The sequence below is a fragment of the Passer montanus genome, unplaced genomic scaffold (assembly GCF_014805655.1).
Source record: "Passer montanus isolate IOZ18808 unplaced genomic scaffold, ASM1480565v1 scaffold59, whole genome shotgun sequence".
NCBI classification, from domain to species: Eukaryota; Metazoa; Chordata; class Aves; order Passeriformes; family Passeridae; genus Passer; species Passer montanus.
In genome coordinates, this window is record NW_024370926.1 from 2,601,183 (window position 1) to 2,727,221 (window position 126,039).

Sequence of the window (126,039 nt, forward strand, 5' to 3'; positions counted from 1 at the left end):
AAACTGAGGCACGCAGCCCCTCGCCCCCTCCCCAAACCCATGCTGTGGAGGGGAAACTGAGGCACGCAGCCCCTCGCCCCCTCCCCAAACCCCAACAAAAAGACCACAAGACTTTTTGGGACACAAAACCTAGATTTTGGGTGTTGTGGAGTAACGTTCATCTGATTAAAATGGGATTTTTGGGGTGTTTTTCCCACTGTTTGGATGAAATGGGGATGCCCCCACCTGGATGTGCTTAAGGCAGGTTTGGTTCTTGGGAGCATCCTCTGGATCCTGCTATGGTTGGGGAAACTGAGGCACGCAGCCCCTCGCCCCCTCCCCAAACCCCAACAAAAAGACCACAAGACTTTTGGGGGCATAAAACCTCGATTTTGGGTGTTGTGGAGTAAAGTCCATTTGATTAAAATGGGAATTTTGGGGTGTTTTCCTGCTGTTTGAATGAAATAGGGTTGCCCCACCTGGTAAGGCAGGTTTGGAGCATTAATTGGGAGCATCCCAATGGTTGGGGAAACTGAGGCACGCAGCCCCTCCCCCCCTCCCCAAACCCAATAAATAGACACCAAGGTTTTTTGGGGGCAATTTTGGGTGTTGTGGAGTAACGTTCATCTGATTAAAATGGGATTTTTGGGGTGTTTTTCCCACTGTTTGGATGAAATGGGGATGCCCCCACCTGGATGTGCTTAAGGCAGGTTTGGTTCTTGGGAGCATCCTCTGGATCCTGCTATGGTTGGGGAAACTGAGTAGACACCAAGGTTTTTTGGGGGCAATTTTGGGTGTTGTGGAGTAAAGTCCATTTGATTAAAATGGGTTTTTTGGGGTGATTTCCCACTGTTTGGATGAAATGGGGATGCCCCACCTGCATGTGTTTAAGGTACATTTGGAGCATTAAATGGGAGCACCCTCTGGATCCCGCTGGGCGGGGAAACTGAGGCACACAGCCCCTCACCCACTCCCCAAACCCAATAGAAAGACACCAAGGTTTTTTAGGGACACAGAACCTCGATTATGGGTGTTGTGGAGTAATGTCCATTTGATTAAAATGGGACTTTTGGGGTGTTTTCATGCTGTTTGGATGAAATGGGGGTGCCCCACCTGGATGTGTTTAAGGCAGGTTTGGTTCTTGGGAGCATCCTCTGCATCCTGCTGTGGAGGGGAAACTGAGGCACACAGCTCCTCACCTGCTCCCCAAACCCAACAGAAAGACACCAAGGTTTTTTGGGGACATAGAACCTCAGTTTGAGGTGTCATGAAGTAACATCCATTTGATTAAAATGGGAATTTTGTTGTGTTTTCATGCTGTTTGGAGGAAATGGAGATGCCGCACCTGCATGTGTTTACGGCAGGTTTGGTTCTTGGGAGCATCCTCTGCATCCTGCTGTGGCAGGGGAAACTGAGGCCCGCAGCTCCTTACCCCTCCCCAAAACCCTCCTCCCCAAACCCAATAAGAAGACCAAGATTTTTTGGGGGCTTAAAACCTCAATCAGAGGTGTTGTGGAGTAACAGCAATTTATTTTAAATGGGATTTTTGGGGTGTTTTCATGCTGTTTGGATGAAATGGGGATGCCCCACCTGCATGTGTTTAAGGCAGGTTTGGAGCATTAAATGGGAGCACCCTCTGGATCCTGCTGTGGAGGGGAAACTGAGCGCACGCAGCTCCTCACCCCCTCCCTAAACCCAACAGAAAGACACCAAGGATTTTTAGGGGGCATAAAAAGCTCGATTATGGGTGTTGTGGAGCAACAGCTATTTAGTTTTAATGGGACTTTTGGGGTGTTTTCCCTACTGTTTGGATGAAATGGGGGTGCCCCACCTGGATGTGTTTAAGGCAGGTTTGGTTCTTGGGAGCATCCTCTGCATCCTGCTGTGGCAGGGGAAACTGAGGCCCACAGCTCCTTACCCCTCCCCAAAACCCAATAAAAACACCCCAAGGATTTTTGGGGACATAAAACCTCAATTTGAGGTGTTGTAGAGTAACAGCGATTCATGTAAAATGGGATTTTTGGGGTGTTTTCCCACTGTTTGGATGAAATGGGGGTGCCCCACCTCCCAAATGTGTTTAAGGCACATTTGGAGCATTAACTGGGAGCATCCTCTGGATCCTGCTATGGCAGGGGAAACTGAGGCACACAACCCCTCACCCCCTCCCCAAAACAAATTAAAAAACCCAAGGCTTTTTGAGGGATAAAACCTCAGTTCGCGTTGTAGCAGTTTGCTTATTTAAAAATGGGATTTTGGGGTGTTCTCCTGCTGTTTATAGAGGAAATGAGAATCCTCCACTGGGACTGGGTTTAGGATACATTTGGTTATAGGGAGCACCCTCTGCATCCTGCTGTGGTTGGGGAAACTGAGGCACACAACCTCTCACCCCCGCCCCAAACCCAGCAATAAGACCTCAAGGTTTTTTGGGGTTTAAAACCCGAATTTGAGGAATTATGCGGCAACATTAATTATTACAAAAGGGGATTTTTGTTTCTCCTACTGTTCAGAGAAAATGGGAATCCCACTCTGGGATGGAGTTTAAAGAACATTTCCTTACAGCAGAGGGATCCCCCAAACCCCTCAGGGCCTGGGATAGGAGCTGTGGGACACAGCCAGCCCCCAACACCCTCCAAAACAAAGCAAAGCTTCATTATTTCACCCCCAGCTCTGCTTGGCTCTCCATGATGCTGAGCCAGGGGTGGATTTTATCACCCCAACACCCCCAGCCTCAGCCAGCAGCTGGGTACCCCAAAATCCTCGTTCTGGGCAGCGAGGGGGCGAAGCTGGAGCAGCTCCAGGATGTTCATGGTGGTCCCATGCAGAATTCCACGGTGCTCCCACACCTCCAGCACCGGGACAGGCTCTGCCCCTCGGCAGGAAAAGCCCCAGGGGGGGCTCATTTGATGGTGAGGGGTTGTGTGCCTCAGTTTCCCCTCCACAGCAGGATGCAGAGTGTGCTCCCTACAACCAAATGTATCCTAAACCCCCTCCCAGTGCAGGAGCCTCATTTCCTCCACACAGCAGGAGAACACCCCAAAATCCCATTTTTAAATAAGACAACCACTACAACCCAAACTGAGGTTTTATGCCCCAAAAAGCCTTGGGGTTTTTTTATTTGGTTTGGAGATGGGGTGAGAGGTTGTGTGCCTCAGTTTCCCCAGCCATAGCAGGATGCAGAGGATGTTCCCAAGAACCAAACCTGCCTTAAACACATCCAGGAGGAGGATGTGTTTAATGCCCATTTTCTCCAAACGGTGGGAAAACACCCCAAAAATCCCATTTTAAATAAATTTGTGTTACTCTACAACACCTCAAAGTGAGGTTTTATGCCCCCAAAAGTCTTGCGGTCTTTTTATTGAGTTTGGGGAGGGGGTGAGGAGCTGTGTGCCTCAGTTTCCCCAACCATAGCAGGATCCAGTGGATGCTCCCAAGAGCCAAACCTGCCTTAAACACATCCAAGTGGGGCACCCCCATTTCCTCCAAACAGTGGGAGAACACCCCAAATACCCCATTTAAAATAAATTGGTGTTACTTAACAATACCTCAAACTGAGGTTTTATGCCCCAAAAAGCCTTGGGGTCTTTTTATTTGACTTGGGAAGGGAGTGAGAGGTTGTGTGCCTCAGTTTCCCCAACCATAGTAGCATGCAGAGGATGTTCCCAAGAACCAAACCTGCCTTAAACACATCCAGGAGGAGGATGTGTTTAATGCCCATTTTCTCCAAACGGCGGGAAAACACCCCAAAAATCCCATTTTAAATAAATTTGTGTTACTCTACAACACCTCAAATTGAGGTTTTATGCCCCCAAAAGTCTTGTGGTCTTTTTATTGAGTTTGGGGAGGGGGTGAGGAGCTGTGTGCCTCAGTTTCCCCAACCATAGCAGGATCCAGTGGATGCTCCCAAGAGCCAAACCTGCCCTAAACACATCCAAGTGGGGCACCCCCATTTCCTCCAAACAGTGGGAGAACACCCCAAATACCCCATTTAAAATAAATTGGTGTTACTTAACAATACCTCAAACTGAGGTTTTATGCCCCAAAAAGCGTTGGGATCTTTTTATTGGGTTTGGGGAGGGGGTGAGGGGCTGTGTGCCTCAGTTTCCCCAACCATAGCAGGATCCAAACCTGCCTTAAACACATCCAGGTGGGGGATCCCCATTTCCTCCAAACAGCGGGAGATCACCCAAAAATCCCATTGGATCATCGGGATGGTGGCCACCTCCACAACCCATTCCTGCCCCCAACCCTCCTGCAGACATCACCCAAAATGGCACATGGACCCACACCACCCTAAAAACAGAGCAGTACAGTAGCTTTGAAGGGCACTGGGGGCATCCCCAGAAATGTGGGGATTTTCATCCCACCTTCCCAGCTCCTCTGGCTCCCCCAGGCACTCCCAGCTGCAGACATCCATGTGGTAACGTCCTGCACTTGTTTAGACTCAGCCCTGGTTGCTGTGCTCAGTAACTTCTTCCAGATGTGAGCAGCTCTTTGCATAACGTCCCCGTGGTCACGTCCTGCCTGCGCCGGGTTCACTGCAGAACTTTTTAAAAATTATTTTTTTTTTTTAATGCTCTTTCTCATTCTCAACCCTGCACTGCTCCAGAGGAAAAAAATTCCTGGCCAGTGCCACCAGAACATCGTCCCTGTCAGAAAGGTTTTTGTGAGATGAGTGTTTGGCCTGTCTGACATCTCTCCTACCCTGGAAACCTTTCCAAAAAACTACATAAGCTCCTGGAAATGCAGCCAGTGCTGGGGGTGAGGCTGGAGGTGTGAGACAGGGATTAAAGCTCTGCTCCAGGGCCCAGATCCCTGTGGCCTTTTCATGGATGTGGCTCAGGGGACCAGGGAGCTCCAGAACTTGGAGTCCTCATGGCTCTGGAATATGAAGATCTGCAGGGGTGGTCAAAGCCCTCTCTGAGGGGCTCTCCAAGAGGTTCTGGCTTTTTGGAAGAAGCTGAGCCCACCTCTCACATGGAGATCTGGTCTTTGCTAGGTGCAGTTTTTCCTTCCTGGTGAGGGAGAAGCTGTTCCTGCAGTGGCCACCAAGACAAGGGGAGAAACCTTGGAAGGGGCACAAGCAATGACACACTTGGGTGAAACCCTTTCTTTGAGCACAGCGACCACAGCAATGTCCCTGAGAGACAAAACACAGGTGGTTTCTTGGCCACAGCCACCCAGGGGCTAGGTGGGGTTTGCTGAAAGAACCTCCTGAAGGTCCCTGCAAATCCCACCCCACCCAGTTTGGCGAGATCCCACCCAACCTGAGCTTGGGGGCTTTGTTGTGTTGGCTCATGGTTGGTTCATGGGTGACTGATCCCTCGTTGGAGCTTCTTCAGCTGCTGGGATTTCTGGCTGAGGGTAACCCCAGGCTCTTGGTGCCTTCATACAAAGTTCTGGAAGTTCTGGAGTCTTCCTGGAAGGCTGGGAAATGGCTCTGGCACAGCTTGCACAGCATCACTGACTGTGAGAAATGATGAAGGGAAGGTTAACAGGGTGCACAGAGGGATCTGAGGGTCCAGAGTTCAGTTCAGCTGCTGTTAGGGAACAGGTTCTCCAGGAAGGCAAAGTTCTGGAGAACCTGGCAACAAGGGGCACATGGAGGGAGGTTGTTGACACAAAAGTGTTGGGTCTCCTCCCTGGGACTTTCCAGCAGTGTGGTGGCCACAAAAGGGACATCTGCAGCTTTACCTCTTCCTTTCTCTCCCCAGGCCATGACATGGCAACTGCAAGGTCACACAGGGTCTTAAATGAAAGGTCAGCCACAACAACACAGAGGAAAATGTTTAGGGAAACCAGGAGAGGTTCCTATTTCCTTGGTTTAGCTGACAGCTGGTATTTCCACTTGCATTTCCATGGTTTCAGACTTCCCCAAGGGAAGTGTCATCAAGGACAAGGGACGAGAAGAAAGCTGAGACTCTCTAAGAGCTCAGGGAGCTTTGGGTTTGGGAGGAACCACAGAAGAACCTGGAGGTGTTTGTGTAGATGGGGCACCTGGGGACAGAATTTGGTGGTGGATGTGGCAGTGCCTGGCAGTTAATGGTCGGACTTGATGACCTTGAGGGTCTTTTCCAACCTAAATGATTCTGTAAAGAGCCAAGTGGACCTGGAGTGATGAATTCCAAGGTGGAACCATAGCTCTGCTTGCCTGGGATTCCCTGCTTTTACAGCTGTGCTCTGCTGAGCATCTCCCCTAGGCTGGAATTCCCATGGAGAGGTGCTCCAGGAGATGGTGAGAGGAGGTTCTGTGGTGTCCCCCCTTCCTGAGCGGGTCAGGGCTTGGGCAGAGCAGGAGGGAAGATTCCCTTGGGACACAGGATGGAGGCTGGGGACGTGGTTAGGGACATATCCTGGGCTTGGCCAGAGGTTTTCACTCAGCAGCTGGTTTTCTGAGCAGGATTATGGAAAAGAAGGGATCAAATCAGGCCAAGGGAGGGAGAAAGAAAGAATAAAAAAATAGGGGAAGCAAGAACATTCCTGGAGGCTCTCTGGCCTCTCTCCCTCCAACCTCCTGAGAGGAGCAGGAGGAGGAGAGAGACAAAACAAAAGGCACAAGAAAAGAAGGAGCCAAAATAGCACTAACACGAGGGTTGTGAGGTCCAAAGCAAGCAGTGGCGGGGCAGGCCCCTTCCCAAAAACCCGTCAGCTTTCGGAGGATCCGGGGGTCCTGCAGAAAATGCTGCCCTTTTATGGCCAGGCGAGGAGGGCCGAGCACAGGATCCTGCCCTACTAAGGGAAAACATCTCCTGCTCAGTGTTTGCAAGGAGAACACCCACAGTGAGTATAGACAAGCTCTCAAAGGACGACTGAAATACTGCTGCTCGTGTTGACCCCAATTCTTCTCTGCTCTTTTCCTTTTTTTTTTTTTCCTTCTCTTGGAGTTCTCACTTCTGCCTCCAAACCGGGGAGGGAGGGTGGGAAAAAAAAAGACATTTAAAAAGAAAAGTGATGATCCAGGCAGGGCTGGCTGGGTCCAGGTGAAACCCTCCCATCGTGGGGTGGGGAGCAGTTCAGGAGGGTTGGGTGGGGAGGTGGGTGAAGCCCCCTGAGCTGTTCCCCTTCCAGCAGTGGCTGTGCTGGTGTTTATCCTGCTCTGGGCCGGTGTTTATCCTGCCCTGGGCTGTGGAAGGGCTGAGATCCAAGCAGGGAAGACGTTGTTACTCCACTCAAGCACGACGTTTGTGCCAAGCCCATCCATCCACTGCTGCAAATCCCAGCCCTGGCTGACTCAGAATCTGCTGCCTGGGATGGAACCACCACCTCCCAAAGCTGCAAAAGCCCATTGCAGGTGGTATTTTCACCAGGAATTACTTTTTGCCTCTGCTTGGCTGAGGCAGGGAGGGGAATCCACACTGCAAGTAAGACCCTGACTCACAGACACCTCAGTGATTTTGTATTTTCTGTATTTTTCATGCACCCAAGAATTTATCCACCCATAGGTATCTTCTGGATCTGGCAGCAGCCAGGTATTAATTCTCAGAGGAGTTCATATTGGATTTTAGGCCTTTTTTTCTACCAATTTTGTAATTACCAGGTTTAATTTTATGTTTGGTAACACCAATATTAGGAAGTTTTAACCTTTGAGTTAGCACACAGCGATGAGAAGATCCAAGAATTAATGAAAAAATGCTTGGAGAAGTGAATTTAGTTTGGTGGCCAGGTTTTGGTAGTGGGGGGCTACAGGGGTGGCTTCTGTGAGAAGCTGCTGGAAGTTTCCCTCATGTCCAGCAGAGCCAATTCCAGCCAGCTCCAGGACTGATCCAGCACTGGCCAAAGTGAACCCATCAGAGATGGGGGCAGCACTTCTGGGGAAAACAGATTTAGGAAAAGAAACCCTGTAGCTGCAGACAGAGTGATGCCTCAGGTTTAGCTTTTATATTTTCAGATTCTGTGCTGCTTTAGTGTGTGGGTCTGGGCTTCACATCAGGGGATGGGGAGTTCTCTGCACAGAGCAGGGAGACAAAACAATTCCTGCTCCAGCTGGGCACCAAGGACAAATGATCCCAATCTCAGCCCAGGAGCACAAAGCCCGTGGGCTGCAGAGAGAAAAACAAGCAGGATGGGACTGCAGGGGCTGCAGCTGGGATTGGACACTGAACTGCAATGTGCACATGGAGCAGAGCTGAGCCCAGGGAGAGACCCCGGCAGCGCTCGTGCATTTTGGGACCATTTGGGTTCATCTTGGGTGCAGCCCTGGCTGGGCTCTGGTGCTGCCCAAGGTGGATCCATGGAGGAGATCCTTTGAATCAATCCCTGCTTTATTCTTTAGCTCTGTCCAGTCTCTGTTCTAGGTCAGCCTGCACAAGGCATCAAGAGGAGTGAGGATATGTGAGAGGAACAGCCCTGCAGACCCCCAGGTCACTGCAGGAGGAGGGGCAGGAGCTGCTGCAGGTGCTGGAGCTGTGATTCCTCCGAGATTCCATGGTGCAGCCCGTGGAGAGCCCCTGCAGCCCATGGATCCATGCAGGACATGGAGGAGCCCATGCTGGAGCTGGGGGATGCTCAAAGCACCCTGTGACCCCGTGGGGAGCCCACGCTGGGGCAGGCTCCTGGCCCACGCTGGAGCTGCATCCACCACAGCCCAAACATCTGCCCAGCTGCTGGACTTCAAGAAGTACTTCCTGGCTGCCAGAACTGGAGCCAGGTGAGGCTGTGCTGTGTCTCTGCACGCTGCCTGGCTCAGCGTGGCTTCAGCGTCTGCGCATCCCCGGCTGTGTTGGTCTTGGCAGACATCGACTCGTTAGCAGCGAGACTCATTAGAACCGGGGCCTTGGGGGATGTTTTCACGGAATTCTAGAGTGATTTGGGCTGGAAGGAACCTTAAAGATCATTCATTTCCAAACCCCTGCCATGGCAGGGACACCTTCCACTATCCCATGTTGCTCCAAACCCTGTCCAGCCTGGCCTTGGACACTTCCAGGGATCCAGGGACAGCTGGGTCACCTAAACGTGTTACAGCTGAGGAGCAGCTGCCATGACCCTGCTTTTGGAGCTGGCTTTGCTCATCCCTTTGGATGAGTTACAGCAGAACATTGCCAGGTCTTCGTTTTGGGTGAAAAAGGGCTTATTTGAGAGTTATTTAAGAGCAGGTTTTACAACCAAGGTCTGTGCTCTGCATGCACCGAGCAAGCCAAGCTGAGCCAAGCCAAGCAGCCCAAGCCAAGTTGTCCTCACTGCTGTTGTGTTGGAGGAACAATCTCTATTAACAACTTGACTTGGCAGTTTCAACATTTTGGGGAAAAGAAATATTTTTATTCTCCCACCAGGCCTTTCTCCAGCCATTATTGGCTACTGCTTTCCTGCACAAACAATTTAACCCCTGCGATGTTCAGGGCACTAGACAAAAGTAAATTTAGTAAAATTTAACATTTTCCTGATAAAGCACATGGATTCTATGATTTAGGTGGGAAAACCACAGGATTTTACTGATTTATTTAATTTTTTTTAAGCCCTTCACAACTCTTCACAATTAAAGAAACCATGTTGCCACATAACTGGAGGAAAAGTCCTTTTGTTGCTTGAAAACTGGTGAAAGAAACAGAAAGCAAGAGGTTCAATGGTCATTTCTTGGGATGGAAATGAGTCCAGGGTGTGGTACAGCAGAGATTGAGTCCAGGGTTTTTCAACATCCTCACCCACAACTCGCAGGAACAAGAGCAGTCCCACATCTCCATTTCTGCAGGAGAGATCTTCTGAGGGCATCAAGTGCCACACTGAGGGCAAGAAACTCCAAAAGGCTCTTAAAAACAGAAAAAGCTGAGAAGAAATTTCAAATAAGCTTTGATGTGGGAATAGATAAAGTAAAGCATCTGGAGAAAAAAAGATATGAACAACTCTTGTGCTATGCCAAGGCTGGGACTGGCACCACGAGCTGAGATCTTGGACTGCCCCCAGAAATCACTGGCTCAGCGTGTGGCCAAGGAGTGCTCAAGGTGGCAGCTAAAAGGAGACAAGAAATTGTTATTTCTCAGCCTTCCCTGCACACATCCAATGCTGAAGGCATCACTTTGCTGCTGCAGGAAACCCTGATGTGTTCTCATTTCGATAACTCTGCAGCCCTGATCTCCAAGGGGGGCGAGCTGGTGTTGGAGAAGAAGAAAAAACAATTCAATGACCACTGGGATGGGGCAGCTGCTTTGCAAGCTGAGATGGCAGCTCAGGATCATCCAGCCTGGAGAAGGGAAGGCTCCTGAGAGCTTTTCAACCCTTCGGGAGGGCAGCAAATCCTGAAGGTGATGAGGTCAGTGAGCGTGAGATTATCATCAAATTATAGAGATCGTAGAGTCCTATGGTTTGGGTTGGAGGGTCACCAAAGAGGAGGAAAATTTCCCAAGTTTTCTGTCCCATTGAGAACCCAGATTCTTTGAGGAAGGGACGTTGGTGTGGTGCAAGCTGCAGCAGTGTCCGTGCTGGCCAGCGGCGGTGAAAGCAGCGAGGAGGAAGCACCAGAGGGCCTGTGTGCTCTTCATAGATGGCACCAAAAACGAGAAGAAAAAAGGTTTCTCAGTGTCTCTGAAGAGCCTGAAGCACTTTGTGAGGAGAAGCAGGAGCTCACTGAATGAGCCAAATGGAACTATTCCAGGGAAATCCAGTGGTGCCTCCAGCTGATCCTGGATTATTGAATCCCAGTGGGCTGTCATGCTTTCACCGGGTCCCTCCTGGAGTATTTTGCTGCTCATATCAGCTAGCCAGTGAGGAAAGAGGGATACCAGAGTGTGGTGCAGATGGCATTCCCAAACACAGGGGAGGAAGGGGCTGGACAGCCTTTCTCAGACTCCTCCCTGACAGGACCAGACAAGAAGCCAGTGGAGTTCATAGTGAAGACCAAAGGGGCTGAAGAATATCTCCTGGGCATCTTGAAAAGTGGGGAAACAATCCCACTGGCTGAAGAAATTCCTGAATTCCAGCTGGTACATAACTTGTGTGGAGATTTACCTGGAGGATGAGGAGCAGCTGGACCTGGTGGTTGGGTACATGAAGGAGGTGGACAGGGACACCAAGAACCTGCACCACATCCTGGGGGATGGCATCAGATTCATCTCAGATGTGCTTTTACCTGAGGCCACCATCCGTGCCATTGCTGCAGTGGATGACATTGATTATGAGAAGGCAGAAGAGAAGTGCATTAAAGAACCACGTGTGAGCAAAAGAGAGAGAGAGTTCTTTGATGAACAAGTCCTGGGAAGCCAAAAGCTCAAGATGGAGCTGGAGCCTGCAGAGAGCTGAGGAGTGGCCGGGTCTGTCCTGGGGCCAGGTGTAAATAACCAGGGTGATTTGTGTAAAACGTGGCATTCTTTGTAAAGTCTGTGTGTGTTCCCAAATCCTCTGCTCCCAGCCCTTGCTGCTTCCCCTGGCATTGCTGTGTTCAGGATCTGCCTGATGCTCATCCATCAGTGCCCTCCTGGGGGGCTGCCAGAGACCCCCAGGGCTGTGCAGAGATTCTGCTACTCCACCGACTTCCACGTGGGTTCTTTTAGCAGCCAAACACCCGACTTGGGAAGGGATCTTGCCCTGCTTTGTGGTGCCTGGTGGTCTCCTTGCTCCTGGAAAAACCAGGGGTTTATCACTTGGATCACTGCTCAGCACCTTCAGGCTTCACCAATAAATAAACAATAAACTTCAATGAGCAATAAACTTCATCCCTCATCCAATGCATAGGTGGGTTTGACAGCTCCTGTGTGCAAAGTTAAGGGTGGAATTCCTGTGACAGCTCCGAAGGGCGTTGGTGTCACCCCTGGGTTTGCCAGGTGTGGATCTGCAGGGTCTGCCCAGCACGGGGCTGGCAGCTCAAAGGCAGCTTTGCATATCAAAGGAGAATGCAGCAAGGAGCAGCTTTTCATTAGTCAGGAAGTCATAAATTGATACCTTGATTGAAATAATTATCAAGAATTACAGGAAATACCCGGAGATGCATTTATATTCAAGAGAGTCTCCAGGGAGTTGGGGAAACTTTGCCCCAAATAGGAGTTTCTGTTCAGGGATGCAGCACTGAAAAATGAAAACCCATCTTTCAACCCCCCCACATTATCAGTCCTGCCTTTTATCTGTCTTTTTAGAACAGATTCTTACTTTTTCTTCTTTAGATAATCCTGATTTTTAAGGCTGCTGTGGAAGTGCTGGAGTTGTAAAGCAGATACATAGGAACTGCAATAATTTCATTGCCCCTTTGTGATCAATCTTACACCCCTTCTCTGCCCTCTGGCTTTTAGGTCCCTGAAATCCACAGGATCCATCAAAACAGGAGCATCCAGAGAAACTGTGATTGCTCCTGGATCCCTGGAAGTGTCCAGGGCCAGGTTGGAGCACCCTCGGATAGTGGAAGGTTGAAGGGAGGTTGGAATGGGATGATCTTTAAGGTTCCTTCCCACCCAAAACATTGTGGGATTCAGTGAAATTGGTAACGTGAAAAACAAGAAACCACCTTACTCTGGAAATATTCACATACAGGAAATATTCAGTGAGTTTTCCTCCCCTGCCTAAGCCATGTTATATAATGCTCAAAAAGAAAACCAACAAAAAACCCAACCCAACCAACCAGAAGAAAAAACCCAAAACCCACACAAAAACACCCAGAAAAACAAACCACACACACAACACTCAAAAAAAACAACAAAAAAACAACAACAACAAAAAAACACCAACAAAAAAACCAAACAACAAATCCAGGATGAAGATCACACAGAAATAATCTGATTTATATTAGTGTCCAAAATCCCCATTAACTGCTGGTATTTGTGCCGAAACCTTCAGCAGAGAAGGTTCCCTGCCCATGGCAGGGGGGTAGGAGTGGATGAACTTTTAGGGTCCCTTCCAACACAAGGTTTTCCCTAATTCTATGATCCTAAGGATGCAGGGGTGAAGTGAAGGCCTCAAAGAGGTGTCTCAGGGTAGAAAGTTCAGCTTTTCAAGGCTAAATTTACAGTGGGGTTTAGAAACACCAAGGCTCCAAGGGTGGGTATGGAAAACAAACCATGGGCACCTTCGGCCACGGTTTTGTAAGACCCAAATCCAGAAGCTGAAGCTCAAATTAAATTTAAGACACCAGCTCACATCCCTGCAGCTCCAGCACAGTTGGAAGAGGGAAGATGGCAGGGACAGATGACGCGGAGCTGGAGGAAAGCAGTGCTGGAAGGAGGGAACATTGCTCACAGGAGTTATTTATGATCCGCCAGGAAAGCGAGGAGATACACAGCCTGGGACTCCCTGGGGATCTGTCCCAGGCCTGGTGCTGCTCAAAATATTTTTTTAATAATTACTTGCATGAATAGAAAATTTGCTTCTTCCAGCTGCAAATGATAGCGAGCCGGGAGGGACTGGAGGAGCTTTGGAGGATGGGCTGGGACTTCAAAACAAGCTTGACGCAGTAGAGAATTAGCCTGGAAAAAAAAATAGTCTGCAATTTAGGAGGAACAAAGGGAAAATGCTGCTTGTATAAGAGGAGCTGGGCTGCAGAGCACGGCCTGGGGAGGGAATGGGGGAGCAGGGATGTGGCAAAGGCGTCACATCCCTGCCTGGGATGGGCAGCCTGTCACAGTCATATTTTCTGGAAAAATCAAGGGGCTTGCCCAGGATTCTTCTCCTGGGAAGCTGAGACGCCTCAGAGAAAAAGGAAAACAATTCTTATCTCATTTGCTTCTCCTGTGTTTTGCTCCTTTGGAATGTGGTTGGAGATTGTTTACCCACAGGTGATTGTTTCATTGGTTTCATGTGAATTGTTTTGACTCTTTGGCCAATCAGTGCCAAGCTGTGTCGAGGCTCTGGAGAAAGTCACGAGTTTTTCATTATTATCTTTCTACCCTTCTGTAAGTATCCATTCTGTAGTCTTTAGTAAAGTTTAGTTTAGTATTCTTTAATATAATATAGATCATAAAATAATAAATTAGCCTTCTGAGAACATGGAGTCAGATTCATCATTCCTTCTTTCACCTGGGAACCCCACAAACACAACAGCAGCCCTCCTTGTTCTGAGGGACAAGCAGCAAAGCACAGACAAGGGCAGGTGAATGTGGCCTGCAGGACACGTGGAGAGGTGATTCAGGTCCCTGTGGATCCATGGATCCTCACCAGGAGTGGGTTGTCTGCAAGGACATGAGGATTTGGGGATGTTGTAGGCTGGTGGTGGAGTCCAGGGGTTGATCAGTCACAGAAGCTGGAAAAAGAAATCAAAACAAACTTGCCCAAACTCCAAAAACCACTCAAGCTCCCCCAAAATAGTCAAAGGACTTGGAGTTATGTATTACAGAGAAGACCAGGTTTGGGCAAGAGCTACCTTGCTGCCTTAGAGCTTTTACAGATATTTAAGACAGTCTGTTCCCTTCTATTTAAATATTTACAGGGGCCTGGATGGACAGGACAAAGGGGATTCCCACAGCCAGAGGGTAGGGTTCGATGGGATTTTGGGAAGGAATTCTTCCCTGTGAGGCTCTGAGGGGTTGGACTAGAATTTCCAGAGAAGCTGTGGCTGCCCCTGGATCCCTGGCAGTGCCCAAGGCCAGGTTGGATGGGGCTTGGAACAATCTGGGACAGCGGAAGGTGTCCCTGCCATGGCAGGGGTGGCACTGGATGAACTTTAAGGTCCCTCCCAACCCAAACCATTATGAGATTCTCTGATTTTCTTAGAAGGAAATAGGTTGCTCTCTTTCTCTCTGTGACCAGCAGTGATGGGCTTATGCAACAGAAAAGGAGCTTTAATTTAGACAACAACAACAACAACAAAGTTGGGGGTTTTGTCTTGGTTTGGTTTTTGGGTTTGTTTTTAATAGAGTGCGTAGTTCAGGCAATTTTGGTTTTGGCAGTTCAACTGCTCAATATCAGCCCTGTAAATTTTTTTGTAGACTGGTTGGATAAGAACTGCTGTGATTTATACAGCTGGAGTTGATCCTGACTCTGCAAAGGAGGAAACTGTGCAGAACTGAAAAGGCCCCTTTTTGCCATGTTCTCTGGCACAAACTGCTTGTGAAAGGTGTCAGTTCAGAGCTATTCATGGAAATGAAAGATGAGCATGGAATCTATGCAGCTTCCTGCAGAAAGTCAGCAGGAAATCCATGGCTAAAGCTGGATTTCTCCATCAATATGTGGGTTTTGTTACAGAGAGCAGTTTTGATAAAACAGTTTTTTTTTTCTTTGTTTTCCCTCCTGGTTTAATAGCAGAGAAGTGTATTGCTACATTCCTGAAATCAAAAATCACACCAGAGACACGACCAGGCAGCCTGGGTTTGAGATGATGTGAGCTCATATTCCCAGATTCTGTACTGCTGACCACATTTTCCTTAGACAGCTCTCATTTCTGCAATAACCAACCCTGCCAAGCCCAGAAGGCAATCACATCTTCACAGCAACTTGTGAGCTCTGAGGAGCAGAGAATTGTCCCAGATGATTTTCAGTGGCTTTGGTGGCTCAGAGAAACCAGAACGCACCTCCAAGTCTCTGCAAAGGCTCCCACTCACCAGCCCTGCTTCCCACAGATGAGAACATCGAGTCCTTGACATCCTCCCTCTCTTGGGCTTTTTTTTTACAATTTTGCATTTTTAAAATGAACAATTGCTTGTCACAAGGGAAAGATCTGAACTTTGAAGAAGGAAGAGGTAAGGCCTCGGGTCTAGAGCCCATGGGCTGAGGGTGATTCCTGTTTAGCCTGAGGTGAAGGACCTGTAGGTCTGCATTGAGTATGACATTTCCAATGTGTTCCCTAAAATCATCACAGAATCACACAATGGTTTGGGTTGGAAGGGACCTAAAAAATTATCCAGTTCCACACCCTGCCATGGGCAGCCTCGATCACGGGACACCACAGGGACTGATCTGTCCTTTCAGGGGAGAGAGTGGGAATAAGGGAAATGAAGTGACAGGGGGTATAATATATAAAATTGGCATTGCTTCAAAAAGTTGTTTTTTAAAATCTTTTTCATGCTGATATAATGCATCCCTCTCAATGGAAGGGGTTTGTTCTCATTCTTTCTCCAATCTCCTGCTTCGGAAGGCCCGTAAAGCTCTGCTGGTTGATTCACCTCACGTTCCCAAGAGCCAGATGTTTCTTCTGGAAGTGCAGCAATCCTCACCCTCCCCACTTCACGAGGACCTTCCCATACCTCCTCATGGTTTTTTGATGCCTTGAGAAGGTTGGCCTAGAACAGAGACTAGATAAAGCTAAAGAATAAAGCAGGGATTCATTCAAAGGATCTCCTAAATTCATTGGGGTAAAGTTATGTGATATTGCCCAAGTGGGTGGCCAAGGCACCAAGGAGAGGCGAAGGACCTTCCTCATCCTCCCTCACAGGGTGCACCATGAGCTGGAAGAAAAATCAACCCCAAGAGGGAGGGCAGCCCCTTCCTGTCTGCAGGAATTAATTAAGGAATTTTGCAGCCTGAGGCCAGGACTGGGACATAATGGCAGAGTGGGAGCTGCAAGTGTTCACAAGCTGTGTTGAGCTCAGAACTCTCCGTGCCAGAATCACAAAATCCTTAAGGTTGGAAAAGAGCTCCAAAATCAGGTCCAGCCATTACCCCAACACTGTTCACCACAAACCCTGTCCCCAAGTGCCACATCCACACATTTTTTGAGTGCTTCCAGGGATGGGGATTCTACCACTGCTCTGGACAGCCTCTTCCAATGCCTTACCACCCTTTCCATGAAGAATTTTTTTCTGGTATCAAATCCAAACCTCCCCTGGCCCAGCCTGAGGCCGTTCCCTCTCCTCCTGTCCCTGTTCCCTGGGAGCAGAGCCCGACCCCCCCGGCTGTCCCCTCCTGTCAGGAGTTGTGCAGAGCCACAAGGTCCCCCCTGAGCCTCCTTTTCTCCAGGCTGAGCCCCTTCCCAGCTCCCTCAGCCTCTCCTGGTGCTCCAGCCCCTTCCCAGCTCCATTCCCTTCCCTGGACACGCTCCAGCCCCTCAGTGTTTCTTGTGCTGAGGGGCCTAAGAGTGCACACAGAATTCCAGGTGCAAAGTCAGAGAATCCCTGGGATAAAGACATCACTTTCCTTAGACTGCACCCCATTCCTGCAAGGACAGATGTGGCTCACACTGCAGTCACAGGAGAGATGGGACGCCAGCTAGCAGCTTGGTGACCTTGTCACTCCCTACAACTTCCTCAAGGGTAGTTGTAACCAGGTGGGGTTGGGCTCTTTCTGCAGGCAGTAACTGGCAGAATGAGGGATCAGAGTCTCAAGCTGCACCAAGGGAAATACAGGCTGGATATCAGGAAAAAGTTTTTCACAGAAAGGGTGATAAAGTTCTGGAATGGCTGCCCGGGGAGGTGGTGCAGTCACCATCCCTGGGTGTGTTTAACAAAGCCTGGATGTGGCACTGGCTGCCAGGGAACAGGTTGGACTCGATGATGACCTTGAAGGTCTCTTCCAACCTTGAGATTCTGTGATTCTGTGATTCCTCATGTGACAGGAGGGTGCCACAAGAGTGGCCACTCCCAGACTCTCAGAGTCTGCCCAGGCAGTGCTGAGTGCTGCAGCGTGGGTGATGCTGGCATGTGAGGGCTATGAGGATACAAGAAAAAGGAAGAAGAGAGAGAACACTCGTGTGGATATCAGGAAGGTTTTATTCCTCAGTGGGACCAGAGCAAGTGCCAAGGAAAAATGGTCCAGACAGCTCTTGTGGTGGTTCCAGTTGTTGGTTTCTCTGGGTCTGGACTGAAGGCACTTGAGGCAGTATTTCATGTTCACACTCAGGTGTTTATTATTTCTTATCAGTCAGTCTCACTACTGTGAGTTCAGCTTTTCATTAGAAGGCACAAAATGGCTACAATCTCTTGTTCCAAGGTCTTTTAAGACTAAACTATCCAATTAAGAAATGACACCTAGATTATTTTCCCTTTTAACCCAATAACTGATCCCAAAGAGCCCCAGTGTGGACTTTTCTGCCCAGTTACAAACTGCCACCCAAACCCATGAAGAAGAAGGAAGAAGCAGCATGAAGAAGAAACCCAGGACAGCACCCTGTGCCCTCCATCCTGCTTCCATCCACAACATACTAAAAACCCAAAACCTAAATTTCTCCCCAAGTGACACACCTACACTGCTCTCTATAATCTATCTCACACTTTTGTGGATTCTGGTTTCTCTTGAAGTCCAGGAAACTTTCTCCATGAGTGAGAGTCAGAGTCAGTGCTCCCCTGGGGGTCAGGGCACCCCAGAGCAGACACAGAAATATTCCAAATGCCCTGGGTTTCCACAGCTCTCATAAAGGGAGTGGGTGTAAGGGCTGGAAACACAAAGCAACCAAAAGGGGAAAGCAAGGGGAGGAGTACAGGACCTGAGAAAACCAATAGCGACCACATAGAGGAGGGAAGGAGCCCCAGAGACAATTAATCTGCTAAACAGGGGACAATTGGCACAGAACTTTCTCAAAGAAGATAGGGGTGGTTATAGTGACTGACAGGGAAGGTGGGGAGCACAGCTGGGATTGACATGGATACTTAAGGACATGAGGGGAGGGACAGGGGTATTGTCATCCTGAGGGACAGGCAAGTGGTGTGAAAAGTATGGAGTAAACAATTTAGGGGGAAACAATTCTGAGGGGATGAAATGAGGATCAAACAATTTCTCTGACAGAGAGTAGTTATCTTTTGTAATAGAAACAGCAATAAAACTTGCAAAAACGCACAATGCCACAGACAGATATACAGCAGAAATATCAGTAAATCCCAAATTAATGCAAATCCCTTCTTTGTGCATCCACCACACACAAATTTATTACCTTCACTACAAGCCCTCCCCAAACCTGCCACAGGCCCTCTGATTTCACTCATGCAATCCCAGGGATCCACTCAACCTTTTCCCAGGGATTACATGGATATGATGAAATTCAGGCCTGGGTCCCTTTAATTGTTCAGATGATTTGTAAGCAGTTTCAATGTACCAGGTGGAAAATCATTTCTGTTTCACCACCATGTAAAAAATAATTATTTACATGGATGTGAAGCAGGGCTGGGGCATGCAGAGCTTGATCTCCTCCTGATTTAAATCCCAGGCAGTGTTCCATTTGGGAATGACAGCAGATGGGATTCCAGGGTGCAGCCCAAGGTCATCCAAACACGGTGCTCTGCTCTGAGCGGGATCATCAGGAACCACACAAAGCCAGAACAGAAATTTAATCCACTGCCACAGACCCAGGGATCCTTGGGAAGAGCACTGGGAATGCTCCTTCCCCTCGAGTTCAAGGACAAATAGCCCTTGTTTGGAAGTGATGGAGTGGGAAGGGAATCTCTTGGCACAGAGAGAGTGCAGGGTAAGTGTGTTTATGCTGTGGCTTTGTACATCTGTGATTTATAAGTAGTTGTTGGAGAGGCAGATGGTTCATTTAATGTTGTCTTATTTGAGACAAGGCACTCACCTGCAACTGGAGACAGAGCCACTCCACAACATCCTATGGATAACCCATTCCCAAAACAACCCCAGACCTGCACACCAAACCTTGCTTAGAACCTTTTTTTAATAATTGTTGATGAAACCACTCCTAATTGAGCACTAATTGCACTTCACTGCAGGATTTCAGACCTGTTTCAATCCTGAGCAGTCCATGCCTGGGTGTCACCACTCTATTTTTACCCAGCACTGCTCCAGCCCTGCCTCCACAGCCAGCTCAAGGTGACAGCGTGACCTCCACAGCCGCAGCACCTGAGAGCAGCCCTGGGATCCCCAGGATTGACTCCTGCAGGGAACACAGCTCTGGAAGCATCAAAAACATTGTGTTCTTGAAAGAAAGATGATGGGTGACTACCTCTAACACCCTGTTGGGGAGGGGATCCTGCCCCTTCACCCCGCCCTGCAGTGCTGTGTCCAGCTCTGGGGTCACCGTACAGGAGGGACCTGGAGCTGCAGGAGTGAGTCCAGAGGAGGCCATGGGGATGTTCCAAGGGCTGGGAACAGGTTGGGAGAGCTGGGAATGTTCACCTGGAGAAGAGAAGGCTCCATGGAGAGCTCAGAGCCCCTTGCAGGGCCTGAAGGGGCTCCAGGAGAGCAGGGACAGGACACACAATGGCTTCAAACTGAAAGGAGACAGGGTTAGATGAGACAATGGGAAGAAATTCCAAATTTTCTCTGCAATGGCACAGGGTGCCCAAAGAATCTGTGGCTGCCCCTGGATCCCTGGCAGTGCCCAAGGCCAGGTTGGATGGGGCTTGGAGCGGCCTGGGACAGTGGAAGGTGTCCCTGCCATGGCAGGGGTGGCACTGGATGGGCTTTAAGGTCCCTTTTAAGGTCCCTTCCAACCAAGTCATTCCATGACAAGCTGGTTTGTGCTGCCCTGAGACACAGGAGCTTGTCCAACACTGCTTTATCTGCTCTGTGGTGGTGCCACTGTCCCTCCAAGGTCAGGCAGTGCCAAGTTATCCATGTCACACTGAAAACCTCAGCAAACACCAAGGAATCACCTCCCCTCATCCTCCTCACCTCATGCCCAAGGCAGTATTTCCACTGAAATCCAGTTTCTGTGGAACAGAAGGTCTGAAAACCTAATGGATCAGTGTGCAAGCCACCACATGTGCTGCCCTGGGCTAATAGCACATTCCCAATATGCTGAGGAAATGAGCTGGGAATGTGTATTTGGGAAAGGAGATTTAGCAGAGAGGGTAAGCTCAGCCCATTCCCAGATTTCCGTGGAGATCTGTTAAGTGTTTCTTTTCACCAAGGAGAGAAACCTTTTCTAAATCTAGAGGAAATGGTAAGACCTCAAATCACTTGGAAATTTCAAAATATTTGTTCCTCCAATGACTATTATGTAAACCCAGAGTCCTGCTGAGGAATAGTTCTCCTATGTAGGTCAAGAAAAGGAAAAGCAAATTTGTGTCTGAGTCTTGCAAGGGACAAATGTGGATTCTGAAAGGGTATTTTTAATTTTCCTGCCTGTTTCCTTCAAGCAGCACCACATTTTTCCAGATGCAGAGAGAAAACAGCATATGCAGATATGTACAAAAGTTTATTTTACAAACAGCAACTACTTTGGAATAACAAAATTGCAAAAACATAGAGCAGCGTTAGAAAACCAGCTCAGGGGGACATTTTCCATCTGAAGCACATTTTAACAGACTTCACTAAGTAAAAATACCCCCAACCCTTCCCTCATCCTCTCCCCAACCATTCTCTACCTGATGGAATTTCTTTATAAACCATTTGACTAAAGATATGAAAGATTTTAGTGACAGTGCAGTAATTTTTGATAACTACAGGAACTGTTTGACCAAATTTCTATTACCTTTTCCTGGCCTTAAAAATCAAATCAGATCTGAAATACTATAAAAATCTGATCCTGGAGCAATATTTTCACTAATAGGTATTGAATAGTAATGGTTATATTTGTATATTTTGTAACACCATGAACCCTCTAATTTTATTTTCTCAGTAAGGAAAAAAAACAAGTTACAGTTGTACTGAAAATGGTGAAACTACAACAAGTATCACCGAAATATTTGTTGAGGACTCTGAGATGGCTGCTGGTGTTAGAAACATGTTTGTAAATGCATCCTGACTTGGGTATTAAATGTATTTAATGCTAAAAAGCATCAAAAGTTGACCAAAAGGTGGAAAGGTTGAGTGCACACACTTTGTCACTAAACTCTTAAGTGCAGGAAAGGGGTAAGAGTAGAGCTTGGGGTACTTCCAGAAAAGTGAAAAACCTCCATGGCCAATTCAATTTCAGGAATGTGCTGTGGCTGGACAGAAATGGAGGGAATCATCACCATCTCCCTTTGAACTTGCTTTTCATAAGTGTACCAAAAAAACCCATCAAATTTTGGGGAGCTTAATTCAATCAAAGAGAGAAGGAATTGATGCCTCGGTGAGAAATTACCGCTTTTAATTGTCAAAGCTACTGGGTCCTGATGAGATTAAGAAAACTAATTTCCAGTATTTGAAAACGAGCAAATGAAAGCATCTCCAGATATTACAGAGTCAGTAATGGGAACTGTTGTGGTACAACAGTGCTCGTTAGCTCTAATCAAACCACACTGCTTTTGTCACCACAGACCCCAATTTTCAGGTTACATTATGCCATTTAAAAAATCTGGTTCTCAGTACATAACTTTCTAAACCCCCCCAAAAGAACTTGACAGATTATTTTAAATCAACTCAACCAGAATATTGCAAGAGTTACTCAATGATCTTCAGCTTGACTCTTATTTATTTTTTTGCAAGCCATTTGCCTGTAACTTAAGAGTAATATTTGGTACTAAACTTTACTTTGAAGGTATTGTTCATGTTTTTTATGAGGCACCCCAGTATTACTCAATGATCTTCAGCTTGACTCTATTTATTTATTAAGTTACAGCCATTTGCCTGTAACTTAAGAGTAATTTTTGGTACTAAACTTTACTTTGAAGGTATTGTTCATGTTTTTTATGAGGCACCCCAGTATTTTTCAAGTCCTGCTTTAACAAGATATAGTTCAATATCTGCAATGTCAGTATCTGATATTCCCTGTGGTGAATGGGATACAGAGCTTTTATAAAGGAACTTTTATGGCTGGTTTTCTCAAAAAATTATCATCATGTCAGTGTTTGAAAGAGTGCTTTGGACAAACTCATGGTTTGGATACACTCATGGCTTACAACACTCAAAATGTATTGAAGGATGCCAAGCACTGTAATAGGAACTGAAATCAAAGTCAGGAAGTGTTTGGAAACACATTTTTAGTCTCTGAAGGACATTGCTGTTTATCACAAAATTCCTCTTTTAAACATAAAAAGTTTAGACAAGTTGGATATTAAGCTCCAAACTCATTCATCACACTTCTGCTCGCTGCTTGTCAGTTTGACAATCCACACCGGGCATCAGCTCACCTTTTCCAGCAGAATTCCAGAACACCACAGTTCAGGAGGGATTAAGACAGAGTGGCAGGCTTTGTTTTCCTCACCTATCTCCTCTATAGAATGCAATAATCAACAATCAAGACAGAATGGAAACAGCTTCCAGCAATAAAAAAGCATTCTTTATCAACTAGAAATGGCAGCCTTTTTAAGAAATTGACTTCACAGTTTAATAGTTGCTAGCACATCTTTCCTAAGGTGTTTATAAACAGACTTGAAGACAGTCCTGACTGCTGCACCCAAAAAGTGGCAGCAGCAATTCACCTAAGTGTAATACATGGCTTGGAAAAGCTGATTCAAGGAAACCAAACTGGGGTTTTTTTATTATCATTTTGTAAAAGTTGCATTTGACATAAAAAAAATAAAAAATAACATCAGCTGTCGAGCTCAGTCCTTCTCTCTGTAAGCAGAGTTGAGTTCACTGTTAAATGGGAAAGTTTCAGCTAATTCAGCAAACAACCTTCACTTGTGACACTGTCAGAAGAGTTTTTTTGAATATAACACTGAAAAAATTCTGGAACAGAGTTTCCATCCTCAAAGGAACGTTCTCAACTGTATCTGCTGCTCTCACTGGGACTCCTGTTGTTGGAGTAGCTGCGATCGCTGTCGCTGTCGGAGCCGTAGGATCTGCAAGGAGAAAAAAAGATTTAAATGCCCCAAAGCTACAGTTTGAAATTCAAATTTAAAATTACGTCACAATTGTTACAGATAAGAAAACACACTGGTCTTTTACAGGATTGTATTTCTTGTAAGTGAAGGTTACTCAAAATGGAAATAATCATGAAATTCATATGATGAAAACTCTGTAACTCAAGTCAAACTGTTTGTAACTTCTTGCTTTTTCTGTTACAGCTAAAAACCATCCAAAATTAATGTTTTTATAAATGCTAATTGAGCTGAGTGAGAAGCATATTCGAACAAGTGGCATTTTACACTGCAAACATTTCTCAACTAGGATAATTTCACAAATCCTTAATTTATATATTTTATTTTCTTGTTTGAAGGAGGGTCTTAAACCTTAGGCCCCATAACCACAACAGAGGTGTGTTTGTGTGTCTGCAGTGTGGAAATTGTATTTAAAATGTTTTGGCTCCTCCAGACAAATTCCAAGCTCAGCACCTGGCCAAATGTCTGTCATGTCAAAGAATTGTTACAGATAAGAAAACACGCTGGTCTTTTACAGGATTGTATTTCTTGTAAGTGAAGGTTACTCAAAATGGAAATAATCATGAAATTCATATGATGAAAACTCTGTAACTCAAGTCAAACTGTTTGTAACTTCTTGCTTTTTCTGTTACAGCTAAAAACCATCCAAAATTAATGTTTTTATAAATGCTAATTGAGCTGAGTGAGAAGCATATTCGAACAAGTGGCATTTTACACTGCAAACATTTCTCAACTAGGATAATTTCACAAATCCTTAATTTATATATTTTATTTTCTTGTTTGAAGGAGGGTCTTAAACCTTAGGCCCCATAACCACAACAGAGGTGTGTTTGTGTGTCTGCAGTGTGGAAATTGTATTTAAAATGTTTTGGCTCCTCCAGACAAATTCCAAGCTCAGCACCTGGCCAAATGTCAACACAGAGCCCAGATGGTTTCAGACAAGCCACAGGACACGTTCAAATTACACAGAACAAGCTTTCAGAGATTTTCCAGCCTCCTGCCTGTAAGGGAAGCTTTCTAAGTGAAAGGTGAGCATTTCCTAGTCCCACACTGAAGCTCCTCAACATAATAAAGCAATGGTTTTTAAGTTTATTTCCACATTTTTCATTAAATCTCATTAATTTTCCCTCTAACACAAGATGAATGTTGTCTTGTGCAAATGGGTGAGAGCAAAGTCCATTAAGAGTTGGTATAAAGTTGTGAAAAAATTCATAGGAGGAGAGGATGAAAATGTACATTAGTCTTAGAAACCTGATTTATTACTAATAGGAGGCATATTAAAAGGTATAAAACAAATCATCAGTGATATTAAGTGTATCTACAACTCTCCATGTCTCTGTTCTCTGTGAAATGTGCTCACTTACACTTATATAAATCCTCTGGACTGAGGAGAATAAATTTTTTTCTGAACTCAGCAGATTTGCAGGTAACAATATTCTTTCAAAATACATTCTACGAATTTAAAAATTAAATCTGGATTGCAGCAAAACTTTTAGTTTCCCTTCCAGATTGTTTTAAATCCACCTCTGCAGCATAACCAAAAAGACTTTACCATACAGTGGAATTCTTTGCATACCAGGCAGCTTTTAATCCATAACAGAGCACTTGAGTTAAATCTTGAGAGCTATGTGGGTTTTAAGAAACACTTGATATTATTAAAAAAAATATAATTAATCAAATAGAATCATTAAGGTTGGCAAAGACCTTTGAGGTCACCAAGCAAACCCAGCCCCACTGTCTTCACTATTAAACCATGTCCTCAATGCCATTTCCACACGTTTTTAACACTTCCAGGGATGGGGACTTCATCATTTCCCTGGGAAAAGGTGCTAATTTTGAATGCATGAACACAATGAACTGGAAATCAACTTTTCCTTCTCCTGGTTGCTTCCCCATCCTCCTATTTGGAATGTCTTAACTTCCAACTTCTTCGCTCACGCTCTGATTTTAATTAGAATTTGGTTTGAATTATTACTTTTGCTGAGTGTATTTCTTATTCCTATGGGGAAAAAGCAGCACTCTGGCCTTGTTAAACATCCTCTGTTTGTGTTCAGCAAATCCTTGTGCACCCAAGCAGGGTCAGTCCCACCTGGATCTCCGGTCGTAGCTCCGGGATCTCCGGTAGCTGTCGCTCCTCTTGCTCCTGCTCCGACTCCTGCTGTAGTAACTGTCATAGGTGTAGGACCTGCTTTAAAGGGGAAAAAGGTAATGCTGAATTCATGAATTCTGGTCTAAAATGCTGTTTTAAATGACATTTATATAGAGATCTGAGAAGATTTATAGAAATTATTGTCAAGGATGTGGCAAACAATTCTACGCTTTATGAAGGTTTCAACACAACAACAAAGTAAAAGTAAAAATCTCAAATTTTATTAGGAAGGACATACTAAGCATTTATAAAGCTTTGTGCCGTCCCTTTTTTCCTAGTAAAATTCTTGTTTGCTGATACTTCTGAAAGCAAGCCAAGCGATTCCATTTATAACTCAATATTATTTTAAAAAACAAAAGCAAATGTGTTCACTACTACTTTTAGCATTACCTACAACTGTAATGCCAGGATGGTTTGGTTATTTTCAGCTTTTGAAAGTGTCTTGTGTTTATTCTGCTTTGATTCAAGTTGCCATCATGATATCATAATAGTTTTAAGTACTACAGATCCCTGGAAGTGTCCAAGGCCAGGTTGGATGGGGCTTGGAGCACTCTGGTCCCCTGCCTATGGCAGAGGCTTGGATCATTTTTAAGGTCCTGTCTAACCCAAACCATTCTGGGATTCTATGAGATAAAAGTAATCCTTAGAAGTATTTTTATAAATAAATATGTATTTAGATCTGCATTTGTATTACAGTAGGTACAATAAAATAGGTAGTATGTACAATATATAATAGTGTCATAGACAATAATTATAAAGTCTACTTTAAAGAAATGTAAATGAAAGTAGACTTATACTAAGATGATTTGGTGGGCAGCACATTTCTTGCAGAGTTTGTATAAGAGGACAATCTGATGCTTCAGGTTTTAGCTTTACATTTTTCAGATTCTGTGTTGCTTTAGTGTGTGGGTCTGGGCTTCACATCAGGGCATGGTGAGCTCTCTGCACAGAGCAGGGAGACAAAACAATTCCTGCTCCAGCTGGGCACCAAGGACAAATGATCCAAATCTCAGCCCAAGAGCACAAACCCCGTGGGCTGCAGAGAGAAAAACAAGCAGGATGGGACTGCAGGGGCTGCAGCTGGGATTGGACACTGAACTGCAATGTGCACATGGAGCAGAGCTGAGCCCAGGGAGAGACCCCGGCAGCGCTCGTGCATTTTGGGACCATTTGGGTTCATCTTGGGTGCAGCCCTGGCTGGGCTCTGGTGCTGCCCAAGGTGGATCCATGGAGGAGATCCTTTGAATAAATCCCTGCTTTATTCTTTAGCTCTGTCCAGTCTCTGTTCTAGGTCAGCCTTCACAAGGCATCAAATCCATACCTGGATCGACTGTGGTGACCATAGGAACTGCTCCTGGATCGGCTCCTGCTGTAGCTCCGACTGACAAATTGAAAACCACAAAGGGGTTTTTAGTCAACAGAAACCAAAAGTGCTGAAGAGGGCAGGGGGAGAGGGGGAACAAGAGGAGGAGAACACATTTGGCACTGTTTCCAGCTGGGTGAACTCACCTACGGCTCTTGTAACTGTGGTAGGAGCTACTCCGGCTCCGGGAGCGATCGCGGCTGTACCAGCCCCGGCTCCGGCTCCTCGAGTAGCTCCTGGACCTGCAACCAAAGACACCAAGAGAGAACACAGCTGAGGAGAGCAGCAAAAAATGGGAACCAGAAGAAGTTATGACTCTTTAGCTTGCTAACTAAGTATTTATTCCATACTTGCTAGGTAATACAGCCACTGAGTTAATCCAAGGGCTGGAGCTCCTCTGCTCTGGAGTCAGGCGGGACACCAAGAGAGAACACAGCTGAGGAGAAGAGCAGCAGAAAATGGGAACCAGAAGAAGTTATGAATCTTCAGCTTCTAGCTAAATATTTATTCCACACTTGGTAGGTAATACAGCCACTGAGTTAATCCAAGGGCTGGAGCTCCTCTGCTCTGGAGTCAGGCGGGGAGAGCTGGGAATGTTCACCAGAGAAGGGAAGACTCCAGGAACACCTCAGAGCCCCTTCAAGGGCCAAAAGGGGCTCCAGAAGAGCTAGAGAGGGACTTGAGACAAGGGATGAAGGGACAGGACCAGGAGGTCACTTCACACTGACACAGGTTGCCCAGAGAAGCTGTGGCTGCCCCTGGATTCCTGGAAGTGTCCAAAACCATGTTGGAAGGGACTTGGAGCACCCTGGGATAGTGGAAGGTGTCCCTGCCCATAGCAGGGGGGTTGGAACTGGTCTTTAAGGTCCCTTCGAACCCAAACCACTCTCTGGGGTTCTATAACATGGGGCCATTAAAAAATAAAAACCACAACCTGAAAACATAAGAACATTCAATTGACCAGGGCTGGCTGTGGGAGCAGCACATGCTTCTCACCTATATGAATATGTAGAACTTCGGGATCGACTTCTCGAGTGACTGTAGGATATGGACCTTGTTCTGTGTCTGGATTTAGACTCAGATTTACTTCGTGACCTGCTGAGACTCCTGGAAGGGCTGTTGTCATCTCTGCTTGGAGATTCCTCCTCACTGGAACTTTCTTGGTTCCTTGGCCGACGATTTAGCCGGGCTGTTTTCCTCACTTCATCAAAGAGAGACCCAGGCCTTACTTTATTTTTTGCTTTTATTTCAATTCTTAAACCTGCTGGTTTAGGCTCTGGTGCTGATGCTACAGTTTTAACCTCTGTGGCTGTACTAATTGTTGCTAGTTTTAAATTACCAATACCTTGCAAAGGCTTCCATTTATTGTCTATCATATTGCTTGATGCATTTTCAGAAATTTCACTTTTTAAACTACAGTCTTTAGCACCAGACACAGGGGCAGCATTATTTTCTTGCCTTCCCGTTTCTTTTTCTTCTTTAATATTAATAAAGTCTCTTATGCTGTTTCCCAGTTTGACAGCATCTTGCTCAGGGGTCTCAACCTGTAACTCTTTTGTTACACCAGCACTTAAAGGTTTAGCAGTGAGAATGACAGGAGACAAAACATCCACATCCACCTTCCCTGGCGAGTTACGATCCGGAGTACAAATCTCCATGTTGTCATCTGTCTGAATAACATCTTCCAGCCCATTCTGGTTATTTTCTTCAGCTTGTTTAATCTCACTCTTGCAATCAGCCACGTTTATTCCTGAGTTTAAAATACCAGCTGAAGTGCTTGTTTCAATGGGCTCTTTATTAAGGTTGCTGTGATCTGGCGAGGCCCCACATGAGGTGTTTTTATCTAAAAGGTTTTCATTCACACACGACTTTTCACCATTTCCCATTTTATCTGTGACTATTTCATCCTTTTCATAAACTTGTTTTTTATCCTTTATGTCCCTGCTAAGCTGCTTTTCTTTTTTATCATCCTTGGTAACCGGCTTTTCATTTATCTCATCATCCTCTTCTTCCCCAAACTCAAGGGGGGGCTGCCAATGAAACATTTCTTTTCTTTTCTGGACTTTGTGTTTTTTCTCCTTTTTGCCTTTCGATTTTTCTTTGGCTTTTTTGGAATGTGATTTTTTAGGAGTCTTTTTCAACCCATGTTTGTGTTTTTTCAACTTGCCTCGAGTGTCTGCTGAGCTGGAACAAGAACTCTCAGATTCAGAAGTTGACAACTGTTTGCTTGTCTTCCACACGCAGTCAGACCCCAAAAAGCCCTCTGAGGAATTGGTTTGTTTTTTTATCCTTTTGGTAACACTAAGCTCCGTGTCAGACCCTGAGGTGGCCTCTCCTTCTTCTTTCCCAGAGGAGGGTCTGGAATCCACCCTATTATGCTTTGCCTCTCCTCTTTCAGAGTTTGACTCCGAGTCCCATTTGCTACCTGAGTAGGATTTGCGTTTCGTTTTTGCACCACCTCTGGGCTGCTCTGAGCATTTCTCCTTAGCAGCTTTCTTTTTGGAGTGATCAGAACCCCGCTCACCCTTGGCTTTCTCCTCCCCTCTCTTAGAACTTAAGCTATTTTTATCCTGTTTCTCAGCATCCCCTTCTAACAGAAAGCGGCCTTCTTTTTCTTGGACCGCTTTGGCTTTGGCAGAGCGCTCGCTGTCGGAGGAGAAGTCTGAGGATGACAAACTGTCACTCTCCTTCAACCCTTGGGAAGACTCATCGTAGTCCTTTGGATGCTTGTAAGGCAAAGTGCTATCCGAGCTCGTTTCCTGCCTCAGTTTGAGGCCCCGAGCTTTGGGATCGCTGGATGTGGGTTTCCTTTTGCTCCTGTGCCTGTCCTCATCGCTGAGGGAATAGTCGGACGTGGACTCGCTGTACCCCGACCTGTCACTGCGGTATTTACTCGGGGACGGTGACCTGCCAGAGGAAGGAGATTTTGTCCTCGAGCTCGATGGGCTTCTAGACCTTGAGTAAGATCTTGAGTAGGAGCGGCTCCGAGAGGACCTGCTCCTGGACCTCGGCCAGCTCTCGGAGCTCCTGTCGCTGCGGCCTTTGGAATAACCGCTCCGATCGCTCTCGGAGCTCCTCTCCTGCTTGTGGTAGGAGGAAGAAGTGTTGGCCTCCTTAACGACCACTAAATTGTAATTAGTTTGGGTGGGAATTAAGTGGGTTGTTTTAGCTTTCATCTCCTGGATTCGCTCATACGATGGCTTCCAAGGTTTCTGCCCAGGTTTCCACCTTGAAGGTGGGGGACTGTCACTTAAAGGTATGACAGGGAGGCTTTCTGGGACAACTGGTGGCACGATAACCTTGTCACTGGGCAGTATCACTGCTCGGACAGGCTCAGCAGTCTTGGTCAGCTTAGTGTCATTTAACCGTGCTGAAATATTTCGTGGAGAACTGGGAACAGTCTTTTGCTGCCTGGGGTTAGAACTTGACCGCGACCTACTTCGAGATCGCGATGATTTAGAGGCTGATCTTGATCTAGAACTTCTTCTGGAGTAAGACCTTGATTTAGATCGAGACCTGGATCTGGATCTGTAGTACGATCGAGACCCTCTGCTTGATAAAGATGACAAGCTCTGGTCTTCCTTATCAGATTTAGACCAGTCTCTCCTGGATGAACGCCTGGAAGACAATGAGGAAGAACGAGATTTCCTCTCACGATCACAAGATGACTTTGTCCTCCTGTGGAAGGAATGAGAGGATTCTACATCTGATGAGGCTGATGTTTTCTTTTTCTTTGTTTGCTTGTGCTTCTTGAAATGCTTCTGCTTTTTAGATTTCTTTTTATGCTTCACCTTCTTCTTCTCTTTCCTGTGCTTCTTGTGATGGCTGGAGTATCTCACAGTGCTCAGATCAGCATAACCGTTATGGGACCAAGACCTGGATCTCCGGGATGCACTCCTCTCATCCCACCTGCTGCTACAGGGGTCACTCAACCTGGAAAACAAACAAAGAAACCCCAGACTAAGTGCAAAACCTTTAAAAACCTTTATCCAAAGTAAGTATTTTTAAACTTAATTTTAAATAAGATTACACAAACCCTAGCGCACACACTTTTAAAACCAGAGAATTGCTTTGAGTTCCTTACTCATTTTAAGATGCAGAATTGCATCACTATCAAGAGCTATTTCTTCCTAAGAAATAAATCAGCCAACACAAGCAAGTTTTGCATATTTTAGGACCCATGTAAAGAGATTTAAAGTTTTAATTACCTCAGTCTGCAGGACTTCGACCTTTACAAAACAGGCTCCTTAAACTACACTTAAATACAAGTTTTAAAACATCTCAGTACATAAAAAAGAATAATCTGAAACATTTGCAATTATGCACTACTAGTCAGATATAATATTTTTAAGTTTTCCTTTTAAGATTTATCTCCTGTAATTTGATAGAAGCTCATATTTAGTATCAAGCCATCAGGAATTCTGGAGAGCTGATTTCCATCCATCACACCGTTTGCAACTGCTGAAAGAACATACAACTAAAACAATAAAGGCTTAGTGGATTTGATTGTTTTACTCCAAAGAAAGCATGTAATCCACTTTGAGGAGAAGGAAACCACTGAATCCTTAAGGCTGGAAAAGATCTTTAAGATCATCAAGTCCCACCACCTGGTTCAGCACTAAACCACGTCCTCAAGTGCCATATCCATGTTTTTTCAGTGCTTCCAGGCTCCACACTTCCCAGGGCAGCCTGCCGCAGTGTTTTCTGTGAAAAAAAAAAATTTCCTAATATCCAATTTAAACCTCCTCTGGCACAACTTGAGGCCGTTTCCTGTCACTAAACCATGTCCTCAGGTGCTACATCCACATTTTCTGAGCACTTCCAGGGGTGGTGACGCCACACTCCCTGGGCAGCCTGCTCCAGTGTTTTCTGTGAAAAAAATAATTTCCTAATATCCAATCTAAACCTCCCCTGGCACAACATGAGGCAGTTTCCTCTCATCCTGGTACTGCCGTGGTTACATCTACACAACCAACGAGGGTTTGCCAAAGGCCAGGCCATCTCAGAGCTGTGGTGAGGCTCTTACTTGTCTCCTTTGCTCCACTTCTCCCCGCTGGGTGCTCGGTACGTCCGCAGCCTCTGCATCTCCTCCTTCCAGTGGGGAGGGGTCTCGCTGCTCTCCTCGTCGTCCGACTCGGAGCAGGAGCGCGACCGCGGCGGGGTGTGATAGCGCTGGGACAGCAAACACACACAGCTCACAAGGCTTTCTTACACAACTACTGCGTCTTTTATACTTTTTATAGAGCATTCTGCAAAGCATGAGAGAGGCCAGCAGCTCACCCAGCCTTTGGAAACGTGAAAGGAAGAGGCCATGGATTCCCTCTTGGAATAATGCAATTACTGCAGATAACCACCCTCGTTTTTAAAGCACAGATGTTTCACTTCAGTCAGACTATTCACGTTTGTAGGAGCAAAGACAAACCCCATTTCAAAAGTTACTGCTGTTCAACTCTACAGAAATGGGAATCCTGATTAAGTCACTTTAAAGCAATTAAAAAAATAAGAAACTGAACACAAAAAAAATCACAAAAAACCCCCAAACTCTTTCATAAAAAAGAGCAATGAAGCTTCACATTTGAAAAATTATGCTTAGGCAGAGCATTTAAGTAGGCAACAAGAGCTACTTGTGCAGCAGAGAAAGAAGAACTCTGCTATTGCTAACTCATTATTTTCCATTACCCAGTGGGATACACACTTAGGTAAATTCTGTGAGGAAATCAGATGCTCATTGACTCAATAAAAGCACATCTGGATTTGACTCAATTATTTTGAGCCACTTATGAAAGCAATAGAATGGGGTAAAAAAAGTGTTGTCCTCCAGAATAAACTCACAAAGATGCATGCATTTATTTATCCAGGTAATTACAGAAGGCTTTAAAACATCTTTCTTGTATAAAAAACAAAATCAAGATAGCCTGAGCTTCCATATTATTTCAGCTGAAGCAATGACTACTTAAAAAACAGCTTTTACAGAAGATTGGCCTTAAATATTGAAGGGTGTCATGGCCCTCCCTGATTCTCACATTTTATACTCTGCAGTCTCGTGGAACCTACAAACAAATATTTCGAAAAACATCACACCTGGACAGAAACTGTGCTAATAAAGACTGTAAGAGATGGAAGAAAAATGTGTTTCTCCATCTGTCAACCCTAAATGTTATCTTTTTTCATTATTAATTTTGCTGAGAAGGTGCCAAAATGATGAAAAAGAGGAGAGAAACCCCAATATCTGGCAGAAGCCAATTCCACTCCGCTTTAAGTTATTTTCCCCAAGTCTTTATTTACATAAATATTTCCAAACATTCCATTTAGGCACTTTTTTCCTCCAAACAATCTTTAAGTTAAAAGACAGTAACAGGAAGGATGGAAAAGAAGTTCTAGAAAATCAACTACCTGACAGGATTTCAATGCTTTCTAAACTGGATCCCACCACATGTAAATAAAGTGTTAAACAAAGCCCTCCAGGGAAATTCAAAGCTCAAAGTCAGGGATGTTACTCTGGGTGAGAGGAAATAAAGAAATAAATAAAATTGTCACATACTATTGTGCCTCTTCCTTTAATTTTCCGTCCAGATTTGGAGACTGATGGTTTCTGGTCAGTCAGAACTGGCGCAGCATCAAGAAGCTTCCTACATAAATTAACAAAGTATGAAGTTACACAGCAAAAAAACCAATTAACTTACAATTAGTTTAAGTTAAACATGAGAAATATTCATCATCTTGTTCATTTTCAGACAGAATTCAGTGTCTTTTTCAAGAAACAAAGCAAGAGAGTTCTGCAACAAAAGGCAAATCAACATGTATTTGTTTTCAACCAAATGTGCAGGCTGATCTCTTGACACAGAAATTAATGCTAACAATGAACTTGCAAAACACTGTCACAAGAGGTTAACTTGTGTTTGGGGCACAAATCCTGAAGACAACACGGACAGAAGAGTTTCAGGATCTTGGTTCAGGACAGTTCACAGGTTCTAAAGCTTTGCTTCTTTCAGCCTATGTAATATCCCCAAAAGTAGTGAGTAAATCTTTGGGAACTTGAGTGATGTTCCAAGAAAAGACTTACAGGAGACTGTACCATTAAGGGAAAATAAAAAACCCAACACCAAATAAACCCAACACTGATTTTAGAGCTAATCTACTGTAATGGATTAGCTCAGCTACAAAAGCAATGAAATGTGACAGTGGAGGTACAAAACACATTGAAAGCATCTTGTGAACTTGTGACTTCCTTTGTAGCAAAAGAAGAGCATTTTCTCTTATTCTCAAACACTGCTAAAGTCATGAAATTCCAGGGGACTGATTCTGAACCAAAGTTTCTTCATCAGTCTGAGAATGACAAAAAATCACCTCTCCCAATCCAAAGTTCCCCTTGCAATCAAGCATTTCCTGTGGTTTGCATTGCATTATTACTTCTGAAATTATTCATTAATTGTTTTTAATTGAGTTTAACACCTTAAAGACCAATGAAATCATCTTGACATCTCACTTAAAACCCCTGGCACAGGTCACAAGGCAAAGAAACTGTAAAAAGGCCAATGAAATGACCACATGTAGCAATTCTGACACTGCAGTCAGCAGCACCAGGAAGAGAATGTTAACAGGAATATTTCATGCACAGTTTTCAGCAAGTCAGAATAAAAAGCTCAGAGTTCCTTACGGTTCAGGCTCTACATTGACAACAGGCACATCTCTTCTGAGCAAAAATCTATTTTCAGGCACTGGGGGGATTTCTTCAGGACGTACCACGGGCTTGTCCCGCTTGGTGCTAAGGTCGACTTTGTCTGCGACATCGCTCTTGTCAGAAAGGCTGCTAAGGGAAAGAGCAGGGTGAGAAATCACAGTTAGCTGGGAAAATCCCTTGCCCAACTGGATTCCAAGACAAGATGCATCAAACTTAAAGCTGGGTTAACAACCAAGATGTGTTCCACAACCCGTTTTAGGCTAAAGGGAGGATGGGCTATTATTACTGGAGAGAAAGTTCAGTTCTTGCTTTACAGCAAGTAATTCTGCTTTTCATTTACAGCTTGTTGTGAAATATTTTAAAAGTTAATCAAACACACGCAGAAAGTTCTGCAATTTGCCTGAAGTCTCACTTTTGCACAGGTGTGCTGACCCCTGAATAGAATACTGAATCACATGCTAGGATTTAGTCATTTCAACATCACTCTTGCTTTTATCTACAAAGATCTTCCATTTAATGGAAAATTCAACAAGCTCAACTTTAGGGTTTTTTGTTTATAAAATCATGCATCATACCCCAAACTTAAAAGCATTTTCATATTTACTGCTTGAGCACTTAATGAAAACAGAATTCCCCAGATTTTACTGTTATTTTTAGATTTTTGAGAACAGTCACCGTCTTTGGCTTGAGGTTCGCTTGCACCTTGGATCCTCCTTCTTCCTCTCCTCCTTCCTTCGTTTCCTGGACTGTTTGGTTTTAGCTCTTCTTTTCCTCTTTTTCCTCCTGCTCCTTTCATTCTCAGCCTCACTCTCAGAGGAGGATTCTGAAGAGCTGGATGCACTGGAAGAGGACTCTGAGGCTTCTGAGTCAGAGCAGACTTTCTTCTTCTTCTCCAAAGCTTGAACAGATATTTTCAATTGGCACTGTGCACGTGTGTGCATGTAAAAGCACAAAGCACACCATTTCATACACGTATAAATATACAAATGGGCCATTTTAGAAAAGCTCTGTGAACTTTTTCAAAATATCAAAGAACTAAAAATTCATCTGCTTGTGCCCAGTTTAAATCCATGTTGGTATTATACAAATATTTTCCAGCAAAGACAGAATATACAGATAAGCAAAGACCACTTACAGTAAAAAAATTAGGTAATTTTAGAAACAATGCACAGGTTGAAACCAAAGATTAAGAATAAATTCATTCGTTGCCCAGTTGTGTATTTTTTGTTTTTAAAGCTTTGTTATTTCCTGTTTTCTGCACCCTCACACTTTCATACTAGAGCTCCTCCTGACTTTCTCTAAAGGACATAAATTACCACCTTATCCTAAGGAAAACCAGAAATTAGATAGAAAATGCAAACTTAGAACACTCCACTAATTCACAGAGACTTCAAAACATGCATTTAAGATCATTTATTCTCTATGAATCTTCATGAAAAGAAAAGTAAACTTGACCACATATATTGCATATATTGACTTTACAGAATCTTAAAATAAACCTTTGGAAAACGCATAAAAATCAACTTTCAGAAAAGCGCATTTTTGTCTCCCTCTTTCAAACACAGAAAAATAACTTTTCCTTCCTTTTTGTGTTTGCCATGTCAACTTCTAACATGAACAGGGGACAAATGTTGAGAGCATAAAATATTCTTTTTGCTGTGCCTTCCTTTCCTACACCAAGATTTACGTTTTACAGGCTCACAAAAATTAATTAAGATTCTACATGCCTACCATAATGATTTTTAGCTGTTGGTGGAATTGTTGTACTCTCTGAGAACATGAGTGTTGGACAAAGCCCTTTTCTGACCCACTCATTTCTGTTTAAACTTCTGATCCCTCATCACCTGTCTTATTTTTCAAATCTAAGTGATTCCAGTCCTTCCTGTTCCGGGGGAAATCCCTGAGCTCCCAGGGTCACACTGGCACAATTATATTGATTAAACTCCAGCAGACTCAGCATTTCTCACCTCACGGTTTGCACACAGATGCACACACTGTGTGAGCCTTCTGTCAGGCTTTGAGAATTCCCTACAAATCCATTCCCCACGCATGAACATCACTAATTTGGGAATGCTGAATTAAAGTTAAATAACTCAGGGAACTCACCATCTTTAGCTGACCTGGTGACCAGCACCCCGCAGTCGATGACTCGCACGTCTGCGTAGGGCCTGCTGGCAGTGTCAGTTTTGAGATTTTCTATCTGTTCTATGACTTCAAACCCAGAAATAACCAGTCCAAAGACAACGTGCACGCTGCAGAAAGGAAGTATTTACAAAGTACAAAACGTCAGTGAATCGTTGTGATGCTTTTCCAATTCATTTCACATTTAAAAAGTCAGTCTGAGATAGAAACATTGAGCTCTTAATGCATTAATTTTTTTATGGTTTTAAGTTTAACATTGACAACAATGCTAAGATTTTATGCAATGTGAAACAAAGATCCACTCTGACATCAAGTATTTCCCTCAAACTGAAGCAGTCTCGTCTCCTCAACAAGGGCAGAGTAAACAGATTAAAATTCCTAACCCACCCTTCTATTTTTGCAGTTTTGTGCAATAGAGATCAAGAGCCCATCTATAAACATGACAGAACACCTCCCCAGAGAAGCAGAATTTATAGATCTCTACAAACCCAGGATACAATTCCCCCCTGGCATTGCAGGGACAGCTAAAACAAAGGAATCCTTGGTTTTGTTCTATGGTACCACATTTCTCTTTCTGTCTTCCATTTGCCCCATAAATTTCAGGGATAAAAACAAGCCCCAAAAGAGATGACTGCTCAAATATATTAAATTTGGCAATTCAACTCCCAGATTTATAGGCTGAGGGCAGAAAGCAGTTTTAAAGAAATAATCCTAGGATTTAAGACAATTCAAGTTTTTGTCCTGCTTTAGGAAATAAGTTGCAACTTGAAATTTTTATAGAACTGAAACTATTGTTTTCCATCTCATCCTATTGTATAATTTCCACAGAGTTAAGGATTTGTTTCCCCATTGTTGTCTACTTTCAATATAACCCTCAAACTTCAGCAATCATTTGAGAAATTGGAAAGGATTCTTACCCATCGAGATGAGGAGCAGGTTTTGTTGTTCTGTTGGACAAACAGCAAGATGGGAAGATGGTAAAATAAAATAAAATCAGGGATTCAGATGAAGTAAAAGAGGAGAATGACACAGAAAAAAAAAAAAGAGGTGAAGGTAAGACAAAAACAGTGAAAAAACACAGTTAAATACATGGAATTAACAAATTAAAATTACAGATTATACATACAGGTTTTCTTAAACTTTTACATGATATTTGTTTGAAGTTTAGCTAAGTGAGCATACTGAAAGCTGTACCAAGTATCATTTCATGCATGCAGTAAACAATTTCCAAGTGTCTTTAAATACACATTTAATGCAACTTCATGATTTTTAATCACAGAGAAGATACAATTTGGTGATAAATATTAGGTGACCAGTGGGATTTAAATGTTTCTGAGCTTGTTAGCTTCTTAGATTGCAAGGTCACTTTAAAGACAGTTTATTTTAAAAAAGAAGAGTTATGATATGTGAGAGATTCTCTGCTTCCCCTCACCTCCCTCCACTTCTTTCTCACTCCCCATTTACCTGCTTGGCCTCCTGACTCGGAATACAAAGCAATATTTCTGTCTTAAATCATCAAACACTTCAGCTCAAAAACTCAGGCTTCCCAAAATCAACAGCAGACACTCTGTGCCACCTACACCTCACTGATAAATGCACATTTCCTCTCTATTTTTCAGCTTCTCACACTGAGCCTGAATGGAAAATGCAACTGCCTTTTGTACAAATCTTTTGGATTCTAATGCTGTGAATCCTTTTCCAAAAGCAAACTAAAGTTACTTCTCCAAGTGAGCCTGAATTCCTGCTGCACAGGGGATCCTGCTATGCAGGAATATTGAGTAAAGAACATCAGAGCTTGCTCAAATATTGGGGGAGAAATAAAATAGAAATCACTTCTGAAAACATTCTTTCTCTCTCTCCTCCCAAGCACTATTGTGCTTTTAAATGAACTCCCCTCTCTCAAAATAAATAATCACAGGTGATTTTTCTAGGTTTACAGTAACACTGCTTTGGTATGAAGAAGTCAGCTTTTTACTGCTAGAATAAAATATTACTTCTTAAACACTTCTTTTCCCTCGAGTTTTGAACTGTTAGGTCACAAAACCCTGCAGTGCTGAACACATCCCAAAAGGTGGAACTGTGAATCAGGAGTGTTTACACTCTTGATTTTTTTTTTAAGCTCTAAATGTCAACCAGCCCACCCATTTCCTTAATAGTGAATAACACAGAAAGCTTCTTTGGGTTAACACAGGGGAAGAAATGCTATTAACACAACATTAAATTTCTCAATAACAGTGGGTGTTCTTTGATTTTTCCTTGCTAACACAGCATATTGCTACAAAAAGAAAAACCCTTATGGCTTTTGAAGCTCTTGAAGCAAGAGTTAACTGCATTAGCAACCTGCTGCTAAGTAAACAGTTTAAGTGGCTTTAATTATGAAGCTGATTTAAAGGGGTGAAAAAAATAGAAGTGGGTTACTTCAATGAAACCAATAGTAGTGAAGACTGAGGGTTTAGAATTAGCTGGAAACAGCAACAGGCTCAAAACCAGGGCTGGGGAGCCTGCAGGTGCTCCTGCCATGCTGCAGCAGCATTGGAGACTAATTAAGCAAATTACCTAAGCAGGAGGTGCCTTTGGGCTGGTGCCTACTGAGCAGAGGAAGGGGTGATTGGGTTGGTGCAACCCAAGCAGAGGCAGCCCCACTCCCCTGGCAGTTTGAGAGGTAAAATGGACAGGGTTTCTGTCCTTGTTCACCAAGAGAGAACTCCAGGGGAAGCTCTGTCCCACAGGGAAACCTTTCAGATGCACCACAAGGACTTGGGTGACTGAACAACTTCCCGTGGAAAACAGAGCCCTAAATCCTTGTGGTGCTTTTGAAAGTTTTCTCACCTCAGTGTCAGGGATGTAATCTGACATTTATTCTGCAAAGGTGCACTTTAAAAAAACATTCAAAGGTTTTCTGCATCAATCTTTGAATATTTGCTTTGGATTCAGAACTTAACCAGGAGCAAACCTACCTCTTGTCTTGGCATTATGGAAACTTAAAGTCATGATGAGTTCATCCCCCCAAAATAATACTTTATTAGAACATTTCTATATAGAGCTCTCATCATTTACACCATTCAAAATCTGCCTTTTAATAGACACTGTTGTGCAGGTTATTTACAGAAGGACAAATACCTTTCTTCACTCAAGTTTAAATTGGTTTATGATACTCCTGAAGAGAAAAATCATCTTTTTGATAAAAGCACGTTCTCACCCACCCCCCCAAAGAACCTCAGGCCTAAGAAAGGGTTCAATGCACATAACAATATGATCAGAAAAACAAGAAAGAGAAAAACAGAAAAAAAAGGAAAGGACACAGCCTTAGAGGAATGAGACATTACCTTTGGAGCGCACGATGTAACACTGTTTCTGTAAATTTTACACAAAAATGGCAGAAATAAATTGTAATACATTTTCAGACAAAACTGAGTCTATGTTTTATTAAATACAAGTTTAAAATTATTATTAATCAAGTTGTATGCAGAAAAAAGGATGCCTAAAAGAGGGCTCTAAATTTTCTTTCGAATACACTTTGAAAACTAAAGTTCTCCTTAAAAACAAAAAGAACACTCGAGACAAAACCTGCTTGCAAAACTACTGCAAAAACAAACAGTTAGAAAGAGAATGCCCCCACTCCCCTCTGAGTCTCAATCCAGCAAAAAATGCCCAACTTGAAGCAGATGAATAACCAATTTCTGTGGGTTTATTCACATGCTTGCAGCTCCACAGGGGTTCAGAGGTTCTGCTGAATCCATTCCTAAGCAGGAACTCCCCAGGCTGGCACACAAACATTTGGATTCACAGAGGAAACAGCCAGGAGTTCACAGTGAGCTAACATCCTCCTCCTACTATGAAGCTTTTCTACAAGTAAGAAAAATCAGTGTTTTCTCTAAAATATGGGCATTGATTGCTTCTGCTCAGAATTTTAGAACAAAAACCACGCTGCAGGTGCAAACAAGCCCCAACAGCTGCAGCAGCTGATAGTGGATTTCAGCCTGGTGTAATTCTGAGCAGCAGCAATGTTTGAAAATTGCATTATCAGCTGAGCTCACCCCCAGCCCTCCCCCCACCCCAAGCAAACTATCAGTGATTAATTATCTCTGCACAGTCAAGTGCCAAAATGATCTTTTTGTTATTGATTACACATTAAAATATCCTGGGAATGGTTTCATTTTTCCATAAACTTTTGATCTAGCCAATGGGACCTGCTTGTGTGAGAAGTGCACGTGTACCAATAATGCTCAAAGATAATGCAACATCAGCCCCTTCCATTTGACATGTTTTCATTTTTGTATTAGTCAACTGTTCAATAATTAGCTCAAAGGTATTTAATTCACAGCAAAAAAAGGGAAATTAATAACTGTTGATTAGAAAAATACCTGGTTTGGGAGACCAAAAATATATGAACTACTTTTAATGAGCTGGTAACATTCAGAAATAATTTGTAAAATCAAAACAAGAGTACTCCCAAATTATTTTATCCTTCATTTAGCAGATCAAAGTGATTCCTTTGGTTCAGTTTATGAACTGGGCATGGCACCACACATTAAAACATTTTTAAACCAAAAAAATCCTATTTAGTTCTGAGCAAGAAAGCAGAGTTTGAGAGACACATTAAACCAACAACACCCTCAATAAAGAGAAAAAAAATCTGTCAGTAATAGGAAATCAGACAAGTTTTAAATAGCTGTGGAGCAGAAAGGCAAGAACTCCAAGCATTTGAACTGATAAGGAACAGAATCCAGGACTACTCTTTAGGTTGCACTAAGGGCTCATTCCTCAGCACACTCCACAGCTGAACTATAATTAAACAATTAAGACACAAAATTTCCCTCTTTTCACAGAGGTTACTTTGTTTTGCTTCCTATTGCTGCTTTCCTGTTTCCTTCTGCAGGGGCACTTGTGGTTTGCTACAAATGTAGCTTGGCAGATTTGGTGTGAGAGGGGAAACAGAGCTGAGCAGCGGGAGGATCAGGAGTCATTAATGTTACTTTATTCCCTCATTTTCACCAGAGCTGCACTATTCTGTACTGGGAATTCCTCACTGGCAGGTGGGGATGGCCACAGGAATGATGGAATGGCTGTAAAGAGACAAGATATTCATAGAAAAAAGAGAAGGGAGCACATGGCTTAGGAACATCACCCAGAGGAATCCAGCCACTGAGCTGGAAAATCCAGAACAGTCCTGGGTATCAGCTCTGTGTTTGTGCTCCCCCAGGAAGTGCTGCTGAGGGTGGCAGCAGCAATTCAAAGGGAGATACAGAAAAAGAAAAGATGATCTGGAGTGGTTCCTGCCAATCTCTGCCCCATCCTAGGGATTCCTAGTTTAGGATCCAAAGGGAAACAGGATAGTTACAGATTAACATCTCCAGATGGGGTTTAGAACACTTGTAAAATCACTGAGGGTTCTACAGGACGTTATTCACAAAAGAAAAAAAAAAAAAAGAAAATCAGAGTGGGGCTCCCTGAAAACACAAAGAGCCAATTTCTCCAACACAGGCCTGCAATGAACTGCTGCAAACCTTTGGGTACAGCAAACTGAAATTGCAGTATTTTACAAATGTAGAGGGATTCTCTCTGGATCCTTTCTGCTGGACTGCAAAATGCTGTGTTCCTCCAGAGCAGGAAATGTTTCTCAGGCACATGAGAGCAGACCTGGCCTATTTACAGCACATGTGCATGGAACTCACAATCCTCCCTCAGCTACATTTTCTCCTTCCCACCCAATTGTTGCTCCTACTCAATTAAGGGGAAAAAAAAAAAAGAAAAAGGGAGGAAAATAGTCTAAAAGCATTAAACCCAGCACTTGTGATACTAAGACACACTTCTGCCTCTCCCCACCTCTGCCCTGTGGCACTGCCCAGCAGTGCCTGGATTTCAGTCCATGCTTTTCCCTGCAGCCTCCTAAGATCACTTCCACTGCCTTTTCCATGCCCAGCTCTCGTTGCTGCCCATGAACCCTCCAAGCTCTTCCATGCCAGAGAAATCCCTGACTACTCCAAGAAAGCTGATGATTTTTTAGGATGGCTGTTCACATTAACATGAGTCTGGAGATGCTGTTTCAAGTAAAACTGTCCATTTTAAATCAACTTTTAGGCATTGCAGAGTCTTTGCTGTGCCTGGTTTGCTGGTGCAATATGCCCAAGAGGCATTTGCTGCCCTGATGACTTCCTGCAAAGACTCATTATTCCAAATAAAACTTTTCTCTGGAGAGCAGGGAATTCTGATGAATTAACAGAACTCTTATAGAGTTAATATAGAACTCTTATCCTTGCTATTATTTTAGCCCTATTTGGACAAACTGTTATAGAAAAGAAAATAACTTATTTGCACTCCTTATCTGCTACATTAGATGTGTGTAAGATAGAGAGTTCTAATCCCTGAAAACAAATGCAGAGCTCTAAAGGAGCTCAGATGAACTATCTCCCTTGCTATAAATTTGATCAATGAAATGAAATATATACAAATATTTAAAAAAAATCTGAAGGCTACCACTGAATATTGCCTTTCACACACTTTTCAGGTTAAGCATTTGAAGAATATTTTTCCTAATGATAAACTACAGAGAAACTGAGCATTACTGGGAATATAAAACCCACATTTTAATTTCAGCTTCAAGTGTAAAGGAAGAAAATATTTTGTTAAAGAAAAACTCTATAGATGCACTGCACATTCCCTAAAGCAATCAGACAAATGCCACCCAGCAAGACTAACTGCTTTAATAAAGTGCATTTTGAAGTGAAGGCACAAACTGCCTGGATACAACCTTTAGGAGCTCTTTCCCACTTGGAATCTCTCCCCTGGCTCCAGGGCAGGCTGGTGCCTTTTCAGACATTAGAGGCACCCCAGAAATCTGCATGGGAAGGGAAGAGCTCCAGAGCATCCTCATCCTGAAGGCCACATAGGACACCCCAGGAGCCTAAACTTAAGCCTAACCAGAGCTAAAACCAGCTCTGGATTCCTGCAGGCAGCTCAGGTGAATCCAGCTCACATGGAGGTTTTTAGGTCTCTTACTCTGCCTCAATTCCCAATGAACTCACACTTCTCTTTAAAGCAATTCTATGAAAAAAAACAGATTTTTTTCAAGGAATCTGCATCTTTCAAAATACTTCTGTATTTGATGAAAGTGCTTTTAAATAATCTTCATTTATTGGCCTGTATTAATTATAATTTAGTATCCAACACAACCTTGGGCTGTTGTGGTGTGTGGGGAGAGACAAGGTGTTTAAATCTGATTGAACAAGCTGAGCCTACCAAGCATCAGGGAAAGAAGATGACTTTGGAATCAAATGCAGGAGAGAAAAGAAACTTTAGAGCCCTCAAATGACAGCTGCTTGACTGATGTGACATCATTAGGTTTTCATGTTTAATGTTCAGATAAGCTTAAAAATGGAAAATGAAGGCAAGAGAACCCAAAGGCAAGTCATCAAGCACAAACTAATGAAGCAATGCCTTCAGAGAGCTTATTAAGCCATGGAGTTGGATTTATATAAACTGTTTTCCATATTAATGTGCACACATATCCTCTCAGATTTATTGTAATGAAGCACAACATGTAAAATTTCCTTTGAAGGGAACAGAAAACAAGCTTTGAAACAATTTTATATCTATGGAATGTCTAAACAGTAATAAGTGTGAGACTTTCTTTTAGGTTCCTATGCATCTTCCATTTTCAGGACATTTTTTAGGAAAAGACCAAAAAATGTTTCTTATCTGAACTACATCACATCATACTGAAGATCTTTTTCAGGCAAAGAAAAAAAACCAAGATTTTTGAGGACAATTTACTCCTTTACTGAAGACAGGGAAGCGCCATTCATTCTCATCCCCCAAGAAAGATGGCAAAGAAAAAAAAGACTTTTTCTAGTTAAGTAACTACGCTAAAATTTATTTTTCAATCCCCAGTGTTGTTTCACAAAGTATTTCTAGACTAAAGTTATCAACCTGCTCTTTCCAAATACAAACTGGTAAACATTAGCAGGAGGCAATTTTGAAAAGGGAATTAACAAAAGGAATAATCACATCAAGTTTGCAAGCTTAAAAAAAACTGACAACCTAAAATACACCTGCTTTGACCTGGAAACCCTCAATTATCAGACCTGAGTGTTTTACTTATGAGTAAAGGTAAAAGTGTTGTCTGTAATTTCTAGAATTTAACAGAATGTGGTTACTAGAATGGCATTTTTTAAAAGGTAATGAAGGAAAAATCTGGTTATCAGCACTTAATTCTATGTAGTGTTGGTATATGCACAAGTTAACAGAATTTTGCAGAATATGTATTAAAAAAGCATGTCAGGAACAAATACTAAAAAAAAATTAATAATAGTAATCACAATTATCAAACAGAAATCCCCACTCATTCTCCTCCTGAAAAAACAACAAACACACACCCCCCAAAAAGTAAATCAAAAATTACAATTTTTTAAAAAGTAGAACAATCCACCTCTAGATCTCACTCCCCCTTACATAAAACGCTCATCATTGTCATTTGCAGATAATCTGATGAGATTTGTGCACCCACAAAGGCAAAGAATCTATTTCCTGGCTGCTAAGAACTGAACATAAATCATATTTTTAGGGACAAAAGCCACAAAAGGAAGAACATCCGTGGAGCATCAGCTTTAATCTAAATGAATACCACAAGGAAATCTTGATCTCTAACACTTCCTACTGCAGGTGCCAGTCACTCCTAGCCAGGATCAGGTGGAGAACATGGATATGGAGAATTTAGCAATACCATCTTTCTCATGAACAGCGCTTCTCTGTGTAAGAAAAGCTCCACTGTGGGATCAAATCTACTCACATGAAAAATTGGGAACCATTGGTATGTTTCCCTCGGTTTGCCATTGACAAAAGGAACGCTCTGTCATGTTTGAGAATAAAGTTTTCATCTGTTTGAAGAAAAAATATGTTTGTCAGATTTTCCCTGGCAAGGGAGGCAGGTTGTTTTCTTAGTAACTTATGGATGCTCTAAGGAGAGATTCTGCTGCTGCTGGAGAAATGGGAACAGGTTGGAGGAAAAACAATCAGGTTTAAACAAGTCTCTTCAAATTACAGTTGAGACAAAACTTTGTTTCTTACAATGGTGTAGATATAGTGCAAACATTTTTAATTAAAAATAATTCAAGTCATTATGAGTGTTTTCAATAAACATTAGATTATGGATTTAAATCCTGAGTTATTTGGGTAAGAACAAGGCTGGCAGAATTATTGACATTCTAAAACAAGAATTAACATACATGATGCTGTTATTTACACTCCAGGTGGAAAGATCAGGAGAAAAAGCTGTTTATTTCCCTGTATGGCACACTAAAAGTTGCCACCTCTACACTCAAAACTGGAAGACTCCAAGCACAGAAGGAAAAAACCTCTCTGTATCTGATTGTAAGTATAAAAGCCATTAAATGTAAACTGAACATGCATTTTATATTGCACTGAATTAAAGAGGAGTTCTGGTTGTACAGCAGAATACAAAACCAGATCTTCTCCAGGTCATTTCCAGAGATAAAAATACTAATTTGAATGTACAAAGCTATTAATTTTTACATCACATATCAAAACACAATCCTGCATATTTAGCACTCACTATGAGAAACAAACCCTGAGTAACTTCTTAGTAAATGGATCTGTTCAAGCCTTTCCTTGACTAAAAACTTCAACAGTCCCACATCAAACTATGTCTCTTTTAAAACAAATTTAGTTTCATGCATCTAACCAGAGCTACTTGCAACACACACAGGAGGAGATGCTGTAAATAAATATATTCACTGTCTTAACACTTAAATATCACAGTAACCACCTGTTTTTTTCAAGAAATAATTGTATGTCTTTAAACAAATAATTTAAAAAATCACCATTTTCCTTCCAACAGATTTTTACAAGAGGTAATTGTACATTTATTTATCAATTCTTTGCAAGGAAAATGACTTGTGTGGCACAGAAATAAAGTCAGAAATGAACCCTAAGCATACAAACCTTGAGTAGGGAAGGGGAGGAAAAGGGACATTAACAAAAGAAGAAATCAATGTTTAGAGCTGGAATTATGTGGATTTTCTCTCAGAATAAGTCATTAACCCTCAGAAAGGTTAGACACAAACTCTTCATTTCTCCAAGCAACACAGATATCCACCTACAAAGGGACTTAGCAGTTGTCTATATATTTACTAGGGAGGGGACAAGGGAACAGAGTTTGAATTTGTGTTACTGAGCTTTTGTCTCTTACCTTTTCATTTTGCAAAAGACCACATTCTCTATAAACAAAAGAATATGTTGACAGTTTTAGGCAGGAAGATAGGAGTTTATTCATGAATAAAGTTGCCTAGCCTCCATGCTGAAAGTCATGTTTAACCAATTATGTTAGCCTTAATTAATTGTCAATTTAAGTTAAATATTAACCAAAAAAATTATCCAAAAGTCATGCATATAAAAGGAATTCTCATGCAACATTAGTTTCATGCAAAAGGTGATCTATGAGTGAACCTGTTTTCATTAAGTAGTTTGGGAATCAAGACTTGTTTATCTCAGGACTGAACAGAGAATCTGCAAAGACATATTTGCTCTTACCTTTAAAATAGCCACCATAAATAGATTCACCTCCTTTTCCATTACCTACAGATAAAAAAGCAGCAATGAAACAACTTTTTCTTGAAAACTTTTTGTTTCATTTATGCAAAAGCTGTGCATAACATTAAACCAGCACTTGACTCTCAAAATAGGATATTCCCTCCTCAGGCTTTTTTGGTCAAGACCAGGACTTCAGGACACAGTGAAAACAAACATTTTGGTAAGCACAGGTATTTCAGGAAAGGAACTAAAAATCCAGCAAAACTCCTTCTGGAAACTTTTAAAACATTTCTAGCTCATTCAATGTTTTGTTATTAATTTTAAACTCATTCAAACAGTTACATTTCTGTACCAACACAACATCAGCAGTGCTGCCTCTACTGCAGACCCAGAAGTGTGAAGCAGTTCAGACTAGAGTCTGCATTTGAATTGTTTTAATAAGACAGAAAATCATAAAACCCTCCAGTGAGTAGTTTTTAACACACTTTTCTAAACAAATATTACATCAGTTGAAACATTTTAGAACTTCAAAAATTAACAGTGAAATGGGAGATCTATGCTATACTTCACACAAATGCAGTATTTTTATGGCACTGTAATACTTTTGTGATATTTTCTGAAGTTATGAACACAAAAATTATAACACTTCTGTTCCATTTCAAACTTGGCAGTTTTAAAAGCCCATTTTACCTTCACTGAAGTCCCCACCCTGAATCATGAAGTTTTTAACCACACGATGGAATGTGGTGCCTTTGTAGCACAGCTTCTTCCCAGTTGTTTTCCCGATTCCTTTTTCACCTGCAAGAAGGTGAAACAAAAAGAATCTACAGATTGTCACTGAACAAATTCCAAGGGTTTTCCCTCCCTAGTTCTGATGAACATAGGAGCCATAACTAAAAGATAACACAGTCCTACCTGATGGCTTTTCACTGTCCAGAAGGGGGATCAAGGGGACTCTGAGGTGAAAATTAAGTTGTTTCCTAAAAAATTTCCCTTCCCCCCTCAAGAAGGAGTGTGTAAATATACTCAGGATAATTTATAACAAAAAGAGTTCAGGATAGTGGTGGGTTAACTATTTTCTGTGGGTACAGCTACCCTCCTATGCAGATCACAGTATCCTTTTCAAACCACTCACACATCTGGATGTGCCAGATGATTCCCAGGAGGAAAGCCAGGAAAACAGGTTCCTACTCAGTTTCAATGTGACCCACACTTGGAAAAGAGGGATTGAGCCACTCCAAGCTTCCACACCTTCCCCAACCCATGCACAGTGTCTGGTCACCCCTTTACACCAGCTGCAGATCAGGTGGGCTGGTGCTTTTTGAGTTAGTGTTTCCCACAATTTCAGGTTTGATTAGCACTTCTTCCAAAGTGCAGAGAAGCTGCCCTGGGCTTGTGGATGAGGTGACAATGCCTGGCAGGGCTGAGGCTCTACGCAGTAGGTCCATGAGGGATTTATACTGGTCAAGAGACACTGACTTGAGCTTCCCAGAGGAGGAGAACATGCCAATTAACAGTAAAAGGTTATAATAATAATATTATACACTGTGCAACAGTTAAAGCCCCACATTACTCCCATGTACAGGAGATGCTGTGCACTGAAACATGAATTAACAGAATAAATAACAGGACAAATAACCCAATGTTCATTTTCATTCCATCTCTGGTTACGGAATAGGTATTTGACAAACAGGTTAGAGGACATTTCACCAAATATTCTGCACTCTCAGAAATGCAGATACACTCATTATCCAGAGCCAACACTCCGCTGCTGCAATCTATTACTCTGCCACCCTAAATTACCTGCCAGCTCAATCATCCCAAATTTGCCATTCCAAGCCCATCACTGCCAGGATGAGAGCAAAGGGCAGTTTGTGGCATAAAACCCACTCAGGGCATTGCTGTTTATCATCTTTCACTCATGGAATACAAGTTATTTACCTGCCTCTCCACACCCATAATCCCAATCCACACCTCCTCCTACTCCATTTTTGATTTCCACATGAGTTATGCAAGCAAAGCTGTTTATGACAGGGATGGACACACTCCTCCCCAAAACAGGTCCCTCTTTGTACAGCACTGAAAACCTTCATCAAACAACCCCATGGGATATCTGCCTGCATGTTTGGTCCTGTCTCAGGATGTCCCTCAGGGCCATGGAAAATCCCCTTAGGGAATGGGATCCTGCATGGCACCTGAGCTGGTACAGTTACATCCTGTACCAACACAACATCAGCAGAGCTGCCTCTACTGCAGACCCAGAAGTGAGAAGCAGTTCAGCCTAGAGCTTGCATTTGAATTGTTTTAATAAGATGGAATATCATAAAACCCTCCAGTGAGGAGTTTTTAACACACTTTTCCAAACAAATATTGCAGCAGTTGAAATATTTTAGAACTTCAAAAATTGACAATGAAATGAGTGATCTATGCTACACTTCACACAAATGAAGTATTTTTATGGCATTGTAATACTTTCATGGTATTTTCTGAAGTTATATATTATGAAGACATAAATGATAATATTTCTGTTCCTTTTAAAACTGAAAATTAAAGCTCTTAAACAGAGCTGGTGGTCAGATGGGAGCTCTGGCTGTGGCCAGAAGTGCCAGTCCCTTTTCTCACCCCCCTTTAGAGTACTGCCAGTGCTTTCCCAGGCAGGTAAAAGACACAGCAGTTGTTCCACTGGCAAGAGCTGCAGCAGCTCCCTAAGCTCAGACACTTTCACACAAACACCAACACACTGCTCCTGAGCTCAGCTTCTCTTTTGTTTCAGCCCAAAACACCAGCCTTGCTCTTGACAGGCATGAGTTTTGTCAGGAAAGGAAAAATCATTGTCTTTGAGCCCCATCATGCCTAAACAATTCTTTCCATGCCCTGCAAACCCCTTGGAAATGGGATGGCAGAGGAGAACTGGCTGCCCTGGTAGCACCTGGACTGGCAGCCACTGGGAATTGGGTGTTGAGTGGTGCCAGTTTGAGATCAGGAGGGAATCAGCTCCTGACAAAGCATCACAGCACATGGACCTGTGGTTGTTCCTTAGGTGGGCAGCACCTGCAAGGCCAGCTGCTGGAATTTAAAAGCCTCTCTCTCTCTCTGGGCAGAAAGGACCTTGACATGGGCCAAATCTACTTCTGACAGCAATGCCAGGATCACTCTGTCCTCTTCCACCTGCCAAAAATACCCTGGCTTGATGATGGCTTTGTGCAGGTTCTATGGTCCAGAATGGGACAGCATCTCCCCTCCTCAGGTGGGCACAGGCCTTGCATATGGCTGTGGCTTGTACTTGTATAAACAAATAATTATTAACAATAAAAATTACTGTTAACAACAAAATTATTATTAACAATACAATTATTAACAATAAAAATTATTATTAACAATAAAAATTATTATTAACAATAAAAATTTCATTTATTAACAACAAAAATTTCAGCTACGTACCCGAGCACAAGCAAAGGAAGTTCTTACAAGTCTTTGGACAAATGTCTGAGAAGAGCTGAAACATAATTCGACCAACTAGAAAATAATTTAAAAAAAAAAATTAGAGTTTTGGAACTGTCTGGAATAAGAAAATCTGTATATAAATCAATATGTATGTTCTAAAAATGTAATTTTTCTGAGAAAAGGTTATTTTATCAAGCAGAATAAGAAAACATCTGAAGTACGCATATATTAAAACACACAGCAAGAAAGAAGAATAACATAATTGTAAAAAAAAAGACATTAAGTAATATCATTCCATCCAATTTATCAGAAATCCTAGAGATTCCATTGTGATTTGAACCTGGAAAGCCAAGCTGATTTACTAAAATAGTTTAATCATGTCAGTTCTTTTCCATTTTGAAGATGATTTCCCATAAATACAGGTCTTCAGAGAGCTGGAGCAATTCCCTGCCCAATTACTGTGTTTATACAAATACATTAATAATCACATTTCCACAGTTTTCCCTGTGATCATTACCTACAAATTCCAACTGGCTTAGCTCCATATTGTGCTGAGGATTACAGCTGCATTGGCACTCTTGGCCCAAAATCCTTCAGTTTAAAAAACCCCAGATGAATCAAACAGGGAAGATGAAAGCAGACAGAACTAATGCTCCACTTGCCAGATATTATGAACCAAATATTTTCTCTTTGCTACTGGTGGTAGTTGTGTTATGTACCTTCCAAATCTATTAAAATATGGCTGAAAAGTGGTTGAATGTAAAGAAAACTGTTTTAAAACTGATTTACATTTTCTGTTTTATTTTCCAAGATACTGGGATGTAAAGTACTAAAAAAAATCCATGACAAACTGCTCCCAAATGTATGGAATCTTTAAAAAATACATAATTAATAAAGAAAAAATTGGTATCTCTGCAGGTTGTAAAATAATCCATAGAAGCCTCACTGTTGGGCAGAATTGCAAGGAGACCAGTAATAATCTGTCAATGAGCACTACACTCTAGTGGTGCACACTGGTAAGACTTCATTTTTAAAAGTAACTACTCCAGGAATAACTTCTCTTTTCTTTCCTTTAAAGAAAAAAAAAATTAAAGTTCAAATGCATTTCATTCAATACCTAGTCACCAAAAAAATTTGAGTGGCTCCTAAGAAAGTGCATTCAATTTTAAAGCTCTGTTCAAATATATGCAATTATGAGATGGTGAATTGTTGGTTCAGAATGGAAGAAATAAAATAACAGCATCAGTACTTGATAATCTTAGATAAAAATTCAAGATGCCTTGAGCTGCTGAAAGGTCTGAATCTCATTAAGTGCAGCAAGAATGTTCTTTAAGCATTCATCACAGCAGGAAAATCTAAAGGAAATGGGTAGGGAGGGCGTCCAAAGAATGAAGAAATAGGGAATATTCAAAGATCCCCCATCAAACAGCAATTCTGTAACCATCACTACGACAGGATGGCTATTTGCAGGTGAAGAACCATTATAAGCTGTGAGGAGTGAACATTCCTGCAAGGAACACAACAGAGAAGACAGTTCAGTTGAAGAGTTCCCAATTTTTATTCTAGCCCAGGCATTCAGGAGAACACAAATCCCATTCTCATTCCTCTGCTGCACAAGCACTGAACTGAGCAGTGACCAAGTGCTTCAGAGAGCCACGTGCAGGTTCCACAGAATCATGGAAGAGAAGCCCACAATGGTTTGGGTTGGAAGGAACTTGAAGTTCATCCAGTCCCAGCTCTACTGCCATGGCAGGGACACCTTCCACTGTCCCAGGTTACTCCAAGCCCTGTCCAGCCTGGCCTTGGGCACTTCCAGGGACCCAGGGGCAGCCACAGCTGCTCTGGGCACCCTGTGCCAGGGCCTCAGCACCCTCACGGGGAGGAATTTCTACCTAATATCTCATATAAACCCATCCTCCTTCAGTTTCACACTTTGTCCCACTGCTCCATGCCCATGTGAGTCCCTCTCCAGCTCTCCTGGGGCCCCTCTAGGTCCTGGAAGAGACCCCAAGGTCTCCCTGTTCAGCCTGGGCTGAACAGCCCCAACTCTGTCTCTGCAGGAGAAGATTCCTCCTGCATTCACCGTGTGAAATAACACACGACACTTTCCAGGGAAAAAGCTGTCACTACCCCCATCCTGCTCTCCAGCCCAGCTGCTGCTTCTCCAAGGTGCCAGCTGCCAAGGAACTGAGGGCTGTTAGTCCCTGCAGGCTCCAGAAGGGACTGGTACTCTGAGGCAGAAATTTTAGAAGGATTTTGCTGCAAACCCACCACATTTAGCACCTGAAGCAGCAGACGCCTCCACTGTGGTGTTCACTGGAAGAACTCTCTTATGTTCTTGCAGGTGACAAGGCAGAAGATGGAAGGAGACATCCATAACTAAGGTATCAGTTTCAGCAGTATTTTTCACCACTGCTTTGTCAATAACAAAGTCTGCCAGGTGCTCATAAAATCACAGAATGATTCCTGCTGGAGGGGACCTTAAATCATCCAGTTCTGTGTGCAGGGACACCTTCCAGTAGATCAGGTTACTTCATGCCCATCCAGCCTGATCTCTTTATGCCCTTTAATCCTCCAAATTGTAGTGCACACATATCCAAGATCCCAAGATGACAGATCCAGTTTATAAGATGAGGGCTGTCTCCTCCATAAAACCTGGAGTGCTGCTTAGCCAGCTCCATCCAGCCACACAAAACGCTGCTGTCTGCTCCTGAGACACAAACCACACACTGTGAATCCATCTGCTGGGTTACTGCCTGCATTTTACTGCAACTGCATGAATACCATTATCACTGAGAGGTTGTATTTTCCACTGACAAACAGGCAATGAAATGTGCCAGAGAAAGATCAAAACCATTTTCACACCTTGGTCAAAGATGCAGGAAAGAACAGCTGCTAATAAAAAAAAATAATAAAAGTATGTATGATTAGCACCTACAAATCTTTCTCTTACCTCATCCCTCACAAAAAAAAAAATCTCATTTTAAACTTGGAGCTGAGGTATATGCTGATATAGCACAGATAAAAAAAGCATTTGAGATGCTACTTATTTCCCCAGATTTAGACACCTCTCCTCTGAAATGATCCACCTTCACTGCAGAGAATTTCCAAAGCTTTCTTCAGCTTCACTTCCCTGATGCAAAGGTTAAGTGATCTGATCAGGGAACAAGCTCTCTGTGACTAACCATAATATTTGAACAGTAAATTAAAATAAACAAACAAAAATTGCTAAGAAGAGCCAGTCAAGTGGGCAAAATCTGCTCACAAACCTGCCCAGAGTCCTCAGTTGGCTTTAACCAAGAAACGAGCACAGACACCTCAACTCCAGGCTAAAGTAAAAAACTGCTGGGATTGCATTTGCCTATTATTTATGAAACAATAATTTGATGAAGTATTATTTGTAAACAGGCTTTGAACTTCTTTTTCTTTCACCACTTACTCTGATTCTTTAAAAAATATGTACATTACATACAGCAAGTGATACCTATATAAAATCTAAGCTGTTTGGAAATTTGATAAGTGCCCTCTGCAGCTAATGAGCTGTACCAATTAAGAGAAACCAGAAGGCAAAATGACCAAAAATAATCCAATTTCAGAACTTTGTCTTCAAAGTAAAAGATGATTTTTTTTTTCTTTTGTTTTTGAACTCCTTAGCAATTTTCCAGCTGAGGAAGAGCTAGTACTTGATTCAAATTAAGTGGTAGAAACGCAGAGTAGGAATGTCCATGCTATACTGAAATAAGGGCTTCTGCTAGCAAAGTGTATTAAAATAATCATTGATTTCAAATGTTTATTTTTTCAAACGCAAATCCTCTAATTTAGCTGCTTAACCTTTTGGAAAAAAAACCCTTGGGAGTCAAACACACATTGTTTCAAGTTATTTTCCAACTAATGTGAGGTACTTTGCTACATTTTATTATGTTTGGGGCACACAGGTATCGAGTTCAGCTACACACTCCAAAAACAAACCTGGTTTTTCAAAACTGTATCTGCTGGATTGTATCTTTGCTCAGTTTCTTTGAGTAAACCACACAAGAGGTATTTTTCCCAGCCTATCAGCAGGAATATCCTGCTGAAGGAGAAAGCAGGGATTACAACCAGTGAGACAATGATGCACAGCCCAGGATGGCTGCCAAGGGCCCAAAGGCTCAGACAGATTTGCATACAAGTTTAAATAACAGCTCACTAAAAGGACCCTATTTGAATTTTATTAATTTGTTTATCCCTAAATCTGTCAATGCTAAGGCATATGAATTTTTTTAAAAACTGCTTCGAAGTAGAAATGTGGCTACAATTTTCAAGGAAATAAATCCTCAGTGTGGAACAAGAACAGATTTTATTTAAAATATGAGTTTCAAGAATGGATGCCCCAGTTTCCCTCAGCAGGGACCTGCAGCCCTGACACATTAACACTTTGTTAACATTTCCATGCCCCACCTGCACTCTTTGCAAGGAAAACCTCCATAAACTTCTCTCCCTAAGCCCATTCTTCCACAAATACCACCTGAAGTTCCCTCCACACTCCACAAAACCAAACTTATTTCAGCCCTACACACATCAAACATTCCCTGGGTTCAGTTTCCCAGGGATATGGAAGTGAGAGGCAGCACTTGGCCTTCTCCTGGCAGAAGAGTTTTTCTTTTATTTACTGGTCCAGCTTGTTCCAGACCTCAAGGTGAGACTTCAGGGTATTTCATCCTGCCCTGACAACAACTCCACAAGATTATTCTGAATAAATTTTTATTAAATAAATTCCTTTCAAATCTCCATTTTTCACCCCTGAGAAGAGTTTTCTCCATACGGGATCCCCCTTGGCTCCTGCTGTCCCACACACAGTGGTTGCCAAAGTTCTGGGTCCTATTTTCTGCAAATATACAACTTTTTCCCTTCTAAAGACTAAAAGTTAATGTGGAGCCAGTTGAGAACAGTTTCTGTCTTTAGGAATTTATCAAAAACCCCACAAGGCATCACTGGGTGTATTACTGGAGGCACAAGAGAATGACTATTGCAAGGGTGCTCCTTTCACATAAATTCACAGCAGCTGAAATCCCAAAATACACCAAACTTCAGGCTAAAGTGACTAGATAGAGAGAAGTAAAGAAAGACCAGAGTGACTGTTCTGGGAAGGGACACATGCCAGCAATGAAAGAAACTGAAGTGGAACAAATCAATGAGCCAGGGGTCAAACAGTAACAGAAGACAGGAGAAAAATAAATATTCTATGAGTAAGAATGAAACAAATCAAAACTGAGTAAATTTACCAAACTTCACGGTGGATGAAACCAGTCAGGGGATGGGCTGAGATGTGGGAAAAAGATCTTGGATGGCCACAGGAGCTGCTGCAGCAGCAGACTGCATCTGTGACATCCTAGTGGGACATCTGTTCCAATTACCACAGTACCTGAAAGGCTGCAGCTTCACACAGATTTTGCCTCACACAGTAAAGACAGAATTATTTAAACAGGCATCTGCCACCATCCCAAAATTCTTGGAATACTGTGAGCAGTTTAATCCTGTGAGCACACTCAATGTGCCCAAATCCACTGTTTGTGCCAGTATCAAAATAAATGCTTCTCCCTGATTCCTTTTCCATTTGCCCTTTAAAAATTATGAGCCACAACCTGCATTTATTAAAAAAATGCTTAACAGGCAACTTATTTAAAAGCAGACTAAATTTAGCTCAAAAAAACACCAAGTCAACAAAGTTTGCCCCACTGCAAGAGGCAAGTACAAGCTGGCACTGAGTTTTATTCTAAGGTTCTGTAGCTGTAATAAAATATGGACACAAAAGCTGTAATAAAGCCTCTGGAAGCACAGCCAGAAGAGAGCTTCACTCCTGCATTTTCCAAGGGATCTTATTAAGAGTAAAACTGACCTGGCTTTTAATTGCTCCAGGTATCCTGGCACACCCTGAGCAAGCAAAGCCTGGAAGGGCAGAGCCAACATTTGGCAGCTGCGTGGGGGGAATGTTTTTGGACTGGCAGCAACCTACAGTGTAAAAAAAGGAGACAGTTTTGTGTTCTGCAGGCAAAAAGATGCTGCAAGAGGCACGTCCCCTTCTCTCTGCATTTTGTGGAGATGTTGGTTCAGCTTTTCAGTGCACACAAGGTGGGGGCAAGGCCTTTTTTCTTGGCTAGCAACAAAATGCAGAGCTGTTCTGCTCCCCACTTCTCTTAAAATGCAATAAGCATATCAGCTTATTTATTGAAGCCAAAATAAGCAAAATGTTCATTTGGAAATCTGCTGGCAGTGTAGAAGTTAAAATGAATACCTCACTAGTGCCAGCAGGAGAGCACATCTCTGAGTAAGTGCTTGGTGTCATCTGGAAGCACTGATTTACCACTTGATTCAGCTTTTGAAGGTCATCTTAGAGCTAAGAGAGCAACGTTTAAGCTTTTTAAATATATCCTTAAATCCTGAGCCAGAGTTGCATGGTGAATTAATAAAATGGCACCAGAATAAAGTAGCATGACCAGCCAGCACGCAAGTTCCAACACCAATTTTACAAACTGGCATTTTTCCTGCAAAAATCCAAGCCATGAGTCAGGTGTAATGAAACCAGCAGGGCTCCAAGTTTGATGTGCAGCTGGGAGATTCCTGTTACTTCCAAAAGAAAATAAATGCAGACAGACACAGACAGAGCCAAAGCCCTGGGTCTGCTCCAGGTAACCCAAGCTCTGCACCACCAAGAACACCAACACTGCAATTCCTCCCTGACAGCTCTATCAGTCACCAAACCCAAATAGGTTTGGGGGAAAACGAGGTAATCCACTTTCACTGGAGATGAACAGCTCAAGGCTGAGGAGGGGAAGAGGCAGGAGGAGAGATTATGAAATGGGAGCAGCAACCTGTGCAGGGAGAGCAGAGAAAACAGCGCAGGGAGAGAGCCTTCAGATGGAGTCAGAACAAAAAAACAAACAAACCCACACTAAACCTAAAAAGATTAACAGCAAATGAGATTGAGAATGAATTGGCTTTGCTCTAAATCACTCCCATCAAACTACCATTCCTAAGTGGAAACCCACCCAACCTGAAGCAGTTTTGGCTGTCTCATTCCATAGTAAATTTCACCTGAAATTAAAGCAACAGAACACGTTAAAACTCCATTTACATCATCACTTATCTGCTCACTGAAGTACTCAGAAACCAGAGTGTCAATCAAAATAACTCAGAGAGGAGTTACCACAGATTTACAGATATGCCCTATCAGGTCTCTGAAGTTAGAACAGAACCTCTCTTCTGAAACTGTGGTGAAATAAAACGGTGAAAGGGTTTCAGTTGCATCTGAATGAGGCTGAAATTTGGAATCTCTGAGATATAAGCTCTTAATTCAAAGGTTTTCAGAGAAACATTGAAGCAGAAAATGAAAGTGAAAGCCTAATGAAGCCATCACATACAATCATTTTTCTAGAGACAAGTGGTAGCAAGATAAAGCACGGAGTGTGTGTGAGACAAGTAATACGCATTGATAAATGCTCGTTCAAAGAGATGGGTGAGGAAAATCTCCACTCCCATCTTTACAGAGAGGGGGAAAACACAGGAGGGATCCAAGCTGCTGCTCAGTATTAAAACTCACAGCCTACTGCTTCTGGGCATCACACTTGTATAGGGAAACTATGGGTTAAAAGATTGATTTATTTTAATTATTGGGTTTTTTTTTAACAGGCCAGCTGGTGAGGTGTTGTGTGCTTCTATGATTGAATGCCCAGTCCTTCCTTTATATTCAGAAGATGCGTTTTGGGCAGGACAAGGAAAGATTTAGCCCAAATAACCTCCTAAGTTCCTTCCCAGTTCTAATTACTATATCATTAAAAATACTTATAAGAGTGAATATCCAGTGTCCTCACAGCCTGCCCCGATTTTCCACACTTTACAGAAGTGGCATAACAAAGGTATAACAGAAAAGGTATAATACATCACCAGACGGCTTTTTTACCTCCAGAACAGCGTTTAGAAGCCTGCCGAACCTTTATATTCACATGTGCAAATAAAAATCGATCTCAGGGGGGAACGAGGCGCATCCAGCACCCCAGAAAACATCCGAAGTTATTAAAAAGTAACTCAGAAATAACGCATCAATGGCCAAACTCGCTGCTAGCGGCTTGGGCCCACCATGCAGGCAAAAAAGGTGCTTTAAAAGCCCCGAGCAGAGCCTTACCTGGCTCCCTGTTGATCTCTATCTCGAAGAAGCACTGGGGCCGGTCCTGCACCCCCATGGCCGCCCCTCGGCCTCGCCACCTGGACACAAAGCACACAAGGAGCCCCCGCCGTCGGTTCCTCCCTCCGTCCCTCCCTCCTCACCCGGGGGTTCAATTACAGCGGGGCGGCTCCGCCTCAGCCCCGACCCCGGCGGCGGGGGAAGCCCGCTCTGAGGGGAAGCGGTTCCTGCCGCCAACACGCAGCCGGGCTCGGCGCCGTCAGCGCGGCCCATCCCCTCCCCGCGGCCGCTTCCCAGCCCGCCCCGTCGCTCCCTTCTCCCGGGGTTTTACCTGGCGGCTCCAGCGCTTTGTCCCCTCACGGCGCGGCCCCCTCAGCCCCCGCTCCCCGCCCGCCCCGCCGCCAGGCGGCGCCGCCGCCCCCGGCCGCCATTACCCGCCCGGCCTCAATGGCCGCGCCAGGCCACGCCCCCTGCTCGCCGCGATTTCCCGCCCTCTGCGTGAGGGGCCGCGGGGCGGTTCCGTGAGGGAGCGCGGCTGCTGCCGCCCCCGTGCCGCTTTTGAAATGATGGATGTTTAAATAATAATAATGATAGTGTGAAAAATAAATCCAGCTCTTAACTCGTGCTTTGCCGGGGTGGGGGAGAAGGGGAGTTGCGCCATGAGGGGAAGGGGGCTCCGCTCCCTGCTAAACGCGGCGTGACCGAGCTTCCCCGCTGTCGCGTTTGAAACGACGAATGTTAAAAAAAAAATTAAAAACCCAACTGTTAACTCATGCTTTTCCCCCATGGGAAGTGTAATTGCCTGTAAGTGGTGGGCTGTGAGCTTGAATAGCGGCTCGATTCCCTCCGGTGTTTTCCCCTCTCTGTACAAATGGGAGTGGGAATTTGCTTTCCCACCTCTTTGAACGCGGCTCGGGGAGCAGGAAGGGGCTTTACAGAATACATAACGAGAATAAATAGCATAATAAATAACCTTTGCAGAATAAATATAGTGGATGAATTACAGAATAAATAACCTTTACAGAATAAATAACCCGCCGTGGTGGGAGTATCTCGCTTCCCTGACCCCTCACCCTTATGGCCGTGCTGAGGGACCCCCCCCAGTTCCTTTACTTCTTTAATTTTACCTGTCTAAGACAACTCTCTATGAAAGAAAAATATTTTTGCGAGTATAAATAAGCCCTCAGAAGATTATGGATGGAAAACGATTGTTGCAATGAATTCTTGATTCCCCCTCAGGAGGAGAACGTAGCTGCTGCAGCCCGGGGTCATCCTGCCTCTTGCTCACCCTCGGTCTTAAAAACTCCAAAAAATTTAAATCAAATACATTTTAATGATTGCAGCAGGCCATAGGTTATTTATTCCACCTTTCAGATGTTGGACCATGTTGGAGTGTGGAAGTGATAACGAGAAATTGAAGCGTCAAACTGTTTAGGAAGGAGTGTTAAAACTGTAACTCCTCAGCCTAACACATCCTTCAGGCAAAATTACTTCACACCAAGGATATCCAGAAGCTTAAACCACTTTGGTTTATTAATTTAATTTATATAAATCCTTTTGTAACAGTACCTGTAGTAATTCCAGAAAGAAGTTTTGTTTCTTTCTGAGCAGGAAGGACACTTAGTCCTCAGCATTCAAAAAGACAAATTATTTCCAATGTTTCCAAAAAGTTGTACAAACCAGAACTCTGCAGTAATTTTACCTGGCAGCGGTATCTGCAATTGTGTCCTTGTCTGAGGAGAAATTCAGAGGTTTAAGATGAAAAAAACCCAAACCCTGCTGAGAATAAAGTAGCAATGCTGAAATCACAGGATGTTTTAGCAGTTGGGAATGCAGCAAAGTGGGATTGTTTTAGATGTAATTTATCTATAGTTTAGTGCTTGCTGTCACTATAGTGTTTGAGGATCTCTTGAAGTTTTAACAGCCAGATTCTGTCATTCTTTATTCGGTCTAATAATACATGATTGTGCAAGTGGTCCCTCAGGAATCCTGTCACTGGAGTTGTCATTCTGGTTTGCTGGTCCTTGGGGGGACACTTACAGGATAAGCTGTCAAAAATGTGGAAAAAAAAAAGAGAAAAAAATAAAAAGGAGCAAGTCTGGTCCTCATTTATTTGGCTGTGAAATACTCTCATAAAATAGAAGGGTGTTATTTGCCTCACTTTTCCATGGTAGCTGAGAAACAAAGCCACTGAGAGGTTCAGTTGCAGGAGGTCTGCAGGAATTCCTTGCCAGAATTAAAATTTGAAACCACATCTCCTTGATTTCCTTAATCTTCAAATAGATTATTGATTCCCTTTCACCTGCAGTTTCTTGCTTTTCTGTCCTCATGAATGAACTTGCTAGAGGCAAATGAGCAAATAAATAAGCAGAAAGTCTGAAAAAGGACATGGAAATGTGCTGCTTGCTCATGATGAAAATAGCAAAGATTGTGAGCAATAAAAAAAAAAAAAAAAAAAAAAAAATGCAATTTTAAATAATAAAATAAAATTAAAAAGCTGATTTCAAGCCCTGATTATTTTAATACAAAAGCAAATTGGAAAGAAGTTCTGATCACTTGGGAGATAAGCTCCTAAGATCATGTCTAGGATAGAGCTGATAAATATGCAGCTTGGTGAAAGAAAGAGATACCCAAAAGAAGAGTTTCCAAAGCACATCTGAAGCTGATCTTTTGAAAGATGAAACACTGGGTTACAAATGAAGATCTTTTTTCCCTCGTGTTCCTCTCTGGGAGCTGCTGCAGATGCTGCTCTGGTCACATCCTGTGTCCATTGAAAGCAGTGACAAAGTGCCCTTTGATGGCAGAGCCTCTGGGTGTAGGCTGTGTGAGGGGCATCACAGAATAATTGCTTCTGTGTCATTCTCATTTTTAAGCCATAAGTTTGGGAAACACACTCCTTTTGTAGGCCAAAATTTTCCTGGTTATTTATTTTCCAGTCCAAGACACAACTTCTGAGCACACCAAGATTTGCGGATCCAACTTTGTCCTACCTCAAATCGACTTTAGAGATTTCTCACCTAAGAATTCACATGGACAAATCTTGGCTGGAAGCTGCATTCTTGCCTGAGACAGGGCCCTCTTGGTCTGCGAGGTTGAAAAGTAGCTACAGAGCCTGCAGGCACTTTGGGGTAAAAATGCTTGAACTGAGGCACAAACTTTAATTTCCAAAGAGTCTTTGATTGCCTTAATAACTATTAGTCTCCATGTGGCCATGAAAGCTTGAACTAAGCAGCTTTTGTTTAGGTATTTTTAGAGGCTTTTCCTTATATTTTTTGCAAATTCCATGCATGGAACGTGAGACTGTGATGGGAAACGAGTTTTTTTTTCTGAGCAACAAGTTGTTGGTGCTGAGTATTTTCCTACTTAGTTTGTTACTCAAGGAGGAGAAGGAATTTCCAACAAAGCTTTTCATTATCTGGGGCATTTGGGTTTGGGGGCTGGTGCTCGGAATGCTTTGGTGAGACAAATTCATGGCTGCTTGTTCAAAATCTCACTCTTCACTGTTCCATGCAGATTCTGCTCCAGGAGGCATGCAAAGTGTTGACACCAGGAGAAGAACTGACTCTGAGCTGTTCACGGGGGTCACTGAGGTTTTGAGCATTGAAAGATAAAAAAAGAGCTGGAAAATTCTGCATTTAAATTTTAAAGAACTTGTTACTGAGGAACAGATGAGCACCTGGAGTGTTTCCTTCAGTCAGTCAGTCATGCAAAGCCATTTCTTTGGTATTTGTTACTAAAAGTAAATATTGCAGTCCAGAATAACTGAAAATGGACTTTAATTACACCAAGCCTCAGTGCTGAGCACACTTGAAATTAAAAGTGAAAGGCTGGTAGGCAGTTTGTCTGTTGAACAAATGGGAACAGCAAAAAGGGGCTTCATTAAAAAAATCCCCAGGTCAGCATTTGAGTTTAGAGAGCCAAAGGGGAGGAAATAGCACATCTCAAGCAAAACTTTTATCCCAGGGCTTTTTCTGGGAAGGAGCACTGATGTGGGGGCAGGGTACAGGGGTATCTGTAACCTCAGACACCCAAACATTGCCCTGTGGTTCTCTTCACTCAGGCTTCCCTTTCCCCTGGGATTTCCTGTGAACCCACTTAATACCTGAACCACTAACACACTTCCTGAAGGATTACTGAGCATCCCCCCATCCTGCCCTGAAGCTTTAGGAGTGTTTCCATCCCTGGCATGAGTAGGTGGCCCCATCTGCTATCCAGGCAGTAAACAGAATTTGTTAATGACTGCCCCAGCGTGATAGAAATATCAGCAACTCATTAATCCATTATGTGTGAATTGCTTAATGGGGCAGGGAATATTCTGTGCTTCTGGCTTCTTCAGGCCTTGAAACCCACATTTCATCCCAGCTGCTGCAGGGTGATCTCTACCTCCACAACCTTCCTGTCTACCTAAATGCTTATTTGCTCCTCTGCCTGCATTAGTATGAGATCTCCCCAAATAATTTTACAAAAATATATCCATTTTTAAAATATTCTACTGTGTGTAGATAAAGAGGTTGATGATTTTACATCTCCTTAACTAATAAATGCCTGATGTGGGGGTTGGTGTCTTGGGAATGTCTCAAGATCACACTTGGCCTGATCCCAACCCCAAAGTGATTAATTTTTTTTTTCATTTACTTCAGGGTGTTGTAATTCAGAATTATGAAAAAAACCTCCCACCCTGATGTCTTGCTAGCACCCAAAACTATTCTTTATGCAAATGCAGAAGTGTATTACCTCATATCAGACATGATTTACCCACTCAGTAGCACTCAAACTAGGTCAAAAACAAGAGGTTCGTTTCTACAGTGTATAATTAAGCAGTGAATTTGGGAGGTTGTGGAGGTTAACGATGCCATGTCTGGTTCTGCATGTGGAGTCTTGTGTGGAAAGGCACTAAGTGGGACACGCTGCAGAACAGCAGCACAAGGGAGTTTTTACTCTTTCCAATAAAATTAGACTGTTTGTGTTACTGTGTTCTTGCCATCTCCCATCTGTCTCCCTGTGCCTCTTGTCTCTCCTATTAAATCCTGAGCTCTCGGAGTGGGTGACAACGGAGAGCTTTTGGTAGGGACTTTGACAACCTCTATTGGTCTGCTGTCGGGAAAAGGGATAAGGCAATTTTGCCTAAAAGCCTGCTCTTGTTCAGAAGTGACACCAATGCAGAGATTAGAAATAAAAAATGGTACGGAGCAAGTAGAAAAAGAAAATTCATGTGTATTGCTGGAGGCAACCACACAACCCTGTAAGAGGCTGTGATATCCCCAGGATCACTCCGATTGGAACTAATATTTAATTAATACCTTTTTTCAGGGGAACATGGCACGATGATTCCTCTCCCCCAGATTTTTCCCTTTCTTTTTTCCCCTAAAGTTTAATTTACCTTTTTGCCTTTGCATTGTTAAAGACGTGTAAATCCAGCTCGATATTCTCACCCAGCAGCATCTGAGAACACTCTGTTATGCAGCTTGAAACGCTTGAATCTGAGTCAGCTCAGGTGCTTCAGAGCTTGTTAGCTTTAGCTCAGACAGCTTCTGCAGCTTGCAGGAGGGATTGTTAATTAGCTGAGATGCAAATATAGGCAGAAATTTGGGCCCTGCCTGTGCTGGGGACCATTAAAGCAGCTCTGCAGAGCGGCAGAGATTCATCACTTTGCTGTGCTGAGCCAGAGATGACTTCACATCGCGCTGCTGGGACACCTTGTCACTGCTGTCCCAAACCTCCTGCTCCAGGGGTGTGACATGTGGCACAGAGAGGCTGGAGCTGGCTCCAAGCAGAACCAGCTGAGCTCTGCATCGCTCTGAGACCCCAATTGGCCCTGGAACAAGTGCAGCTCCATTTGTATGCGCTGCTGGTCCTGAACCATTAAATCATACGGAAACCACGCTGACTCCACACAAAGCCATGTCGGGGATGGATAAATCCATACTGCTGCCAGTGCTTTAAAAATAAAGAATTCAAGGCAGAGCGTGAAGGGAACTGGGTGAAATGTAGTGGCCCCTGTGAGCTGGGAGGTCAAACTAATTGATACAGTGCTTTGTTCTGGTGTTAAAGCAGTGAATCTGCAGCTGAGGCTCCAGAGCAGAGTGATAATAACAGCAAGAGCAGTGCCAGGAAGGAAAAGCTGAGCAGTTGGCAGAGCCATGGCTGCAGCGAGCTGGGGAATTCACAGAGGATCTGAGTAGGCAAAAGGGAACAGCTCCCTGCTCTTGAACCTGACAATGAACAGAGAATCCTGGTAACAAATGAGGGCACAGAAAAATTCAGGTCAGCAGGTCAAAGGAGGTGACTCTGCCCATCTACTCTGTCTTCATGAGACCCCAGCTCTGGAGTCCTCAGTGCAAGACAGACACGGATCTGTTGGAGCTGGTCCAGAGGAGGTCACAGAGCTGCTCCAAGGGCTGGAACAGCTCTTCTCTGGAGCAGGCTGAGAGAGCTGGGGGTGTTCACCTGGAGAAGAGAAAGGTCTGGGGTGACCTCAGAGCCCTAAAAGGGCTCCAGGAGAGCTGGAGAGGGAATTTGGAGAAGGACCTGGAGTGACAGCAATAGGAATGACTTCAAACTGAGAGAGGGCAGGGTTAGGTGGGATAATGGGAAGGAATTGTTCCCTGTGAGGGTGGGGAAGCCCTAGCACAGGGTGCCCAGAGAAGCTGTGGCTGCCCCTGGATCCCTGTCAGTGCCCAAGGCCAGGTTGGATGGGGCTTGGAGCAGCCTGGGATAGTGGAAGCTGTCCCTGCCCATGGCAGGGGGGTTGGAAGATGATGACCTTTCAGGTCCATTCCTTCCCAAATAATTCAGTGATTCTATGACCCTGTGGAATTCTGGCTTGTGGGCACAGGCAGGATGGATTCCTGCAGGGAGCTCTGGCAAAGAAGTGGGCGGTTTCTGTCGGGGAATGAAGGATTGGCCAGAAGTCCTGGATTGGCACAGTGCCTTTAGAGAACAGCAGTAATAAAACACTCAGTGCCTCCTGGTAGCAGTGCTGGTAATACCCATCCAGATGAATATTGATGGTGATATAAATAAAACTCTATGCAATTACAATCAGCTAAGGTTAGGAAGATATTATTTTACCGGATTGAACAATTAAGTGCAGTGTGTGCACTTATGGATAGAGCAGGTTGGAAGAAGGGAAGGATTTATATTGTCTTCTGAAACATTCAGCACTGGCCACTGTCAGAGACAGGAAACTGCATCGATCTGTTTGGGAATGACAATTTCTCTTTCCTGCAGCAGCAGCACAATATCTGTGCTGGGAGTTCAGTGCCTCACTTAATTTGATACTAGAAGATATCTCGGTGGACAGAGATATATAAAACTCTGGCATGATGTAGTGAAAATCTTATTTATGCCTCTGCATAGGAAGAGTTTGCCTTATGATAAGATAGGAGCTTAAAGTTCAACCTGAATTTAAACATGTAAATGAAATGTGTATTAGGAAGCAGCTAAACTCCAGCCTGCTTCCTTCCAGTGCATGCCAAAACTTCCCTCCCAGCATGAGAAATTAGGATTGACCATGTGAGAAACCACACAGAGATTTTGAAAATCATAGACTAGTTTGAGTTGGAACAGACCTTTTAAAGATCATCTTTTGCAGGTGTCATGTAGGTGAGGTATCCTGTACCTGCAGCTTGGATGTCCTGATCAAATCATGTGTTCTTGTCAGTCAGAGACAGATAAATGTTGCTTTTCTGATGGAGGATTATGGATCAGCTGGAAATAATTTCTATTACATTCTGCATCACCATATTAGATTTAGTCCCAGTGCTTGAATCTGCCAAGTGTTTGTCCAGGGGATCTGCCTGGCCTTTGGGACAGTAATGATGAATAACTGAGCTTTTTACCATCACAATAATAATGAAGTTTTAATGGTGAATTAAGGAACAGAATGAGGGGAAAATTCAGCCATGAAGCTGTTTCTGTGTGTTAGTATCTAATTAGACAGTCAGATGTGGAAGTGTTAATGGATGTGGGTAAATGAAAGAGTGATAAAATCACACAATGTCTATAAACATAAATCAGGATCAATACAAGAGTGGCTGCACAGATTCAGCCTCAGATTCTGAGGCAAGAAACGGCTGTAAACCTACATACAGGTTTATATATAAACCCCACGGAACTGTGGGTTCCCAAAGAAAAGGAGGCTCAGAGGGGCTTTTGATCCTACAATTCCCTGATGGGAAGGTGCAGCCAGCTGGGAGTTGGTCCCTTCTTCCAGGGAGCAGTGACAGAATGAGAGGAAATGGCCTCAAGTTGCACCAGGGGAAGTTTAGATTGGATATTAGGGAAGATTTCTTTATGGAACGGGTGCTCAGGCATTGGAACAGGATGCCCAGGGAAGAAGGACAGTCACCATTCCTGGGAGGATTTAAAAGATGTGTAGATGTAGCACTTAGAGACATGGTTTAGTGGTGGTCTTGGCAGTGTTAATGGTTAATTTTGACTTTAAAAGACTTTAGCAACCTAAACAGTTCTGTGATTCCATTCTGTGACTCTTTCTGCCCAGGCTTTTAGATCCTGGCTACACTGAAAATGTTTCAAGTGCTGGCCACTTCAGTGCTACTGACCAGCACCTGCAGAGCTCACAACTGAAACCCACAGAATAGAAAAAGGTTTTGAGTGTAATTTTTGACCGGAACACTGGATGCACCTGGGTCTAGTTGGAACATATGAGCCAAGGAATATAATTTGAAAACTTCTTTAAAGGGTATTTAATCACGTCTCCATGGCCACATTTTCTGCTGCATCCCTGCTGGCACTGACAAGTAAGGTGTGGCTGAATCAAATTGTCCTGTGCTATAAATGTGAATAATGTGTCCTTTTAATTCTGAGGTGAAAACAATTCATTTATTCAAGTAAAACTGTGTCTCTACCTTAATTTTCTTCCTGTTTTCCTGCCAGAGCACCACATCAATCATTTTCCTTCTCTAAAGTCAACCTCAGCCATTGACTGTCTCAAACAATTGTAGGATGAACCTGCTGTCAGAACCACCTTGTGCTGCTTGGTCTGACTGAGCTGCCACTGACCCCTGGCAGGAACTCGCTCACATCCTCCCTACACCTTTTATTTGCTGTTCTACTTACAGGGAAATGAAGGGGAAAGCCATAAAAAATAACAAGCATGTAAACAACTCTGCCGGCGAGCAAACAGCTCCGAGGAAGAGCCGTGAAAAATCACACAGAGCAGAGAAAGTCTCCCGAGATAAATGGGACTATTTAGGGCAGCCAGACAGTAATTGCAGTATTTGCAAAAGTCAGCATGAATATGCCACATTATTCCCAGCAAACATCATGTTTGAGGGACACAGCTCATTTTGTGCTCCTGAGGCCGGTGATTTGCTTTTGGTTTGTTCTCTCCCTAATGGAGCAGACTTTCTGAATAATTTTCCCGGTGCTTTGGTGTCTCCCTTGCAGTTTTATGGGCTGTTACCAGCACTGGTGGTACCTGATGTGTGAAAACTGAGACAAGTTAATTTGGATTAAATGTAACTGGAATGCTGTAGTGCCACGGTTGGATGAGCTTTGTCCTAGAAGGGAGGTTTCTGGGAGAAACAACATTTGTGACCAAAGACATTATTTGCTGAGAGCAGTGAAATGTGGGCTCTTTGGAGGGAAATTGAGAAAACAACATGGAAACCACCTGTAAAGCTGAGCCTGCCTCGCTGGCTTCTGGGATTTGTGCTAATGTGAGCACATTGTCATTTTCTACAACCTTCCCTGCTTAATACCCACCAAATATTTGTTCTGCAGGCTGCAAGGGATTTGTGGTCATTGCTCAGGAAGCAGCTCTGGATCAGGCTGCAATGAGATCTTAAAGGATGTGGCAGCAAGATGGGGAAGTTTCTGGCCCTGGCTCAGGTTGTCCATGGAAGCTGTGGCTGCTCCACCCCTGGAAGTGTCCCAGGCCAGGTTGGAAGGGCTTGGAGCAGCCTGGGATAGTGGGAGGTGTCCCTGCCACGGCACAGTTTCTGTGGCATCTGGATATATCACCTCCAGATGCTCAAACCCCAAGTCCAACCCCAAAGGATCATAAACCTGAATTTAAACCTCTAAGATTTTTAAAGCAAAGACAGATGGGGTGCTTTTTTTAAAAAAAATGCTTGCAGGGACTCATATTTTTGCTCTACTGTCCTGTTATAATATTTACAATTTCCTTTGCTCTGGAAAGGATTTTCCTTGGTTTCCCATTATCCCAGAATTCTGAGCCTTAAAACCTCATAATTTACATGTTGTAGTAGAACATTTCCCTGAAAGTGTTCCAAAAATGGGTGGATGTGGCACTTGGGAACATGGTTTGGTGGTGAACGTGGCAGTGGTGGCTTAATGGTAGGACTTGATGATCTTAGAGATCTTTTCCAACGAACATGATTCAGTGAATCCATGAGACATCTCAGAGGTTGCATCCCTGTGGACAGGGACATGAAGCAGGGGTGGAAGGAGCTGTAACTCCACTGTTCCTCTCTCTTTGGATGAATGAGCAGGGTGTGCTACACCAGTAGTGTCACACTGCAGGTGCCACAGTTCCTCCTCCTGTGTGAATCCTGTCATCAGGATTCATTAAAACCCAGCATTTTAGAGGGGCTGTGAACTCTGGTGCTTCTGGCTGCTGCTGCCAGACCTCAATTCCCCCTCTAATTATCCCTGGCCACTTTTGATAAGCTTTTTTTTAAAAAAATGTGCAGCTCTCCATTGCTGTGCATTCAGCATGAAGGTGCTCCAGCAGGGTGTGTTTGTGTGGTGGATGATGTTGTTACTCTAAATCACTAATTCTAAGAATCCCCAGGGGGAAAAAAGGTTCTTTGAACATTATAAAACTGCATATTTGCCTACTGCTAATTAGTCAAACATAACCTGCAGTCTGAATCTTCTTGGAGACTGGAAAGAATAAAAATACCCTGAGAGCAGGGGAAGGGTTAACAAGGGAAACTCGGGCTGTGAAATTGAAATATTCCTTCTGGCTCAGAGGAAGCAAGAGCACTCATCAAGCACAGAGGCTCTTTATCTGGTGTCTGACAGTGCCACAGGGGACAGGAGATGCTGCAAACCAAGGTCGTTCCTGCCTCTCTGAAGTGCTGCATCCCTACATGCTGGCACTGAGGGAAGAGCTGGACCTCCAGCTCAGCCAGACTGCTCAGTGACACAGGTCAGGCAAAAAAAACCCAAAAAAACAAAGCTGGAAAAGGCAGAAGTATCAGCACCCAAGTCCTGAGATACTGAGAGCTAAAAGGGACGAGGAAATTGTCCTGTCTGACCTCATCTGGGATTGGATTTTTCCCCAAGTATTTCTCCACATAGTCTGTAACTTGTTATGTAAGAGAGGGAAGTAAAAGTCAGCAACCTGTGGATGGCAGGTACATTGAAATTCTCCTTTTTTGAGTTGGGAATCAGAGGAGAAAATGAGACAGCTTTTAGGATCAAATCTTACTTTAATTCTTTAATTCTGAAAGAATGATGTACATATCCACCCCAAGGACTGCATGGACACCTACAAACCAGTGAAGATGGTCAGACACTGGTGTGGACACTTGTCTCTGGCTGTACTGTGCAGATGTTGGCTTTGGGATGCTGTGGGCATCTCCTGGCTGACTCAGGCTCTGAGAGAGCCATGGACCAGCAGAAGGAAGGAGCCAGCCTGTCCTGTGGGGAGAGCAGGAGCACAGTTCAGCTGCATCAACAGGAGCCCTGCTCTCAGGGCAGAGGATGAGCCCTGACCTTTATTTACAGGTCGAGATACTGTCAATGAGCTTATTTGTGGGGCAGAAAAATGGCTGAGCTTTTAAACCATGTCCTGTCAGAGCTTTCAGCTGCCACTGCACCTCCTGAGGAGGAGGAGCAACAATGATGGAAGAATTGTCATAACATTTATTCTGAATGACCTGTTAGTTCCCAAGAAACACCAAAGAAAAAATGCTACACCAAAACTCTTCAGTATGAAGCAGTTGACAATTTTTAAACCCTGAAGGTGCTGTGAATTACAGGGGGACATGGAACAGAGAGGGAGGCTCTGTTTTAAGGAGCACAAAGCTGCAAACAGCTCTCTCACAGTCCCAGTCAGCTGGAGAGGCTCCTGGCCTGTGTCTGGTCTTAAATGTTAATGCAGTGTGACAAGAGGATGTGCAGGGAGAGAGGAGACCTCCTCGGGGCCTTGCATGCACCACTGAGCTCTACAGCCTCCTCTCTTCCCTGGGATTGTGGCTGCCTGTGCTGGAGGAGCTCTGACAACGTTCAGCCATGGCCTTGAGTCCTTCTGCTGAGCTGTGGGTGTGTGGGAGGACCTGTCTGGGGTCTCTTTCCTGTATTTCAGGAGCTGCACTGAAGCTCCTTCCCTTGCCTGGGGGATGCTGAGGTCTGTGTGTACCCTGCTTTGTGCCTTGCTGGTCCTGACCTGCTCCTGGCTTCCTGGACCTGCCTCATGCTTTGGATTTGTCTGGCATCTGCTGGACTCTTGGCCACTGTCACTGGACCTGCTCCCCTTGCCCAGGTGCTGTGGGACCAGGCCCACACTGGGCTTTCAGGGATTGTCACCTGCATTTCCATTCTCCTCCAGGTCACTGTCCCACCTGAGTGCTCTGGCTGTGTCCCACCTCGTCCTGCACTCCCAGGATGAGGTCTCTGCCTTGCACACAGGTTTGTCCCCTTCATTCTCAGCCACAGTCCCAGATGAATGAAGTGACTGCCAACATCTTTCATAGAATCAGAGAGTGGCCTGGGCTGGAAGGGATCATCCAGCCCCACCCCTGCCATGGCAGGGACACCTTCCACTATCCCAGGCTGCTCCAAGCCCCATCCAACATGGCCTTGGACACTTCCAGGGGCCCAGGGCAGGCACAGCTGCCCTGGACACCCTGTGCCAGGGCTTCACACCCTCAGAGCCAAGAATTCCTTCCCAATATCCCATCCATCCCTGCCTTCTGGCAGTGGGAAGCCCCCTTGTCCTGTCACTCAAGGCTTTTGTCCTGAGTCCCTGTCCAGCTCTCTTGGAGCCCTTTAGCTACTGGAAATTGCTCTAAGGTCTCTCTGGAGCCTTCTGTTCTCCAAGTCTCTCAGCCCCATTCCAGAGCAGAAGTGCTCCAGTCCTCAGAACATCTTTGTGGTCCTTTTAGAGGGGACAGCAGGGGACAGAAGAAGCCCTGACACTTCACTGAAGGGGACAGAAGCCCTGCCACGTCACTGCCCTGCTGGCTGCCCCGTTGGTGTGATCCCAGCACAGCAGACCCTGTCGGGAGCATCTACAGAGCTTGTCACCCCAAACTGGTGGCCCCTGGACACCTTGAGGTGAACCTGGCCTCTGAGGGACGATATCTGTCCAAGCATTTCACACCTGCTCCTCCAAAGTGGGACCTTTGTAACGTGTGGGGACAAACAGTGGTGGGAAAGGAGGTGACTGTCACAGCCCTGAGTGCACCAACAGGTTCTGCAGCCTCTTCCCTGCCCCTCCCAGGCTGCAGGTGCTCAGGGTCAGCCCTGGTGCAGGGCAGCTGAAACACTGGATCAGGCTGCTGTGGAAACCTGAGAGTTCCTGCTTGGAGTTTTTGCCCTGCAGCCCTGGGCTTGAGGGCTCTGTTCAGCACCGTGCCCCTGGTCCTTGTCTGAGCTGGGGTGCAGATCTGGCTCTGCCTGCCCTGCCTTGCCAAGCAGCTCCTCCTGGCAGAGGGAAGTAGGAAGTAATATAATAAAATCAAAGCTTTTCCCCATTCTGGTCACTTAAGTATTACAATGTTGGGATTCTTTGCCAGTATAAATGTGTAATTGATTATTAATTCCCTTTCCAGAGGCATTGTGCCCTCTAGTCCCCGTTTCACATGGACTGCAAATGGACACAGAATGAAACCTCAGTGATGGGGCTGCATTTAGAAAGAACATCTGGTTTATTGCTTATGCTGTTCAGGCTTTTAAAAGTCAAAGTACTCAGGGCTCCCTGCTGATAAAAATATTCCGAGCTGCTGCTTGACTCCAGGGTGAACGTAACGTGAAACCTCCTCAAAGCTTACAACGCTCTCACCTCCTCCTGAACTGCTCCTTTGGTTGCACCGCCTGCCCCGGGGCTCCGTGACACGGAGGCGGGTGAATCTCCTCTTTTTTCTGCCTTCATTCTCTGATCTGCCCTCACCAAAACCATGGTGGCAGAGCGGGACAGGGATGAGCAGCAGGGTGTCAGAAGACTTCAAGCAGTTGTGTCAGTTTTAGCACCTGTAAAACCTGGGCAGACAGCGAAAAGCTGCTGGGAGCTGCCTGGAGGATGCGGCTGCTTTCTTTGTCCTTGGAGCGTGAGCCGGGGAGTGGAAGAGCAAACCCAGAGGCTCCGGGTTTGCTCATGGCACAGGGACAGCAGGAACAATGGAAATTACCTGTATGTAAGCCATGATAACATGGCAAAGACAGGAGAACTCAGAGTAAATTCATCATTTAAAAAAAACTAACAAAAAATCCCAAACAACAAACATAGAAAATAAGGTCAGTGTGGATTTGCATATTTCAATATTAATACAGGGGAAGTAGAGATGTTTCTTCATGCTGTGGACAGCTGAACCTTAGAACTCCTTGCCAGAAGTTGTGAATGGAGAAAGCTTTCCCGGCTTGAAAAGGAAATTAAGGCAGGACTTCATAGAGTCCTGCTGAGGATTACCAAGTAGAAAAACCACATAAGGTTCACAGAATTCTCTGAGGTGAGAGTAGCTGGAAGCCCTAGCTCATGTGGGAAATATCACTTATCCTTTCTTTGACATGTGCTTCTAGGTACTTTTGAAAACTACTTACACATTCCATCTGAATCAGTATCACTGTCCCTTTTTATATATTAACAAGAAACATTAACATGAATATTAAAAAGTGGAATAATTATTCAGTGATTCTTTCCATATGAAATATAAAACAAACCCTATATCCTGAGCACATTTAAACAAGCCAAAATGACATTTCTTAAAGGCATGGATGCATTCATGCATTCCCTCTCTTCAGGGAGAGCAGCCAGACAAATAAACCTCCCACGTGCTCATCAAATGCTCACAAGATTGAGGATTTGGATTACAAATTATGACATGTTCTTCTTTAATAATGTACAGCAAATAAAAGGATTTACCTCCTGCTACAGTATTAAATCAGTTGTTCTAGAGGTTAACAAATCTGTTTCCCAAATTCTTAGGAAATGGAAATTTAAGGCTTTATTTTCTAAGTTACTCCATCATGGATGTTTTGGGAAGGAATGAAATGAGCATTATGATGTGATTTGGAGACTGTCATTACTGTGTGAATGTAGAGCTCAGCCAAGGTCTTACGCTGATGTGCTGGTGACACAAAATGTTTAATGACATCTCTTGTGACATCCTGTCACCCTTCTGACAGTGTGAGACAGAAATGTGGCTGCTACAGAAGGTGCTGAGCTACCTGGTCTTGCCAGCCACTGCCAGGGGAGTGCCATGACCCACTCTTGTGGGTGAGACATCAAATCTCCATCCAGAAAGTGACTGACATCTCCTCCTGCACCTTTTCGTGGAGGCTTTGGTTCCTGGACAGGTGTGAAATGGAGTGTGCTGAGGTTTTAATCTTACACTCCTCCCCCACTTTGCATTATTTTGGGTTCACTGTTTGCATATCTAAGGTGCCACAATTCCAGAATGGTTTGGGTTGGAAGGGACACTAAAGCTCATCTCATTCCACCCCCAGCCATGGGCAGGGATACCTTCCACTATCCCAGCCTGCTCCAAGCTCCATCCAGCCTGGTTTTGGACACTTCCAGGGATCCAGGGGCAGGCACAGCTTCTCTGGGCACCCTGTGCCAGGGTCTTCCCACCCTCACAGCCAGGAATTCCATCCCAAAATCCCATCTAAACCCTCAGATACACAGCAGTGGTTTCACTCCACTACTCAGACACCCACAAGGTGCATCCACATAACCATAAATAAGCATTTGTGAAAGGCATAAAGCCTGTCAGAGCTTTGTCTGTCAGACCAGGGTGTACCTTTCCTGTCAGGCAGAGCTGTGTGCCATCACTTGACTAATTCACAATTATTTACCTTGGAACCAGCACGGTGGCCTTTTAAACCCAGGATTAGTGTCCAGCCCTGCTGCTCACTCAGGAAGTAGTGGTGAAGACATTTGAGCTCTAACAAGCCATTATGTCTATTTTAACACAACCACCAAATGCCAACTTGGATTCATCCAGAGAGCTGTCAAGGGTTTTGCGTGTCAGTGTGTTCTCTTCTAGTTTCATTTAAAATTTTAGGGAAAGTTCCAGTATTTGACATGCTCTGTCCTTTCCCAGTCATGGCTAGGATCATTAAATCCTAAAAAAATCCCAAAGGCAAGCAATCTTATAAAACAGTCTTTTGTTCTGAGGCTGGCAGGATAATTCAAACAGGTCAGTCAAAAAATCACATTCTCCTGAGTGCCCTGGGGAGCCGAGTAGATGAGTGCCCTGCCTCTTTCTAACCCCCATGCCATGGCAAGAAGAGAATTTGCATTTAATACAGCCTAAAAACCCATTCAGTGAAATAACTGCAAGGTATTTTCACAGCAAGGCCCTGCTCATGATGGCTGGCACTTCCCCAGCTCCCTGAGGATTTAGGGAATAATGCCTGAGATTGTGTGATCCCCTTGGCTGGGCTGCCTGACCCTGCATGTGCCACTTCTAAAGTGTGCTGACCCCACTCCATAGCACCCTGAGGAAGGAAACTTTCAAATCTATTCCTATTTCATAGGCATAAACCATGCTGCCATTTCAGAATGTGCCCCAGGTTTGGTTTGGTTGTTTTGTGGGGTTTTTGTTTGTTTGTTTGTAGTGCTTAACACAGAAAGATTCTCCCAACACTCCAGTATTCAGTGGTGCAGTTTTATTTTTATGCCTTTTGCCCCAAATACTCAGTCCATGATTTTCTCTACAGTTTTTTTCTTTGACATAAGGATTTTCTGCTTAAAAATGGAAGCAAAGATTGGCTTCAAATTCCCTGGCAAAGCCTCTCATATGGGATACAGATTGTGTCAGCTTATCTGGCTCAAGCCTGTCTGCATGTAAACTTGTTTTCTTTGGAACTTCAGTGGTGCTCTGTGCCTCATTGTTCACATTCTTACAGCTGGGGTTGTGGCAAGGGAAAAATCAGCTTTTTGTTTCTCTCCTGCGCCACTGGGTAGATCACTGCTGATGCGTAGATGGAAATATTGTTTTTCCTTATAAATGTTTGTGCTCAGAAATCAAACTGGAAATGTTCAAAGCCAGATTGGACAGGGCTTGGAGCAACCTGGGCTAGTGGAATGTGTTCAAAGCAGCAACCCTCAGCAGGGATGGTCAGACTGTGAATGTGGGAAGCTGTCAGAGGAAAGCAGAACAGCAGTGGTTATTCACTGCACGTGGTGCTGAGCAGGGCTGCTATTGCTTAGAGACAGCCACAACTCAGATAACAGCTCCACGTCATGGCTTTTGAGTTCAGAGCTCCCTTGTTCAGGAATGATTTATTGTTTACTCTTTTTACTCTGCTGGTTTTTCGGATGAACGTCCTGTGAGAGCAGTTTGTGTTGTGTTACTGCTGCAGCACCTGCAATGCGAAACACAGAATGATATCAGAGGGTGGTTTGGGTTTGGGAAGATTATTAAAGATCATCCAGTCCCACCCCTGTTGGAACCCTGGTTACTGAGAATTTTAGATTTTCTCTGCTGACAAGCACTCACCCCCAAGAGAACACTGCATTTGACCTAAAGCTGTATAGAAGACTTCCAACATAGAATGATAAAACTGAGATTATAAGTGTATAGTTTGAATAGAAATGTGTAATATCACATAGTAGACAACTTAAAGTTTAAAGTTTTAGAATATAGTAATATATAAAAAGCAAGATGAAAGTTTTAGGACAGAGACTAATCCTTCTTCACCTTCATCATAGGATTAGGTGGTATTGTGTAATTAGATAAAATTCCACATTACAAGCCACGGGTAGTTAGTTGTTAGGTTCAAAGTAAAAATAATTTAAGTGTAATTTCTTAATTAGAGAGTTTATCCTTAAAGAACATTGTAGGGAGATAAGACTCCTTTTTTAGTTAGAGTGAAGTGCTGTAGAACTCACAGTCTGTGAGACTGTAACATAGATAAAAACTAATAAACATCTAAATTCAAACAACAAATACCATCTCATATGTTTAATCCCAACCCTTCACCCATCTCAATTCCCACACCACATCCTCATCTCCATCCCCATCTCCAGCCTCATCCCCATCCCTACACCCTGTCCCTGTCACCATTCCCATTCTCATCCCAATGCCCATCCTCATTCCCGATAGGGAAGATGTGTGCTGATGTCTTTACAAACAATTCCACAGGTGAGGGGATGGCTGTTAAAGGCTTTCAAATGGTGTTTAATGTCTCTAATAGCTTCAAGCAGAGGGTTTGTACAGAGCCCGGGCAGCTTGGCTCCTGAAACAGCCAAATGGGGCCGCACAACCCTGAGTTTCTAAACTTTGGGGTAAATGGCCTGCTCGGGGGGGATCTGTGGCATGGCGGTTCGGGAAGGCTGCACCTTCGGCCAGCGGGGGAAGGGAGAGGCACCGAGGGCCGGAGTTTGGGATAAAAGGAGGCTGCGCCCTCCGGAACCTCGAGAGAGAGAAAACCCCGCGGGGATGTGCCCAGGGCTCTCTGCCTTCACCTGAGTCAAGCTGCAGGGTCCTCTGGCTCCTTTATGGACTCTGGCTTTCCCCAGCGGGATCTCCCCACACACCATCACCATCCCGAGGCACGCCCAGCCCCGTTCCCAGCCCCAGCCTGATCCCATCCCCGTTCCCAGCCCGCTCCCCCTGGTCCCAGTCCTGTTCCCAGCCTGCCGCCCCCTGTTCGCCAGTCCCTTTCCCATCCTGTTTCCCTGTCCCGTTCCCAATCCCGCTCCCAGTCCCGTTCCCCAGTCCCGTTCCCAATCCCGCTCCCAGTCCCGTTCCCCAGTCCCGTTCCCAGTCTGGTTCTCAGCCGTTCCCCAGTCCTGTTCCCAGCCCGCTCCCCACGTTCCCAGCCCGCTCTCCAGTCCCGGTTCCCAGCCCTGTCTAGCCCTGTTCCCAGCCCGTTCTCCAGTTCCCAGTCTGCTCCCCCAGTTCCCAGCCCGGTTCCCAGCCCATTCTCCCGTTCCCGGCCGCTCCTCGCTGGTGAGGCGGGCGGGGCCGGCGCCGGGCGGAGCGGGGCCGAGGCCGCGGGGCCGCCGGGGGAAGGGAGGTGAGCGGAGGGTCCCGGCTGGGCAGGGGGACACCGACCCTGCTCCGGAGAGTCCCCGGTGGGCAGGGGGACACTGGCCCTGCTCCTCATCCTCTTCCCGTGCCCCCGTCCCCGGGGCGGGGCGATCCGGGATGTGTGGGGGGAGCGAACTGGGAGGGGACCGGGTGAAATTGGGGTGTGGGGCTGTCTGGGGGGGTTGGGAAGGCGATGAGGGGAGTTTGGGGATGTGCTGGGGAGCAGGGGGTGTGTGTGTTGGGATATAGGATATAGGATTTGGGGGTTCGTTGGGGTGCTTGAGGGGCAGAGGAGGAGGAGGAGGAGGAGTGGGTTGTTTGGGGATGGCTCGGGGTGGGCAGGGATAACGTGAGGCTGTGGGATGGGGGTAAGGTTTTGGGGTGTCTGAAGGGATGTGTGGAAGGCCTTGTCAGCACAAAGCAGAGCCCCGAGTGGGGGCATGGGTGTGTTTGTTGTCGAGTATCCGGGTTTGTTGAAGAGTGTGGGAAGGGGGTTCTTTTGGGGGTTTTAGGGTGCTTAATGTTGGGGAGGAGAGGTGTGAGTAGGGTGCAGTTCTGTGTAATGGATGGATGTAGGATGGCTCCTTAGGTGGGATCCTGAAGGGACAGGGATGAGCTGCTGGGTTTGGGGAGGCGTCAGGATTGAGGCAGATGAGGTGGGTGAATATTTGGGACCAGGTGAATTTGGTGTTTCTGAGAGATGAAGTTGGGACAGAGCATCGCAGAGTTGTTGCAGTGTGGTTTGGAGGATTGTCTGTTGGAATAGTGGGATTGGTGTGGGAGCTGGATGCTGGGCTTGGAGGTTTGTGTGTGCTTCATTTCTGGTAATCCACAGGAGTGTGTGCAGACAGATTTGAGATAAGGGTTTTTTCCACATGCTTCCCTTTGGGGATAAGAGTAAGCCTGTAGGATTTATAGGAGCCTAAAAGCTCTGGAAATGCACAAATCCTGTGTTAAATTTTGAGATAGCGGCATGTTTTCAAATTGCTTTTATTCACTGCTCAGTCTAGAGAGGGGGTCTGGGGTGTCTGTAGCTGCTCAGCACTGCTGGGGGCTTGGAGGAAGGTCATCTGGGAAGGATCAGGTGGGTACTGGTGCAGTCTTAGAAAATGATAAATTTAACAGTGGTCTGGATTTGTTTCTTTATATATCTGAGAAGAAGATAAACTCCACTTTGTGATCCCTCAGGGAAGTAATAAATCTCCGTCCTGAGCCACATCCTTGTTGGGTGAGACCCAAAGCAGCACTGGAGCTGCAGCTCAGGTTTTGTGTTTGATGAGTCAACCTGAATCTCTTTCATGTCCATCCCACCTGTAGCTGTCCAGGGCTCCCTCTGGAGATCACCTGCCTGAGGAAGGATGCTTTAGTGCAATAGTTTTGGTCATATATTAATCTGTCATGTGTCCAAAAAAAAATCACATTCTGCATCAGGGCTGTGGGAATATCCAGTAAAGCTTTTGGCTCTTCCTTCAGCAGGAAGGTCAGAACTGGACAAAGCAGATGGGGTTGAAGCTGGACACTTCTAAAGAGCAGGGAAATGTGTCTGAACAGGGAGAGACAGTGAATTCTTGAGAGAAATCCTGGTCCCATATTTTGGGAGCAGTGTGCCATTCTTGGAATGAAACCTGATTTTGATGGTGAGATAATTTCTGAAAGAACCAGGTTTTTGATGTGACCTCCCTCATGAACTCTGCACTGGTTTGCATTTGCTTTCACAGCCTTCTGAGCAGATTGTTTTCCAAGTCCAGGCAATCAAGCAGGAGTTTGTTGAGCATTTGGGGAAGTGTGGCCTGGTGGGTTGGGGGTAATCTTCTTACCCAGAGGAGCTTGTGTAACACACAGTAAAGTGCAGGAGGTCTGATTGAGACTGCCTTGATAATCCCTGCTCATCCAGGGGAGAGCTGGCTGTTCCCTGGGAAGTGAGGGAAGGGGGAATTGTGCTCCAGGTCACTTAGACACACTGAGGAATTGTTTATTCTGAGATTGGGGCTGTTAATGTGAGTCTTGCACTGGGCAGTTTTACTCTGAAGCATTGCTGTGTGTACAGGTGCTTCAACAAATGAAAAAAACCAACTTTGTTTCCTTCAGTCCTAAATGATTTCTTCTGAAATAATTGCTTGAAATACTTCCCAAGATTCTGGTTTGTGCCAGACACTGCCGTGATGTTTATCACTTGTGAACTCTGCAAGATTTGAATGCAGAGCCTTGAGTTCATTGCCCAAGTTCAGAGCCAAGGTCAAAGAGCTGCCACGTCCTGGCGGTGGCAGATCTTTGGGCTGCTGATGGTGAGCAAACAGAGAGACTGCAGGAGGAAAGGGCAGCCAGGGTGACACAGTGACAGCACCGAGCCACCTCCCTACGAGCACACCTTGATCAGCTGTGACACTTTGTGCTTGGGCACGGGTGACGTGGCACGACTGGCTTGCAAGTAGTTAAAATTCCAAGGGCAGTGCCATTGGTGGCTGTCCCTTGCCAAAACCACACAGCTCTGACCATCACCTGATGGGAGAGCAGCAAGGGCTGTGCCAAAGGAAAAGGAAAACCCAGCACCTCTTTTTCTGAGGAAGGAGAGTGGATTCCTTTCTCCAGTGAAGTCCGGCATTTAATTTGGAAGTTTTCCTGGATCTTTCTTTCCCAGACCAGCTGATGGGCAGCTGAAGCATTAGGCCCTGCAGCAGGAAGGTTTGTACATCTTGGAAAGTTGGAAAACTCTCTGTGTGCAGTTGGTTAACTGGAGGTGATGTTATCCTTGGTGATTAATAAAAAAAAAAATAATTAAATTTAAACTTGCTTTTAGTGGCATAGGGAGCTGAATAATTTCATGGGCTGGGTGGGTTTTAGGAAGTGTCTTTGATTTCTCAGTTTGGTGCTTTTTCATTGTCCTGATCATCTTCTGGCTGTTTTGGAGTTATTTTGGAGCTAAACTTCATCAGCATTACCAACCCTTCACTCTAAAACTGCAATTCTGAGCAATTGTGCTTAGAAGTTGGCTGTGTTGAAGTTAATATTTCTGTTAAAGTTCATATTTTTCGGGTTTATTTCACTTTCATATAAAAGTTGTCTGCACTGTTTTAGCAAAGCTTATGAGCACATTGAAGATTGGTGGGATGTTTCAAACTGATTTTTAATAACCACGATTATTGTTGAAATTCTTTTTGATGTGTGTTGGAGTTTGTGAGCTTAGTTTGCTTTCATAACTTAAATGACAGCTGGAAGAGAGCTGTGAGAGGGATTGTGGAAAAAAAAATCACATCTAATTCTTTAATCTCCATTTGAAGAGTTCAAGATAACACTTCTCAAGAGATGTCTGATCTTCTGTAGTTTTAAATTGCTTTTCTAAGGAAACAAGTTTTGTGCCATTGTGCTTTCTGCTAATTCCTCTGCTAATTATCCTCTGATAATTGCAGTTGCTTTAACATGCTGGCACCTTGGACGGAGGGATGGTTCCCACAATTTCTGTGGGGTAGAAATGAGACTCTCTTAGGGCTGCCTGTGGCAAGAACTCAGCCCTTATCAGACAGCAGGAGAGTTTGTGGTGCCTGAATTAGAGAAGGTTTTGCTCTCTGGACTTCTCAGACAAGAAGAGCTCATCCTGATGAGCCACATTTCAAAGACACTTTGAGCATCCTAATGAATTGTGTGATACAGGGCTGGTCAAAGCAGTTGTTGTCTCTTTCAAAAGTTTGACTTCACAAAGTGTTTTTTGCCTTTCCTTTTATTTCCCCAATGCTTTATTTATGTAGTTTGCCTGAAGCCAAGTAAATGCCTTTGGTTGTCCTTGTTTCCCTTTTTTTAATTCCTTGAGTTGTTTGTGATAATTCCTTAAAACCTGCTGATTTAGAGCTGCTTTTTTACTGATATAACCTAAAAAACTTATGATTGGGGCATCATAAATATTTTGCATATCATTCCACAGCATCTTGGAATGAGTCTAGAAATGAATATATTGGATAAGAAAATGAGCTGTTTGTTTTCCTTCAGGCAAAACACTTCCTAGGATATGTTTTCCCACTTCACAGGAGATCTGATGGTAAAAATGCATGTAAATACAGGTAATCAATGAGTTTTTTAAACTCATTTTTAATTAGTTCATTCTGATTCTCTTTCAGAGATGATATGAAGTGCTGTTAATCCTCTGACACCGTGCCCTGGATCCTCATGGTATGTCTGAAGGACACATCTCTGCATGTTCTGAATATGCCAGGTGAAGCCCAAGAATAACTTTCCACGGGTGTTTGTGACCTCTTAAAGAGGAAGAAGTGAAGAGAGGGCAACTTTTATGCTATATTTAGCCCTAGGTGAGTCTGTAAAAAGAACCTGATGGGCTCTAGCCTAAAATTTATTTTTGGATTTGTGTGTTACACTAGAAAATAGAGAAGTGCCACAAGGCAGCTTTTTGGAGCTTCAGTGAAGATGCAGCACATCAGTGGGATGTGGGCTCAGCACAGCAGCTTCCACAAACACCTGTGATAGCTTCACTCAGCCTTTCTGGTGCTTTGGGCAAAGCAGGAGGGGAAACAAGAACATTTTTCAGGTAGATAATTGCCCTATCAGATCCCCTGCCTCACCTTTTAATCTGAGAGGCAAGAAATGGGCACAGCCATGAGCTTTGAGAGCAGTTTGGTTGCCTTGCAGTGGCAGAGGTGTCCCCAGAGGGCTGTGTGGGGTCCCAGTTGTTGGTTTCTCTGGGTCTGGACTGAAGGCACTTGAGGCAGTATTTCATTCTCAGACTCAGGTGTTTATTATTTCTTATCAGTAAAACAGTCTCACTGCTGTGAGTTCAGCTTTTCATTAGAAGGCACAAAATGGCTACAATCTCTTGTTCCAAGGTCTTTTAAGACTAAACTATCCAATTAAGAAATGACACCTAGATTATTTTTCCTTTTAACCAAATAACTGATCCCAAAGAGCCCCAGTGTGGACTTTTCTGCCCAGTTACAAAATGCCACCCAAACCCATGAAGAAGAAGGAAGAAGCAGCATGAAGAAGAAACCCAGGACAGCACCCTGTGCCCTCCATCCGGCTTCCATCCACAACACACTAAAAATCCCAAAACGTGAATTTCTCCCCAAGTGACACCCACACTGCTCTCTATAATCTATTTCACACTTTTGTGGATTCTGGTCTCTTTTGAAGTCTAGGACACTTTCTCCATGAATGAGGGTCAGAGTCAGTGCTCCCCTGGGGGTCAGGGCACCCCAGAGGAGGCAGAGAAATATTCCCAGTGCCCTGGGTTTCCACAGTGCTGTTCAGTTCCAGTGGTGAATTCGCTCTTATCCTGCCTGGAATTTCGGAATGAACTGATTTAAACCTTTCATTTCCAGGTTGTCCTCATGAATACTCCCGTGGAGAATGTCCATGATCTTCTTTGCCTGCGTGGTGAGGGTGAGGGATGGGCTTCCCCTCTCAGCCTCCACAGATTTCCATCTCAACCAGGACTTTCTGGAGTGCAGGAAGAGGCTGAAGGCGCTGTCCTCGATCCTGGCGCGGTACCCCACTCGGGGCACGGCCAAAGGACGTAACCTGAGCATCCAGTGAGTCCCTGCTCTGCTTTGCTGGGGGATTTTTGGCTTTAATTTATGAAATATTGCTCTTGGGGATTAGTATTATATTGAAATAATACTATGGGTGTGGTCTGCAGTGCCTGATTCCAGCCTGAAATCCCACACTGCTTGTGTAGGGTGTGAATTGCAATAATTTTGAAGCCTTATTCCTCCATTGCTGCTCAAGGTAGTGAGCATGTGCTTAGTTATATATTTGTATATTTATATATATATTTTTATGTTAATATATTGTATTTTGCGTGTTAATTTATATAAATATACTTAGATAACTGCTATTTGTTTTATACTGTATTATATTTACATAGATTTCATTTTGCACTTACATTTATACATATAAATTCACACACATTTATACATATTTACATATACAAACACAATATTCATATTTAGTTCTATATTTTATATACATACACAGTATATATATGTATTTAGTTCTATATTTTATATACATACACAGTACTTATGCACATTTAGTTTCATATTTATAGATACCTGTGCAATATTTTACATATTATTTAGTTATCTATTTATAGATATATTCACAATATTTATACACGTTTAGTTATATATTTTATACACATACACAATATTTATACATATTTAGTTGTATATTTTATATATATATACATAATACTTATGCACATTTAGTTATATATTTATAGATAGATACACAATAGTTATACATTTTATATACATACACAATAGTTATATGTATGTAGTTATATATTTTATATATATACACAATATTTATACATATTTAGTTATATATTTTATATACATACACAGTATATATATGCATTTAGTTATATATTTTATATGCATACATAATTCTTATGCACATTTAGTTATTTATTTATAGATATTTACACAACATTTGTACACATTTAGTTGTATATTTATATTTCTTATTTGTATATATTTTGCTCATGTTAATTTTCATTTTGTGTGGCAAAAATGGGCAGTGCTTGTTACTTTAGCAGCTGGAGAATCATGGATTTCTACAAATCCCTTTAAGAAGGCATCCAAGTGCCTTGGAATGATTTACTTTAGGAGAAGAAATTTATTAAAGGAATTACAGAGAAAGAAATGAAAAAAATTGTTTAAACTCATCTAAGAAGTGAGTTTTAGCTTGTGATTGCATTTCTGATGAGCAAATGGAGGAAAACTTTAAGTGACCATAAGCTAAAACTAAGCATCCCTTTTTGGGAGGAGTTAAAAAATACATGAATTTCTACTGAAACAGGTGGAAAAGCAGAGATTTTCACCTCAACTCCTTTTCACTCGAAGCCAACTTGTGCCCTTTGATGCCAACAAGTCCTGCTGCTTTTTAATCTGCTGTGGTCTGTGCAGCAGCTCAGCCTGGCTCTGCAGTGAGAGCAGTGCAATTGGATCCGTGGCAAAAAGGCCATAAATTATGGACAACTTGGAAAAGGTGCTTTGAGGCAGGCATGGTGTTGATCCCAGCTGGGAGCTGGGAGCAGCAGGAATTTGGGGAAGCTCCCCAGTGGAACTGGGCTGGCAGAGCCAAGCAAAACTGTAAATCCCAAGTCCACAGTACAGCAAATAAATAAAAAATGAGGTGAAATGGAAACCGTGAGTGGGAAATGAAGTTGGGGTAAAATATAGGAGCAGGAGGAAGGAGACAGATTGTTCAGTTTCAAAACTTGGGTGTTAAACTGATTTCCTGCTGACAAATGGCTGGGCTGCAAGGCAAGATGTCCCTGAGAAATCACCTGGAAGGATTGGACCATCTGCAGGTGGAAACTTTTACATGAATATGGATTCAGTGTTAGAGGAGCCTCTTCTAGAGTAGAATTTTTATTGTGATGTAGCAGGAGGTGTTTGAAAATCTTGGGCTGTGCAAATTAACGAATATTTCTTGCTGTTAATATGATGTTGCCATCAAGTGAAGCAAGGAATCTTGTCTGCTTCCTGGGAACAAACTTCCTTGCTTTTATTTTTTTTCTGCATTTTCTTTCAAAATTGGTTTTCTGATCACCTTGGTTTTTATTAAGGTGATTTAAAGCCAGCCTGGGGAAAGAATGTCCCCGATTTGTACTGATGTACCAATTTAATAAAGTCTGTGTTGTGCTCTTCACTGTGCTCAGGCATCCTGGATGAGTTAAGAATAAATAATTGTGTAAGAAAAAATAGATCTACAGGGATTGCAGGACTTTGACAACAACAAAAATCCCCTTTTTTTTTTTTTTTTTCCAGTCTGTTCTCTCAGCTCTGTCTGTACATTTTGTTCTAACAGACAGCACAGCTTCATCCTCACATTCAGCAGGACTTTTCACCTTTTTATGTTGATGTGATGTTTTTAAAATTTCTATTTCAGTTTCCTTTCTTCTGGGGATATTGCCTGCATGGCAATCTGTTCCAGCAGCTACTCAACCATCATGGCCTTCTGCTTCCTGGAAGAGCTTCGCTGGGAATTTGCTGCTTCCTACAACACAAGGAGCATCAATTCAGCTTCCAGACCATATGCTTTTATTGAATTTGGTTTGTAACTTTGTTCTCTAATACTAAAAATCCTCTCTCTGCCAAATTGATGGTGTTAAACAACATCTCCTGGCTAAAGGCTGATGATGGAAGTGACTCTGGGTGTGCCTTTGCCTGTGTGTGGAGGAGGAGGGGGAGATCTTAATGCCCTGAACTATTTGAAGTATTTGGTTTGGAGTTCCTGAGAGTTCATCTTTTATGAACACAATGCTGTGGTGATTGATGAACAAGCAGAGAAGAAAAAAGAAATTGATATCTTGGACACTTTCTAAATAAAAAAATCTGACAAGTGAGGACAGATGAGTACAGGAAAAAATGGAGACAGAATAGATTATTATGGGCAGCTTTATTTCTGGCATGACTCGGAGTCAGAATACTTCAGAACCATGCCCAGTGGTTCTTTTTTAGCCTGAAATAATTGGTTTTCTTGCCAAGTAGCAGCTGCTCTACTGAACTTCACACCTTTGAAAGACACAATTCCCTTGCAGTGAGAAAGCTTTCTGGGAGAGGATAATATCCTGCAGTGTGTTTGCACTCTTCAGTCCAGATTTCAGTAACAGTGCTAAACTCAGGCTTAAAAACTTGAGAAATCCATCAGGAAAGCTTCTTTTAGAGCCATCTTGGATTTTGGGTGCATTCCCCTGCAGGGCACATTACAGCCAGGATGTAATTTCATATTGAGATCCACATTACTCCTTTTTTTTTAACTTGACTAGGAGTTGGGGGAATTTCTAGCCTCTTTCAATTGCATAAAGCTTATTTTTCAAAGAAAAAATACATTTCTAAAATAATTTTTACTCTTATGCTTTATTAAGTTACTGAGTGCCTAATACTGCTGTGTGGTTATTTATTTATTAATTTAATAATCTCCTTTCCTGTGTTTGGATCTAAGATGCACTTGATGGTCCAAGTTTTAATATTTTGTTTGGCAGTTACAGATCACTTTTATTATTTTTTAGAGTAGATATTTAAAGAAATTCTTTCCTCTGAGGCTGGGGAGGCACAGCTTCTCAGAGAAGTTGTGGCTGCCCCTGGATTCCCTGGAAATATCCAAGGCCAGGTTGGACAGAGCTTGGAGCAGCCTGGGGCAGTGGAAGGTGTCCCTGCCCATGGCAAGGGTGGTACTGGATGATCCTTAAGGTCCCCTCTCTCCCAAACCTTTCTGTGCTATAAAATGTTTAAAATAAGTATTTTTATTCCCTAACCAGGAGTGTAATTTTGTGCCTGAACCCAGTAAGAAATGAAATAAAGAAATTAAAACAACCAAAGAGAACGCCATGATACGATAAAATATCACTACAATTAAGCTTTTAACAACACTAAGGATTAATTAAACAGTCCTTCAGAGGTGACTTGAGCAGCTTTTCCTGTTGTTTCAGATAACACCATTCAGAAGGTGAAACACCATTTCAACAGCACCCGTGGCTCCAGGGCGAAGGGCAGCTGGGAGAGGGTGGAGGAAGAGCTGAAGCTGCAGCCCCCAGTGCAGCTGCAGCTGGAGGCCATGGAGCTGCTGAATGGGCTGAGCAATGGAGGGCACGCAGGAGGCCATGTGGAGGTTGGTAAGTTACTTCTACACCAGGTGACAGGAGATTCCCTCACCCTCACACTGGTGCCAGGTGGCAGGATGGTAGGAAAACACGTTCGCTCTTTGTTCTGGTTTGAAGGCAAAACCAGTGAGAGACTCCCAAGTCAGAAATATAATTTATTAGGAAAAGAAAAAAAAAAAAAACCAAAACCAAAAACAGAGCAAGGGTTATTATGGGTGAGTGCATCTTGGCTCTGAGCTAAGAGCACCCTGTTACCTTCAGGGATACCCCTTAAATACCTTTTAATTACATCATCCTGTTGCATATTCATAGACCCTTATGCATAGTAAACTTTTTCCCAAAGTAGTTTACACGTTGCAAGAATTGTTTAGCACAGCTCCTCCTTGGATTCACCTTTTTAGAGCATGCACATTCCTTGGTTGTGGCTTTAGTCCATGGCTCCTCCTTGGATTCACCTTTTTAGGGCATGCACATTGCTTGGTTGTGGCTTTAGTCCATTTTTGTCACCTCCAGTTTTTGGGCCTTTGTCCACGCTGCCTTCAGAGGGTGAGTGCTGCTGGCTGGCAGATCTGTACTGGTGTGCCCATCCTGTGTCCATTGGGTGTTATCCCATCCCAGCAGGCATTTAACACAAGCACACTGATATCAGCTGTTTCACTGAGCTTAATTAACAGCAGAAATAAAAACTGTATCTTTATGACAAAGTTACTTTAACATGACACATATAAAATCTGTTTTAATATTTGCAAAAGGACAATATTATAATATGTATCTATAACAGTAGAAATGCTGCAACATCCCTTAAAGCATCTCCTTCAGAAGCCACTTGGAGTAAGGCCATGGGAGCCATTTCAAGTCCATGCACACACACACACACACCACAGATAGCTCAGGGGAGGAAGGACAGGAAGGGTCTCTGTGTGATATATTCCAGCAAAGGTTTATTGCATCCACCATGCCAAAGGGATCAGGGACAAAGACAAAACCATGTGGTCTGCACAGGCCTGAGTGTGGGGTCAGTGACTTGAGGGTCCAGGGATGGTGCAAAGGGCAGCAAACTAGGGGGGATGAGAGATGAACAATTGGGGTGGGCAGGATCAGCTGGCCAGTGGGGGAATTTAAATAAAATTATAGTCATTCAGAGAATTACATTTTCCATTTCAGGGGAGGCTTCTGCCTTCCTTAGCAGACACCTGTCTTTCCAAATTGAGAGATATTTCTAATGTGGATTAGCAGTAGTGCTGCAGAGCATCATGGGGAAAAGTCCTCTCTTTCAGTCTAGGTGAGGAAAACTCTATGGTAGATCTTTCCAGGGCAAAACTTGGTTTATTACGTTCCCACAACTCTGTTTTTTCCTACTATAAAGACTTCCCCAGTGGATTTTTGTAGACACTTAACTAAACAGGGAAACATGAGTACAACTATAAAAACAATGATTACAACCTACAAAATCTGTTTGGCAAAAGATGAAACCCATCTTTCCAACCCCGTTGTCTGAAAAGTTAATTGATGTAATCTGAGTTCTTCTCAACTTTTAAGTCCTTTACTTGCTCCTTCAGCTTCTGGATGTGGATAGGTGTTGAGTGTGAAGAAAGGTTGAAGCAGCACATCTTTTCCAAATCTTGGCAGTTATGACCATGGGCAAGCAGTCTGTTGATTGGTTTTATAGTGCTACATGCTTGATGATGTTGGCATTTGTTATCAGCTCACTCAGTGCCTAGAACACAACATTGGTTTACTCAACACTTTCAATTCTCTTAGCATTTTTAAAGTTTTGCAGCAGCATCCTCAGGGGCCAATACTCAGGCTACTCTTTTCTTTTTTCTACCTCAAAAGTCAGTTTTGTTTTGGCAGTCAGATTTAAATTGATGGACAAATCTGCTGTGCTTAATTTTTTGAATTGTGGCCCACAGCACATGGCAGAAAAACACGTGGGGGTTCCTTGTGTACCGAGAAATATTTATTTACATTGTGTGTGTGAAACCAAAAAAGGCTTTTTCCATCATAGTAAACAACATATGGGCTTTACATTGCAGCAGGTATGCAGCAGAGCTGTGGAGACTGCTGTGGAGTCTTTTTCCAGCCTTACAGCTTCCTCTCTGTGTGGAAAATATAGGCTGGGCTTGATATTTTCCATGTGGAATTCTCTTCAAATCGTTGCTTGTTCAAATTTCTAAAGAAGCTCCACTGATTCATTCATTGCTTGTTGCAAATTCATAATGAAAGATCTATGATTCAGTCTGAATGAATTTCTTCAGCCTTGAAGGAAAAGAAGATGAGAAAAATATGAGCTGAGGGTCACCTCTTGTTCTCACATTGTCTGGTTTGAGTTGTTCTCCCCTCTTTCCTTTTTCCTTTTACCTTATTTAAAAAAAAATTAATACATTTGACTAAAATTCTGAAAGAGGCTTTGTGTATCTGTATAAATAACATAGGCTTGACAGGGGCCTTTTTAATAATAAAACCTGATGTTTTACTGCTTTTGAAGTACCAACCTCTAATTCTTTATTATAAAAATGGTACCTCTTACTTGTGTTTCGGTTGCACAGTCAAGGTCCTGCCTACCTCCTCCAGAAATGAAATCAGAGAATTATTTAGGTTGGAGAAAACCTTTCAGATCATTGATTCCTACCAGAAACCAAACCCTGCCAAGTCCACCATTAAACCATTTCCTATTTTAATCCTATTAGCACGGTGGTTTAAATGCAGCTGGAGTGCCATGAACTTATATTTCCTTTTTTTTTTTTTTTTGTTGTTGTTCTTGGCAGAGTGCCATGAACTTATATTTCCTTTCTTTTTTTTTTTTGTTGTTGTTCTTGGCTTATGAAACACTAATAAAATTAAATTCCAGTTGCTCAGTCTTATTGTTTATGATAGATGAGCTGGAATCTAATTTGACATAGGTATTTTTAATTAGAGTATGGAAGGGCACTGGCCAGGAGGAATTAAAAATAGAATGGAAACCACTTCATTTGCCAGTCAGATTTGTGAGTGCTCCTCAGAGCTGTGCTTGAAGGTTAAATCTTTTCATTTTATGACAGGGCTTAGAAATTCTTTGCACTTTTTCTTTAAATTTTGAACAGCTTCAGTGCCAGTAAATATTTGTGATCTAGTCTGTGTCCACAGATCAGAAATACATTTTCACTTCCCTCTTATTCCTAATTGCTTTCCTTTACTTTCCATCTGGCTTTTTATTTCTGGCTGTTCTCTCTGGTCTAACCCAAATACTCTCACAGATTGTTCTGCCTTTATTTTAAGGATCATGTTTATGATCATCTGTTTGCCTCCACTGGAGTCAGCTTTCCTGGCTTGTGTCTCTCTCCTCTCATCATCCCCTCCCAGCTGAATCCCACTTTGCTGCTCTAAGTTTAGCTGTGTGCATAGTGTTTGTTCCATATTAATGTTATTTATACCATGGCTCTGCTCTGCAAGAGGCTGTTTGAAATGCTGTGGCTGCAGGAGAGCAGGATTGAATAGTGACTGCACTCCCTGGTGCAGATTGATTGATCCAGGGCTCATCCAAACATCCCTTCCTCACAGGCTGGAGCTGCTGCTGGCCTCTCTGGAGCTGGGTGAGCTCATCCTCTGCCTCCTCAGTTTGTTGTGAAAAGGGCCAGAAAAGTCAGGGTAGCTTTGTCCTTGTTAGTATTCATGAGAACAAGAGATTTTTCCTTTCTTACTTCCATTCTTTCTGCTGTTTGTTCTTTCCTTTTGTTAACTAAACCCAGCCCAAAAACCCATCCCTTGTACCCTTGATCAGCACCCCACAGCCCTGGCTGCTGCTCAGAGCTCCCTGCTGTCAGTGTGGGCACAGCCAGAGGACATGGGGCTGTGTGCAGGGCACAGGGGGGCTCTCTGTGCCCAGGGAGGGTTTGCACATCACAGAAGCAGCAGAACAACCTGTGCACTGCTCTTGTCAGCCAGCTGGAGAATCCTGCAGCTCCCCTTGGGGAGTGTTCTTCATCTTCCACAGGGAGTCCTTCAGAGGCCTTTCCAAGGGGCTGCTTTTGAAGCTGTCTCACTCCCTGCCTTTTGTGTGCTTGTGTTTCAGTTTAGGCTGTTGGAGTGTGATTTCATTTCTCACTCCTGGTGCTCTTTCTGCAGAGCTCTGAGCGAGTGACTCAGTGTCCAGCCTTGTGCTGTGCCTGCAGGAGGCAGATCCACACTCTGGTGTCTCCTTCCAGTGAAATGGCCACAGGCCTTTGCCAGAAAATCTTTCACGGGCAGAGGTTTCAATTTCTTCACTGTGTGAAGGTGTTTGCAGTTATTCTGCACATGTTCAAACCTGCTGGTGCATCACCCACAGCTCCCAGAATGTTTCTGTTTGGATCTTGTGCTCTGAAGTGCACAACTTCTGTGCTTGAAGAGTCAAATCAATGTGAACCTAATTAGTGATTATTTGTGCTTGTGCAGAGTGGTGCTGTCTTGGACTGAGTGTTTGTACTCTTCTTTTCCCTTGTTTAATGTAAGAGGCCATTCCAGTATGAAATTCTCTTTATAAAAATATGACTGACTTCACCCAAGGAAGTGAAATAATTTTCCCTTAGCAGGACCCATCTCACTTCTCTGTGCAATTTCAGTTTGTGAGTTAAACCTCAGAATTTAACAGCACAAACAAATCTCTGCAGCAAACCACTTCAAGACCAGTTTTCACAGAATCTGAGTCCTGAGCAATGGGATGTTTTAATCTCCCCTGCATCTGTGACAGCAATTCTTTTTATCCTCCTGGACTAAAAAAATGTAACTTTTACATAATATTTCATGCTGCAGAAGCAATGTATTGAGACCTACATTGCTCTTCCCTAGAGACTGGGAACTCTTGGCACATGTGGTTTGCAGGATTCTGCTCAATGAATGACATTTGTATTTGATAATTATAATTTATTTGAGAGACATTTATGCCTATGGAGTAAACCTTAAAATTTGAGGAACAGTCTTTATTAGGAAGTATCTGTGGGAGAGTTACACACATATATATAGCTGCAACATTATTTAGTTAATCAAATTAGGAATAGCAGGAAAAGATAGAAGGAAACTGAATTCTGGGGTCAGGGAATGAATAAAGATGCTGCTTCAAGTTCTTTGTAAATGTCACTGTGTAGCAAAAGCAAAGCCAGATTGCCTTTGAGTGACAGAGTTACACCATTCTGTCTGTAATACCCAGTAATGCTCCCTAAAGTGACACACATCAAATTGAGTTGATCCAGTTCCTTTGGAGCTGAAATTATGAGTGTGTGAGTGTATGCCAGGCAAATTAATTACAGAGACATGGATGAAAGGTGCTTTACATCCCTTTATTAATTTGGCACCAGAGTTTTTTACATCCATCTATCAAAATGTGGCTTGAAGGAGAAGGCAGGAGTGTTTTCCTCTCTGAAACTTCTTCTTTCCTTTTTCCATGTGGTGGCTGTTGTGGTGATTAATCTGTCACTCCAAAGGAAGCCAGAGGTGCAGTTTATCTGTAATAGTCAGATAAATAAATAGTTACATAAATAGGATCTGGATACACCTGAATACAGGGAGAAGATGGTTTCCTTGAGGGCTCATTCCTTCTCTCCTGTGTCTTGGGTGCAGGAGAAGATCTGGATTTGATATCTGAGCTGCAAATTATCATTTTTTATGAAGCTGACAGTGTCCTCCTTGTGGTGATCCAAGGGCAGGGATGAAATGTAGGTGAGGATCAAGGTGTGGAATCTGTTGTTGGACAAGTGCAGGAAAACTGGAGGTGTGCTCTTGGCCAAGCCTGAATTAAAGGCAGCAGATTCCAAAGCTAAACACATATTTATGATAATTACTTTGACCTTAATTAGGGATGTATCAATGAGATTATCATGCAGAACTGCTGTTCAGCAGTGTGGGTGTTAAGTAGTAGCAGGGAAGGTGAGAAGGGAAGGAGGCAGATAATTCACTACCTGTGAAATGGGGGCAGCCTGAGCCCTCAAGTGGGAAGAAATGTTTAATTACTGGTTAAGGAGGAGATGAATTGCTGCCTTGCTGTGGTGGGTGGTTGAAATCTAAGCCCTTCCCCAGACATTTGGATGGTGAAAGCTTTTGGCTTTTCTGCTGACCTGAGGAGTGCTGAGCATCCTCATCTGCTGGAATAAACAAAGAATTATCTACGTGCACCATAGTAGAAGACATTGATGCCAAATAGGTCAAGAAAAATCTGTTGCTGACCTGTTTAAAAATACTCCAGAGCTCTTGATGATTTCTGGATGTGTGAAGAACTGGATACTGCAATACAACAAAAAAAAAAAAAAGGGGGTTTCTATTCATAATCAGTCTTCCCTGGAGCAAACATGAAAGGTTTTGAAAGTGTTTAAAACCCACACAAGGTAATTGTGGTGTTTTCTAGTAAAAGATTGAAAGTAATAGAGCAAACTTTCACTAATGTCTGGTTTTCCTTTCAAGTCCCTACTTACAGAATGCAGCCTGTGACCCCCCTGGGGATTCTGTCACTTGTTCTGAACATCATGTGTGGAGCTCTGAACCTCATCCGAGGAGTTCACCTGGCAGAATATTCCTTTCAGGTAACCCTGAGTGCTCCCAGACCTGAGAATGAGGGAAAGGCAGAGAGTTTTTGGGTACCCAGTTCAAGGGTGGCTGTTCTGCCCCTTAGCTGAGCACACATCTCTCTACAAGAAGTGTTTTGTTTTTCCAGGGAATGTACAGTTGGTTACTCACCTGTATACCACAACATTTTGTATTTTATTCTGTTCTAGAGGACTTTAAATTTTGAGAGATATTTTATTCTTACCATGCTGCCTGGATTTCTTTTCTCCATTCTTGCATTTTATTTTAGATCCTTTTCTGTAATTTTTGTAAAAATAAACATGAGACTGTAAACAACTTTAAAAAAGGGGGAAAAAAGTGTCCTGATTGTATCCTGGCACAGTTTTATTTAGCAGGAACTGTCACATAAGCCTCAGTTCTTGGTGTCTTATCCAATGATATTGATCTTGGTGTTTGACACTGTTACAGTCAATCAACATAAACTGGGAAAAGAAGTTCTTGACTATATTTATAATGTTCTCAAATATCAAGCAGCACTTGCTAAAAGCTGTGCCTGACGTATTTGTCACTTCTTTTAATCCCAACAGGAGGACCATGAAGGAATTGGAAATGTGATAGCTTTTTTTCTACCTTTTCTAGCCTGTGTTTTTCAGGTATGTTAACTGCAAATAAAGTTTTTTGCTGATTATTTTGCTGTTACAATTCACAAAGCAGAGTCATTTTCAGCTAAGCAGAGGTTTTTAATATCCTACCTAGATGATTCCACTGATTTATTCCAGTGAAGTGGCACAAAAGCAGTTCAAGGCATGTTTTGACCCTTGGGAAATTGCATTTGCAGGATTTTTCAATGCTTCCATGTTCTGACAAGTCAGAGGGGGCTGGGTGTGATGGATAAATGCCATCCCAGAGATGGTTTCTTCCCAGAGGGATGGACACATCTTCCTGTCAGTGTCTGACTTAGTGATGGGCTTTTGTAGCACAACCACCTGAGCAAATATTGGACAGCAACATTATTGAAAATGGTGTAATTTATATGAAAAATCACATTGAATCCTGGTAGTTCCTTAGATTTTTTTTCCACCATGGGGTTATTTTCTCTGACCTTACACAGAAGAGTTTGAATGAGGAAAATACAACATGTGCCAAATTGGTTTTTCCCGAAAGGCTCCTTGAATTCCTAAAAAATTGAGTTAAAGGTGAACCTTTAACTTGAGGGCAATATATGCTGGAAAATCTTTAACTTTCAGCCTGGCATTGCAGAAAGGTGCTGCAGGTTTGTTTCTGGGAATAACTGATGCCTACAGTGTATTCATTGCCCTTGTTGCTTTTGGATCATGGTTTGGGACCACTGTCTGCAGACTTTGATGTATTTATGGGATTATATGTTATATTATGATACAATTTAGTGTCTTTCAGCTTTCTTACACCTTTGCTCATGGCAGAGCTTTGGGGTGGATAGATTTATTTCTATATAATAGATGGATTTGGATCTAATAGATTTATTTTGATCTAATAGATTTATTTTGCTCTAATAGATGGATTTACATCTAATAGATTTATTTTGATCTAATATATGGATTTAGATCTAATAGATGGATTTAGATCTAATAGATTTGTTTAAATGTAAGAAATTTATTTAGATTTAAGTACTTGATGCAAGTTGTTTTTCATAAAGAAAGAGGCAGCACAGAGCCTTTCTCTGTGAGTACCCGAAGCCAGGGAAGCTGAATAAAGGAGAGTTTTCTCTTCTTTTGATTTATAGCAGCTTCTCCCCAAAAGCTCTGCACAACCTGCAGTGCTTCTTTCCACGTGCTGACCTCTGCCTGTGGAATCAGCACAGTTGGAAATTGTGACCTGAGCTGACAAAGGCTGATCTGTCACTGCCTGAGGGGAAAAAGTGACTCCTCTGTCAGCACTGGGAGCTTTTCATGTTCTCCTGTGAGGGTTTTGCCCTTCACACGCTCAGAGGATGGGTCCCAGGCAGCAATTCCCAGCTGGATCCCTGCTTTTTGCAGAGTTCTGTGCTAACTCTCCCTCTCTGCTCCTTCTGCAGTGTTACCTGTACCTCTTCTACTGCTCAGCCAGGAAGGTGAAGACATTTCTACTCCTTTTCTGTGTCTGTTCATGCAACATCTACTTGTATGGATTGAGGAACCTCTGGCAAATCTCCTTCCACATAGGAGTGGCTTCTCTTTCCTCTTACCAGATCCTGACAAGGCAGCTCCTGGAGAAGCAGCCTGACTGTGGTGTATGAAAAAAAAAAACAAACTTGGGGTTTGCTACTCTGTTTTTACAATGCTTTTTTTGTATTCACCTGGCCAAAAATAGCTCAGAGTGGTTTTTTTAACCATCCATGGCAATGGTTACTGCAGGGAGACCAGCTCCAAGCAACTTGGGATAAGTAGGATCCTGTGATTATGTCCAGCACACAGCAAGGGGTGCAGCTGTATTTCACATGGTGTGTGGTGGAGCTTGTCAGGTGTCACCACAGATGGAAGTTCTGACCTTCAGCAGCTTTTCCTCCTTGGCTGCCACCATCCAGACAGCATTTTGCCATTTGTCTCACTGGCTCTGTGAGAGCTTGGCAGGTCAGTCTTGCCCTGCTGCTGCAAATCCTCAAATTGTGTAGTAAAACAAAGGTAAAGTGATGGGGTAACATTTTTGTCTCTAGATTGTTTTGGTAAATGTGGGCTAAGGGGTTGTTTGCTGTAATTAGGTGAGTGCAGAATCAGTGGGAAAAATGCTGAGGGTGAGCTTCAGGATCACTTTTCTAGATTTGGAAGGACAGGGAAAGTCTGTGGCTCTTTTATAAACCATAAAGTCTATAAATATCTCCTTGGCTGAACAGCACATTGCAGTTTAGTGTGTGCTCATGGGTTAATTGCAAATATGCTTGGGGCAGCAGAAAATAATCCAAGTGGGTGTAAGTGATCTGTCAGCTCTTGTGGCCTTTGTTTCCTTGGTTAAGGTCACTTTTAGGATAAGGGCAATTCCATGTTTGCTTGGTCTGTATGGATAATAAATTTCCCAAGCCTATTTATGACAGGCCACTGACTCCTTCACCTTTTTTTAATAAAATGAGTAGCTAGTGAGTAGAAAGCCATTTCCAGGAATGGAAAGCAAGAGCAGGTTCTCTTTCTTTTGTAAAACACCTGTGGGTAGTGGAGGTGAATTCATACACTCAGATGAGTTTCTGGGTGTGCACTTTGGAATAGGGGACTGGAATTCCCTACCTCTGTTCTGCTCTGTCATGGATCCAGGGGCATTTTAGGGCATAGAAGAATAATTTAGACTGGCTCTTAAAAAAATGCATAGCAGTTTGATGCACTGTCCTTGAGGGGTTGTAGAGATTCAGACATTAGGTATGTTATTGTGGAATTACGGTCCTAAAATTTCCTTTTTTTTTTTTTTTTTTTTTTCTTCATGGTAATCCCCATTTCTTTCACCAAAGATTTATTTTTCTTCTCACACAGTCTCTACCTCTGGTTGCAAAGAGATTAACATGCAGCAGAATTGTCTTTTATTGCAGGAACACTTGAGAAAATTCCTTTCTTTTATCTCAGTGAGTTTTCCTAGAATCTCAGGATGCAAACACGAGGATCAGACCAGAAATTCATGGTGCTGGACCTTGGAAGCACTTCTGGATGCAGCTGACTGCAGCAACAGCATCCATGGGCAGCCCTTTACAAACGGGACAGTTTCTAGGACATCAGGAGACTTAGTGCCAGAGCTTTTCCCAGGAGGAAAATGTAGGAATTTCTTTTTCACTGCACTGACTGGAACAGCAACGTGATAAAAACCTCCAAAGTGTGAGGAATAGTCTGGTAGGAATGATGGAGGAATATTTTAGCCAGGCATTTAAGGACACAGCTCGAGTTGTGTGCCATAAGGGAGAGGTTTGCTGTTATGAGGGAAGGGATTAAAGTTGTTTGTCTGCCATTATCCCAGTTTTCTGTCAGAGTGCAAGTGGAGAAATGAAGCCACAATTCAACCACACCAAGATGACCCCACAGATATGAGGGGTTTTGTGCTGCTCTTAATTTTCATACTGTTCACTCCCAGTTTTCCCTGGTAAATTACTTCTGGAGACTGCAGGGAACTCAGCCACGAGTTTGGATTACAAGTTTAAAAACAACAAAAAAAAAAATCTGAAAAAAAGAACACCCCAAAAATCTGACAATAGAGACTTAACACTTTAAGGATAATGGATCTGGTGTTTTCCAGGAGCATAAATTGGATTAAAAATTGCATAAATTGGATTCCTGTGGGAAAAGGATGAAGCATTTTATACTACAGACAGACAAATCTTCATGGAAAGGACTTTAGGACAGGAGCCAACTCCCTGCTCCTGCCTTTTTATCCTCACTCTGGCTAAAGAGTCCAAAAGAGCTTTTCCTGTTTCTCCTGGGCTTGGCTAAAGCCACCCCACAGAGCATTTCCAGAGGGCATTCCTCAGAGCTGATTGGAAAAATTATAACATTCCTGCTGCTTCCCCAGCATCCAGCTGCTCTGTCCTGAAACAGATCCATCCCTGAGCCAGGGGATGGCAGCCACAGCTCTGCAAAGGAGTGCTAGAACAGGCTGTCTGGATAATTGTGCAATTAACAGAGTGGGGGGAGGTTAATTTCAGCTTTTTTTTAAATTGTTTTTCCTAAAAATATTTCAGTAAAATCAAACCAAATCAGTTGGTTCAGTTCTGCCTTTGCCTAAACTTGTATTTTTTTGCTTTGTGGATTTTTGGGGAATGTGGCTGAATCTTCAGGTGTTTTCTACCCAGTGACAAAGCTCTGTTTTGGTGTTGGTCTTAATCCCTTTGCAACCTTTTATTTTCCTGTAATATGTGTGAACCATATTAAGGAATCTACATGGATTAGTCTGTGTGCACTTCATAGGTTTGGGTTCCAGGATGAGGCAGAGCACACAGAATTTCAGAATTTGACCTATTTTTATTTTTAATTTGGTATTTATCCCATGTCCACACAGTATTTATACAGTTCAACATTTTCTCTTGGCAAAACAGCAAGAGGAATAGAATAGTTTACATGGATCTCAGTGCTTTAAGATTTGATAAAAAAGAATGACTTGCAGTTTGAGAACACAAAATCTGACTCATAATGTGGGATTTTTCCTGTATTGAATCAAATCCCCAAAGAGAAATCCATCCCTTTTTTCAGCTTTCAACTGGTTAGTGTGGTTTGAATTGCATCTTCTTCATTCTGTCACTTGGCAAGAGAAATCTTTTGGAAACTCTTCTCCTCACCCAGCAGCTCAGCACAAGCAAATTGGCAAAGAATAAACTTCAGTAATTTCCAGATTTGCTTACTCAGTGCTTAGTCACTTTATGAAGCTGGTAATTCTCTGGTTTCTTTTTTTCCCCCCCTTTTCTCCCAAAGACCTGTTGAGTTTGTAGAAGGTGGGCTGGTACCTTTTTAGACATTTTTGCACTGTATTAATAATTAAACCTGTGTAAATGTGTATAAAATCATTTTGCATGTATATGTATATATGTACATATATCTAATAAATGGCTTTTTTTTGTAATGGTTGTCTTCATGCAGTGTTTGGAATTTATTGATTATGTGAGATACAAGGTTAATCAATCATTCAATTTTTGCAAGCACCTTCAGTGATCCCTGTGGCCAATTCATTAGCTCTGTATAAATCTATTTATAAATACATGTACAGAAATTTAGTTATCCAAGCAGGGAATTGGGATAGATTCCCAATTTGCAGAATCCTCTGTTGCAGGAGGCTGGGATAGATTCTCCTTGTGGCTTTAACAAGCTTGCTTTTTATTTTCAGGGACTCCCAGAGGCTTTTCCTGCAAAACCTGTGTGTTGAAGTGGTGAAATGAGATGTGACACATCCCAAAGGTGCCTTTCCAGCTGCCTGGCAGGGAAAGTGGGGATGTGGCAGTTTGCAGGTGCATTTTTAGCCTTAATGAAAACAGGCCTGTTAATTAGTCTGTCCCTACTAAGAGCTTGTGGACTTTTCTGGGGGAATTTCAGCCACCTTTGCTTATGGCTCTGAAGACACCAATTCATCAGCTTTAAAGCATTGAAGGGGTTAATGTGACAAAATTCAGCTTTTCCATCACTGGAATGGGATGGGTTCATGTGCGGGGGAGATGCTTTGTGGGACAGGACTCAGAGGATTCTGCTGAATCAGGAACCAGAAAATAATGCAAAAATCAAAGAGCTGGAAGAAATCAGGTTTGTGGAACTGCTGGTTTCTTCCCATTTTTCTGCTCCCTGCTTCTCCACGGGATATCTAATGACTTCAAACCGACAGAGGGCAGGGTTAGATTAAATATTAGGAAATTTCCTCACTGAAGGTGGGGAGACCCTGGCACAGGGTGCCCGGAGAAGCTGTGGCTGCCCCTGGATCCCTGGAAATGTCCAAGGCCAGGTTTGGAGCAGCCTGGGACAGTGGAAGGTCTCCCTGTCCATGGGGTGGCACTGAATGAGCTTTCAGGTCCTTTCCAAGCCAAACCACTCTGGGATTCTGTGGCAAAAGCAAAACAATGCTGAGAGAGAGGGAGAAGCCCCTGGAGTGAGGAGAGAGGCAGAGCAGGGGGTGGGAATCAGGAGAGAGCCTCATTCTTCTGAGCTGCTCTGCCCTTTGAAATCCAGATGTTATTTTTGTTCTGTAAATAAATGATTGCTCAAAGCGTGTTTCTTCTCAGGATGCCAGTGGAGGGGAACAGCAGCCTCTCCCTTTCTTCTGTGGTGAGGGGAGAAAGCAATTATAACTGCCTTTCTCTTTTGAAGATGCTGATAAAAGGAGGTGGGAGGATCAGAGGGTCCCTGTGCCGAAACAGAAACAACTCCTGAGGTGATAGAAATACATGTTTTTATTTTAAACAAAGTAACTGCACTTCTGCTGACTTTCAAAGGTGACCCAGTTGCATGGAAAAACTGTTTGTGAGGGAGGGAAGGAAACCATGGCCACAAAAACAGGAGGAGGCAGGAGGTAGGGACAGGTGAAGTGTCCCTCTCAAGTGGTCATGGCTTTAAAAGCCCTGGGCCACTTGTCCTAAGCTCAGGCCAGGGTTTGGAAAACTCTGGGACAGTGGGAGATGTCCCTACCCATGGCAGGGGGTGGAATGAGATGATCTTTAGGGTCCCTTCCAACCCAAACCATTCTGGGATTCTATGATTCCCTTGGGCCACTTTTCTCCAGCCCTTGGAGGAATCCTTTACAAAGTAATTAAATGGCAACACCAAACACAGAGCCCTAAAAAGTCTCTGCTTCCTGTTCCCACTTAAAGTACACAGTAAGCAAAACACAAAATGCTTTTAAAATTCCCTTTGGTGGAATAAATGTCTTTTGATGTAAGAATGGTAAGGAAGGCTTGAAATAATGGCCATTAAAAGGTAAAACACCTTTCAGTACAGCATGGAAGGCTGAGATTAATCCTTTTATTATGCGGGGGGAAAAATTAACTGTTGGAACCCTGGATACTGAGAATTTTGGGCTTTCTGTGCTGCCAGGCACTGACCCCCAAGAGAACACTGCATTGACCTGAGGCCGTGGAGAAGCTTCCAAAATGGAATGACAGAACTGGGATTGTGGGTGTGGAGTTTGGATAGAGGTGTGTGATATCACAGGGTGGGAAACTCCGAGTTTGAGGGTTTAGAATAGAGTAATATAGATAAAGCAAGATGAGGGTTTTACGGCAGAGGCTGGTCCTTCTTCATCTTTTTCTCCATGGCTTTGGGTGGTTTTGTGCAATTGAATAAAAAAGTCCCCATTGCAGGCATGGGTGGTTGGTTATTGGGTTGAAAGTAAAAATAACTGAGGTGCCATTTCTTAATTGGACAGTTGATCCTTCAAAGGCCTTGCAGAGAGAACCTTCTTCTTCTTCACCTCCTTCTCCTTCACCTTCTTCTCCATGGGTTTGGGTGGTTTTGTGTAATTGGATAAAAAAGTCCCCATTGCAGCCACAGGTGGTTGGTTATTGGATTAAAAATACAAATAATTGAGGTGTCATTTCTTAATTGGACAGTTGATCCTTCAAAGGCCTTGCAGAGAGAGAGATGGGGCTCCATTTTTAGTTTGTCAGAGTGCAGTGCTGCAGAACTCAGGGTTTGTGAGACTGTGACAGAGATAAGAACTGATAAACATCTGATCCCAACAAGAAACACCATCCTGAACATTTAATCCCCACCTTGACAAAAAAGAAGCAAAGACTCCACAATTAACATCCCAAATCCCTTATTTCATGGGTTCTTGTAGGGAAATAGACAAATTAAGCAGAAATTTCAGCCCTGAAATGCTTCAGTGCCCACCAGAGGGCAAAGCAAGCAGAGGCTTTCTCGGGGGAGCTGCCACTCCTCCTGCTGTGGTGGCCTTGGGCAGGAGCAAAGGGCACAGACCTGGCCTGGTTGGCCCCAAAATTTTCCTATTTACCTGCTAGGTGAGGTCCAAAACCCAACCAAGCTGTAGTGAAGGTGCTGAACAAACCTGTGCAGGTTCCACCAGGCCTGCAGCAGCAGAGCCCCCCGTGTTTGGGGGGTTCAATGTGCCCTGAGTGCTGCTCAGAGGAGGTGACAGTACAGCCACAGCTGCTGAGGGGACAGGGACTGGGCCAGTGGCAGTCCCTCTCCCTGGGATTTGCTGTCTCTGCTTCAGGTGTGACCCAGATTTATGCACAAGTCCTTACCTCTGCCAGGTAAGGGACAGGACCAGAGGAAATGGCCTCAGGTTGTGCCAGGTTCTCCCTCAGCCTGTGGAGGGTTGGGTTAGATTTAAGGAGAGATTTTTTGACAGAAAGGGTGGGCAGGCACTGGAACTGGCTGCTCAGGGAAGTGGTGCTTGAGAAACACCCAGGTGATCCACAGCAGGAACCTCTGGTGCTTGAGGCATCCCAGAGCTGGCAGCTGGGTTTTTGGTTTGGAATCAGGAGCCAAAATTCCCCTGATAAGTCATAATCACAGAATCAATGAGGCTGGAAAAGCCCTCCAAGGACTGAGTCCAACATCCTCAACTCCACCACTAAATCGTGTCCCAAAGTGCCACACCCACAGGTTTTTTTAACACTTCCAGGGATGGTTGCCCTGTGCTGGTGATACTGAAAGCTTTGTGTCTGGCCCATGTTTAACTAATAAAGTCACTTTTCTCCTCCTTGAAGCTTCTTCCTGGTTTGTTCTGTGGCTGCTGATGCTGGAGGGGGCAGGTGGAGAGCAGCAGCACTTTGTGGTGAATAAACTAAACCCAGCAGGGAAAAGCCTTGTTCCCCCCATCCCCAGGGCTCCTTGGTTGTTCCCTGAGCTCACACAGAATTTCCTGATCCCCAAAACATGAACAGGTACAAAACACTCCCCTGTACAGGGGGTGTACACCACACCTGGAGTGCTGTGCCCAGCTCTGGCCCCTCAGCTTGGGAAGGACCTTGGGACACTGAGCACATCCAGAGGGGACAGCGAGGAACTCTTCCCTGGAGGTGCTCAAGGCCAGGTTGGATGGGCCTTCAAGCAGCCTGGTCTAGTGGAAGGTGTCCCTGCCTCAGAACTTGATCATCCTGAAGGTTTTCCCCAAGCCAAACCATTCTCAGATTCTGTGATTCTATGACAGCAAGGAATAATTTGGCTTAAAATTAAAAATATTGAAGCAATCTTCAATTATTCTGAGCTTTCTGCTTCTCTCTTTTCCAGACACTGGGAGGCACCAGTGCACAAGGCTGGGAAGGAAGCTGAGGGGAACCTGCCAAATTTCCTGCCTGCTCCTACAAATGCTCCACTTTCCCCGGCAGATTTTGCTGTAGGATTGCTGAGATGGATATCAAACACCCTGGAGACTGTAGGATGATCACTTTGGGGCTGCAAATCTGCTTAATTGGCAGGGCTGGAACCAGTTTGTCAGAAGCAAAAAGTCACTGCAGCTTTTATTTTTTAGTTTGGTGTCTGTCTTTAAGGAACAAAGCCTTGCTCTTTGTGCTGAATGGAGGCACTCCTGGTCTGAGCCCTGGAGGTTTGCTCTCAGCCTGAGGGATTCAGGAAGGGACTGGAGGATTTCTGAGTCACACATCCATACATTCCTGGTCCTTAATCCATCTGCAGAAACTGCCTGGAAAGTTGTTTGGTTTGGAAATGGATTTGAGGCAAAGCCTTGTTCCCAACCTGCTGACAAATGGGCAAGGGGTGATGCTGCCCTTGCAACCTCGGCATGAGGAGGTGGCACAGAGTGCCAGGAATGGGCAAACAGGATGGATTTCCCCCAGCTTCATCCCACAGGAAATTTGCTGCTGTTGAGGAGTGAAGGGGAGGAGAGTCCTGTTTGCATCTACAATAAGTTGTCTACTTCTGGTATCACCTGCGGTCAGGAAAACAATTTCCAGCCACAATTTTAGGGATTTCTTTCAGAAATTTCTTTCCCTATAGTGGTGTTTGAGGTTTTTTTGTTTGTTTTATATCTCTTCCTGATCATTGCATGGAGAGTGCTGAGCTGTCATGTACCACATCTTCACTGGCAAAGAGTGAAGCACTGCTGGGGCACCTCCAGTCCTGGGGTCAGTTTTGGGAAAAAGGACATTGAGGGGCTGGAGCATGTCCAGGGAAGGGAATGGGGTTGGGAAAGGGGCTGGAGCAGCTGAGGGAGCTGGAAAGGGGCTCAGTCTGGAGAAAAAGAGGCTCAGGGGGGATCTTGTGGCTCTGCACAGCTCCTGACAGGAGGGGACAGCCGGGGGGGTCGGGCTGTGCTCCCAGGGAACAGAGACAGGAGGAGAGGGAATGGCCTCAAACAGTCAGGGGAGGATTAGGTTGGACATAAGAGGAAATTTCTTCATGGAAAGGGTGGTCAGGCATTGGAAGAGGCTGCCCAGGAAGGAGCTGGCATCACCATGCCTGGAAGTGTTCAAAGCAGAGTGGATGTGGCACCTGGGGACAGGGCTTGGTGGTGAACACGGCAGTGCTGGGTTAAGGCTGGACCCGAGAAATCTTTTCCAACTTTTGTAGTTCTGTGCTTCTGTGACTGCAACTGGCAGGTCCAGGCTGGATGCTGGATATAAACTGCACCAGGAGGGAAGTGAAGCTCTGGAGCAGCTCCCACAGGCTGGGGTTTCTGCATGCCCAGCCTGACCCATCGTGGCTGGGCAGGGCTGATGTGCCCCAGTGCTGGTGTCAGTCCTGCCTTGAGCCACAGCTTGCACTCCATGTCCCCTCCAGCCACATCTCCTGGATTTAATGCCCCTTCAACCATATCCCTGTGGTTTGACAACCCTGTGGTTTGACAAACCTGTGATTTAACATCCCTGCCCACCAGCATCTCTGGCACTTCCCCATCCTATGATTGAGGGTTCTGGGTGCTGCTCAGCTGCTTCACTGCACTGATTTAATCCCCCTTCAACCATATCCCTGTGATTTGACAAATCTGTGATTTAATGTCCCTGCCCACCAGCATCTCTGGCACTTCCCCATCCTGTGATTGAGGGTTCTGGGTGCTGCTCAGCTGCTTCACTGCACTCAGGTCCTAAATTAGCACAGCGTTCAAAAAATCCCCACCAACAACCTTAAATCAATTTTTTCTCCCTGAAGGCTCTCTTGATAGAAATGGAAGATCAATAGAATTTAGAAAACTTTTAATTTCCTCCTGTTATCAGCAATCTGACTCAATAAACTTCCAATTTTCAAGTTTCTGATAGGTTTATGGGAGAGTTACAATAACCTGACACCACCAGTGCCTTCCAAAGCAGGAAGGAAGTGTGCTGGGAATAGAAATGTGGTATTGTTTTCATATCTTAAAGTAATTAACTTTTCTGATGATTGAGACACACCAGCCTCCAAAAAAGACGTAAAAATTATTTTTACTGCAGATTTGCATGACCGTGTCTCCCCATTCCTGGAAATGTCCAAGGCCAGGTTGGACAGGGCTTGGACCAACCTTGGATCGTGGATGATGTCCCTGCCCATGGCAGGGGATTGGAATCAGATGATCATTAAGGTCCCATCCAACCCAAACCATTCTGGGATTTCTGGTGTTTCAGTCGCAAATAGAAAAATTTACACTTGTCTTTAAGAAAAACAAACTTGAAATGCTGCAATTTTCATTCAAACTGATACTTCCCTGTCAGTCTCAATCTCGATAAAAGTAAAAAAGAAAACATCCTGAAAATTAAATATTTTGTTCAACTCAAGAGAGTTTTTGTCCAGAAAAGCCTAGAAACAGCGGGCTCTGATCAAAGAGTTTAATCACATGAAGATTTTAAAGGCAGGGTATAACTGCTCTCAGCCCTTGTTCTGACAGTCCTGAGTCGTTAAAATTCACTGCTCAGTTTTGTGGAGACCCCATTGCCTTTTAAGACTGACTTAAAAATTCAAGTGCTTAATAAATTAATGATTGCAAATTAAGTCATCCTTTGGTGCCTGGTCAGCTGTGTAGTCCCCAAATCCGTTGAAGTACTGAGAAATTATGGGCTTCAGTTGTTTCATTATGGCAGCTCCTGCTGCTTTAGGCACACTTGGGGATGTGGGCAAGAAAGGAAAAGGCCTTTGAGAATATTTTTGACCCAGGTTATTAAACAGCTCTTCCCCTTGGATCAGATCTTTCCATCCATCACTGCCAGGGAGGAAAAATCAATCCTTTTTATAGCAACGAGCATATTCAATAATGCAAAAGGTCACGGCATTAAACACAGTGTGGAGGTGTCTCCAGTGAGTGATGGGCTTTGCCTTTTCAAACCTGCACAGCCCCACTGCACTTTGGCAGCTGAGACACCTCCTGCACACCCACCTCCCTCAGGATAGTCCAAAATCCCCATCCCTCAGGAACTCAAAAAACCTCATCCTTCAGGAGGTCAAAAAACCTGATCCTGCAGGAGATCAAAAACCCTGTCCCTGAGGATGGTAAAGAATCTCATCCCTCAGGATGGTCAAAAAACCCATCCATCAGGATAGTCAAAAACCTCATCTCTCAGTGTGGTCAAAAACCTCATCCCTCAAAAACCTCAGGAGGTCAAAAAACCCATCCCTGAGTATGGTCAAAAAACCCATCCCTGAGGATGGTCAAAAACCTCGTAGCTCAGGATGGTCAAAAATCTCATCCCTCAGGAGGTCAAAAACCTCATTCCTCAGGAAGTCAAAAAAACCATCCCCGAGGATGGTAAAAAACCCTTATCTCTCAGTGTGGTCAAAAACCCCATCCTTCTGTGTGGTCAAAAACCCGTCCCTCAGGATGGTCAAAAATCCCCATCCTTCAGGAGGTCAGAAACCCCATCCCTCAGGATCCCCCTGGTGTGAGGACTCCCTTCCCACTGGAATCCACTCTATTCACATGGAGAATTGGCCAGGAGGGACTGAATCCCCAGAGAAGCTCTGGCTGCCCCACCCCTGCAAGTGTCCAAGGCCAGGCTGGAGAAACCTGGGATACTGGAAAGTGTCCCTGCCCATGGCAGGGGGTTGGAACAGGAGGATTTTTAAGATCCCTTCCAACTCAACCCATTCTGGGATTTTCCAGCTCCCAGTTGGGTTTTTGCAGTGGAACAGGTTGTGGTGTGGTGGGTGCAGAGATTTATGCACAAGTAAAAGACCAAAGAGTTCCTGAGAGCAATTTCTGAGGTGGCTGTGAAGGGCTCAGTGAAGAGGATCCCATCTGTGACCTGTGATGTTCCATGAGTTAGAGGGAAAAGGGCATGCTGGGCAAGTGACAAAGGCTTTCTGTTGGTTCTTTACCTTCTTTTCTGCCTTGGTCAGGGTTGGGATTAAATGCACGAAATGGCATTTCATGTTCAGACTCAGATGTTTATCAGTTCTTATCTCTGTCACACTCTCACAGTCCCTGAGTTCTGCAGCACTGCACTCTGACAAACTAAAAATGGAGCCCCATCTCTCTCTCCGCAAGGCCTTTGTGGGATCAACTGTCCAATTAAGGAATATCACACACTTCTATTCAAACTCCACACCCACAATCCCAGTTCTGTCATTCCATTTTGGAAGCTTCTCCACGGCCTCAGGTCAATGCAGTGTTCTCTTGGGGGTCAGTGCCTGGCAGCACAGAAAGCCCAAAACTCTCAGTTTCAAGGTTCCAACAGTTTTCTTTGACCTGTGGATGCTGAATGCAGCAGTAACTTTGGAGTGTAAACCATTCCTGCCAGGGATCAGTGAGCTCTGCTGGTGAGAGCGTTTGAGAGCTCAGTAAAATCAAGACCAAAATGAAAATGTGCAGGTCCTGGGTGGCCTTTGGCTGGTGGCAGAGTTGGTCACTGCTTAGGGCACTACAAGAAAAATGAGGATGTAAATGTGGGGAAGATGGAAGGAAAGGTGAAGCCTGAGGAACTTCAAAAGAGGAGCTGGAGTCAGGTGAGGAGGTGTTGATGTGTTTGATGATATAAATGGAGATTTCAGGACACACTGAGGAACCTGAGCTGCAGGAATGATTCCAGAGCCCCTCTGAGAATTCACCTCCTTTCTTTAATTAGATTTTGAGGCAGATTTCTAAAATTTATCCCACTGAACCCAGCTTACATCATAACTCCTTTTGACAGTGCTTTTCCAATTGGAAGGCTTCAGTTGTTCCTATTTTGGAGTGAGCACCCCACGGATCACTGGAGAGTTCCATGAACCAAAGGGGTTGGGAGGCTCTGGCACAGCTGAAGGGGCCTGGGATCAATTCCTGCTCTCCAGGAATTCCCTGTGTGACTCAGATAGATTTAGGGTCATGCAGAAATCAGGTTTTATGGTTAACCAGTGTTTCTGAACAGTGGAGTGGATCATCTGCTCTCCAGGATCAAATTCCCTTGGGATCCACAGATCCCACACCAACATGAGGCTCTTGTCATCCCCAGTCAGGATATGGGGATTTCTCACTTTCTCTGTGCCTCACTTCCTCCTGCATCAAACAGCTGCAGAACCTTTTTGTTGAACTATTCTATTCCAAAGAAAAATTCAGAAAAAATCAAAATGCCTATTTTGATGAAATTCCACTCAAAATTACCAGACAGCATTTTGAAACTTCCAGTGAAAGAAAGAAAAGTGAAACTTTTCTTACAGCATTCCCCTTCATTACTCTGGGATCAATTAAACAGCCCTCAGCAGAATTTTATTTAAAAACCCAATAAACAAACCACCTCAGCTATTTTTTTTCCTTCTGTTGTGTCATAAGAATATTTTTGCAGGCACACCTGAACAGAAAGGAATAATCTGATCTCCAAGCAGCTATTCCTCTCTTCTGCATTTAAAGCAGGACTTTCAGGAGTGCCCCTGAGCTGTGTGAACTTAGGCCAGGTAAGGTTTTATGGCATATTTGCCCAGAGAGAGGCCACCCTTTGTGGCTGCAGCCTGCAAGCTGTGACTGCAGAGTGGATGGGGCAGAGTTTCAGTGCCCAAATGCCTGGGGGCAAAACCCACAGCTGGCGTGGCAGCAGATGTGGTTGTTCAGCCTCTTCCCAGGTGAGCTTCCAGTTGTTCCTGCCAGAAAATGAATTTTACATGGACAGGGAGTGATGGAACAAGGAAAGACAGTTTTAAACTGAAAGAGAATGGGTTTAGATGAGATGTTTGGCTGAAATTATTTACTTAGAGAGTAGTGGGCATTGGAATAGGTTAATCAGAGCAGCTGTGGCTGCCCCTGGATCCCTGGAAGTGTCCAAGGCCAGGCTGGACAGGGCTTGGAGCACCCTGGGAGAGTGGAAGGTGTCCCTGCCCATGGCAGGGGTGGGACTGGATGATCCTTAAGGTCCCTTCCAACCCAAACCATTCTGACATTCCATGATTCCCTGGATTTGCCATTCTAGCAGCATTAAAGTGGGTATATCCACTGGAGGGAATTCCTTCCACAGCTAATCCTGATTTTCACCAGGTTAGGACTTAGGTGATCTCCTCTAACCCATGAGAACCAAGCTGGAATTTCTCATGATTTCTTCTCTCCCTTTTTATTGTTTCATATAAAATGTTGCTGGGCTGCATTTCCCTCACTGCCCCCCCAGCAGAGGAGTAATTACATTTATTGGAAACGCTTCCTGATCACACATTCATTTACCAGCTGCTAAAGGAAAATGAACTGGGCAAAGTGCCACTGGAGACTTGGATTCACAAGCTGGGGAAAGCAAATGAAAGAACTGCTCAGTGTGCATTTGCTTTCCCTCTCCAGCCGTTCATTATCCTCCTGTTCAGCTGATTTAGGAAGTTAAAAGGCAGCAGGGTGGCAGCATGTGATACTTTTCAGCACGAGCACAGCTTTGGGGCTGCCAGATTTACCTTTGGCTGAACTTTAAAGGGCACTAAAAATATTCCAACTTCACATCTTAAATATGATGCAATAAATAAAACCAGAACCACTGCATTCTTATTTCTTGGTTGCTCTCAGTCACTCTCATTGGTGTTGCCACTGACCCATTTTCATCCTCCCTGTCCTTCTTCTCCCTCCCTCTATCCCAGTATCTCCTTTTTGTTTTCTAGACCCCACAATCAGCATGAAAAACAACTCAGCCCCAAAACACCACACACAGAGACACCTCTGACACCTCCAAACCCACCATGGAATGGTTTGGGTTGGAAGGGAGCTCAAAGATCATTTTGTTCCAACCCCGTTCCACTATCTCAGGTTGCTCCAAGCCCTGTCCAACCCGGCCTTGGGCACTGCCAGGGATCCAGGGGCAGCTTCTGAAGCAAATTCCAAGCTTACCTGTAGGTATCCTTAAGAAATATCTCAGTACAAGATTGCCCAAATCCACCAAGTCGCGGACAAAGAGAGAGATTTCATTCCAAGTACTGCCAGAGAGCCCAGGATGGTGAAAAACCCAGCCACAATGAGCAAAATAGTCAAAATAACACAGTCAGAAACCCTCCAGTGCCCAGCTGAGAATATTTTTGCAGGCTTAGCCCTTTTGTGTCTGCTCAGTCATGTTCACCACCAGGGAAGACCAATAAAATCCGTTGGAACATGAGACTTTTGAGTCAAATAGATCAACCTATTGGATGTGGAAAATCAATGGGCATTGATTTTGTGATATTTTACACTGCCCCTTCCCCATGCTGTGCTCATTCCCCCCAGGCAGGGGCAGACAATAAATGATTAATTAATTAGATTCCCACGGCTTCCCCATCCCATTATTTTGTGTCTCAGGAGGTCTGATAAACTTTCAATCCTACCTGAGTTCTGCAGGTGTGAACTAATTACTACTTGAAAGTTGCCTAAATTTCTGGTATCACTAAATTTAGAGTATTTCCCTCTCATTTTATTTTTGCTTTCAGTATTTGCTGTTTTATTTCAGTCTGAAGGTTTGAGCTCACCCTCTTCGACCTTATTTAACACAAGAAGGGAAGGAACTGCTTAAAAACCTGGTCTGGTGGAAGGTGTCCCTGCCCATGGCAGGGGATTAGAACTGGATGAGTTTAAGGTCCCTTCCATCCCAAACCATCCTAAAATTCTGTGATATCTCTAAAGAACACGGAATGCTCTTTAGAGATATCACAGAAGAGATATCTCTGTGATTTTAAATTTAAAAGTTACTTGATAGTCTTTCCATCATTTTGCACCTCGGGTGCTCTCTGACAGTGTGGATGCAGAGTCGTTTTAATCCAGAAATTTAGACAAAACCTGTCAGTCTGAAAATGGGTTATAAAACTCATAAAATGCAAACAAAGTGTGTAGTACACATCCTAGACAAGCAGACACTGGGACTGGATGAAAAAGGCTCAAATTACTTGAAGAGAGCTCAGCATAATTGCTGGTTTTCTTCTGCAAAGAGATTTCTACAAAGCACACAAAAGCAGCTCTTAAAGAGAAATGATTTGTGGCATAAGTGGTGTGATAAACATCTGAATATGAATCTGGTTCTGGTGAAGAACCCTTTAAACTCTGTGTCTTTGAATGTTTATGTCGTGCACAGGGACATTCAGGTGTCTGGATATCCAGTTTTGGTTTTTTGGGGTCTCTTGTTTGAGGTCTTTTGTTTGGCCCTGTGGTCCAAACCCAGGAGGTTTGGGTCTCCTGTGGGTTGTGTTCCAGTCCTGTGCGGACATCTCAGGTGTCCCAACCCTGAATCATGGAACCACAGCATCCCAGAGTAGCCTGGAGCTGAAGGGACCTTAAAGATCATCCAGTGCCACCCCTGCCATGGCAGGGACACCTTCCACCATCCCAGGCTGCTCCAAGTCACATCCAGCCTGGCCTTGGACACTGCCAGGGATCCAGGGGCAGCCACAGCTTCTCTGGGCACCCTGAGGCCTTGTATTGGCCTCATCCTTTCATGTTCATCTGAAAATGTGATTTATTTCTTGAATCACTGATATAAGGGTCTCCTCGAGCCAGGTCTCATAAGCTCTTGGAGATCTATATCACATCCAAGAGAGCTCAGATACCTTAGATGGCATAAATTGACAGAGTGGCTTCTGTGGCACTGTTGGAAACAGAGAAGTTTTAATAAAAAAGGCAAAATAACAAAGCTCCTTACAGACAAAAACCGACTTCGGGCAAGAGGCTCTTGCTCTTGGTAAAACACTTCACAAAAGCAATTCGTTCCTTTGTTGTCTTTTTTCAGTAAATTGCTTAGGCAGGGCTTTTTGGCTTCTAATTGGCTATCCTTAAGTTTGAGGTGAAGTCCTCAAGGTCCTTTTACCCAACTAAAGAAAGAAACTTCTAGGCTTTTTTTCCTTTTTTTTTAGAAGACAAAGAATAATTTTGTCACTCCATCAACAAGGGGCACATTCCAACAAATCACCACGTGCAATAAAGCATCTCAGAACAGAGAGCTCCCTTTTCCCCAGGCATGCAGACATCAGTGAGCACCCACACAGCTGGGGGGGCTGATATGGGATTAATCCTGCCCATCTCCTCTTGGATCTGCTGGATGGCCCTGCTTCAATCATCTGCTCTCCCATTTTATCCAGATTTCCTGGTCTAGGCTGCCACCGTGCTGTAAAGCCAGTCCAGCTCAGTTGTGGCTTGGCCCTCTGGAAATGAAGTTATTTGTTTATTTCTCTATTTCCCATTGCTTCATTCTGTGCTTACCTTGAATTTATTTGGGGTAAATTTACCTCTTTATAAGTCAAGTCACCTCACATGGGAGGACCAGGTGACAATGGGGTCATTCCTCATTCCAAGGCTTCAATCAAAGACCTTGCCTTGCTAATTCTCTTTATATTCTTGCACTGTTTGAAGGTCTGAAGCTTTAGGAAAACCACAGGTGCCACAAGACTGACACTCACTGAGCTGGCAGCAGGGTGGGTGATGTAAAACTTTTGTGATGATGTAAATCTTTGCACTGGGAGCTGTTCTGGAGTCACATAGTGTCTGGGGTTGGGAAGGACCTCTGGAGCCACCAGGTCCAACCCCCAGCTACATCAGGCTGCCCAGCACCATTCCCCCTTCAATATTGTATTTACAGGGACCCTCGTGGCAGAGAGGAATAATGGGAATGATGCATCTGACCCCATGTTCTCAGAAGGTTAATTTATTATTTTATGATACTATATTATATTAAAGAATACTAAATTATACTATACAGAAAGGATACTTACAGAAGGCTAAAAAGATAATAATGAAAACTCCTGACTCTTTCCAGAGTCTCAACACAGCTTGGCCCTGGTTGGCCAATGAATAAAACAACTCACACCAGAACCCAATGAAACAATCACCTGTGGGTAAACAATGTCCAAACACATTCCAAAGGAGCAAAACACAGGAGAAGCAAATGAGATAAGAATTGTTTTCCTTTTTCTCTGAGGCTTCTCAGCTTCCCAGGAGGAAAATCCTGGGCAAAGGGATTTTTCCAGAGAATGTGAATGTGACACTTCAACGAGCTGAATTTGCTTTTGAAGTACAACTTTTGCTTCTAGAACTTGGCTGGATCCTTTAAGAAGAGTGATGAAACCCATTTATCTCTGCAGAGGGAGGTTTGCCCAGAGCACTCCTGCATTATCTTGCACAGGGGGCCTTTGCTTTGTTCCAAGGTGAGTTATGCCCGTGATCATTTTAAAAGACTGCAAATGGGCTGCAGGAAACAAAGCAGACAGTCAGGGTGTAAAATACCTTCCATCCCCAAAGTGTGTTCATTCTCAAGGATCCCTCTCATCCATTAAGTATTGATTTGAGGGGAGGACACAGAACAAAGCTGCCAGCTGGCCCTGATCTGTTTGAGCAGTAAATCCAGAGCAGCTCCTGGGGAATCGATGAAATCCCATCGATTCAGAAATGCTGCAATTAAATGAGCTAATGGATGAGGGTTTGGGGGAGGGAGCTGAGTGACACCGAGGGGATCAGCCTGGCCAGGTGGCAGAAGAGGTGAACTCAACACCTTGGACCATGAGGGGGTTTGGGCACATATTTTTGGGTGTGTTTATTTGTTGTGTGTGTCCCCTGGGTGTGGCCAGGACCCCAGGGTGGGACATTGCTCTGTTAGCAGGGACATGAGCTGATCTGGAAAAACTTTCCATCGTGGTAAATAGAAGACTTTTCAGATTTCAAAATCAAAGAGCCACAGGCTGAGCTCAGGCCCCAAGGGCTGGGTCATCCTCACTTCTAAATTGCCTGTTTTACCTCCAGCTGCACCTTTCCAAGAATGAGGGATGGTGGCCAACAGCTGAGGGCTGATTGTCTTAGGCTGGAAGTGCAAGATGTGCCTGGGGCTGTGTATTTTATTTATCATCTGTCAGAGGTGGGGCGGTTCTTTGCTGTTCATGGGGAAGTTTTCTTTATCTCTCCCACAGCCAATCCTCCCTCCAGGAGATCTCTGCTGTCCATGGCCACTGAGTGTCCCTGCAGGGCTGATCAAATTCCAGCATCCCATGGGGAGATGCTCCGCCCAGGGCAGGAGCCAAGCATTCCTACCTGGACACAATCTGAGCCTGGAACAGCACAGCAGCCTCTGCCCACTGCACTCCCAGAGGAGCAGCTTTCTTCTGCCCTGCATTGCCAGAGGAAGAGCAGTCCCATCTGCAGCAGCCCTGGAGCTGGAGAGGAAAACTGCAGCCTTGTGCAGGATCCCTGCTCCAGCAGAAGCACAGCTGGCACTGCAGGAGGGCTGAGCCCCCATGGGATGGGACTGTGCCACCACCCTGACACACAGGGCTCAGCTCCTGCTCTGACTCTGGCAGTGGTGATTTTTTTACACTATTGCATTTCTGGTTTTATTTTTTCCCTAATAAAGAGCTGTTATTCCTATTCCCATATTTTTGCCTGAGAGCCCCTTAATTTCAAAATTATAACAATTTGGAGGGAGGGGGTTTACATTCTCTTATTTCAGGGGAGGCTCCTGCCTTCCTTAGCAGACACCTGTGTTTTTAAACCAATACACACTGATTCTCCCTCTCTCCCTCACTCTTGTTGGGACCCCAGGCCAGCGTTGCAGGCCTGGGGTCCCAACATCAGGATATGGAGCTGCTGAGTGGGTCCAGAAAAGTCCACAGAGATGCTCCAAGAGCTGGATCCAGGCTGGGGGAGCTGAACAAGTTCCATTCTGCTCTACAGTGTTGGGAGAGAGAGCTGAGGGGATTTTATTATCTTTGAGCAAGTGAAAGGAATAAACTCTTTCCCATCTTCAAAGGGAAAGGTACAGAAATCACAGATTGATGCCAAAACAGGGTATTTTTAGTTAAATGTTAGGAAAAGCTTCATCATGGTGAGGCTGGTTCAAAATCTGAGAGGATTTGGGAGAGGTGTAACTGTTCCTGGAGGAATGAAACCTACAAAAACATTATCACAACCATGAAGTATCATCAGGATGGTTTAGGCAGAGCTAACAGCTGATCCCAGTACCTATTCAATCATTTCTCCATGGAGAAACCAGGGACAGGAGCAGAGACAAAACCCTGTTTCTGAGAGGTGTGGGAAAGAAGATGAACTTTAAAAATGCTCAGGAGACCTGGGATTAATTCCTTGCCCTGCTGTAGAATTCCTGGGTTTCAGCCTTTCCTTGCCTTGACTTCCTGTCCATGGGAATTGTATTTTTATTTAGTATTATTAATTTTTATGCTAGTAAATGCTTTGACTGCTAAATAAACAGGTTTTTCCACTTGTCTCCAAAGAAATCTTTTCCCAAAGCAGTTGGGGGAAGGACCACTTAGATTTGTTTTCTAGAGGGCCCCAATTCAGAGGTTCCCTCTAAAATTTACTCATAGTTTGATTCTGAATAAGCTTTGCTTATGTTTAAGTTAAATTTCACCTGCTCTGGGTTGAGCCTGTTGCCTCTTGTCCTGTCAATGAGAAGAATCTGGCTCCATCTTCTTTCCTTCCCACACATCAGGAATTTGTAGGAATTATTAAACCCCTCCAGAGCTTTCTCTCACTGAGGCTGAGCAACCCCATCATTTTCAGCAGAGAATTAATTTTACCTAATTTCAAATTTCAACTCTAAACCTGTCACCCAGGAGTGCTTTTCTAGCAGAACAAAAGACACCAGGGGCCCAGAATTCAGCTCCCTGATCCTGCAGATCTCAGGTGGGATTCAGTTCCCACACACAGCTGCCAAACACCATTTGGGATGGCATCTGAGACATTTTTAAGGGACTGGCAGGTGCCACAGAGCATTTATGAGGGACCAGCATCTTCCGGAAAAGGCAGCTGGAGGTCAGGAGAGGTTTCTGGGGGGTCCAGAATGGATTTAGGAGGGCAGAGCCTGCCCTAGGACCAGAGTTGGTGTTGAGGGAGGGCTCAGCCCAGCTGGGTTCTATGTGTAAGCCTGGCTTAGCTGGGGGCCTCCCAAAGCTGGAATAAGGATCCCAGTGCCACTGGGGAGACCAGGAGTGCCACATCAAATCCTCACCTCACCCATTTCTCGTCCCCAGCCTGGCTGGTTGGGATAAGCTGAACCCCAAGCCCTGTGGCCCAGCAGTCCTCTGGGGAGCTTTGCAGGCAGCTAAAACAAAAAACAACCCAGAAAAGGCTTAAATTATGCCAGGGGCTCCACCAGCCCATGCAAAACTTGGTGAGAGGAGGTGTCAATTCACACTTGGACACTGCAGAGCTGAGCTAAAGCAGCTGAGGTGGCTGGAATTTGTGTGCATTAGCAAACAGAAGGTGTGGATTGCCTTTTTTATTTTCCGTGCTGGTTATGTCTGTACAAAGGGGATATAAAAGGTCTCAGGGTGCTGGTGCCTTCCCCTCTTTGCTCTGCAGAGCAGGGGAGGACTGGGACAGGTTTTATGTGGCCAAGGTAAATGTGGTGCTTGTTTTCCTCGTTGGCTCCTGCCAGGAGAGAAGCAAATGCCCACGTCAGCCAGCAGGGAAAACCTGCTCCTTCCCCTCCTGTCAAACACAGGGACTTGTCATCCCAGCTCCTGGAGAAAAGGCAGCCAGAGCTGTGAAACTGGGTGTGAGGAGAAAGCAAATTTAACCCTGGGTGTGGGTGGTGGAGCAGAGCCCTCTTCTTCAGCAAGCTTAGCACCAAGTGGCATAAATAATTTTAGTGAATAAACAAGGTAAGATTTGTCTTTCTGGAGATGTAGAGAGGTTGGAAGAAAAGCAGATGCCTTTCCCTGGAGTATCACAGAGTTATTAAGGTTGGAAAAGAACTACAAGACCTCAGAGTCCCAGCTGTGACTGATCCTCACTGTGTCACCAGCCCAGAGCACCGAGTGCCACCTCCAGGGATGGGGACTCCAACACCTCCCTGGGCAGCCCCTTTCAATGTCTGACCACACTTTCAGTGTGAAATTTTCCCTAAAATCCAGTCTAAACCTCCCCTGGCACAGCTTGAGGTAATTTCCTCTCGTTCTGTCCCTGTCCCCTGGGGTGGAGAAGTTTTAGAGTGAGAAGGTCCCCCCTGAGCCTCCTTTTCTCCAGATTAACCATTTCCAGGAATGTTAAATGAGGTTGTATTGAATGAAACCACAACAATGCTGGTTTTTTCCTCCTGCAGCATCAGTATCTGGGGATCCTGAGTGGAGCAGGATTGTGATGGGAGGCTCCTGACCCTCCATGAAGGAGGATTTACCTCCTTGGACACCTGGGTTGAGTTTCAGCTGTAGCAAAGCAAACTCCCTCCCTGTGTTTCACCTTTCAAGGGACAAGACATTCCCGGCATAACACATATCCTGATTTTTCCCTTGCCTTGCCAGTGGTTTTCAGCTCTGGCAGACCTGGCAGCATTTTTTGTTGTACCTGACAGTTCAAACAGACTTTTTTTTTTCGTTTAAGTCCAGGGAAATGTTTAAACCTGAGTGATCTCTGGAGGGAAAATGCTCTAAAGAGCATGGAGATAAATCTCCATGTCTTTTTGATTAGGGTTTCATTGGTAACCCAGGCAGGCTGTGTGGTTTTAAACTTTCACTGAAGTGTCTCATTAAGGAATTAAAACCCTAAATACCTCCTGGCACCAAAAATCCTGAACCCAAGTGCAGGACTTGTCCATACATTGCATGTTGGATGACAGAACTGGGATTGTGGGTGTGGAGTTTGAACAGAAGTGTGTGATATCACAGGGTGGGATCTTGTATTTTCAGGGTTCCCAGATGAAGGAAGGAATGATGAATCTGACTCCATGTTCTTAGATAGCTAATTTATTATTTTATGATGCTATATTATATTAAAGAATACTAAACTAAACTACACTAAAGAATACAGAAAGGATACTTACAGGAGGTTAAAAAGATAATGAAAACTCGTGACTCTTTCCAGAGTCCTGACACAGCTTGGCACTGGTTGGTCAATGAGACAAAACAACTCACACCAGAATCCAATGAAACAATCACCTGTGGGTAAACAATGTCCAAACACATTCCAAAGGAGCAAAACACAGGAGAAGCAAATGAGATAAGAATTGTTTTCCTTTTTCTCTGAGGCTTCTCAGCTTCCCAGGAGAAGAATCCTGGGCAAAGGGATTTTTCCAGAGAAAATATGACTGCCACAGTGGGAAACTTAGAGTTTAAGGGTTTAGAATGTAGTAATAGATATATAAAGCAAGATGGAGGTTTTAGAGTGGAGGCTGGTCCTTCTTCACCTTCTTCTCCATGGGTTTGGGTGATTTTGTGTAATTGGATAAAAAAGTCCACATTGCAGGCACGAGTGGTTATTGGGTTAAAAGTGAAAATAATTTAGGTGTAATTTCTTAATTGGACAGTTTATCCTCAAAAGACCTTGTAGAGAAAGACAGTTAACCATTTTGTAGCTTGTTAGAATGCTGCAGAACTCAGGGTTTGTAGGACTGTGATATGGATAAGAACTAATAAACACCTGAGTCTGAACACAAAATATCATCTTGAACTTCAATCCTGGCTTTGACAGAGGCAGAAAAGAAGTTAAAGAATGGACATTAGGGAAGGAGCTCTGTTTGTTTCTGTGATGACAAAGAACCTGAGTTAATTCCTCCTATCTCTGCATTGCCTCCACTCTTTGATCATTTTGTCCTTTTTGAGCCTCTGTTTCCTGTGCAAAATGGACATAATAATTTTTATTGGCTGAATTGTGTCCCTGGGAAGAGCTGCTGTGCCTGTGGAGGGGTGAGGGAGGATTAATTTGGGATATTTTGGGTTGCTCTGTGCAGTAAATCCAAAGTGATAGAGCTGCCCACCAAGTCTTGGCTGTGTCTCACCCGTCCCACAGAATTCACTGGGATCCAGGTGCTGTTTTCTCTCGTGCCATTAGGTGGTGGTGGAGGAAGCAAGACAGACACGATCCTCAGAGTTTCAAACCAGGAAAATCAGAAAATTCCTTCAACTTCTTACAAGGGAAATATTTCTTTGCTGTCTGCTCAAAGGAATGAAAAACAGGTAGGGGAGGGTGATCCCATACGTGAGGGACTGCACAGCAAACCCAGTGCCTGCTCTTGGAGAGCACAGAGAACACACAAACATCAGGTTTTGAGCAGGGGAATCACAGGGAGTGAAGCTCTGCAGATTTTTTCCCCTGGTAAAAATGGAAGGAAGGTGGGAAGGCAGCACTGGAGGGGGATGAAGGAGGTGTGAGAGGCAGGCAGGGTCCTGGCAGCTTGATCTGGGGAACAAACCCTTCCTCTTAAGAGAGTTGATGTGTGAAAACTCAGACTTGGAGAGGAACAGGAAGGGGGGGGAAAAATAAGACAGCTCAGAATAAGCAACCGACCACACACACAAAAATCCCTGCTTTGCTCTCCACAGCTTTGATTGACTGCGAGGAGCTGGTTTGAAAAAATTAAAAATTATGGAATCATTCTGACTGGGAAAGTCCTCTGAGATCACTGAATCCACACTTAAAGTGATGTCTTGTCTTCAGTGTCCTTGCGCTGTCACCTCAGCAGCAGAGGAGCCCTGGTGGGTAGCAGGAGCACCCCACAGAGAATTTGTCTTGTTGTGTAAAACATTTGTGCCCTCCTCGGTGCCAGGAATGAGGGACTAGAGCCTGAACACTCCCCTTTTTGCCTCTAAACTCAGCCTAAAGCAGCAGCCAGTATTTTTGTTGCTTTCCACCTCTTTTGTTGGTTTCACATCTGTGCTGTGACCCAGCAGGGCTGGATTTCACTCTCTGGCTAAAAGAAGTGCATGAAGGATGAGGAGCTCTGAATCCATGGGCTCCTGCAAAACCCTGAGCTGAAATTGTGCATTCTGAGCTAAACTGGTGGTGGGTGGCATTGAGACAGTGTCACAACACTGCAGGAACTCTGCAAGGACAAACCTCCAAGGAAAGGCAGGACCAGGACTGGAGAGAAGGAAACCACAACAACCAGGATGTCCCACACCCTTACCTGAGCCTTCACCAGTGAAAAACTGAATTAAAGCCTGAAAACTTCAAATGTTTTAATATGAAAAGCTTCTAGTCCTTCAGGGGAGAATTTCCTCTGAAATATTTCCTTTTGGATGCCCTTCTCCAGCCCCCAGCAGGGAATATCCAGTGGGATATCTCTGCCATCCTGGGTGCCAGCATTGCTGTGTTTTCCTTTTTTTAAATCCCTGCTCAGAGGTTTTTTTTTTTTATCTTGCTGAGGCAATAACAGCCTTTGTCTTGTGAAGGACACAGTCTGGTTTCCAGCCTGCCCTGAGGAGCTGGAAGCTTCTCTGTCTCAGAGTGAAGTGCCCTCAGAGCTGGATGATGGCCCTTGAAGGCTGAGACCAAACTCAGCTGAATGGGCAACCAGAGAGCTGAAAGGAATAAAATACATCAGATTCCTGGAAAGAACCTTCAGGATCACCCAGTTCCAACCCCCTGCCATGGGAAGGGACACCTTCCACTTGACCAGGCTGCTTGGGCCCCATCCAGCCTGGCCTTGGACGCTTTCCCTGCTCCCTGAGGTGTTGGAAACAGGAGCACTGGGCACTCAGCCTGGAGAAGCTGCGGATTTTGGCCAGTCTGAACCCAGAAATGCCCACATTTCATTTAAACTGTTCTTTCTGAGACCTGGGTAACTGCAAGGACTCTTGTGTCCAACCTGGCTCTTGCTTTTCAGAGATGTGGATGTTTCTGCTTGGGCCAGCCTGGATCTTTCTCCCTTAGCATTATAAAACTTATTTGAGACATTTGGTCACACCAGGCTCTGAGAAAACCTCAAATTCATTATCATTTCATTTATGACACAGTTTTCCTGATTTTTCCTCCCCAAAAAGGACAAATGGATGCCTTTGAAAGACCAGCAGACACCATGCACTGCTGTGTGTGTATTTCTGTTTTGTATTTGAGATTCTGGATTTAATATAAATAAATAAACAAAAATAAATCCCTCAGCAGGGCTTTAGCAAGGCCTGAATTTGCTGACCCTGAGGCTGAGACCACGCTGTGACCATCATCCCATTTCCCTGATTACTCCTGGAAGCCTGCATGGCTCAGTGAGCAGAAATGGTGCCACCAGCACAATCAGGGATAAATTCTGTCCCCGTGCTGCTCTGGTGGCCAGAGAAAGCCCAGGAGTCACATATTTCACCAGCTGCCACTGGGCTAATCAGGATTTGCTCCCATCTGGAGAACTGGGATGAGTTTGTGGTGCTTTTCCCCAGAGGAAGGAGATGAGGAAACAGCTCAGTCAGGTGTGGCATCTCTGCACTGAGGAAATCCACCACCTCATTCCTTCTCATTTTTCCTTCTCTGTTTTGTAGGGAATCTTTTCAGCATGAAACACAATTGACCTGGTTTCTTATGGAAAGTATAAAATAGGAATTCAGGCTGCCCAAAGCCCTAGTTTTATGCTCTCACAAGCATAAGTGACACTGCTCTGGCCCATTGTGCATCCTGGCCAGGGACAAAGCTGCTGCACCTAAGTGTGGGCTGTTTAAAGACAATGAAATGTTCTTTGGGGAATGGTTTGGGACTTTAAGATCACATTAGATCGGTGAGATCAGGGATGCTACCACCAAGATCGGGTTGTCCAAGTCTTGTAAAGGATTTTCTCACATCAATGAGTCATCCTTGTGGTTATCTTCTCAATCTTCTCCTGTTTTATTTCTTTTTTTTCTTCTAGAAGTATTTCAAAACCATCTGCATCACTGTCCTCTGTCTGCAAATTGTGTTCTTCAGGCCATGTAAATGACTTCTTAGACAGATCTCTGATCCCTTTGCAGGTTTGTGGTGTTTTTTTTCTCTTTCAAGCAAAATAAGAAGTAGGCCAGACTGCCAGGATGTGCCTCCTCCTGCTCACTTGGGAGAGCTGGTCTTGGCTTTTCTGGAGGCTGAACTGAGTTTCATCACTGTGATAATGAATGGCAGCACTTTCACCTCCTTGGGAGCAAACTCAGAATCTCCCTTTGCCAAATCCAGCCCAAAAGGAGGAGTCTGGTGATTTCACAGGCCTGAAGTACACAGAGAATGCCCAGTTATTTGTACTCTAAACAGAAAACTGACAATTTTCCTCGTGCTGTTACCCTGCTCTGCCAAAGCCACCTGTCAGATCAAACAATTTATAAACAGTGACTGTGAAGGAAGGGAATCAAGTTCCAGTCTGAGGAGGAGCTGTGTGTGCCTTGCTGCTTAGTGAGCATGGGCTCTCTCCCTGCCTGCCCTCAGCAAAGCCAAAATTGTCACTTCTGCACAGCCTGAGAGGGGGAAGAGGAGGAGGAGTTGTCTAAAACTTCGTGCTGATTGACCACAGCTTACAGATCATGCCCAGTGTGTCATGGCCTGCACGCATTCACTGCTGGCAGCGGAAAAGCACTTGTCCTCAGCACTTTTGGTTCTGAAAATGATTTAATCTGTCAGACTTTGCTGCAGACTGTGTGTGGACTGCTCTGCACTGAAGAGGAGGATTTACTTAGCTTTGGAGCCCTGGAGAGAAGCCTGGATTTCAGCTTGTCTGGTTAGGAATTGTCCTGGGTTGTAAGATGTGGTTTGGGGTTGTGTATTTTATTTATCATCAGTCAGAGGTGGGGCAGTTATCCTCTGTTCATGGGGAAGTTTTCTTTATCTCTCGAAGAACTGTTATTCCTGTTCCCATATCTCTGCCTGAGAGCCTTTCAATTTCAAAATTATAATTTGGAGGGAGGGGGTTTACATTTTCCATTTCAGGAGAGGCTCCTGCTTTCCTTATCAGACACCTGTCTTTTCAATCCAAGACAGGAATGCAGAGATCAGCAAATGGCTGAAGGACAGTTCTTTGCAGGGCTCTGCTGATGATATTAAATGGCTGTGGCCAAAAGATAAATATTAATTTCTTGGCTTTCTGGAAAGTCCTGTGAGCCACATCACAGCACAAAGTAGGAGCAGCACAAAGGTGTGGTGCCAGGTTCTTCTCATGAAGGGATGCAGAGGTGTAGGGCCAGGAATGTCATTTGTTGCGTCCTCAGGGATTTGATGCCTCTCTGCTCCATATTTTTGGCGGGTTCCTTTATACCCATGCTGTGTAAGGAGCTCTGAAAAAAATCACAGTGTGGAAACCCAGGGCACTGGGAATATTTCTGTGTCTGCTCTGGGGTGCCCTGACCCCCAGGGGAGCACTGACTCTGACCCTCATTCATGGAGAAAGTTTCCTAGACTTCAAGATAGACCAGAATCCCCAAAAGTGTGAAATAGATTATAGAGAGCAGTGTGGGTGTGTCACTTGGGGAGAAATTTAGGTTTGGGATTTTTAGTATGTTGTGGATGGAAGCAGGATGGAGGGCACAGGGTGCTGTCCTGGGTTTCTTCTTCATGCTGCTTCTTCCTTCTTCTTCATGGGTTTGGCTGGCATTTTGTAATTGGGCAGAAAAGTCCACAGTGGGGCTCTTTGGGATCAGTTATTGGGTTAAAAGGGAAAATAATCTAGGTGTCATTTCTTAATTGGATAGTTTAGTCTTAAAAGACCTTGGAACAAGAGATTGTGGCCATTTTGTGCCTTCTAATGAAAAGCTGAACTCACGGTAGTGAGACTGTTTTACTGATAAGAAATAATAAACACCTGATTGTGAACATGAAATACTGCCTCAAGTGCCTTCAGTCCAGACCCAGAGAAACCAACAACTGGAACCTGACATCACAGAATATCCCAAACTGGAAGGAACCCACAAGGACCATCGAGTCCAACCCCAGTCCCTGCACAGACCCAACCCCAATGAAGCTGCTGCTCCTTCTGCTCCCATGATCAGCCTTCATTTGAGGATTTTTAAAAATTTTCTTAGTCCCATTCAAAAGAGAAGATTCTTCCACTATCTTTCCTTGATGGATTCCACAAACTGAGTTGATGTAATAATCACTCCCCTTGGTACCTTTGAGCAACTTTCCTGACTCTTCTCACCCCCTTTTTGTTACAGTGAAACAAGAAAAGGAACAAAAGATGAAGTCAGAAAGCCACTGAAAGTCCTGATTCCTGCATCAGCTGAGTCTTTAATAATTCCTGGTATTATTTGATTTATATGGCACCTTTTATGCTGAGGTGTATCCCAAATTCCATAAATAAGTGGAAAGCTGTGCTAGCATGGTCTCAGCTCTGCCAAGCTCTGCTCAGCCCCAGGCTCTGTAATTGCAGGTATTTCTCATCAAAATCTCTTTGGTTTTTCTCTCACCTTCATCCTGCAGCCAAGTGCTTACAAGGCTGCCGTGAGCAAAGGTGGATCTCTGGCTGGGTCAGTCACAGAATGGTTTGGGTTGGAAGAGACTCTAAAAATCCCCCAATTCCAGGCCCCTTCCATGAGCAGGGACACCTTCCACTAAAAAAGGTTGCTCAGAGTCACTGCTTGCCTGAGACAGAGGAAAAAGGCTGACTTGAACTGAAGGATTGAGGAAAGATGCTGCAGTGAGAAAGAAATGCCTGAATCAACCCTTGGGATTAAATTGTGCCTCTCAGAGTCAGCGGAAGCAGAAGGGACCAAAAAACCAGGGCTGGCCTCTATGAACAGGGAAAATGAGAAAAAGGGGGGCTGAGAAGGTGGGGGAGGTCCCTGATTATGTGATGGACAGGCAGAGGCATTAAGTCTTTCTGTTTATAGATGTAAATTTATCAGCCCCAAATCCAGAGAAGAGGAACAGGCTGCCCAGAGAAGCTGGGGCTGCTCCATCCCTGGAAGTGTCCAAGGCCAGGTTGGACAGGGCTTGGAGCAGGCTGGGACAGTGGAAGCTGTCCCTGCCCATCGCAGGGGGTGGCACTGGATTCTCTTTAAGATCCCCTCCTACCCAAACCTTTCTGGGATTTTATGATGTGGGAAGTGGGCATTTCCCTTGTTGGGTCATTTCAGGGATCATTTCCCATGGATCATCACAGACCCTAGGGATGGGACCACCTGCAAATTGTCATAAAGAGCAAAGGAATGAGTGAGGCTGAGCTGCAGCAGTGAGAGTTTCTCATTTAAAATAATGGTGGATTAGAAATCAAAATGTTATTGCTGCTGTAAAGCTGATACATCCCCCTTGCAGTTTACTCCCTCTTTTAAAGGCTGACATTCACAGGAGCTGGAGAGGTAATAGCAGCAGCTTCCCACTTATTAGGAGCTCTCAAAAGGATCTCAGTGAGCCAGGCAACCGTGGTTTTTATTA

The 126,039-nt window shown here is 44.1% G+C and overlaps 2 protein-coding genes and 1 pseudogene across 10 annotated transcripts; 2 read left to right on the forward strand and 1 right to left on the reverse strand.

Moving 5' to 3' along the window:
* Positions 1 to 9,303: 9,303 nt before the first annotated feature.
* Positions 9,304 to 11,205, forward strand: LOC120510554 (annotated as a pseudogene).
* Positions 11,206 to 22,207: 11,002 nt separating this feature from the next.
* NKTR (natural killer cell triggering receptor) lies at positions 22,208 to 59,380 on the reverse strand. Of its 6 annotated transcripts, none has more exons than XM_039726447.1 (17): positions 59,273 to 59,380; positions 58,942 to 59,021; positions 50,781 to 50,855; positions 48,030 to 48,137; positions 47,340 to 47,384; positions 45,580 to 45,667; positions 37,709 to 37,738; positions 36,756 to 36,901; positions 35,325 to 35,547; positions 34,626 to 34,775; positions 33,510 to 33,597; positions 31,995 to 32,140; positions 27,965 to 30,901; positions 27,115 to 27,210; positions 26,927 to 26,986; positions 25,546 to 25,641; positions 22,208 to 23,417 (listed from the first exon to the last, which is right to left on the reverse strand). In XM_039726447.1, the coding sequence occupies exons 2-17, from the start codon at positions 58,997 to 58,999 to the stop codon at positions 23,339 to 23,341; spliced, it is 4,425 nt and encodes a 1,474-aa protein (XP_039582381.1). In that variant the 5' UTR covers positions 59,000 to 59,021; positions 59,273 to 59,380; the 3' UTR covers positions 22,208 to 23,338. The 6 variants fall into 6 exon arrangements, with proteins under 6 accessions (XP_039582381.1, XP_039582378.1, XP_039582379.1 ...); XM_039726444.1 differs by having other exon boundaries at positions 25,546 to 25,644; XM_039726445.1 differs by having other exon boundaries at positions 34,626 to 34,778.
* An 18,686-nt stretch (positions 59,381 to 78,066) lies between these two features.
* On the forward strand, positions 78,067 to 99,807 carry SEC22C (SEC22 homolog C, vesicle trafficking protein). Of its 4 annotated transcripts, none has more exons than XM_039726545.1 (8): positions 78,067 to 78,123; positions 82,247 to 82,298; positions 83,462 to 83,671; positions 86,040 to 86,203; positions 87,583 to 87,765; positions 94,165 to 94,283; positions 94,854 to 94,919; positions 96,320 to 99,807. In XM_039726545.1, the coding sequence occupies exons 3-8, from the start codon at positions 83,490 to 83,492 to the stop codon at positions 96,518 to 96,520; spliced, it is 915 nt and encodes a 304-aa protein (XP_039582479.1). In that variant the 5' UTR covers positions 78,067 to 78,123; positions 82,247 to 82,298; positions 83,462 to 83,489; the 3' UTR covers positions 96,521 to 99,807. The 4 variants fall into 4 exon arrangements, with proteins under 4 accessions (XP_039582479.1, XP_039582480.1, XP_039582481.1 ...); XM_039726546.1 differs by having other exon boundaries at positions 78,073 to 78,123; positions 82,247 to 82,435; XM_039726547.1 differs by lacking the exon at positions 78,067 to 78,123 and adding an exon at positions 80,324 to 80,819 and having other exon boundaries at positions 82,247 to 82,435.
* The last annotated feature ends 26,232 nt before the right edge of the window (positions 99,808 to 126,039 follow it).

Coding starts and splice junctions, on each gene's coding strand:
- SEC22C (XM_039726545.1), top strand. CDS start 83,490: ATGTCCATGATCTTCTTTGCCTGCGTGGTGAGGGTGAGGGATGGGCTT. Junction 87,766..94,164: donor AGGAGGCCATGTGGAGGTTG/GTAAGTTACTTC, acceptor TTTCCTTTCAAG/TCCCTACTTACAGAATGCAG. Junction 94,920..96,319: donor TTCTAGCCTGTGTTTTTCAG/GTATGTTAACTG, acceptor CTCCTTCTGCAG/TGTTACCTGTACCTCTTCTA.
- NKTR (XM_039726443.1), bottom strand. CDS start 58,999: ATGGGGGTGCAGGACCGGCCCCAGTGCTTCTTCGAGATAGAGATCAAC. Junction 45,668..47,339: donor TTATGGTGGCTATTTTAAAG/GTAAGAGCAAAT, acceptor TTCTTCAAACAG/ATGAAAACTTTATTCTCAAA. Junction 36,902..37,708: donor CCTGCTCCTCATCTCGATGG/GTAAGAATCCTT, acceptor TCCTTTCTGCAG/CGTGCACGTTGTCTTTGGAC.